General features: G+C 39.3%; 4 protein-coding genes, 1 long non-coding RNA gene and 1 other non-coding gene across 29 annotated transcripts; 3 read left to right on the top strand and 3 right to left on the bottom strand.

Annotated features, from left to right (window-relative positions):
• Nucleotides 1–33254: 33254 nt before the first annotated feature.
• Nucleotides 33255–78390, top strand: LOC131229009 (uncharacterized). Of its 8 annotated transcripts, XR_009163129.1 has the most exons (4): nt 33255–33586; nt 33687–33874; nt 35467–35535; nt 36445–36513. XR_009163129.1 is itself a non-coding variant. In XM_058224862.1 (3 exons), exons 1-3 carry the CDS (start codon nt 33527–33529, stop codon nt 78176–78178), a joined length of 318 nt encoding a protein of 105 aa, XP_058080845.1. In that variant the 5' UTR covers nt 33255–33526; the 3' UTR covers nt 78179–78390. The 8 variants fall into 8 exon arrangements, 1 of the variants encoding a protein (XP_058080845.1); XR_009163131.1 differs by lacking the exon at nt 33687–33874; XM_058224862.1 differs by lacking the exons at nt 33687–33874; nt 36445–36513 and adding an exon at nt 77990–78390.
• On the top strand, nt 42325–73856 carry LOC131229008 (cytochrome P450 81Q32-like). Its single transcript, XM_058224861.1, has 2 exons — nt 42325–43347; nt 73093–73856. Exons 1-2 carry the CDS (start codon nt 42421–42423, stop codon nt 73708–73710), a joined length of 1545 nt encoding a protein of 514 aa, XP_058080844.1. The 5' UTR covers nt 42325–42420; the 3' UTR covers nt 73711–73856.
• On the bottom strand, nt 71623–72724 carry LOC131229011 (uncharacterized). Its single transcript, XR_009163132.1, has 2 exons — nt 72572–72724; nt 71623–71855 (listed from the first exon to the last, which is right to left on the bottom strand). It is a non-coding gene; the product is annotated as an uncharacterized LOC131229011 (long non-coding RNA).
• Nucleotides 78391–88057: 9667 nt separating the features above from the next.
• LOC131229491 (uncharacterized) lies at nt 88058–93716 on the bottom strand. Of its 17 annotated transcripts, none has more exons than XR_009163378.1 (11): nt 93458–93714; nt 92536–92622; nt 91404–91526; nt 91251–91326; nt 91102–91153; nt 90896–90958; nt 90667–90748; nt 89515–89653; nt 89105–89200; nt 88447–88635; nt 88058–88335 (listed from the first exon to the last, which is right to left on the bottom strand). XR_009163378.1 is itself a non-coding variant. In XM_058225455.1 (6 exons), the coding sequence occupies exons 2-5, from the start codon at nt 89802–89804 to the stop codon at nt 88607–88609; spliced, it is 369 nt and encodes a 122-aa protein (XP_058081438.1). In that variant the 5' UTR covers nt 89805–89850; nt 90667–90728; the 3' UTR covers nt 88058–88335; nt 88447–88606. The 17 variants fall into 17 exon arrangements, 1 of the variants encoding a protein (XP_058081438.1); XR_009163377.1 differs by having other exon boundaries at nt 91102–91198; nt 91295–91326; XR_009163366.1 differs by adding an exon at nt 89755–89850 and having other exon boundaries at nt 90896–91326; nt 93458–93715.
• A 2171-nt stretch (nt 93717–95887) lies between these two features.
• On the top strand, nt 95888–96976 carry LOC131228852 (uncharacterized). Its single transcript, XM_058224702.1, has one exon. The coding sequence runs from the start codon at nt 95888–95890 to the stop codon at nt 96974–96976; it is 1089 nt and encodes a 362-aa protein (XP_058080685.1).
• A 26796-nt stretch (nt 96977–123772) lies between these two features.
• Nucleotides 123773–123879, bottom strand: LOC131230082 (small nucleolar RNA R71). Its single transcript, XR_009163808.1, has one exon. It is a non-coding gene; the product is annotated as a small nucleolar RNA R71 (small nucleolar RNA).
• Between the last annotated feature and the right edge of the window lie 20300 nt (nt 123880–144179).

Here is a 144179-nt window from a genome sequence, read left to right as displayed (position 1 = left end):
ATCGATGTACTAAACTAATCCAATATGACTGTTGATCTACACGATCAACCTATCCAATCTCAACCATTGATTTGAACATATCCAAATCTAACCATCCGTTAGTTAATAAATTCAACCATCCATTTAACCATCCATCCAAAGAAACACCAAAATAACCATTCATATGCTGAAAAATTGTCAGAACACTTGTCATCCATCTAAACTAACCATATTGTTGGTCATGTGGTGACCCACAATTCTACCTAGCTATTGGACCACATACCTAATGCTGGGTCCATACCAAAGGTGTGTGTATCACCTCTTTTAGAAGCCACCGTCCATCACTCTTTCATTTAATCCATCGTCACATCCTACCCGTTCATCTCACCTTCAATCCATACATACATTTGGCAATCCAACTACCGATCACAAAATAGCCCATTCTACCATATGTTTATCTGTCCATCCAACTACACCATCCATTCATGCACCCTTACATATATCACGCATCACACACCATGTACACCCATCACATAGACACACCTCTCACAGGCATATAAAATACATCACATGCATCACATGCACACACATGTAGCAGACATATGGCATGCGTGTAGTGTACATGACGTTCATGCATGCAGATTGAGTTATGTTCCACACGTGTTTTTTAATTGGAGAAAAAAAAATTGTAGAATTTTCTTTTTAAAAAAAATGTTAAGAGATAAATACTCTTGCACACAGGATGCATGTACCATTAGTTAAGAGAGGAATACTCTAGCACACGTGATGCATGTGGCATTAGTTAAGAGCTAGATGAATACTCTTGCCCACGTGATGCATGTGCCATCTTAGTTGTTATTTTTTGTTTAATTAACCTTTTTTTTTTGTTTTAATTGCTTACCATACTTTTAAACATGTCACTTAAATTTTTCGTTGCTTCAATTTTCTTTATTTTAATTAACATCCCTCAATTTGACTTTAATATTAGCTTATTATTAATATTGCCTTAAAAATTCATCTTTGGATTTAGATTTTTTTATGTTAAAATTATTGATAAAATCTTGAGTCTATATAAAAAAAAATTTAGATTCTTAAATCTAATAATTTATATTACATGTTTATTTTTATGTAGAACTTTAATCATGTATAGACAATTTACATTCATTGAAAATTTTATTTTTTGTTTGATAAATTGTGTACATCACGTATTATGGATTGATCGAAGAATAATGATCGTTAAAGATTATTTTTTTATTCATCCACTATTAACATAATGCATCACTGAAATAGTTGTGAAACGGCGAAAAATAGGTGGGGAAATCAAGTCCTCTAGGTTGAAAATCCCTAAAGCGTAAACATGTGGGGCAATTTAGACCCTTGGGTTGGAAGTCCTAGAATCCCAATTGGTACCTCTTGAAACCTTTACCGTACCCTTTGGGTGAGCGAGCATGTCTGGATTGCAAAAGGTTCCCACTATCAGGTTCGGTAGAGGAGTAGTCTGAACAACTAACGTACAAGTGGGTCCCTCACCAAGTGCCCTTTGGATGGGTGCGCATGTCACATAAGAGGTTCCCATTGATATGCTAGGTATTGTATTGGCGCAGGTGTTGGCCAACCACTGTAAACTGGCCCTAGTTTTAAAAAGAATAAATTGAACTTATTATTAGGGATTATAACATATATTGTTTTCATTCATTCATTTTTGGAATTTACATTGAAAAATATTGCTTATTAATATCTTTATCTGTTCGCTTTACCCAAATAGGTAGTGTAACTTTTAGTACATTTTATTCAGATTGTATGAGGTTATTTTTGAAACCTTTGTTGAGATTACTCATTAGGCTTCATAGCTTATCCTATTCAGATTTTAAAATTTCAGGATCAGGATCTTGTGGAGCACTTAAAGAGATTTGCTTCTTTTTTTTTCTTTATCATTTTCTAAATAAGTTGTAATGACCATTAAGTATAGTATGATAGTATGGCAATAACATACATATGTTTGGTGATAATCTTAAATAGTCAGAACATGGATATTTTATTCTTCACTAAAAAAATGTTTGATTATTAAATTTTTAGATAGTTATATTTTATGAATGAGAATCATTTTATCAATGTATGTGTGGATTATGAAATGTAAACATACAAAACATAAGTCATGCCTTTGAGTATGGAATCGGGGTTGGATATACAGAGGTGTCGGATTTTAAGGCATGACAGATTGGTAATAGAGCTTAGGTTTAGAATCATTGAGGACTTGGGGTTTTGTTTGAAAACGTAGACACTTTAAAAGTTAGGATGTATCCCCTATAAGAGTTGTTGTGATAAAAAAAAAATAATAACTTATAGTATTTTCTTTGAGTGATCCACCATTATGTGACATTTGAAGTTTATTGTTTAATTTAGAACATGTGTGGGCGTGTGCGTGGAAATAGAGGTAGAGGTAGAGTCTGTCCCGTGGCAGCCACACTGGGGTCCGTTGAAAGTGGCTAATTACTTGATAGGGTCTTCCATGCTTTAGACGACATGACGGCCATTCTTGGACAACATATTTGCCATAATAATGGAAGAGTCGCGCCAATTGTGCAGGATGGCATTGGGGGCTTAGTAGAAAATTTTAAGAGATTGAAGCCACCTGATTTCAAGGGTCTATTGAACCTTATGGAGGTAGAAAAGAGGAAAAAGCAAATAGAAAGATATTCGATGTTTTAAGATGTGATGCAGAGCAGAATGTCACACTCGTGGTTTTCATGTTAGAGGAAGAGGCCAACCATTGGTGGGAGAAAATTGCTAGAACAATTGAAGAAGATACCATATGGACATGGGATATGTTTTGTGAGAAGTTCAATGAGAAATACTTTCTTGAGTGTGTATGGGAGTAGAAGTAGAGGAATTCATAAGCTTAGAGCAGGGGGAGATGATCGTAGGCTAGTATGAGTCCAAATTTGTTGAACTATCTCATTTTGCCCCATATTTGATAAAGGATGAAGCTCGCAATGCTAAGAAGTTTGAGTGAGGTTTGAGAGGGTCAATTCGTAACAAGATGACTCCACTTAAGCTTAGATTTTATGCCGATGTAGTAGAACGGGCTCTAATGATAGAATGAGAAAATGAAGAATTCTGAAAAATTCACAACCAAAATAGAGAAGCGAAGAGTAATGCTAATGCTAGATAGAATACATATCAAGCACAGGGCAATGCTTCCAAGAAGCAAAAGAGGACAGTAACATACACCCCAACTCCAGCTCAGCCAACGAACCGATTTATAGGTAAATCTTTTAACTGCAAAATGGAGGGTCACTCTTCTCATTTTTGTAGATGACAACCTCAATAGCCACATTATCAAGCACCCCAACAGATGCACCTGAGACCTAAGCTACAATATCAAGCACCTCAACCACAGTACCAGAGATCTCTATACCTTCAAGCATCGTAATAGTATTAGAGACCTCCATAGAAAAGACCCCCTCAGCAGCAACAACACCCACAACAACAACAACAACACCAACCAAGGCAAGAAGGCCAGGGTGCTCGACAGCTGGCCCAGGGTCGTGCATTCGCCATAGTACCACCAGACACATATGCTAATGGAACAGTGGTGAAAGGTACCGTAATTATCTATTCCTCGCTCGCTTAAGTTTTATTTGATTCAGGAGCTACACATTCTTTTATTTCGACTCCTTCTGTGAATACACTGGGGCTATTTCCTGAACTCTTAGATAAGAATTTAGTAATTACTACACTAATTGAAAGCTTCGTAGTTCTAAATCAAATATGTAGATTGTGCCCTGTCATGGTTGGAGATTCTGTATTGTTAGCCGACCTTATCGTGTTGGAGATGCAAAAGTTTGATGTTATATTGGGAATGGATTGGTTAGTTTCGTTCCATGCAAAGTTGGAATATGACCTTCTTTATTCCTTGATGACCGAGACTTCAATTTATTGGAAAACGAAAGGACGGATTGTTATGCAATTTCTTAGCACTTTTGGAAGACGAAGCACATGAAGTGGGTATTGATTAAATTCCAATTGTATGTGAGTTGTCGTACGTATTTCAAGACACCTAAAAAGGCCGAGCTAAATGTCCTAAAGAGGGGGGGGGGGGGGGTGAATAGGAATATGCCAAATTAAAAAATAAATGTGGAATTAAAAGAAAGATAGCACATTCAAATAATAAAGAAGCACAAGTAAATAGCAACCTCAAATGTACTAGTCATGAGTGGTTGATACAAACTTAGTTCTAAGGATAACCTAACACTAAAAACCAAAGGTTCATGGTAGGATAATCTTACTAGGACGTTTGTAAGTATCAAAAACCCAAACTAATAAAGAGGCAAAGAAAATAATCTAAGTTATTACAACATTCCTACAAGTGTATAAAATAAATTACACCATTCACCACAAATGTTTAAAGTAAATTACAACATTCACACACATAAACACATTCAATCATCCACCACAACTCAAGGAATTATAGTGGTTCATTTGTGTATACACCAATTGTTAGAAAACAGTCACACAACTACTCCACTCTTAATATCCACTGCCTTGGGATATTAGCGTTCACTATGAAAAAGGTTTCTAAGGTTCACCTTAAAACCTTTACAATTGTGTCTTTAGTTGGGTTTACACAATTACAAAAACCCCATACTCTGAGATTTTCTGGATTACCTTAGACAAAACCAAAAAGAGAATTTTCTGGTACAACCACAAAAACCACAAAAAGGATATATAAAATGTAAATGATACTTATCTGGAAATTCACCTTTTAAAGAAGCCCGGTAGAACCAATTTAATGTAGACGAAGATATTTAATGTCTAGTCTCATAAATGAAAAGGTTCTAGTTCTAAATGATTTTTAATTAAATCAACCTGGGCTAGCTTGATTTGATTTTGATCTCAAGAAAGGGTAAAACACAAAAGCTAATTAAAGAGAATCTAAATTGAGCACAATATAGCTTAATGAATTCATAAACTTATCTCCCAGAGTGATGTCTTGATTTCGCTTTATGAATGAATAAACTCTGAAATTTATGCTCTATTTATAGGTGAAAATACTATTCACTTGACTGGTTTAAGGGTCGGTTCAACTAGTCGAAGGACCAAGAAAATTTTAAATTTTCTGGCGCGATATGATAAAGTCATTATTCGATTGGTCGAGTGGCCTGCTCGACTAGTCGAGCAATGCACTCGACTGGTCAAGTGGGACCAGAAAAGTTTGCCGAACTTTGAGTTAAGCACTGTTCACTCTACTGGTCAAGAGTCCAAAAAAAAATTTTGAAAAATTGCAACAAACCTTGGACTGGTCAAGAAAACCCTTAGACTAGTCGAGCCAATACTTGGACTAGTTGAACAAGGACTAAGACTAGTCGAGAAAATAACCTATAAACATATGAAATGACCCACACAAAATATGCAATGAATATGACACAACCTATGGTCAATCTATTGTCATCCATATCTATTTGTGAGTTGGAACAATTGAAACATCATTTGCTTAAGAACCTTGATTACTTGTGATACATGAAGCTTGAATTCGATCTCTTGAACTTAAGCTTGAGTTACGCTTGAGTTCTTGAGTCTTTTATAAGCCCCGTATCCTAGACCGTACCGTTCCATAGGCTTCCGCGGTCTTTCTGGTCGAATTCTGGCAACCTTCAACCCTTAACCGGTATTTGCGGGTGACCCTGATTCTCATGCCGTCAACCCGAGTCGACTCAACCCAGGACTTATACCTTAGCGACCGCGTCGTCACCGCGGTTTTGATGCCATGACTCGCACGCCGAGGCGATCCCTGGTTGGGAGATGTGGGCCAGCGTTCGGTGCGAGAAAAATACCACGCGTGCGAATCTTGAGAGAATCTCTACAAGGTGTCACATCAATCAATCAATCCATCAATCCCATCATGTCAAGTACACATCACCTTTCACCCATTCCTAAGCAAGCTCCAAAAGTCAAAAAGATCTTACAAGCCCATACCTCTCTTACAACTTTTGCCACAAAAATTAAAAAAAGCCTCTTACACCCATCACCACCACATCCATCACTCCACCCATCACTCCCTCTCTCTCTCTCTCTCTCTCCCCCTTTACAAGTCTCTCTCTCATTTTCAAACTCTCCCTAAGCAAAAAAATCCCATACGTATGAGCTCTCCAACTCTTCCAAGCTTCAAGTGTGGCCCACCTTTCCATCCCTAGATCTCCCATCCTAGCCATCCATTTCTCATCTTCCTCTATCAAAGAGGAGCACAAGGAGCTAAGGAAGCCAAGGGAGCAAGAAGATCAAGTGGTGGGTGCTTTGATAGGGTAGTTTTTAATGTTTTTAAGATGGGCCAAGTGAGGCCAACCGATCAATGGTTTGGATCTCACTTTGGACCCTAAGATGTGGCTGATGGCCCACTTGGATCATCATGATCATTCCATGATGGGGCCATTCTCCATGGACCCCATCATGATGTTTATTTTTCTTGCATACCTAGGGTCATCTAGACCGTCTATTTTAGTGGAGAAGGGATCTCCACCGTTGGATGTTGATTTAATGGGCCCGTGTGTAATGGGACCCACTTGATGTATGATTTAGTGCAAGGGAGGGCCCATAGTGCCGGGGTCCCTCCATCACGCGGCTCCCACTCTCTATCCCTCTCTCTCCCTCTCTATTTCTTTTTTTATGTGTGATGATAATGAGGTTGTGTGGCCTACTTGAATGGACCCCACCACGAGGTATGTATTCTATCCAAATCATCTACAAGTAGGGCCCACTTTATGTGTACTATACCCACACCATACTCCATTTGGTGGCCCACCTAAGCAAGGCCCACCTCAATGCGTGTGACAGACCAAACCGTCCAGCGTCTCTGGACGCTGGACAAAAGGTAAAAATGTAAATATCAGCTTGTTCCCAAGCCTTGGGGTGACCCACTCATGTAGGCTCCACCTTGATGCATATATTCAATCCACGCCGTCCATTCCCCTCTCAACTTCATTTTAGGCGTTGAACCAAAAAATGGTGTCAACCCGAGGTCCGGGCTGGCCATACCATATCAAATGGTGGTTTTCACCATTAAAAACTTCCCTGATTGTTTATATGCTGAAATATGCCCAATATTGGGCTTGTTTTGCTTGTCTTGAAGCATGGAGGGCCATTGGACGGAGTGGATTGTCTAGATGTGGATCCCACCTGTGAAAACCAAGGAAAGACTCGAAATTAAAAAAAAAAATGCAACAGCAGCAGCAGGCGTTGCTGCTGTGTCAGACGGCAGTAGGCGCTGCCTGCGCACAGCGTCCGGGCGGACGGGCGAGCGGACAGCCAAGCACGGCTGTAGCCGTGGGCCCCACCTTGATGTTTATCTGTCATCTAACCCGTTCATAGGGTGGGCCACCCCCTGACGTGGGCCCACTCCAAAAATCATCCTGATCTAAGGGTTAGGTGGCCCACACCGTAGGAAATAGTGGGATTGAACCTCTACCATTGAAACCCCTTTTGGGCCCACAGAAGTTTAGGATCAACATGAAATTTATTTTTACCCTTCACCTAGGTCCATGCGACCTTATCAACGGTCTGAATGAAAAATAAATGTTATGGTGGGCCCCACATGGAGCCCACAGTGGCATGTGTTTTGCTGCCACCGTCCAGGCTGATGGTGGAGCCCACTCTGATGTTTGTGTTGAGCGCAGTGTGTTCGTGTGCGTGCGTGTCTGGTGTGTACGTGTGTGTATATATATATGTATATATATATATAATATTATATTATATAAAATATTGTATGTATTATATATATATATATTATATTATATTATATATAATTTACTGCTGGTGGGAGGCCCATCTCAGCTTACTTGTGGCCCATGGTTGAGGCCCACTTTGATATATATGTAAGGCCCAATTAGGGGCCCATGGTTTAAGGCCCATTAAGATGTATTGGGGCCTATGGGTTGAGGCCCATTTACTGTACATTTGGGGGCCCATTGGTGTGGCCCATTTGATACACATAAGGCCCATGAGATTAGGCCCATTTGATGCATTCTAAGGCCCACAGGTCATGGTCCATTACAATGCACATAAGGCTCATTGGTACGGCCCATTGATGTGGCCTACTTGATGAATATAAGGCCCATATGATATGGCTCATTTGATGTATTTAAGGCCCAATGGGATGTACCTAAGGACCATTGCAATGTACAATCCCAACATGGGTTATGTAATGATGTTTACGTCGGGCTATGCCTTGGGAGCAATGGTGGTTTGACGTCCACATTGCAAGTATAGTATGGTTAAATGTCCGCATTATGACTTTCCCTAGGGCCCATTGTTAGGCTCGTATGTGTAATGTATAGGCCGTCTAGGCCCATCTTCGTTATGAACATCATCCATCCCATATAACATGTTTAGTTCCATGATTCATGATCATATGCATCATACGTATGCTTGATATGAGAAATGACTGATCATAGCATATGCCTTCGGGCAGATTGTTTAGGGGCTCCCATACAGGGGGTGTTGCCCTACATGAGCGCACGATACGCGCAGAATTACTATATGACTGGATAGTGTGATTCATGCATTCGCATTGTGTGATATGGTTACTGTACGCCCTAGCGACATCAGGGCCGTAGCCTCCACAGACGTATCGTGGTTGGCAGGATTGGATACCGGAAATACTGTTCTACATGGGGTGCTATAGATATCCCTGGGTGAAAGTCCCTAAACCCTTATGGTACTAAGAGGTTGCTCCAACGTCTAAACCGAGTGGGTGCATGAGCGCTGAGTGCCGATTACCAGACGGTTGCACTTTTCACTGTGTCGTGGTCGGTTGGAAGGGGGTGCTGCCTTACCCGCCCGAGAGTAGGGGGCAATGCTAGGCTGAGTCTGACCAGCTCGAGGAATGGGTCCGCTATTGATGAGTCGAGCTCGATATTGGCCGGCGGATAGTGAGGTCTTTTCCACTCACCTTATTGCGCGCGATGGGGCGGCAATCTGGCTTGGAGTGTACTAGACCCTGGTGATATGCCAGATTTTGAGTTGTATTGATGTGGACTAAGATGAGAATTTGTATGCTTGAGTTGTATTTCGCATTGCATGGCCTTGGTAGGGCTGACATCATTCATGCTTTGCACCGCATGGCCTTGGTACGGCTATGGTATTCCTGGCTTTCATCAGCATGTTCCGCATTACTCTGATACTGCATAACTACATTATCACCTTGAGCATATACTTTCACCACCTCTAAGCTTTCTATAAGCTTATGCACGACCGTTGCGTGCAGGTGACGTTGGATCGTAGCAGCGCTGAGGCTTGAGCTCGTAGTAGATCTTTTTGGAGCTTTTGGTTTATCATCATTGTATTTCCCTTTATGCTCATTGTACTTGTAAATTTTTTGATCATAGTGGAAATGTGATGGAGTTTTTGGTTGTTATTTGTGGGTTATGCCTTTGGTTATGCTTATTATGAATCAAACTGATGTTGAAAATCCTCCTCGTAGCATCCCAGGATTGGAACCTGGCGAATGGGCCCTGAGATCCGAGAATGGGGTTCTACGGAGGCTATCGGCACTGGATTCGGTGATCGAAAATTTTATGAGCCCGGTTTCTGAGTTTGGGGCGTGACATAAGTTGGTATCAGGGCATAACTCGGGAATAACCAAGAACAATATTACATATCTGATATGAATGATTTAAGTCCTAAGTTCGGTTAGCCTAGCGATCTTTTATTACTGACCATTAACGAGCGTGCCTTCAAGAGTTTTCAAAGTTGATTGGCGCCTTCGCTCTTTCCTGTAGGACATGCCGCCACGTAGGAGAGTGACTCGATCGATTCTGGCTCCACCACCTGCGGCTCCCGCACTACCACCTACGATTCTTGCTCCACCACCAGAGATTCCTACTGCCCAGCCTGAGGATGCCGCTCCTCTACCAGAGATTCATGCCGCCCATCCTGTGGATGCTGCTCCTCCATCAGAGACTGGTACGGATCCAACCGTATCCGTGAGTGCTTCCCAGTTACAGCAGATGTTGCAGGCTATGACGGCCGCACTTCAGGGGCAGAGTAGACACCCGGTTGTTTCACCGGCCCAGGCAGAGCAGGAGCGTGCGAGTGCCCTGCTTCGAGAGTTCCGACGACTCGATCTCCCGTATTTCCAGGGTGAGCCAAACCCGGCGGTAGCTAAGAGATGGCGCGCTGATGTGGAGAAGATATTCGAGACGATGGGATGCACGACTGAGTAGCGAGTCCGATTAGCCATATTTCTCCTTCATGGTGAAGCTGAGCACTGGTGGGCGTCAGTCTCCCGAGCAGCGGGCGCTGATTTTGTATGGATTTGGGAGGATTTTGTGGATCGGTTTGACCGACAATATTTTTCTGATCACATCCGATGACAGCAAGCGTTGGAGTTTAAGGCCTTGGTGCAGGGCGATATGACAGTGGCTTAGTATGCCACTCATTTTGTAGCACTGTCCCGATTTGCACCATACTTAGTGGATGATGAGGAGCGAAGAGCCCGCCGATTTGAGGGCGGCTTGCGTTACGGTCTTCGAGGCCGTGTTATTGGGCATGAGCTCCCGACTTTCGAGGAAGTGGTGCGAAAGGCTCAGATTTTTGAGGCTGAGTGGGACGGTTCTCAGTCTGATCACGGTCAGAGGAGAGACCGGAAGAGGCAGGCTCCTTCCAGTGATACCCAGCAGGGTCGACCATAGCAGAGGCGCACAGGTCCCCCAGCCTTCCGAGCCCCAGCACCACCTCCAGCACCACCTCCGAGGCAGTTCACCGGCACTTGTTTTAAGTGCAGTGCGGCAGGACACTGTATGTGGGAGTGTCCTTGCCCCCAGTAGCAGCAGAGAGGTCCACAGCAACCCCCACCACCGAGACCACCTCAGCAGCAGCATCAGCACCAGCCTCCGAGGCTGCAGCAGCAGAGGTAGCAGTTTCGACCACCTCAGCGATAGCAGCAGCAGGAGCACGCTCAGAGGGGATAGACACCTCCTCAGCCGGCTCAGGCTCGATTCTATGTGGCCCAGTAGGATCCTCAGTCATCTAGAGGAGTCGTTGAGGGTATACTTACAGTATCTACATGCATTGCACGTGTGTTATTTGATTCTAGTGCATCTCATTCTTTTGTGGCCGAGAGTTTTTGTCGATCGACTGGTTAGCCATTGGAGTCTGCTCGTGAGGGGTTGACAGTATCAACTCCCTTGGGAAAGACTGCAGTTTGGGCCGATTTTGCTCGTCTTGCCCCGTTTTAGTTGGGGATATCTTTTTGCCTGCCGACCTGTTTGCTTTGCCTATGTCCGAGTTCGACATCATCCTAAACATGGATTGGCTTGCCGAGTACCACGCCACATTGGATTATTCCATGAGGACAGTCACGTTTTGTATACCTGGCTTGCGCAATTCCAGTTCATTGCTGAGCCCAGAGGAGAGTCGTTATCTTGTTTAATGTCTTGTGCCATAGAGGAGCCCATAACAGTGAGCATCGACCAGTTGCCTATGGTTTGCGATTTTCCCGATGTGTTTCAGGAGATTCCGGGATTACCGCCTCGTCAACTCACCAAGTTTCAGATTAATCTCGTGCCCGGTACTGCGCCTATTTCGAAGGCCCCATATCGTATGGCCCCATTGGAGTTGCGGGAACTGCAGAAGCAGTTGGATGAGTTGCGCGAGTTAGGCTTTATCCGTCCGAGCAGTTCACCGTGGGGAGCGCCGGTACTCTTTGTGAAGAAGAAGGATGGCACGTTGAGGCTCTATGTAGATTACCGCGAGCTCAACAAGGTCACAATCAAGAACAAGTACCCGCTCCCGAGGATTGATGATTTGTTTGAACAGCTGCAGGGTGCACAGTTCTTTTCAAAGATTGACTTGCGTTCCGGTTATCATCAGATTCGGGTCCAAGAGGAGGACATCACGAAAACAGCATTCAGGACGCGTAATGGTCATTTCAAGTTTCAGGTCATGTCCTTTGGACTGACCAATGTGCCAGCAGTGTTCATGCAGTTGATGAACGAGGTCTTCCGTCCGTATCTTGATCAGTTTGTTATAGTCTTCAACGACGACATTCTGATCTATTCGAGGACCCGTGAGGACCACGAGCAGCATTTGGAGGTTTCGTTGCAGACCCTCCGCGCACACCAGCTATATGCGAAACTGGAGAAGTGCGAGTTTTGGCAAGAGGAGGTGAAGTTCCTTAGTCACGTGGTGACGAGGGAGGGTGTTGCAGTGGATCTCTCGAAGGTTGAGGCAGTGCGTCAGTGGGGCCAGCCCACGACTGCATCCGAGATCCGCAGTTTCCTTGGTTTAGCGGGCTACTACCGGCGTTTCATTGAGGGCTTCTCTCGTATTGCAACCCCGTTGACCAGGTTGACCCGGAAGGGCGCAGAGTTTATTTGGAGTGACGCCTGCGAGCAAGCATTTATGGAGTTGAAGGACCGCCTCACGTCCGCTCCTATCCTCACTATTCCCTGTGGGAGTGACGGATTTATTGTATTTACTGATGCCTCGCATATTGGTTTAGGTGCTGTCCTGATGCAGCACAGGAGACCAGTGGTCTTCACATCTCGCCAGCTCAAGGTCCATGAACTGAACTACCCCACGCATGATTTAGAGTTGGTTGCAGTTGTCTTCGCACTGAAAGTGTGGAGACATTATCTTTATAGGGTCAGGTTCAAGCTCTTCTCCGACCATAAGAGCTTGAAGTACCTCTTCTCGCAGTCTGAGTTGAATATGAGGCGGAGGCGCTGGATGAAGCTCCTGAAGGACTATGATTTCGATCTCCAGTACCACCCAAGCAAGGCTAATGTGGTGGCAGATGCCCTCAGTCATCAGCCACGCGGCCTGGTGGCGCATATGATGATTCAGGAGTGGCAGATGCTCTAGGATATAGCAGAGTACGACTTTGAGTTTGGCTTGCAGTTTTCTATTGTGTAGTTATCGAGCCTGTCGATTCAACCCTCTCTTGTCGCAAGGGTGATCGAGGCTCAATAGGCAGACGAGTCATTACAGGATTACCGAGCAGAGGCAGCATCTGAGAGTCAGGCAGATTGGCAGATTAGTTCAGATGGTGGACTTCGCTTCAGAGGCCGATTATGTGTCCCAGATATTCCTGAGTTACGTAGAGATCTTATGACCAAGGCACATCGATCGCGGTTTTCTATCCACCCTGGCTCGATGAAGATGTACCACGATATGAGGCGACAGTATTTTTGGGCGGGGATGAAGTGCCAGATCGCCAGCTTTGTGGCCGAGTGTGACACATGCCAACGTGTCAAGGCCGATCATCAGAGACCCCCTGGTCTATTGCAGCCGTTGAGTGTCCTAATGTGGAAGTGGGAGCATGTGTTGACAGATTTCATTATGGGCTTGCCGAGGACTCAGCGCAGTCATGACGTCATCTGGGTTGTTGTGGATCGTCTAACGAAGTCGACACATTTTATTACGATTCGTACGACATGGCCTTTGGACTAGCTTGCGAGAGTATTTATCGAGGATATTGTGAGACTGCATGGCGTTCCAGTCTCGATCGTTTCTGACCGAGACCCGAGGTTCACGTCTCAGTTTTGGGGGAGCTTCCAGAGAGCGATGGGTTCTGGTTTGCAGCTCAGCACCGCGTACCATCCGCAGACCGATGGCCAGACCGAGAGGGTCAACCAGATCCTTGAGGATATGCTTCGGGCCTGTGCGATTGATTTCAGGGTAGCTGGGATGAGCATCTGCGATTGGCTGAGTTCGCATACAATAACAGCTATCAGGCGACCATCGGCATGGCTCCTTTTGAGGCACTATATGGCAGACCATGCAGATCACCGAGTTGTTGGACCGAGGTTGGAGAGCATCGTCTCCTAGGTCCCGAGCTTGTGTAGGAGACATCAGAGGCTATTGATATCATCAGGCAGAGGATGCGCACAGTTCAGATCTGGCAGAAGAGTTTTGCTCATCGTCGGCGTCGTCCCTTGGAGTTTGATGTAGGGAACCATGTGTATCTCAAGGTCTCGCCCATGAAGGGCGTAGTTCGATTTGGAGCTAAGGACAAGCTTGCCCCGAGATTCATAGGACCTTTTGAGATCACTGGGTGCGTTGGCGCCGTGGCCTATCGGCTTGCCTTGCCATCTCAGTTGTCTGGCGTCCACAACGTTTTTCATGTCTCCATGTTGAGGAAGTGTGGGTCAGACATCATTCCTGTTATCGATTGGTAGCTGTTAGAGGTTCGTGAGGACGCTTCCTACATCGAGCAGCCAGTCCGTATCCTTGATCGGAAGGAGCAGGTCCTCCGGACCAAGGTCACTCCGTTGGTAAAGGTTCAATGGGGTCACCATTCTATTGAGGAGGCTTCTTGGGAGCACGAGGCTGAGATTCGAGAGTGTTATCCCCATCTTTTTTATGATTGATCATGTGTTGTATTTTGTATGTTATCTCTGATGTTATATGATGATGAGTATGTTTCTTCTTCCTTTTGAGTTCTGCTTAGTTATGATGATTATGTAAATTTCGAGGATGAAATTTCTATTAGGAGGGGAGAGTTGTAAGCCCCGTATCCTAGACCGTACAGTTCCATAGGCTTCCACGGTCTTTCCGGTCGAATTTCGGCAACCTTCGACCCTTAACCGGTATTTACGCGCAACCCTGATTCTCATGCCGTCAACCCGAGCCAACTCAACCCAAGACTTGTACCTTAACGACCGCGTCGTCACCGCGGTTCCGATGCCGCGACTCGCGCGCCGAGGCGATAACCTGGTTGAGAGATGTGGGCCAGCGTTCGGTGGGAGAAAAACGCCGCGTGTGCGAATCCTAAGAGAATCTCTACAAGGTGTCACATCAATCAATCAACCCATCAATCCCATCATGTCAAGTACACATCACCTTTCACCCATTCCCAAGCAAGCCCCAAAAGTCAAAAAGATCTTACAAGCCCATACCTCTCTTACAACTTTTGCCACAAAAGTCAAAAAAAGCCTCTTACACCCATCACCACCACATCCATCACTCCATCACCCATCACTCCCTCTCTCTCTCTCTCTCTCCCCCTTTACAAGTCTCTCTCTCATTTTCAAACTCTCCCTAAGCAAAAAAATCTCATATGTATGATCTCTCCAACTCTTCCAAGCTTCAAGTGTGGCCCACCTTTCCATCCCTAGATCTCCCATCCTAGCCATCCATTTCTCATCTTCCTCCATCAAAGAGGAGCACAAGGAGCTAAGGAAGCCAAGGGAGCAAGAAGATCAAGCGGTGGGTGCTTTGATAGGGTAGTTTTTAATGTTTTTAAGATGGGCCAAGTGAGGCCAACCGATCAATGGTTTGGATCTCACTTTGGACCCTGAGATGTGGCCGATGGCCCACTTGGATCATCATGATCATTCCATAATGGGGCCATTCTACATGGACCCCATCATAATGTTTATTTTCCTTGCATACCTAGGGTCTTCTAGACCGTCTATTTTAGTAGAGAAGGGATCTCCACCGTTGGATGTTGATTTAATGGGCTCATGTATAATGGGACCCACTTGATGTATGATTTAGTGCAAGGGAGGGCCCATAGTGTCGGGGTCCCTCCATCACGCGGGTCCCACTCTCTATCCCTCTCTCTCCCTCTCCATTTCTTTTTTTTATGTGTGATGATAATGAGGTTGTGTGGCCCACTTGAATGGACCCCACCATGAGGTATGTATTCTATCCAAACCATTTACAAGTGGGGCCCACTTTATGTGTATTATACCCACACCATACTCCATTTGGTGGCCCACCTAAGCAGGGCCCACCTCAATGCGTGTGACAGACCAAACCGTTAAGCATCTTTGGACACTGGACAAAAGGAAAAAATGCAAATATCAGCTCGTCCCAAGCCTTGGGGTGACCCACTCATGTAGGCCCCACCTTGATGCATATATTCAATCCACGCCGTCCATTCCCCTCTCAACCTCATTTTAGGCGTTGAACCAAAAAATGGTGTCAACCGGAGGTCCTGGCGGGCCATACCATATCAAATGGTGGTTTTCACCATTAAAAACTTTCCTGATTGTTTATACACTGAAATATGCCCAATATTGGGCTTGTTTTACTTGTCTTGAGCCGTGGAGGGCCATTGGACGGAGTGGATTGTCTAGACGTGGACCCCACCTGTGATAACCAAGGAAAGACTCGAAATAAAAAAAATGCAACAGCAGTAGCAAGCGCTGCTGCTGTGTCAGACGGCAGCAAGCGCTGCCTGCGCACAGCGTCCGGGCGGATGGGCGAGCGGACAGCCAAGCATGGCTGTAGCCGTGGGCCCCACCTTGATGTTTATCTGTCATCTAACCCGTTCATAGGGTGGGCCAACCCCTGACGTGGGCCCACTCCAAAAATCATCCTGATCTAAGGCTCAGGTGGCCCACACCATAGGAAATAGTGGGATTGAACCTCTACCATTGAAACCCCTTTTGGGCCCACAGAAGTTTAGGATTAACATGAAATTTGTTTTTACCCTTCACCTAGGTCCATGCGACCATATCAACGGTCTGGATGGAAAATAAATGTTATGGTGAGCCCCACATGGAGCCCACAGTGGCATTTGTTTTGCTGCCACCGTCCAGGCGGACGGTGGAGCCCACTGTGATGTTTGTGTTGAGCCCAGTGTGTTCGTGTGCATGCCTGTGTGGGTGTGTTCATGTGCCTGCGTGTGTGGTGTGTACGTGTGTGTATATATATTTATATATATATATGTATATATATATATATATAATATTATATTATATAAAATATTGTATGTATTATATATATATATATATATATTATATAATTTACTGCTGGTGGGAGGCCCATCTCAGCTTACTTGTGGCCCATGGTTGAGGCCCACTTTGATATATATGTAAGGCCCAATTAGGGGCCCATGGTTTAAGGCCCATTAAGATGTATTGGGGCCTATGGGTTGAGGCCCATTTGATGTACATTTGGGGCCCCATTGGTGTGGCCCATTTGATACACATAAGGCCCATGAGATTAGGCCCATTTGATGCATTCTAAGGCCCCCGGGTCATGGTCCATTGCAATGCACATAAGGCCCATTGGTGCGGCCCATTGATGTAGCCTACTTGATGAATATAAGGCCCATATGATATAGCCCATTTGATGTATTTAAGGCTCAATGGGATGTACCTAAGGACCATTGCAATGTATAATCCCAACATGGGTTATGTAATGATGTTTACGTCGGGCTATGCCTTGGGAGCAATGGTGGTTTGACGTCCACATTACAAGTATAATGGGGTTAAATGTCCGCATTATGACTTTTCCTAGGGCCCATTGTTAGGCTTGTACGTGTAATGTGTAGGCCGTCTAAGCCCATCTTCGTTATGAACATCATCCATCCCATATAACATGTTTAGTTCCATGATTCATGATCATATGCATCATACGTATGCTTGATATGAGAAATGACTGATCATAGCATATGCCTTCGGGCAGATTATTTAGGGGCTCCCGTGCAGGGGGTGTTGCCCTACATAAGCGCACGATACGCGCAGGATTGTTGTATGACTGGATAGTGTGATTTATGCATTCGCATTGTGTGATATGGTTACTGTACGCCCTAGCGACATCAGGGCCGTAGCCTCCACAGACGTATCGTGGTTGGCAGGATTGGATACCTGAAATACTGTTCTACATGGGGTGCTATAGATATCCCTGGGTGAAAGTCCCTAAACCCTTATGGTACCAAGAGGTTGCTCCAACGTCTAGACCGAGTGGGTGCATGAGCGCTGAATGCCGATTACCAGATGGTTGCGCTTTCCACTGTGTCATGGTCGGTTGGAAGGGGGTGCGGCCTTACCCGCCCGAGAGTAGGGGGCAATGCTAGGCTGAGTCTGACCAGCTCGAGGAATGGGTCCGCTATTGACGAGCCGAGCCTGATATTGGCAGGCAGATAGTGAGGTCTTTTCCACTCACCTTATTGCGCGCGTTGGGGCGGCAATCTAGCTTGGAGTGTACTAGACCCGAGTGATATCCCAGATTTTGAGCTGTATTGATGTGGACTTAGATGAGGATTTGTATGCTTGAGTTGTATTTCGCATTGCATGGCCTTGGTGGGGCCGACATCATTCATGCTTTGCACCGCATGGCCTTGGTACGGCTATGGTATTCCTGGCTTTCATCAGCATGTTCCGCATTACTCTGATACTGCATAACTACATTACTACCTTGAGCATACACTTTCACCACCCTCTAAGCTTTCTATAAGCTTATGCACGACCGTTGCGTGCAGGTGACATTGGATCGCAGCAGTGCTGAGGCTTGAGCTCGTAGTAGATCTTTTTGGAGCTTTTGGTCTATCATCATTGTATTTCCCTTTATGCTCATTGTACTTGTAAAGTTTTTTATCATAGTGGAAATGTGATGGAGTTTTTGGTTGTTGTTTGTGGGTTATGCCTTTTGTTATGCTTATTATGAATCAAACTGATGTTGAAAATCCTCCTCGTAGCATCCCAGGATCGGAACCTGGCGAATGGGCGCTGGGAGCCGAGAATGGGGTTCTACGGAGGCTGTCGGCACCGGATTCGGCGATCGAAAATTTTGTGAGCCCGGTTTCTGAGTTTGAGGCGTGACATCTTTAGCATACAGTATTTGAACTTCAAACTTGAAGTTGAGTTCGTGAACCTTAGTTCTTGAATTTAAGCTAGAAACCATGAACTTCAATAATCTTCACTTCAACTTGAAAAATGAATGTAAGTTCGACGAAGATACATGCAACTTTAAAATGCACAACCTCATCAATTCAACTTAAAGCATGATACAAGTTCTAAATGGTTTGGCACAACAAAATTTGACAACTCTTCGGGTGCTAGATTTACATAATAGCATTTACAATCTCTCCCTTTGTCAAATCTGTGACAAAACCAAATAAAGAATCATGGGCAATAAAGAATCATGCGTCATCAAGGACTCAGGCACCAGTTATACGCACAATAAAGAATCATGCACAATATGAGTCACGTCTCCCCATCATTCAATTACTCCCCCTCAATCCATGAGAGGTGAATTGCAAAACCTGTAAAAAATTCTCAATATTCTACATTCCATATTCGACAATCATATAATCATCTCCACAATTTCTCCCCCTTCTTGTCACAATACGAGAAAGGAAAGACATAAAGATAAGAGAAGTAAATGAAATAAGATAGGAAAGAGCATCATCATGATAATCATAATATCAACTTAAGGCATAATAGCATGTCCACATATCAAGAAGTAAAAGATCAAGAATTATCCCAACTCACAAAGAGTAGAAAGAGTTAATACATGTCTATAATATAAAAAAAAAAAAAAAAAACTAATCAGATCCAGATGATGGAGCAAGAATAGATGGATCTATCTGATGTAGTCTCTTGTTAATGTGCCTAAGATATTTGTACATGTATTTGAATTGATTTTCCTAAGACACATGCAGACCCTCAACCTTTTCCTCAAGGGATTGCAATCGCACATCAAAGTCAGAAGGCTGAAAGTCTGGATCAGCCTCAGAATCTGACTTAGTCTTATCAAACAAGTCATCCATATTAACGTCATCAGGAGGCAAAACATTTTCCTCTCCAGTTTCTTCAGTAGCTCCTCCAGCACCCCCATTAACTTGGCCAGGAGCCAACCTCAGATTCATCTTATTAATGTTCGAATTGTTGAAGGAAAGATATGATATGGGAGCTTCTCCAACTGGTATAGCCACAAGACTATGGGTGGCTAAGGAAGTCATGAGATAGGTAAATGGAATATCACTATGACCCAGATGGAGACCAAACTGAATGATAATAAAACAAATAAGAGATGGAAGACATACAGGAACACCAGTAATAATAGAGTGAAGGATACGAGCCATGAAAGAAGTAAGCTCAGTCTTGTTACCAGACCTATGATATACATCAGAGATGAAAATACGATGGAGAATCCTGTATTTAGGTAACATATAGTTGGAACTGAGCGCAATACCAGAGTTCCAATTAGCATCTAGGTTGCATAACACTCTAGTTAGCATTTGTTTTTTAGATTCAGAAGGTCTTACCACTAAAGTAGAAATAGGAATTGTCATCATTAACTGGAATATCCATCAATCCAGATTTCAAGTGACAGCCTACATCAATAGGACCTTCTATTATTGAAATAGTAAAAGTTAAATTCTCAGTAGAAAAGCACTTATGCAAGCAAACATGGCCTGTGTAAGTGCTATAGTTTATATCCCTGTTTGTTGTCAAATTTGTAGTGCCAAAATCACTATTATACTCTGTTATATATAACTTGCATAAGTGAAGCTCTCTCAAGGATCAACATACATGAACAAGCTAAGCTCACATCAAGCAAAGCTCTCAAGTACAAGACTCAAGATCTTGAATGAAAGAACTGATCACAAGACAAGACTCTTGAATGCAAGAACTGCTCACAAGACTCAAGCTGAAAAGAAAAAGAAAGTACAAGGCAAGACTCAAGCTGAACTCAAGACTCAAGCTGAAACTCAAGCCACTTTCATGATTGAGCTACTTCAAGGTTTAATCTACATCAAGACTTCAAGGCTCATTCTTCATGGTCTCTTGTTTCAATGTCCATACTTCATGATTGAGGTTTGTTTGACCATAGGATGACCTTAGAAGTAGGTCATTTCGGATACATAAACCGAATGTTATTTTACATGTGATTGGTCTGTTCTTCGACTAGTCTTAGGTCTGCTTCGACTAGTCCTAGACTTGCTTCGACCAGTCTAAGAAAATCCTCGACCAGTCGTAAGTTTGTTACAAATTCCGGATAAAATCTGTTAGCCTTCGACTAGTCCTGGAATCTGTTCGACCAGTCGTAGGAACAGTGTTTCTGCATCTTCGACCAGTCGTAGAATCTACGACTCGAAGTCCAGTGAACTTTTGCAGGACCTACGACCAGTCGAAGGAAACCTACGACCAGTCGTAGGTGACCTACGACCAGTCGTAGGAGGGCTACGACCAGTCGTAGAACGGTCTGCGCTTATCCCGCCTAATCTTTCAAATATCTGTTATGGCTTCGACTAGTCGAAGAGCACTCTAGACCAGTCGAAGACCTGATCTTCTCACCTATAAATAGAGCACGAATCTCAGAAGAAATCATCGATTTAATTATAGTATTCAAGCCAATCTTCGTCGAACTTCTGAGAGATAATTTTGTGCTCCATTTAAGCTAAGTGTGCTTATTTAATATCTTCTTTCCTTAGCTTTATTTTAATTGATTTTGTTTCTGCTATTCCAATCTGATTTGAAAAGAGGAATTGTTATTCCCTTTCTTTGGAATCAAAATCAATTAAGGCAAGCCCTATTTGGTTTAATTTAAAATCTATTAGAATTAGAACCATTGTAATCGAGTACTGGACATTGAACTTGGACATTCAATCATCTACTCTGACTTGGTTCTACCGGGCTGCTACAACGAAGAAGATATTCAGGTATTTTACATATTGTAAATTCCTTTCTATTATTTTGGTTTCTTTCAAGATTTGCCAGAAAAATCTTGTTATATTGGTTATCCGAGGAAAGCCAGGAAAACTCGAAGTGGGGGTTTTTAATTGTGTAAGCCCACATACAAAGACACAATTGTAAGGGTTTTGGGTGAACCTGGGAAAACCTATCTTTAGTGAACGCTAATATCCCCTGTGTGAGGATATTAGGAGTGGAGTAGCTTTTTGTGTGGCTGTTGGATAACAGTTGGTGAACACACAGGCGAACCACTATAAATCCTTTGAGTAGTGGTTGATTGATTTATTCTTTTAATTGTTTTTATTCTTTTTGTGGGATGTATGTATGGTGGTGAATGTTGTAATTATTTCAAGCTTTGTGAGAATGTTGTAATAGCTTAGAATTTACTTTCTGCTATTCCTTTATAAGCTTGATTTTCAATTTCATTTTGAAAGTTGTTCCAGCAAGGTTGCCCTGCCATTTTTATGGTGTATGGCTGTCCCTAGAACAATACATCTTTAATTACAAGTTATTTCAATTCAGTTCATATTTGTTTTTGTATTCCTCTTCGATTTGAGACTTGATACAAAGACCTTTCTAGAAATAAGGTTGTCCTACCATAAACTCTGTTTTTGGTGTAAGGTTGTCCTTAGAACAACGTTTGTATCAACCTCTCAAGATCTGAATTTTGAGGTCATTTTAATTTACTGCATTGTAATTTACTTTGGCTATCATTTACTTTTAAATTCCCTGTTATAAGTTTTTTATTTGGCATTGTCCTATTCACCCCCCCTCTAGGACATATAGCTTGGCCTTTTCAGCCTGCGCAATGGAATGGTATGAAGGACCGCCCCAATTTAATATGTTAGCCCATCTTACAGTTTGAAGGAGGGGAACAATGTCAAATGGTTCCAAATGATTTGAGTTGATAGTCCGCTCAACAATTACGTTGTTGAGACGTATATCCCACACATATTCGGGATCTTCTTTGGGTGAACGAAGATGACACACCATGATTGAAGCGGAACGAGAAGAAGAGGGACCACGAGAGGCTCTCTTCTTATTTCTATCTTCCATAGCACAAGGAATACAAGAAATACAAGTAACGCAAGAAAGGAAGGATGAGTTTCAAAGAAATCAGATTTTTAGTTAGAAACCCCAATAAACCACTAAAAATTTTGAAATAAACAACAAAATCAAGGAAATGGAAATGCAAAGAACCTAAATCCGCAAGGAAAATGAAAAAGATGCACTAACCATGAAGGAATCGAAGGTAGGTTCGACCGGTCGTGGTAGGGCTGGTTGGGGAAGATGAAAAATGGAGAAAAGGTGCTGTTTGCATAATAAAAAGTCCCAAACCTGAGCAGCTCAACTGGTCAAGTACATACTAGACCGTTCGTGCCACGACTGATCGAGTGTGTACTCGACTAGTCGTGCACCTCATAAATTTTGCATTTTTCATATATTTTAAATTTTAAAAAATTTTAAAAAATAAATAAAACAAAAATATGCAATATAGTACAAATAAACATAAGCAATTCAGATCATATTGCACATACTCATATCCAATTTTAACTTAGCAAACCTGTTTCTATCAACCAGTTTTGTAAAAATGTCTGTAAGTTGATTTTCAGTCTGAATATAATCCATGGAAATAATCTTATCTTCTACTAATTCACAAATATAATGATATCTAATGTCATTATGCTTAGTTCGTGAATGCTGAATTGGATTTTTAGAAATGTTAATTGCACTAGAATTGTCACAATACAACGTTATAGAATCTTACGTAAATCCGTAATCACTTAACATCCTCTTCATCCATGCAAGCTGGGTACATGCATTACCGGTTGCAATATACTCAGCCTCAACTGTGGAAAGTGATACGAAACTTTATTTTTTAGTATGCCATGAAACTAGACAGTTCCCAACATAAAAACATCCATCGCTGGTAGACTTACGATCATCAATATTACCAACCCAATCAGCATCTGAATAACCAGCTAATTGAACATTAGTATCGTGAGGATACTAAAGGCCGAGTTTGGCCGAACTTACGACATATCTAAAAATGCACTTTATAGCAATCAGGTGGGACTCTTTAGGGTCCGATTGATATCTAACACAAATTCCTACATTAAATGCAATATCAGATCAACTCGCAGTTAAATATAATAAACTACCTATCATACTGATCTAAAATCTTACCTGTCGAATCTTTAGAGAGTTTAAGTGTCGTACTCATAGAAGTATCAAAATTTGTACCGCTCTCAAAGCCAAACTTTTAAATTAAATTTAGAGCCTATTTGGTTTGAGAGATAAAGAACCCATCAGGAAGCCATTTTACTTGCAAACCTAAGAAATAGTTCAGTTCTTCAACCATGCTCATTTCAAATTTGGACTTATTTAAATCTGCAAACTCAACAGTCATGTTAAAATAGGTAGATCCATAGATAATGTCATCAACATATATATATGTACTGTCAGTATATGATCATTGCGTTTCTTTACAATAAGTGTCTTATCAACACTCCCTATTATAAAGTTATGACTTAGTAAAAACTTAGTCAATTTCTCGTAATATACCCTGGGAGCTTCTTTTAATCCATAGAGTGCCTTTTTCAGGTGATAAACATGATCAGTATGTTTAGGGTCTTCAAAACCCTTAGCTTGTTCAACATATACTTCCTCATACAGATCACCATTCAAGAAAGCACTCTTAACATCCATTTGATAAATTTTAAATTTTTTATAACAAGTAATGGATATAAATAGTTTGATAGATTCAAGATGAGCTACTGAGGTAAAGGTTTCATCATAATCATTGCCTTCTATCTGAGTGTATCCTTATACAACCCGTCTAGCCTTGTTTCTTATAATATTACCAAGTTCATCAGACTTATTTTTAAAGATCAATTTAATTTCAATAATGTGTTTATCATTAGGTCTAGGAACTAAGTATCATACATCATTCCTTACGAATTGATTAAGTTCATCTTCCATAACCACTATCTATTTTTCATCATCAAGTGCTTCTTTTACATTGGCCGACTCAATCTGGGATGTGAAGCACACATAATTACAAAAGTTTTCTAATTATCTATGAGTGCGCACACCAGTGAGAGGATTCCTAAGAATTTGATTAGTTGGATGGTCTTTGACTGACCACAGTTCAGTGTCATTTTGACTACACAAAGTCTGATTTAACAAATAAAGAGACTTCATTATCTTCTGAACTTGAGATAGGTGTATTCAAGTGATCATCTATAACCACATTAATGGATTCTTGAATTACATCGGTCTTTTTGTTAAGAATACGATACGCTCAACTATTTAGCACATATCCTAGGAAAATACCCTCGTCACTTTTAGTGTCGAATTTTTTCAAATTTTCCCGATCAAGCAAAATGTAGCACTTACTGTAAAAAAAATCGAAAGTATTTGACAGTAGGCTTCTTATTGAATCATAGTTCATATGCAGTCTTATTATTAGATTTTCTAGTATAAACACAATTAATGATATAACATGCTATGTTCACTGCTTCAGCCCAAAGATTTTTGCAAGTTTCATACTATTTAACATTACATTGGCCATTTCTTGAAGTATCCGATTTTTTCTTTCAACTACCCCATTCTGTTGAGGTGTTTTGAGTGCAGAATACTCATGCAATATTCCATAATCACTACAAAACTTCTCAAAACTGCTATTATCAAATTAGAACCATGATCACTAAGGATTTTAGAGACATGTAATTCTTTCTCAGTTTAGATACGCTTGAGTACCCTTTTCACTTCATCGAGAGTCTCAGATTTCTCTCTCATGAAAACTACCCATGTATACCTGGTAAAATCATCTGCCATTACTAAAATATATTTCTTACTACCTCGACTCTTCGTTCTAGTCGGTCCAATGAGATTCATGTGGAGGAGTTCAAGGGGTTTTGATGTGGCATTAGAGTTCACTTTCTTGTGAGCACTCCTAGTTTTTTTTCTAATCTGACATTCGCCACAAATTTTATTCATTTTCTTCAACTTAGATAGACATCTTATTACTTCACTTTTACTTAGTCTATAAAGATTACGGTAGTGTACATGTCCTAGGCATTTATGTCATAGTTTAGTCTCATCGGTTTGGACCATGTAACACGATAACTTTGATGAGCTTGAATCACTGACTATATAATAGTTCTCGGATGTTCTATGACTAGTTAATATCACAGAACCATTCTTATTAGAAATCTCACAACCTTGGTTGGTGAATTTGACGCTATGTTTATTATCACAAATTTAAGAAATGCTTAAGAGATTATGCTTAAGGCCCTCTACAAACAACACATTCTCAAATGGAGGAAGATTAAAGAGTTGAGCCGTACCTTGACTAATAATCCTGCAGTTGCTACCATCACCAAATGTGACTGAGCCATCAATCATATCTTTAAGATTAGTGAACAAATCTTTATCACCTGTCATGTATATAGAACAATCACTGTCTAGGTACCACTTTGATTGACTCGAAGCCTTGAAAGTGGTGTGGGTAACCAAACAAGCAACCTTAGGAACCCCTTTCAATATAGTTTTAGATTTTAGAGGATAGTTGATTTTTCTATGTTTGTAGTTGTTGTATATTCTACCATTCGAGTTAGATTTTAGAAGCTCCTTGAGTAAATCCATAATTTTCTTAGCTAAGGGTTATGATTCTAATTTTTATAGTTGATATGGTTGTTTTTAGGTTTCATAGCCTGAAAAGTTTTAGGATTTTTAAAACTATTTTGATTCAGACTTTTTCCTTTTAAGTTAAAGGACTCCCCTTTAACAAACTTAAGAGGAGTGGACTTAGTTTTCGGAGGTGTATTCTTATCATAACGTAGACCAGATCTATCATCACATTTCCTTGATCCGGTTAGTAGTCTTTCTAGTTTAGGATCACCCTGGGCATACCTCTAAGTATCCTTCAAACTCAAGAGAGAAGAGACTTCTAGTTTTAGTTTTTTATTTTCTGATTTAAGGTTTTCAAATTGGGATGTTTTGAAATCTAAATCACACTTAGCTTTTTCAAAACAATCAAAAAAATGTGATTTTTCTAAAACTAAGTTATTAAAATCTTCTTTTAACTTTAAAAACTTTTCTTTTTGAAGTTTTAGTTTTATAACTATCTTGCAACTTTCCCTGTATAGGGCATTATAGGCATTTTGTAAATCATCATTATTTTAAGGGTCACTTCTCAGATTTTCATCATAAGTTAAATTACAATTGTCTAAGGAAGTGACTCTGGTTAGAGTCATTAAGGCCTTGACCTCATTAGTAGACTCGGGTTTAGAATCATCTGACTCAGAAGAAGCTTCGGAGCAAGACGATTCATCTCATGTGGCTAAAATGCCTTTCTTTTTAGATTTGTCCCTCTTTGAACATTTGTTTGCCCGATGCCAGTATTCATGGCAGTTGAAATATTGACTATGTTTAATAGATTTTCAAATTTTAGATCTAGTCCTTTTCTTTTCAAAAGGTTTTTAAAAATCTGCTCTCTTTTTAATTTCAAAATTTTTATAAAACTTCTTGGCTAATAGTGTCATATTATCTTCAGAGTTTTCAAAATCAGAATTACTAGCATTTTCATGAGAAATATTTTTAAAAGACTTAAGGGTGATAGACTTACTTTCAGGAGCCTTAAAGTTTAACTCGTAGGTTTGTAAAGAACCAACCAGCTCTTCAACCCTCATATTATCTGTATCACGAAGTTCTTAAATAGCAGTGACCTTAGAATTAAACCTATCGGGCAATAAGCGCAATATCTTTGCACAGACTTTGCTTTCTGAGATATTATCACCAAGACCCCACATAGAGTTGACTATGTCATTTAACTTAGTATAGAAGTCCATGAAGGTTTCACTTTCTTCCATATGTATCTCCTCAAATTGAGTGTTGATGATTTAAAGTTTAGATTTCTTGATAATAGTCATACTCTCATGTGTCATTTCCAGAATGTCTCAGGCTTGCTTTGCAGTATCACAAAATATAATTCTTTTGAATTCATCCGGTGATAGTGTGCAAGTGATTGCATTTAAAGCCTTTGCATTGGCACTACTCTCATTTTTCTGAAGTGTGGTCTAAGAAAAATAAGGTGTAACTTTCATAGTTTTAGTTTCACCAGTGCCTAGAACTTCAGTGGTAGGAGGGGTCCATTTAGTCACTATGGCTTGCCACACACTCTCATCTATGGACCTTAAAAAGATCCTCATTCTGGTTTTTCAATAGGCATAATTGGATCCATCAAAAGGTGGAGGTCTAGTGAATGAGAGGCTATTAAAATTTGACATATTATAAGCTTAGATTGGTTAACTTAGGAAATGAATCCAAATAAAAAGAGCTATTAGGCTTTAATACCACTTGAAAAGGCCAAACTAAGTATCTTAGGGGGGGGATGGGTTACTAGGCAGATTTGTTGATGGGTGGTTTTGTAAGCAGCCGTTGAGTTCTTACTAGCTGGTTTTGTAAAGATGGGGTTGGGGTTTGTTGTTTTAACAGATGTGGATTTTAGGTCTTGTGGCAGAGATGAGATCGATGGTGAAAGTACTGGTTTGGACGGATGAGATGCTAGAATTGACAGAGATGACTGTGGATGGTGATGACAATAGGGGATCCGTTATCATCTCCCATGATTTAATAAAGAAAAATCTGATTACATTTCATGACTAAGCTTAGCATGAAATTTGTATACGAGCTTCTAGATGAACAATCTGAATCATCATGCCACCGCAAGGCAGAAGGGTGATCGACTGGTGATGAAGATGGCACTCGAAAGAGGGAAGGGACAGGAAGAAAAGGACGGTTGAAAGAGGGAAAATGAAAATTCCTCTTCTGAAATGGGATAAGAGTTCAAATCCATAAAATGTGAGTTTTCCATATTTTATAAAATAAACTATATTCATAGCTGTACAATTAAGGATCCATTTAGTGGATGGTTAAGATACTATTACATAAGATAATTATAAATATCAATCATCTACAACTAAGGGTGTACATGAACTGATCCAGCTCGGTTGACTCGCTCGACTCGACTCGACTCGGATCGAAGCTGAGTTTGAGTCGATCCGAGCTGTTTTTTTAGCTCAAAAATGCATTCGAGTGGAGCACGAGCTTGACCCTACTCAACTTAGCTCGACTCGAATAGTACTCGAAATCGACTCAACTGGGCTTGACTCGTACTCAACTCAGTACAGGGACCAGGGTAAATATACCCTTCTAATTTCCAAAACAAAAAACCTTGACCCCATCGCCCATCCCCGCGCCCATTTAAAAAAAAAAAAACCCTAATCCTTCAATGGACAGGCATCTTTGGTAAAATTACAGGAAAGGACAGAGATGTTGATGATGATGATGACTGCTGGGGTTTTAGAAGGTGCCTAAGGTAGATGGAGTGGAGGCGACAAACCCACCCAGGATGAGAACAATGGAACCCACCACTGGGGTCCAGATGCACAAACCCATCTCCTCTGCCATTTCTTCTTTATCCTTTCTCTTCTTCTTCTTTAGATCCTCCACAGCCAATGGATTTTCATCGAGCGGTCGCTTCATCTCCTCGATTGGGAATGGAAAGCGATTTCTGAAGGAGGTTGTTCTTTTTCCCTCTTCCTCTTCCTTTCTCCCCAAATCTGCCTTTTGATCTCCAAAACAAGCTCAAAAACTCTACTCGAACTCAGCTCGAAATCTGCTTGAACTCTGATGAGCCGAGCATGAGCTGCTGTTCCAAGCTTGAAGGCCAAGCCGAGTCGAGCACGAGCTGGGACTCGAGCAGTCCGAGCCGAGCACGAGCTAGGCAATAATCGACTCGACTCGACCCATGTACACCTTTCTCTACAACAAGACCCATTATTTGGATGGTCTGGATAGCCATATATCAAACCCACATTTTCTATGAACGAGTCACCACTATTTAACATAAAATACAAAACTAACACGTTTTCACCGTACAAATGAAAACGGTAGCTTGAGCCTTAGATCTGGTAGGGCTCTATGGACCCCACCAGGATGTTCGTGTTTAATCCACACTGTACATCCATTTATAAACAATTTTTTAAGGTTGATACCAAAAAATCAGCTCAAAATAAATCACGGGTGAACAACACCACAGGAAAACAGTAGCGATTGAACATCCACCCTTAAAAATCTATCTTTTGGCTATGGATTATGGTGTTTTGGCTATGGATTTTAGTCGTCGGCATAGACGATGACTATAAGCCATAGCCGAAATAGCCAAACATCCATCAACTTTGCTTTGTTTTATGGTAGTGCACCCTTAAACTGATGAGCAGACTGAACGAGTGAATTGGGTCCTTGAGGACATGCTCCGAGCTTGCGTGCTTAATTTCAAAGGGAGTTGAGATGAATATTTACTATTGATTGAGTTCTCTTATAATAATAGCTATCAGGTGAGTATCGGCATGGCACCATATGAGGCTCTGTCCAGGAGGCCTTGTAGATCTCCAAATTGTTAGGCAGAAGTTGGAGAAGGTAGCTTGCTTGGGCTAGAGATTGTGCAAGAGACAACAGATAAGATTTTATCATTAGAAACCGCTTAGGTGCAGCCCAAAGTCATCAAAAGATTTATGCCGATAATCACAGGATACGGACCATATTAGTTTTTTACTACGGATATAAACCTTAGCTACAGTTGCTATGATGTTAACCCATAGCTAAAAAGTTGACACCATTAATAATTAATGGTGTTGTTAGGGGCTCTATGGGGCTTAAAAAATATATATGTTCTATCTAAGCTGTCCATCTATTTGGAAATATTACTTTAGAGTATGAAATCAAAAATCAGTTAGATCAAAGGCTCAAGTGGACCACATGGTAGGAAACATGGAGATTAAATCACATTTGCTTCTTATGGTGTGGTCCACTTGGGCCTTCAATCTACCTTAAGTTTGGGATCATGAACTAAAATAATTTAATAAAATTAATGGTCATAATGGATAAACCAAATAAATCATGGTGGGCCCCACGGAGCCCCTATCAGGACCGTCCACGGTCCATTTTGTGAGATGACGCCCAAATTTGGGCACGCGCTCAAAACAGAGCTCTGCCCAAAAAGGGGTTATTTCTCTCTCTCTCTCTCTCTCTCTCTCTCTCTCTCTCTCTCTCTCTCTCTCTCTCTCTCTCTCTCTCCGTTCGCTAATCTCTCCATTTCCCAATCCTCTCCCTCCCTCCCGATCTCTACTCCATCTCTCTCATTCTCCTCCCTCTCTCTCCAATGCATCTCTGCCGTCTCTTCTATCTCTCTTCATTGCAGCAACCGTGAAGATCCTACCTGAAGAAACACACGCCATGAGGGATCAATGGTGCCTAATGAATGTGGTGATTTTTTCTTCAACATTAGCGAATTTTTGTTACCGTCTCTGTTTTTTTATGTAAGTTCTCTCCCATTTATTTTCTCTGCAGTTCTTGGAAGATTCCTTTCAGCATTGAACAAATTTATTACTAACCGCTATGCTTTGAAACACTCGGTTTTAGAGTATTATGTATTCAAATTTATTCCTTTCTATATTTTATACTTGCATAAAAGAATGTGATGCTATATGCCTTTCACAAGGTTTGCTAATCCCACACATTTGGCCAGCCGGTTTATATTGGCACGTGTGGTAAACATCCAGCCATACCAGGTGCATCCCTGACCCCAAAAATCAGCCTGGTCAAGACACCAGCTAAGCCATGCCGTAGAAAATAGGATAACTAAAAGAATTTTTTAATATGTTCATTACACTGGCCTAACTTTTGTGGTAGGTTATGTACATAGAAGGTAACACCTAGTCCAAGGCTTGGATCTTGCATGTGTGCAGGCATGTAGGCACAGCACCATGTCCAACATGTCACTTCCATGAATGAAACCAATGCAGTGATTTGTTTAAATCTCCCACAGATGACATATCATTTTACTGTAAGTCCTGTCTTTTGTAGGTCATTGGGAGCAAAAGTCTTAATCGACGACAACCCTAGATATGCAGTTGAATGGGCAGAAGTCGGCATCAAAGTTCTACTCTTCAACTACGACAACTCATACCCTTGGTACAAGACTGGCTCTGAGACCACACACCCTCTGATAACCAAAGTCCATAACTGGGAAGAAGTAGAACAACACCTGGTCTCATGGATAATATCATAGATCTCACCCACATTAGGGTTTCTTAAACTACCTAGGTTATCCACCACTAGTTGATTCTACTTTGTCTATGGAAGAGATGTTGTATTCCTTGAGGAGAAAAGACATCGACGATGATTATAGAGCTTTTATCCTCCCTAACTCTCCCACGAACATCCATTCAAGACTCACCCAAGATGCTATTGAGATTTAGGATTTTAGAGGTATGATACATACGCATCTTCATTGTTTATTTCTTTCTTTCAAACTTTTTTCTTTCTTTAATAGAAGTGTTGATGATGTGCTGATAAGGGAAAAAAATAAAAAGCAAGGAAGGTGCAATTAATATTTTAATGATGTTACATTTTTTTTCGTGTTACTTCTGGTATGTCTCTAACGCACACTGCCATTGCTGTAATGCAGAGAAGTTTAAATCAGACTTGATGAAGATAGCTATGACCACTTTGAGTTCAAAAATACTTTCCCAAGACAAGGAGCATTTTACTAAATTAGCCGTAGATGCTGTCATGAGGCTCAAGGTAAGTATTTGACTGAACTTTTTAGATGTCATGAGGGACTCTCTTGTCATATCATCACGAAGTCAAATTGTGCTTTAAATGTGGCTATTATTCTTGATTAGATGTGGTGCTGGTAACAATTCATGCCCCATGGTTGAAAAATGGGTGCACAAACTTACTTTGTATTGGTTATTTAGGATAATTTTTGCAATTCCATGACATGGTATACCATGCTAAATTGAATTAGAATGCACTACTTAACTAGAATTTAATGTTATTTGACAATTTGATTTCCCATCACCTCTTTGCTACAACAGTTGCTCTTCTCACTCAACTATACCATCTGCTGTCACTTTGTTCTTCCTTTTTTTTTTTGTATACTGTTGAAGATTTCCCCTCTGGTTCATGGTAGTTGGCAAAAACTGAAAATTTCTGTTCCCACTTCTTCTTGTACTATATTTCAATGTTTAAAGTGCTAGGTAATTCATATGAGGAGAGATTGAAGAGGTGATTCATGGCATTTATGTGAGATATCTGGGTGATTCATCAGGTAGGGGTCAATGCAAACATTTCCATGGCCCAGAAATCAAGCTATTCCACTCTTCAGGTGGCCGCACATGGATGAGAAAGTTATGAAAAGATGATTGAATATATTCCACATAGACATCTGGCCACCTGATGAGCAGACCATCTTGCTTTTTGGGTCAAAGGGCCCCCACTTGATCAATGGCCCGGATCCTTCATACATGTACCCACTGAACCATGTGCAACGACTCCTGAATTTCCTTAGCATTCTAGTGATGTTCTTCTGGAGCATTCCACAACCGATGTTATTTATCATATTGCCATTCAGTTTTTCATAATGGCTGGATCAACAATGTGCACTTTTCAGATTGAAAACATTAGGAAAGGATATTCTGTGAAGGGCTTTCAAAATTTATATTGAATGTGCTCATATTGACCTCAGATTAAAGTTAAACAAAGCTGTTCAACATTTTGAGCCACATTGGACATTGGCAGCATTACTTCTCCAGCAGTAACAAAGTTAAAGTTTCAAATGTATGCATATTACAAATGAAAATGCATCCATCTTTCTGATAATCTACCCACCAATACAAGAACTTGGGGTTTTAGTATCTCAAACCATGAAACTTTGTGATTGATACTCTCTAATAATTTATTTCTTTCTTTCTTTTTTGTTCTAAGATACATGATTCTTATACCACATGTTTTTGTGTGAACCAATTGTGCTTATTGCTCTTGTTTGTGGCATGAATAACAGAATTTAGGTGCTTTTGGTAGAGGATAATGCTTTCTTCTTGTTTTTTCTCTTCGTTAGAAATGTTATTTCAATGCCTTCTCTGCAGGTCTGTATGATCTTCATATCTGGTCTTCCGACCAATCTCAAAGAGGGAGAACTCTAGAACTAGGTGAGATGGTTGTTGGGCAATGAGGCCTCTCTGCTAAACTTCAAGGGTGAACAGCCAATGGGCTTTGCCCTCTTCTCCACTGCCCATCTTTCACTCACTGCCAAAGCCGTCATTCAGGTATAATACAGTCTCCTTTGGTGAAAATAAAATTCCACCCATGCCATCCTCTTTACTCACATCTAGTATCTTTGAATGGTTAAATTTTTGGGTTCTGCAGGACATGGTTTTTGATGCAGAATCCAAATATGTTCTTCACGTAGAGATGGTGAAGAATAATCTTTTCATCAAAAGATGTGATATAATTTGTCAATTTACGTTCTTACCTGTGGGGTCCATGTTTGAGTGGTCTAAGCCGATGATATAATGTGCCCCATTGCGGATGAACATTGCAAGGAAATCTCCCAGGTGGGAAAACCTAACCATTTTAAGTAAGAATATGCTGCAACAATTTGTATTCAAGCAAGAAAATGTTGTATATTATATATGTATAATCTTGCAGTCCAGGAGATTTTTAGTGCAAGAGCCATCAATGGATGGACCCACCATATCAATTGTTTGGATCACTCAAGCCATGGGTCCCACTTGTACAAAATGGAAACCTAGTATATTCTCTAGAATGTCAGCCCTAGCATTGCATTAACACCTCTTTATTTATCTGTGGTTTGTTATTTCATAACTGAATTTTGGTGGACTATGATTCTTCATAGAGTTGATGTCATGAAATGTTTCTTCATGTTTCTTCATCCTAAGTAAAAAAATTTGAATTCTTATGCTCATGAAATTTGAATTATGATGGTTGATCTTGAGTTGGTATTTAATAATTAGGTTGTCCGAGACATTCTTATCTTGTGATCGGATGAATGAATAGGGATCGATTTCTATGGGCTTTGGTTGCATATGCTGCAGTTCTTATAAGAAAATAGAATACAGCTTTGAATGTATTTCCAATGTAGTGAATTTTTGAAGTTGTATCTGGTTGTAAACAGGGGCACTTCTGTGATTTGAGGCTTCATCTCATCATCAATAATGCCAGGTTTGCTATTTTAAGTTACTGGATTGTAATATCTTACTGATTGGATGTTTCTGAGAGTTCAAAAATAGTTGGACAGTAAGTTTTAGAAAGGCCCACTCATTCAATGGTTAGGCTCACAATGTGGGGTAATTTGAAGATAATTCTCATGTTTGAATTGTCCATGTGATATTTCGCATTTACTCGAGTGTTACAAACTTGAGATTTAAAACTTTCTGAAAGAAAGTTAATAATTGAATACTATCTGTTTTGGAGGCTATGCATTGCTGATTTTGTTCAGGCCATGACTGTCCAACAAGTTGAGGCACCTATGGATCTAAAGAAAGAGATGGGAAGATTAATATTTGAACAAAAGTATGGGGAAGCATTCACTCCCATGAATTGTTGGATGTTTATTTGGTTTTTAGATGATGCATATTTTGCTTAGTTTTTCAGAGTTTATAATTAAGTAGATGAGTATGTGCTCTTGAAGTATTGTCTCTGTTTTTTTTAAAAAAAATAAAAAATAAAAAATTATGACATCTCATCCTCATCCTTTTCTATATTTTTAGTTCTTCAGTTTTGGGGCACAACTTCTGTATGATGATATTCATTGTAGGATGAATCAATTCATACTATAGATTTGAGTCCATACTCGTCTTTTGATTTTCAGGTTGCAAATGGATTATTGCCACTACAAAAGATTATCCAAGAAGAATCTACCAAAATCACTAGGAAATTGATTTGGGTTTGTTTTGGATTTTTGGTTTTTTAATTCCAATTGCATAATCCAATGCAATCATTCCATTTAGGTTTTCTTTCTATTTTTTCACGATGATTGATTGCTTTTATTTAGCTGGACCTTGAAAACGGAACTGGTGACCAACTAGTTGTAGTTTACCTGACACACAATCCACTTTTACAAGCATTTTGTACCAGGGTCCAATTGGAAACAAAATTCTTGAGGCACATCTTTTTTCAAATGCAGGCTAGTGCATTCAAAGGGCCTGTTTTCACCCATGCAGATGTCAACCCTGATATGGTGGTGAAGGCAAAGGTGCTTTTTTTTTTCTGCATTCATTGTTACTTCTGTTTTGCTGACAGTCTTCAAGCCACTCTTCGTTCTGTTTGTAATGGTATTGATACTTGATTTAATTGATACTTGATTTATACATAGACTATGTACCTAGCTCCAATCAGGTGCAAGGATGGGCTTTTTTCATCATTTGAGTTGATGTTTTACAATGGAATTTGGTCGCTCCCTTTCCTGATAATCTTTATAATCTGTTCCACTTAAATTGAGGTTGCTGCATCATTAGTTACTAGCATTTGCATGCTGTGGATATGGATTTTTCATTTTTACAATGATGCGTTGTATAGGAATCTGTTTGTTGGAAGTCAGAACCCACTCGATGAATCGTAGTTCAAAAGCTTGACATGACTTAGAGGAGTTGACTCAGTCAGGTTATATCTAGACTTAGAGAAAATCACATTTCAGTCACAAACCTTAAAAATTAAAAAATTAAAAAAAAAGTTGTAGCAGTTACTTTGACTGAGTTAGGTTTTCAAGTTTTAAGCAATGAGATGAACGGTCTAGACCTGGGTTAAGAATCAAGAGATACTATTTGTAAAGTTTTCTTAGGACACATTTGAGAGCTTTCAGTCAATCAGGGTTGTAGAAGTCTTTTATTTTATTAGAAGATGGATTCCTGATTTTTCAAAGGAGATTACCTAACCTGCCCATAGTTAGCCTGCCACTACTCCCATCAAGCACATGAATCAAAATCTTTTGTTGTCACTTCCCATGTCGCTGAAATTGCATATGATATGCACTGCCCGAGGTACCCATTTTTGCTTCCTTTGTGCATTGTGGGGGTTTTTTTTTTTTTTTGCTTAATTTCAGTACTATTGAATACTATTAATATGCACTGCCCTTGAATGTTGACTTTCCTGCAATGAGTTCTAGGTAAGAATTTGATGAAGGTCATAGCCCTGTTCAACCTAAGAATGGCATGCAAGGTGGCTACACTTTGATTATCCTGGTAGCCAACATAGCGACACTCTCACTCTCTATATAAGAATTTGACGTAGGTCATAGCCCTGTTTAACCTTAGGGCCTGTTTGGCCTGGCGAATCCTATGGGCTTAGGAGGGATGGGATGGATTTTAAGCTAATGATGGTGGTGTTAGTGGATTGGTTTAAGATCCATGGGATTGCTATATCCCGGGACAAGTTCACTGGGTCTGTTTGGCACCCCCGGCATATCCCGGGATTTTACTTTCTGATCCATCCAACCAAGGGATGGGATCAATTTTAAGGTAATGATGGTGATGTCAGTGGATTGTTTTAAGATCCATGGGATTGCTTATATCCTGGGACAAGTTCACCGGGTCGGTTTAGCTCGTCATGCATATCCCAGGATATCGTGATCCCATCCCTCCTTATATCGTGGGATCGGTCTGGCCAAACAGGCCCTTAGTGTCTATTCCTGAGTTTCTTACCTTTTGGTTTTGCTTTCACTTGTTATATTGGTTTATATTGTGGGAGTGTTGCAATTTGCAGCTTGAAGCTCACACACTTGTATAGTGATTAGTGAATGATCTTCAAGTATGGTACAAATTTTTTTTTAAGGAAATTACTTCCACAGTCCATTTTTTAATTGTTTCTAATTTGTGGTTGGTTTTGGCTCCCTATTTAGCTCTAAGGTCTTTTATGGTTGGTTTTCAGCTTTTCTGAAATGGATATTTTATATGATTATAGGTTGTTGCTGATGACATATTCCACTAGCAAGCAACAATTATGGGACCAGTAGATAGCCCCTTTGCAAGTGGTGTATTTTTGGTAACTATTATCCTTTAGCTACGGTTTTTATCCGTAGCCTTTGCTCCTTTTTCTAGAAGTGAGGCTTGAAAACTTTGCTCGAGCTCAGCTCGAAATCTGCATGAACTTAGATGAGCCGAGCACGAGCTGTTGTTCCAAGCTCGAAGGCCGAGCCAAGTCGAGCACGAGCTGCTGTTCCAAGCTCGAAGGCCGAGCCAAGCCGAGCACAAGCTGGGACTTGAGTAGTCCGAGCCGAGCACGAGCTAGGCAATACTTAGCTCGGCTCGACTCGTGTACACCTCTATCTATAACAAGACCCATTATTCTGATGGTCTGGATAGCCATATATCAAACCCACATTTTCTATGAATGAGTCACCACTATTTAACATAAAATGCAAAACTAACACATTTTCACCGTACAAATGAAAACGGTAGCTTGAGCTTTGGATTTGGTAGGGCTCTATGGCCCCACCAGGATGTTTGTGTTTAATCCACATCGTACATCCATTTGTAAATAATTTTTTAAGGTAGATACCAAAAAATCAGCTCGAAATAAATCACAGGTGAACAACACCACAGGAAAACAATAGTGATTGAACATTCTCCCTTAAAATCTATCTTTTGGCTACGGATTATGGTATTTCGATTATGGATTTTAGCCGTTGGCATAGCCGATGACTATAAGACATAGCCGAAACAACCACACATCCATTGACTTTGCTTTGTTTTTTGGTAGTGCACCCTTAAACTGATGGGCAGACTGAACGAGTGAATTGGGTCCTTGAGGACATGGTCTGAGCTTGCGTGCTTAATTTCAAAGGGAGTTGGGATGACTATTTACTATTGATTGAGTTCTCTTATAATAATAGCTATCAGGTGAGTATCGGCATGACACCATTTGAGGCTTTATCCAGGAGGCCTTGTAGATCTCTAAATTATTAGGTAGAAGTTGGAGAAGGTAGCTTACTTAGGCCAGAGATTGTGCAAGAGAGAATAGAGAAGATTTTTATCATTAGAAACTGCTTTTGCGCAGCCCAAAGTCGTCAGAAGATTTATGCCGACAATTGCAGGAGAGATCTCGAGTTTGTAGTTGGAGATCACGTATTTTTAAAGATTTCTCCAATGAAGGGTGTCAGAAGGTTTAGTAAAAAGGGAAAGTTGGCTTCGAGGTATATAGGTCCTTTCGAGGTTTTAGAGAGGGTTGATGTTGTCGTATATAGGCTTGCTTTACCACCTCAGTTGTCTGATATTCATGATGTTTTCCATGTGTCGATGTTAAAGAATAAGCGGGACATTTCTCATGTTATAAACTGACAACCATTAGAGATCCAGGAAGACGCTTCATACATTGAACAATTAGTCTACATTTTTGACAGGAAAGACCAAGTGCTTCGATCCAGAGTTATACCGTTAGTAAAGGTTTAGTGGAGTCACCACAGCGAGGAAGATGCTTCTTAGGAACAAGAGGTTGAGATCAAAGAGAAATACCCTCACTTGTTCACATTATAGGTATGTTAAATTTTAAGGACGAAATTTCTTTTAAGGAGGGTAGAATGTAATAACCCGAGTAAATTCTGATTGTCTAATTTTAACCATTTATTGAAGTTTCAAACTAACCCGATATGACTAATGATTTACATGATCAACCTATCCAATCTCAACCATTGATTTAAACATATTGAAATCTAACCATCTGTTAATTAATAAATTCAACCATGCATCTGACCTTCCATCTAAAGAAACACCCATCTAACCATTCATATGCTGAAAAATCATCAGAACACTTGTCATCCACCTAAACTAACCGTCCATCTTATTGGTCATGTGGCCACCCACAATTCTACCTATCTATCTGACCACATGCCCAATGTGGAGTCTATACCAAAGGTGTGCATATCACCTCTTTTAGAAGCAACCATTCATCACTCTTTCATCTAACCCATCCTCACATCATACTTGTCCATCTCGCCTCCAATCCACATGTACATTTGGCCGTAGAACCACCGATCACAAAATATCCCATCCTACCATATGTTTATCTGTCCATCCAACTACGCCATCCGTTCATGCACCCTTGCATATATCACGCATCAGCACCCTCTCAAATGCATGGAAAATACATCACATGCATCACATGCAGACACATGTGGCAGACATGGCATAGGTGCAACGTACATGACGTGCTTGCGTGCAGATTGAGTTATGTTCCACACTTGTTTTTTAATTGGGAAAAAAAAACTGTAGAATTTTTTTTTTTTTTTAATTGTTAAGAACAGAATACTCTTGTACACGTGATGCATGTGCCATTAGTTAAGAGAGGAATACTCTTGCACACTGATGCACGTGCCATTAGTTAAGAGATAAATACTTTTGCACATGTGATGCATGTTCCATCTTAGTTGTTATTTTTTTGTTTATATTTTTTATTTGGTTTAATTGCTTACCATGCATACTTTTAAATATGTCATTAATTAATTAATTAAATTTTTTTTTTTTGCTTCAGTTGTCTTTATTTTAATTAACATGCCTCAAATTGACTTTAATATTAGCTTATTATTAATCCTGCCTTAAAATTCATCTTTGGATTTAGATTTTTTTTTTTTTTATTTGTTAAATTTATTGCAAAAAACTTGAGTGTATATAAATTTTTTTAGATTCTTAAATGTAATAGATTATATTGCATGTTTATTTTATTTTTTTATTTTTATGTAGAACTTTAATCATGTGTGGACAATTTACATTGATTGAAAATTTTGTTTTTTATTTGATAAATTGTGTACATCACGTATTATGGATTGATCGAAGAATCGCAATCGTTAAAGATTTTTTTGATTCATTCAATATTAAAATCATACATCATTGAAATGGTTATGAAATGCTAGAAAATAGGTGGGGCAATCAAGTCATCTGGGTGGAAAATTCCTAAAGCGTAAACAGGTAGAGGCAACTTTAACCCTTGGGTTGGAAGTCCCAGATTCTTAATTGGTACCTCTTGGAACATCTTCCATACCCTATGTGTGGGTGAGCATGTCAGGATTGAAAAAGATTCCCACTGTCAAGTTCGGTAGGGTGGTAGTCTGATTAGTTAACGTATAAATAGGTTCCTCACCAAGTTCCTTTTGGATGGATGAGCATGTCACGCAAGAGGTTCCCATTGCCAGGCTACATGTTGTATTGGCGCAGGTATTGGCCAACTGGTGTAAACTGGCCCTGGTGTTAAAAAGAATAAATTGCACTTATTATTAGGGATTATAGCATATGTTGATTTCATTTATTTATTTTTAGAATTTATATTGAAAAAATCTTGTTTATTAATATCTTCATCTGTTTTCTTTACCTAAATAGGTGGTGTATTTTTTAGTATATTTTATTCAAATTATATGAGATTATTTTTGAAACATGTGTTGAGATTCCTTACTAAGCTTCGCAGCTTAACCTGTTGGGATTTTAAAATTTCAGAATCAAGATCTCGTGGAAGCACTTAAAGAGATTTGTTTTTATTTATTTTTTTATTTTTTTAGTATTTTTAAAATAAGTTGTAATGAATATTAAGTATAGTATGATAGTATGAAGATGACATGTGTTTGGTAATAATATTGAATAGTCGGAACATGAATATTTTATTTTTCTCTAAATAAAGTTTGATTATTAAATTTTTGGATGGTTATATTTTATGAATGAGAATCATTTTGTTAATATATGTGTGGATTATGAAATGTAAACATACAAAACATAAGTTAAGCCTTTGGGTACAAAATCAGGGTCGGAGATACCCCCAAGTACCAGATTTCGGAGCGTGACAATATGATGGTTGATTCACATCTAATGTATGAGATAATAGATTGTCCAAATGTCTTAAAATATGGAGATGGTAGTCATTCATTCTTTTGTCATTTGAGCCATGGTCCATTTATGGTGAGATCCACTATAATAACCATTTGAATTACTCTTATAATAAAATTAATGTAATCTTTAAAAATGATATTAACGATATTAAAAAAAGCTTTTACTTGAAAGTTTTACTAAACATGTTTATTTTAAATAGAAACTTATTTTTTGCTTGAAAATGGGAATTTACCAAATGAACTTATTTAAAATGATGGCCTTAAAATTTTTATAAAAATTTTAAAAAAAAATTTTAAAAAAAAAAAAAAAAAACAACTGAAATAGCTCACATTGAATTGGAATAGAGATGTAAAAGGAGCTTTTAAATTAGAATAGAAAACCTTGAAATCATGAATGTGGCAGATATCTACGGGGCACATCCGCCAGGGAAGTTGATTACCCATCGCATTAGCGGCTGGATATCCAATGGTACGACATGGCCCAAGCTCAGTCTGGCCACCATGATATTTGTACTTTACAATGATATATTTACTTTATTCATGCCATTCACCCATTTTTTCCACTTATTTCAAGGCATGACACACGAATGATGCAAATTAAAAGCTTAAGTCCAACACACCACATAAAATGGTGTCTAGTGTTCAAAACTTCTCTGGATCACAGAAGTTTTGGAATAAGCTTATATTATTGTTTTGAGTCCGGATCCTCTGTTATCAGGTCAACAGAGAAATCCTGATACCCTAATTCTCATTGGTCCACGTCACCACTCACTAAAAAAATAAATAAAATAAAAAACAGCTTCGGACGCCAAACCATTAGGGTAACAGAAATTATCTGTTGACCTGATAACAGAGGATCCCGACTCGTTTTGTTTTATGTTCTTCCAGTTTTTTCTTTTCATCCGGGCATGAATGACGTCATGAATAAGTTGGATGACGGATAAACCATCGCAGTGGGCCCTAAAAAGGTTTTCAACGATTGGCGGCCATTTCCATGTCTTTTGTCGTGCGGTCCATTCGAGCTTTGAAATTACATCATTTTAGCTCATGCCCTCAAATGAACTGAGAAAACAGATGAATGGCGTGGTAAGACACTACCATCACCGTGGCCCCGCAGAGCTTGCGCCAAGTCACGACACAGGGAAACCCTGTGGCGGGTGGTACATGCCATCCGCTTCGCTTCCACCTATGACCGGGGTGCGCAGGTGACTCGCGGGCCTCCAAAGCTGCTACAAAGGCTATCCTACTGTCTCGCCTCTGCGCCCACACAAAAAAATGGTTATCTTTTTATCAATTTCAGCTCTCATTTTCTTCTTCTTCCTCTTCCCAATTTCCAAGCGCCTATTCCAAAAGCGCAAGAACCTTCCACCATCACCACCTTCCCTCCCCATCCTCGGCCATCTCCATCTCCTCAAAAAACCTCTCCACCACTATCTCACCACTCTCTCCAACCGCTACGGCCCCATCCTATCACTCCGTTTCGGCTCCCGCCCTGTCGTCATCATCTCCTCCTTGTCTTCGGCCCAGGACTGCTTCTCCAAGAACGACATCATCTTCGCCAACCGTCCCCGCCTCCTCGCCGGCAAGCACTTCGGCTCCCAGTACTCTTCCCTCTCGTGGGCCTCGTACGGTTCCCACTGGCGCAACATCCGCCGCATCGCCACCGTCGAGATACTCTCATCCAACCGCATCCAGATGTTCTCCGCCGTCCGAATCCAGGAGGTCCAATCCCTGATGAAAGACCTGTTCCGAGATTCGGAATCGGGGAAAACAGTGGTGGAATTGAGGTCAAGGTTCTCGGAACTGACTTTCAATGTGATGATGGGGATGATCGCTGGGAGACGATATTATGGAGAGAATGTGGTGGATTTGGAAGAAGCGAGGCGGTTTCGGGAGATTATTAGTGAGGGGTCGATGTTGATCGGAACACTGAGTTTCGGGGATTTCGTGCCGGTTTTGGGTTGGTTGGATTTTGGAGGGGTGGAGAAGAGGATGGTGAGATTGGTGAGGCGGAGGGATGAATTCTTGCAGGCTCTGATCGACGAGCATCGAAGGAGGAAGAAGAAGGTTGATTCCTCTCTCTCAATGGAAGTAGAAGTTGAAGTGGAGAAGAAGAAGAAGACGTTCATAGATGTTCTGCTGTCATTGCAAGAAACAGAGCCTGAGTACTACACTGATCAGATCATCAAAGGAATGCTATCGGTAATACTCGCATCTCTCTCGACAAAAAACCGTTCGTCTCGCTACGTAGTGATCCAGATCTTTCGTTCATTTGAGGTCCTTCCATGGGGCTATTTGGGAAGATTGGAGACTTTGCCGTCCATACAAAGGTGAATTTCCTCCTCAAATTTGTATGAACGGAGTGGTTTTTGAGCTTTGTTACCAGTGCATGGTTTTCAGACTCCGATCGACTTCTTCAGTCTCCAGTGGATCTTGCGACTTGCCTGAGTGGCCGAGTTGGGGATGCATCGGCTCAACTCCCTAAGTTGGGGTGACTGAGGGGCAAGTCGTGGTATCGAACCGATCGGTTAGTACTGAGTCTGACTCAAACTAGTTGCAATGGACTGGGTAAACGACCTGGATACTCATGTGGTGGTACATATGCGGAGATCACCTGACTACATCGTTAGCACCTCACATCTGATTTTGGCTGTTCTGGTCTTATGTGAAAGTACTTCCGACGGTACGTTCAAGTTTAACTCCCTTCACCTCAATGTTTTCATGTGTTGAGTTGGCGACTCAGCCAAGTTGAAGTGACTTGAGCCCACCTCTGACTGTCTGAGTTGACTCAACGAGTCACATGTGACCTTGAAACCTTTCTTCGGAGAGTTTAGTTAATATTCTCTTGCTTCACAAGCAAGCACATAGAATCACACGTGATATATTAAATAGCTAAATTAAGGATTATACTCGCTCTTGCTCAGTCATCCTCGTAAAGTGGATGCAGATTGCGTCCTAGCCCGCCCTTCTCTAGCCTCAAATGGGCATATCTCTTTGGGGGCGCACCGTGATGGATCTGTTTATAAACACAGTTCATGTTTCACGCTGAAAATCTGATAAAGAGTGTGCACCGTCATACGAGTTACGGTCCAAGACTCATACACCAAGTATACATAATTCCACTTATTATACAATTGATAAGAGGCATAATGTAATGTATTTTAAGTTCTCATCGTCATTTAACATTCAAACATCCATAAAAATTATATGAACTCACTTCTTTCCATTTTCACAATCATCACAATATTATTGAAACCAAAATTTAACTATGTCCAACCATTTGGAACTTTATTCAACTAACATATCAAATGTCATTCAATAAAAGCATAATTATAAATAATCTGGACTTAATCTAAGCATCAATACTACAATGAATGAAAACTAAATCTTCTATAAAGTGGCTGCATAAATAGATCATCCATCCAGTGCGAAAAGTTCATCTTCCACTAGATACAACCATTGGTCCTGACTTTCATCCGCTAACTTAGCCTCATTCTCCAGCACTTAATATAGTTTACCTATCTCGTTTGTATCTGTATGGTTGTTAATTCACAATGTTATTTGGCCAGACTAGTAAATAAACCCATCATAATTCATGCGTATCACAATATAAGATAGCACAATAAAATGAAATAGTATGTATGAAAGCATGAGTATGGATTGTAAGATGTCATGAAATGTATGTCAAGCGAGATAATTATTCACTTACTTGGGTTGGATATCCATCAACCCAAAAATATACCCTTCGGACATCCACTGTAGGTAGGCATGTGCAATTTGTACTCATCAGATATTCACCGTAGATATGCTTGTGCAATGTATACATCTATTTTGTGAGTAGGCTTCCACTAACATGGGCATCTGGCAATGAATCTACCAGGAAAACCATCCAAGGAGATCCCTTAGGAACTCATCCACGACAAGGTGTCCCATATCGATTACGTATCGGCTGTAACGGCCGATACGTAATGGTAACGGTAGGGCCCATTATGCGATACGAAGGCGTAACGGGTGATATCCTGATTTTGGTACCATAATAGCCCTTATATGCGTAACGGCCGTTACTGACCCGTAATGGCTAGCCCGTAACGGTCGAATAATAGTTATGATTTTTTTTACTTTTTTAAGTACTCTTTTTGCATTTTTTTTAAAAACCATTTGCTTCTAAACTCTCATTCAATCCTTTTACTACTATTTTCGACCAATCTTGGCTTGGTATTTAAGATAAAAACACATTATATTACGGATTTTCTTGAATCGAAGCTTCATGGGCCATTTTTCAGAATTTCGTCAAAAATAGGTATTTATACTTTTTATTATATGTTTTGTTGTTTTAATCATAGAATATGATGTGTTAATCATAGTAGAACATGTTAATGTACATTTTACAGATTTCTGATATCATTTTTTATATTTTTTTATATTTTTTTCTATTTACCCACTAATTTTGGCCTTTTTTTTAAAAAAAAATTGAAAAATCATTTTTTAATGAAGGGTTTGCTGTTTTAATCATAGAATATGATGTGTTAACTATAGTAGAAAATGTAATGTGTATTTTATAGATTTGTGGTGTCATTTTATATTTTTTTAAAATATTTTTTTCTATTTACGCACTAAATTTGGACCTTTTTCTAAAAATTTGAAAAATCATTTTTTAATGAATGGTTTGCTGTTTTAATCATAGAATATGATGTGTTAATGATAGTAGAACATGTTAATATACATTTTATAGATTTTTGATGTCATTTTATATATTTTTATATTTTTTTCTATTTACGCACTAATTTTGGCCCTTTTTTTTAAATTCAAAAAATTATTTTTTAATAAATTGTTTGCTATTTTAATCATAGAATATAATATGTTAATTATAGTAGAATATGATAATGTATATTTTACAGATTTTTGGTGTCATTTTATATTTTTTTTTATATTTTTTTCTATTTACAAACTAATTTTGGCCTTTTTAAAAAAAATTTGAAAAATCATTTTTAATAAATGGTTTGCTATTTTAATCATAGAATATGATGTGTTAATTATAGTAAAACATGTTAATGTGTATTTTACAGATTTGTGTTGTCATTTTATATATTTTATATTTTTTCTATTTACACACTAATTTTGGCCCTTTTTTTTTTAAATTCGAAAAATTATTTTTCAATAAATGGTTTGCTGTTTTAATCATAGAATATGATGTGTTAATTATATTAGAACATTTTAATGTGTATTTTACAGATTTTTGGTGTCAATTTATATTTTTTTATTTTTTTCTATTTACGCACTAACCCCTTTTTTTTTAAATTCGAAAAATCATTTTTTAATGAATGGTTTGCTATTTTAATCATTGAATATGATGTGTTAATCATAGTAGAGCATGTTAATGTGTATTTTATAGATTTGTGGTGTCATTTTATATATTTTTATATTTTTTTCTATTTACGCACTAATTTTGTCCCTTTTTTAAAAAAATTTGAAAAATCATTTTTTAATGAATGGTTTGCTGTTTTAATCATAGAATATGATGTGTTAATCATAGTAGAACATGTTAATGTATATTTTAAAGATTTATGGTACCATTTTATATTTTTTTCTATTTTTAAATTAGTGACTTTATGTTTTTATTTGCTTATATTGAACAGGTTTTGGAGCTTCTTAGGGTTTGGTACTTTAGTTAGAATATAAAATCATATTTATTGACATAAGTTATAAAATCATCTTTATTGATATAGTATTTACTTAAACCTAAAGAAATGTCTGGGTCTGGCCATCAACAAGTAAGTGAGGATATTGGATGACAACATTGTAAGAGGGTTGGTGGTACTAGGCACCAAATGAAGTGCAAGTATTGTGATAAAATAGTGACCGGTGAAATTACCCGTCTCAAACAACATTTGGCACATCGAAAGGTTCAAGTTATGGCATGTACTAGAGTATCGAAAGAGATAATGCTTTTAATGCAAGCTAGTCTGGATGAGTCGAAGGATAAACGTGTTGTTGTACAAACGAAGAAAGATGATATTTTGGATGCAGATCGACAAGAGGTGTTTGGTCTTGAATATATGGACGTTTGTGATAAAGATATTATTAATTCTGACGAAGATTCAGATCGGGAATTAACTATAGCTAGGAGAGAGAGCTTGCATCTAGCTCGTGAAGAGAAAGAACATCGCCGCATGTTTGGCACGCATGGGTCAGTGCGTGATACAAGGGGTAGTAGGAGTAGGAGTATGAGTGCAACTACTTCTGCAGGGGGGAGGGTAGGTTTGGTGGATTACGACGTGTGTTTGGGAGCCGACGATAGACATCTTCACGTGATGCCCCTATACGTTTGGATGAAGAAGTAAATAAGCTTAGGAGACCCTCTATTGATCCAATCCTGTTTAGGAAAGAATCAACTAAACAAAAGAAGATAAAACAAATGTGGAGTAGAAGTTCCATTAAGAAATTAGGTAGAGCAGCAGCAAAGTTATTTATACATGCCAACATACCTCCTAACGCGGCCAATTATTCATATTGGCAGGTGGTAATTGATGCAGCAGCAGAAGTAGGTAAAGGAATAAAAGCTCCCACAGCTAAGGAGATTAGGGGGAAATGGATAGATACAGAGTATATGGATGTGAAAGCATACATGACTATCTTTAAACCTATATGGCAAGCCAGAAGATGCACGATCATGTGTGATGGTTGGAGTGGCCCAACCAGACGCAGAATGATCAGCTTCATGGTGTATTGCTACTTAGGAACTATATACCACAAGTCAATTGATGCCTTAGAAGTAATAAAAGATTCTAATTATATTACTAGACTAATGGATAAAGTTGTGGAAGAGATTGGAGAGGAGAATGTAGTGTAAATTGTGACAGATAATAAAGCATCATATAAACTTGCAGGACATATGTTGATGAATAAGAGAAAACATCTTTTTTGCTCACCATGTGTTACCCATTGTATTGATCTTATATTAGAAGATATTGGAAAGAAGAAGAATGTTAAGGAAATGGTCGAAGGGCAAAAGAAATGACGACGTTTATTTATAACCATAATCAAGTAGTCGCAATAATAAGAAAGTTCACGAAAGGACGAGAGTTATTGAGGCCTGCGACGACTAAATTCGCAACAAACTTTATAGCATTAGAGAGTTTATTCTAGCATAGGGGAGAGTTGAGTGAGATGTTCGCTTCTCGATAATAGCTCAACACAAAACATGGGAAGAAGACATCAGGGACATTGGTTGAAGTTGTGAACACATACGGGACAACAAATATTGGAAGAGGGTCAAGTCAATCCTAAAGGTGATGGAGCCACTAATGAGGGTACTGTCTTGTTGAAATCGACGATGCACCTACCATGGGTTTCCTATACGATGTCATGGATAAGGCAAAGTTGACAATTCAATGTGATTGTAGAAGATAAGAGTCTTATTGGAGAATGATCGACAGGAGATGGATAAGACAAGTCCATCACGATCTTCATGCAGCAGGTTACTACCTAAATCCTAGGTATAGATATGCCCAATCATTTGTTGCGGATGATGAAGTTCGTGTCAGGCTAAAAAATATGATAAAGAGATTATAGCCTAACTTAGATCTGCAAATAAAGGCGTTGAATGAATAGATACATTTGAAAATCGCCTTGGTAGCTTTGAAGATGCTCTTGCATAGCATGCAATATCTAGGTTGCAACCGGCTGAATGGTTGATTAATTTCTAAGAGAGTATGAAGGCTCTTCAAAAAATTGCAGTAAAAATTTTGAGCCAGACAACATCTTCCTCTAGCTACGAAAGGAATTGGAATTGTTTTGCACTTATTCATTTAAAGAATAAGAATAGATTGCAGACTAGAACATTAGATAGACTTATCTTTATGTACTAAAATATAAAACTAAGAATGTGACGACATCATAGGAGCATTACAGCTACCGATGACAAAGACTACTGTCTAATAAACTTGAACAATATTTATGATGAGGATGACCTACTTCTACCTTAGTTGAAAATAAGGAAAAAGTAAATTGAAGAGGATAATGAAGAATTAGAAATTGGTGACCCAGAAATACGCAGAGTGCAACAAGATAGTCGTGCAGATGTGTTGGACCCAGTAAGAGGGGCAACGTTTATGCCATGTACGAGTCAAGATCAATAAAAGAGTACAAGCAGTGATAGTATGACCGTGTCGGATGATGGTGACGATGACCCCCTGCCCCTGGTGCCCGCACTTTTGGTGTTGCTCAGCACCCTATACGGCCGTCTACAGATCGCAATGCCGATGAACATCAATAAGGTAATACTCGAGGTCAGACTTATGAGTATACTGAGTCACGATACAGCCAGCTGGAGGAGGGTACATCTAGTGGTGAACCGGGTCAGGGAGATCCGGAATATTAGCAGGCTCATGGTCCTGGTTATTATGATGGATATTCTTATGGTCAATTGGATTATGATTATGGTGGTTATACTGAGCTTGTTGGAGTAGTCCTCCTGATCAATATCCATATGATTATAGATATCCAAATCCAAATCCAAGTTACGCATCACAACAGACACACTCTCAATCTTAAGATTCTCAGCAGCCTGAGTATGGGCACCGGTATGGCTATTTGACAGGCACTAGTGGATATCCTTACACGGGGTCAGAGTCGTTGCCTAGTCAGGATCAGTCATCCTCTGGTTTCATTGATCTAGTATTTCCTTCTAGCACTGGATATTATGGATATGCAGAACAACACCTACACCTATTGGACAACCTCAAACTGATGATGACGATGATGATGATGCGAAGGTCAAGCAACCATAAAAAAAAACAAATTTTCATTTTGGTGGTGACTTGTAATTGTGAGTATATATTTGTATTAAGGTAAGCATTTGTAGTAGACAACTCACAGTAGTATTATTGCAAGAAGCCAAGCACACACTTGACACTGCCAAACTTATATTTAAAATAGCTCCTTTGACAACCAATCAAGTAATTCTTAATCAAGTTGCAGGGGAGTATATCAAACACTACTAATTTTTATTTTTTTTTAATATTCTTGACTTGAGGATGACAAGTCATAGACAGGACTCACAGTCACGTTTATAGGTATGTTCGAGAAATTTCTCAAAAATAATTGCAAACACCCAATGAAAAATATTTTCATATTACATTCATTCTAATATATCTATCATTGATAGTAGATAGTTAGAAAATTAAATATATAAATTTTGTAGTCAAATTCAAGCTATTTGGTTTATAAATTCATCAGACAGTCCAATACAACTTCTCACCAAAGAGTGGACCGTTACGCCATCATAAACATGTTCTAATTTATAAATGAATGCATATTTGGAATGCTTAAAATATTCTGGATTTAATCCAATTTTTTTTGGCAAAATTTTTTTTTGCCATCACGGGCCGTAACGCCCCCATATCCGTATTGGTTTCGGAGGGCACCGTTACGCCAACCGATACCGATAAGGGATACCTTGATCCATGATGTGGGCATGCAGTCATGTAGAGAGTGCCTCTACGAATCAGCATAGGAATGCTACGAATGCATGTAGTGCAAGCTCAATGTCTATGTATCTATATATGTAATCAACAGATACATCTCTCTCTGAGAGGAAACAATGGATTCATGATATCAATGTTTAGCATATTCACATATTCAATATGTATCAGAAATCTTTCAGAACAAATATCATATAACAAGGATCATGAATACAATAACTCCATCAGCTATAACAATCATATCAATCATAACAGTCACAACAATCACATCATCTATCTTAATTGTATATGTATGAGACCCGTTGGGATTTACTCACCTATTAAGATGATTTAATAGTTTATAAATTCAATTAAGTTATTATATCAAGTGGGATCCACCTTTGATCAAACCAAGATGACTCATCATTACTCTTTTAAATTAAATTTAGGATTTAACATCTCAAGTGTTTAGACAAATTTAGCCACCTTCGATCAATCGAACTTGCCCGTCGGTTGATCGAAACAAATCGAATTTATTCAATTTAATTGTTAGACAGATTTGGTCATTCTCGATTGGTACCCTTGATTGATCGAGACCGCTTGAGGAAAAATCTTAAGGTTTATTTCTACTAACTTAGTTTTAGTGTATTTTGATGGTTTTTCTCATTGTCAAATTTGGAATAACCAAGGGATTGCCTGGATCCAAAATATTTGAAAATTTGTAATTGTTGGTTAAAACGGTCCTCAATCACTGTGGGAAATCCCTCATTAGATTGGGAATCGATCCTCTGACTTATCCCTCCAGCAAAAGTACTTCTTCCAACTAAGGTAAGTGCTTCAATTTGTTAGTAATCACAAAATTAAATTATTAATTTGGGTTAGTCTGATTTTCATATTTCTTAAAAATTAAGGCCATTACAATACGCCCTTTTTCTAAGATCATTTTAAGGCATGAGCCCGAAAATGAGTTAGATCTAATGCTCAAGTGGACCACACCACAGATGAATCTTGCATTTAATGCACGCAAGCTTACTATTTTGTGTGGTCCACTTGACCATTAGATCTTCCTCATTTTTGGGCTCATATCTAAAAGTGATATGAGAAAAGTGATGGACGGCATGGATAAACAAATACATCATGGTTGGCCCTCACACAAATGTGGCTATTCGTGGCTAGAGACAGGCAGAGTAGTATGCAACCTGCATCCTCCCAAGCAGGAGTGGTTTGGTTGAATAATTCTGACCTCCAATTATTTGAACACTCATGGGTCAAAATGGACCCTTGGGTATTTTCATTTTTAACCTTCAACATATATCCACCATCCCTAAGAGGAAATCAAATAAGCGTATATTCATAACACATCTAACTCAGAGCCATAATTAGGATAGTTTAGCTCATTTTCTTTTCCACGTAGTTTTACAGTGATACTCAATAGTGCATGAGTATCATCCACCATACTCTAACAAAGTCTTTGTTCTTCACTGGTGTAAGATGAGGAGTGTTATAGGGTCAAGATGAAATAGTTGCACCGTAATCAAAACCATCCAAAATGCTCACCTAGTTTTGAATGGAGAATAAGCAAAAGTTTACACTAAAAAAAAAAAAAGTTGATACTAACCATTTTATTTTGCCTTTATAATTTGGACAATTCATTATTTTAGTTTTAACCATCCATTTGTTAGCCATCAAGAACTTAATTTATTTTTTGTCAAGTGCAGTGTGTCTACACATGCCAGAATTAATATAATGGCTCGATTCAAACCGATCAACTTTGACCCTAAACCTTGAAATAGGCAGATACATCTAACTTGAAAATATATGACTGGAATCTAAGGAGATAAGTCGCTCACCGAGCCAGTCGCAGAATATTTGTAATATTGATCAGACAATAGTCAGAGAGTGGGGTTCTTTCTCTAAAAATGGATTGCGCCTTACCTTTTACATGAAAAGACTTTTTGATATACCAGTGCAATCAAACAAATGAAAATATTTACAATCAGCTAGGAAAGAACGATTGCAAGAATGTTTCTTTTGAAAGAACTACTTGTATTGGAAAATGATCAAGTCCAGCGTATGAGCATAAACTTGGATTACGATTAAGAGATTATCGCTACTGGATTATCACTACTCCTAAGATAGACTGACCTAAGATAAATTGATAGATTTGATTTATTTGTTGTGTTTGGTTGTGTGTGTGTCTTGCTCCACTAATCTTCTTTCTATTTATAGATTTCTTCTGCAGCTATTTTTCAAACATTTCTCTTCTTTATTAGCCGATTATGGTAACTGAAGTGTCGTCATCTAGATCATTCTCTTGTTACACTTCTCCTTTTAATCATTCCTCCTCTTAGCCAATCTCTATTCCTCTGAGTCATGGCTTGCTCTTCAACGACGTTCTGCTTCTAGATGTCTCGGCTGCAATTGGTCGCATTTCACTTCTGTTGCAGTTTACTTTTAGATTCACAATCGCAATCGACTTTCGGATGTCCCAACCGTACTTCAAGTCTCTCGGCTGCACTAATTGATGGGATTTTTTAGGAACAGTTAGATATAGGGTACAACATTGCCTCCCACGTCACCTCGCCTTTAGTAAAAGGTGAATGCAACATTGATTAGTCGTTCGACACAATAAATGTGACTATTCATATGGGCAAAAAACATTAATTTTGGCTACCTTTGTCGAACTTGACCATTTTGATCGAAAAACATCAAAGTTAGTCATCTTAGTCAAACTCGATTGTCTTGCGACAGAGTAATCCTCAACAGGGTCATGCAACAGAGTCCATTTCTCATTTATTCCTATCTAGTCAGATTGTAGTGGCTACTTGGGCATACTTCGGTCAAATGTTTGGAGTCCACATTTTGCAATCGATGTCGGTGGAGGCTAGGATCCCGCAGTGGTGGTCTGCTACTGCGTCAGGTTCATCGAGATATGTGGTTCATACAGTTGCCCCATGTATTATCTTATGGTGCATTTGGAAATGCAGGAATGCTTCTATCTTTGACGGCACCCCCGGTCGATTGCCACAGTGATTGCTAGAGTCAAATGGTGGCTAACCACTATTAATGGTGGTAATGGAGAGGATTATTCTGCGACCTCCCATCGCATCCCAAGTCAAGCCGCTCGATCTGTGGCTTATGCGTCTGATAGCCAAAGGAGGAGATCACCTGATTTCTTAGTAGTGAGATGGCTGAGACCGCAGGGTGGTTGGGTGAAAATCAATGTCGACGGTTCGTCGCTTGGCAACCCATGGAACTCAGGTGAGGGTGGCGTCTGCAGAGATGAGAAGGGGGAGTTTCGTTTCACTTTCTCTACAGCTATGGACTGGGCTCGAATGTGCACGCGGAACTGAGAGCTATTCTGGATGGCTTGGACATGTGTATAGGCAGAGGCTTCCAAAATGTGATTGTGGAATTAGACTCAAAACTGGTGATCAATTTCCGTACTAGTTCCGCGACCCCCGAGTGGAAATGGGGGTATTGGATCCAGAGGATCAATTGCATTAGGTGGCTTAGTAATTTCTATTTCTTACACATATATAGGGAAGGAACACGGTGGCAGACCAGATGATGCGAATAGGTAGTACTGAGCAAGGTAGCAGATTGTTTCTTCAGCAAACTACCCTCCCGGTCAAGGTTAGAGGTCTTTTATTTTCAAATAAAGTGGGTCTTGGATCTATTCAGGAAAGAACTAGAGCCGAGAGGGACCGTGGCTAAGTTTTCCTGGTTTTGTGTGTCTCTTGTGGAGTGGGCTACTGGGGTCTTTTTTCTAGCCTGTATAGTGCTTTCATAATTTTCCTGGTTTTATGATAGGCATCCCCCACGTTCTTTTTATCCTGGGGGACCCCCAAATGTAATTGGCCATTTTGTTTAATGAAAAGCCACTTATATTATTATTATTTAAAAAAAAAAAAAAAAAAAACTCGATTGTTTTGATAAAAAATTATCAAATTTAGCCATATTAGTCGAATTCAACCATTAGGATTGCAAAACATCAAATTCGGCTATCTTCGTGCAGCTATCTTGGTCGAAAAATAATTAATTTGCCATGACAATGGTGTAACATCCTGAATTTTCACGGCCAAAGTTTATATTCATGCCCAAGAAAACCGGGTGTTAATAATGTAAAGATTTGGATGTCTTAAAGTCTCACATTGATTTTCTTTTCAGGTAGATCATATTCAGTTACATTCATAAAGGAAATCATTCATGAGAGTAAAATCAACCGTATTTATCATTCCATAATAAGAGAATTAAACAAATTTGCCAAATGCCCTCTCAATGGGAGCTTATTACATTATCAAAGTATGTAGCGGAAATAAATAAAACTAAATCATACAACTATTTTCCTATTCATTCAGCGTAATCCTCCATAGGAAGATGGTCCTCTAAGTCTTCTACCTGTACGTCACAAGCATCATTTATACGGTTGGAGAGGGTCAATGCCCCACTCATAGTGATGGTTATCTTTTAAGATTAGTGATAATTCAAAAGGTTCATAAAGTAATGTAAGGGTTCTAATACGTCTCGTACTCCACTACTACGAGAGGTATCAACATGCGTAACCAATATATATATATATATATATATATATATATATATATATATATATATATATATATGCATGCCTAGTAAAGTGTGTGCGGCTCATCATATATAGTGATCATCACAATGTAGAATATAATTCATAGTAAAACCCGAATCGCCCCACATCCCATAACTACGGAGATTCACCGGCGTGTCCAACATTAACGTGGATTTATGCGAACATCTCAAGGCAACGTAATAATGATGTTGGGAGATTTACGTAACACAATATATTCATGGCATGATTATTTATGACATCCAATCCCGAAAAGTGATGTAACACGCATGGTGATTTACTTACATCGATTGTGCACCACGCCAACCAACCTACAGAATTACATACCGACCAAGAGGGCCACTAACCGTAACGCATTACGTCGACGATGAATATTTGAATCACTAGTTGTGGTACCTCTAACACATCACTTGCATTAATAGAGAGATAATTCAAATTATAGGAGTTTTGGAATTCCAAGGCACATGCCTAAGCCATAAAGTTAAATAGCACACGACTAATAAAATAAGAAGGAGAGTAGCAATGACTAACTCAAAAGAGAGGAGAGTGGCAATGGTCAACTCAACAAAGAGGAGAGTAGCAATGGCTAACTCAATAAAGGATTAACAATGGCCAACGCAATAAAGAGAAGAGCAGAAGGGGCTAACTTCTCAAAATTAGTGAAGGTAAAGGCAAGGCTTGTATCCATCGCCCCAGAAAAATAATGAAGATCACTCATAATTAACATTATACCATAATTCCCAAGGATAAATAATTGTTAGTAGTAAATTAACAACTGCAGGAAGAAAATCATAATATCACGAAAGCATGTAAAAGGCAAGACAATTCATATCAACTTAAATTAGTGCAAGCTTAAAGGAATCCCTTACCTTTAGTGTTGTACCTTCTTTGAATGTAGGTATGCGTTGAAGGATTAAATCCTTAACCTAATATTTAACAATTTGTGGATGGTTAGATTCGATTTAAAGTAGTTGGCTTTCTTGACTTAATTCTATATCAAGATATTGGGAGAGGAGGGGAACGGTTGGGCGTGGGTATACTTAATGTCTCAACTCACTACTCAGCAAGTTGTTTGGCTTGAGCAGTCGGCTTTTCCTTCTACTACGACTCTCTCTCTCTCTCTCTCTCTCTCTCTCTCTCTCTATTTCTCTTTCCTTCTTTCTATCCCCTGTTCACACCCCAAGTATAAGGTTTTAATGTAGTAATAATCTCAGTAAGACCGAGGCTAAATCCATAGAGACTGAACCTTGTATGTATTCTGAAAGTAACCAGAACTAGAACTAGAATAAGATAAAATCTATATCAGGTGAATATGATGGAATAATGGTGAAATATTAATCTAAAACTTGTGAAATTTAAAGGTAGGAAACTAGGGTGCCAAGGATCTACTTGTAGAGATCAAGGAGATCTATGATTGATTCATGAATTCAACTGGACGTAAAGTCCCATCTTCATCTAGTTGGAAGATATAACCATGTAAATCAAATCTGAACTTCTTTTGATCTAGTTTTTAAAGATAAGAAGGATGTAAATTAGAATGGATTCCATCACAAAACCATGCCCATGAGATAAAGTAAACAACAGAATTAAACCAATCCACAGCCAATCTGAGAGATGTATGAATGTTAGGAAGGATTCCATCATCCAACTATGACCAAGGGGCGATGGTGAATAACAGGGCTTCCTAACTACATAATCATATTAATGACAAGGAAATACTCAAAGCCATCACGGATCTATTGTAATTTAAGTCACAACAAACCATTAAAAACTAAAGGCATTCCTTATAACTGGAATCAACATCTGTTCAGTCATGAATCCAAGCCATAAAAATCACTCATCACGCCACAAGCTTCTCCTCTTAGCCCTAGCTAAGAGGTTTAGCCTAATATGATTAGGCTAAAAGACTCCCTAAAGTAAAGAAATAAACAAAGAAAAATAGGAAAGGAATAAGAAAACTCTTGATTTGATTCCTCCACGGCTGCCCTGTCCAAAGATATCCCTTAAGTTCTCTCTTTTCTTTCCTTTTATAGCATGCTAAGGGTGGTGGAGAGGTCGGTTCTATGCGTAAAGGCTTATGCAGCCAGCGAAAACCGTACAACGTTTGTGCAGGTCCAGATCGGACGGTGATTGTTGTCCACTAGATCACTTCCGATCCAATCTGTCAGCATGGTACAGACGAAATCCCCTTCCCTATCGTCTGGATGGTTCGGATCATGTAACCGGTCACAGGTGGTGGGCCACAACGTCCTGGAACATCCGAAACTCATGGACGCATGCTCCCTACGCACGACAGCTGCGCTGATGCGTGGTGGGGCCCATGAACAATGTCAACCGCGAGATCCTACCCGTCCATTGAATTCCTATCGGAATTTCAATTGGGGAGGGTTGTTTTTGCTCGGGTTTAGTGTGGCCCATTGAATCAAATCTTTCCACCGTCTATCCTGCATTTGATCGCTCTCTTCTTGTGTATGCGTACATTGATGTAGATGGTCACCATGGATATGGTTGATGCCCCCCCTTGGATGTATTGGACGGCTTAAATTATCGAATCAGATGATGCTGGTGGGCTGGAGACCATTTCAACGGACGTCTGCAAGTCCTGTCTGCGAAACAGAGGCGGCAATGAAAATTTTAAATTTGTAGTTGGTCAATAACCTATTGACCGACTTCACTGGCTCGGTGCACAGCGGTTGTGCACCGACTGTGCACTACACCCATGAATGTGGGGTCCACCTTAATGTAAATGAGAAATCCAAGATATCCATCAATTCTTTCAGCTAATTTAAGGGGTCGAGCCCAAGTTTGAAGCATATCCAGAGATCAAGTGGGCCCGAAATCAATGGTTTATGGGCTGATCTATCCATCGGGCCACTTCCACAGGGATCTAAGGGTTGCAATTCGACATGTACGGTTAATTTATGGCCCTCGGGTCAGATATAAAGTTTCGAGACGAACGGATGGTGAGAATCTTGTGATCTTGCATTTAAGATGACTTACAGGCCTTTTTAGTGTGAGATACGTGATTTTCTCGAATCTCGGCCGTTTAAATTCTTTGATCTCGGTCCCCTGGAGTTTGTCCCTTTCCTTGGTGATTCTTGAGCATTAAATTCATGGTTTTACCATCCTTTTCAGTCCTACACTCCTAAATTCACCTTGCAGCATAAACACGATTAAAACAGGGCGTTAAACGGTATCATATTCATAAAATTAGATAATAATTGGGGTCTAAATTGTAATATTTGACCCTTAACACTCCTTTTTTGTGGTGTACTGTTCCCGGCCACAGGCTTTATATGTTTTCTTTGGAGGCCTAAAATCTTCTTACGTAAGTCGGTTTGTTCGACCGACTTGTGCAATAACACCTTACGTAAAAGTTTGTCCGTCTCTCTGTCGTCATCGAATTCGTTTAATCCTCTTGGTGTTTTATTTCTGAAGGATATACCTACCTTGCCTTGGTGGTCATTAGATCAATGTTTTGATCACTAAGATTGTGTTGGGGCAGTGTCCTATCGTCCCATGCCCGGTCGAGGAAGACGGGCCCTATTTTAATGGCGGATTTAATTCCAGCCGCTGTCTGCCCGATCGGTGCCTTTAAACGGTGCGGATTAGCTGTTTTCTACTCCCCGGGCCATGGAGTTATTGGTCTGGATGCAATCTGTTAATGCGTTACCGCTAACTCTTCTGTACGCAGAGAGTTTTGTTGCCTGAAGTCTGACGTTTCAGTTGGTTCTTGATTCCTTATCTCTTTCCTTTGTTGGAAGGATCCAGAAAGCTCGCCTTATGAGGTCCAGCGTGCATGGAAATTCCCTGCTTCCGCAAGATCAGGTGTACGAAGTGCTTTGTTAGGGATGGAAGAAGGGACGGTGTGGATCTTGGGTTTTTACTGGAATAGGGATGACGGTTTTTTAGGACTTCCTATCAAAAATTGGGGGTTGATCTGGTGGACGACTCTGATCCACCCATCTTGGCCCGTTGGTGGTCCCGTGTTGGACGAACGGACGTTATTTAAAACGGTCAGTATGCGAGAGAGTGGAAGGAGGATATATATCCTCTTCGTTTTTGGAAACAGTCGAGTCAGACCAAGTTTGACCGGACTCTTAGTCCCGATGCATTGCTGCTGCATAGGGTTATTATATGTGCGAGTCAGTGTGGGGTCCGTTACGATGTTTGTGATGGATCTATTCTGTTGGTTCGATCCTTTGGGATAAGTGGGGCCTAGCCACTGGTTTAATTTGTCGTGGTTTATGTGTTTGGGATTTCCAATAGTGACTTCCTATTGATAGATTTCCCTGTACTTGTTTTAGGATGGTTTTGGCAGTATTCGTATTTCTTGATTTTTGGTTGGTTAGACTGATTCATAAAGGGGAAGGTGTCTTATTAAACCTAAGTCTATGTTCATAGTAGGTTAGGTTCTTATGTATATATCCTAGTGTTAAAAATAAAAAATAAAAAATCATGGGATGTTACAAATGGAGATTGTCGATCAATCCATTTCGGATAAGGCTTATGCTATACCGGGGTAATAGTATGGCCAAGAACTTGGCCTGCTACTTCTTAGATTTATTGCATGAGTGGGTCATGCTCCACATGGTGTGGTTTAGCCACTGGTAGAGGTTCCAGACCTACCTGGTTTTGTCTTGCATGATATGGTGGATTCTAAAGGAAAGGCTACCCCCCCCCCCCCAGCTATATCCTAGTTTCCTTATGTAGAAACAACATTTCTAATGTCACGCCCCGAACTCGGAAACCGGGCTCACAAAATTCCCGATCGCCGAATCCGGCACCGACAGCCTCTATAGAACCCCATTCTTGGCTCCCGGCACCCATTCACCTGGTTCCGATCTTGGGATACTACAAGGAGGATTTATAATTATCAGTCTGATTCATAATGAGCATAACCAAAAGCATAACCCACGAACAATAACCACAAGAACACCACCACAAAATTCACTATGATCAAAAACTTTTGAATACAATGCATCTGAAAGGGAAAATACAATGTAACGAAAGAAACAAAACTCCAGAAGCTCGGCTGCACACTCCAACTACGGCGAGACTATGGCTGCGACTACATCCTGGCATCACCTGCACGCATCAATCGGGTATAAGCTTATAGAAAGCTTAGAGGGTGGTGTAAGTATATGCGCAATATAAGCGTGCTCAAAATGCAAGGTCAGAGTAATGTGGAATCATGGTGATGAGCACATGAATGCAATCAGCCGTACCAAGGCTATGCGGTGCAAGATATGAATGCTATCGGCCATAACACAGCTATGCGATGCGAGATGCAACTCAAGCATGCCAAACCTCATCATATATCAGTACAGTTCTCATTCTGGATAATCATCGGGGTTCAATACACTCCAAATGGCACTGTCTCTCTCCTAGCCGCACAGTCCAAGTGAGCGTAAGAAACTTCACTATCCACCTGACCAATAGTCTGTCAATACTTATCCGGCACGTCGATAGCGGACCCATTTGCGAGCTGGTCAAACTCAGCTTAGTATTGCCCCCTACCCTCGGGCAAGTAAGGCCACACTCCTTTCCAACCAACCACGACACAGTGAGAGACGCTGCCTCTTGGTTTCGGCCCTCATGCGCTCATATATCTACTCGGTCTCGACGTTGGAGTCATCCTCTGGTACCATCGGGTTTAGGGATTTTCACCCAAGGACATCTATGGCGCCCGTATGCTAGAACCAAATATTTTCGGTATCCAACCCAACCACCCACGATGAGTTTGTGGAGGCTATGGCCCTGATGTTGCTAGGGCATACAATAATCATGATCACACAAATGTAAGTGCATGAATCACCCTACCAAACATGCAACAATCCTACGCGTACTGAGCACTCATGTGGGGCGACTCCGCCTATCAAGGAGCCCATAATGATTTGCCTGAAGGCATATGCTATGATCAGTCACTTCTCATATCAGGCATACATATGATGCGTATGATCATGAATCATGGATCTATGCTATACATGTTATGTGGTGATGGGCTCTGATCAAAATGAAGATGGGACTAGACGGCCTATGTACTACAGGTATGAGCCTATTAATGGGCCTCAGGGAGAGTCGTAATGTGGACATTTAACCAACATTATCCTCACAATGTAGACATCAAACCAACATTGTTCCCAAGGGTTGGCCTTCCATGAATCACACATTGCAATGAGCCTTTTGTACAACCTATTGGGCCTCGACCCAAGGACCCAAATACCTCAAATGGGCTACATAGCACAAGCCCTATATCTATATCAAGGTGGGCCTCAATGGGCCTCATAATATGGGCCTTATATAATTCAAGGTGGGCCTTGTATGTCTCAAGGTGGGCCTCAATGGACGGCCCACAAACACACCATCATGGGCCTTATCACATGGCCTTAAAATATTTTTCAAAATGATTGAACGGTTAGGATGAAACACATGCATCATGGCGGAGCCCACTCTAATGGAGGGTGTGGATTACAATACATAAATAAGTGGGTCCCATGTGGGGCCTACCATAATGTTTATTTCCCATCCAACCCATTAATAAGGTCATTTAGACCGGGGCCCACAGTAGTGTTTATTTTCCAAGCAATCTAGGGTCCAACATAATGCTTATTTTCCAACCAACCATTCATAAGGTCATGTGGACCAGGGTAGGGCCCATTGTAATATTTATTTATCATCCAATCTATTCATAAGGTCACGTGGGCCTGGATAGGGCCCATTGTAATATTTATTTTCCGTCCAAAATGGGCCCACTGTAATGTTTATTTTGCATACAACCTGTTGATAGGGTCGTGTGGACCAAGGGTCCACTGGAATGTTTATTTGCACCCAACTCGTTCACAGGGCCACGCGGTCAGGGAGGGGCCCACCATAATGTTTTATTTTTCATCTAACCTGTTGATGAGGTCACGTGGGTAGGGAGCCCAACGTGACGCTCTTTTGGCGTCCAACCTGTTGATAAGGTCACTGGACCTTGGGGTGGACGTGGGGCCCACCGAAATGTGGTTCACAAATCCAGCCCATTCATTGTGTGTCCCACAATTTTAAGGGTCTAAATCAAGTTTCATTCACATCCAAAACTTAGGTAGGCCCCACCAAATGATTTTTATATGTTTTAGGCATGTCTTCACATGATTTTAGATGGTATGGCCCGCCTAAGTTCCATTTACGGCCGATTTTTGGGTTGGACGGCTGGTTCATGGGGACCCACCAAATGCATGGTTTTGATGCCTGAAACGCATCACAGTGGAGCCCGCAGCTGGGGCCGTGAGGCCCTGCTCACCGTCCGCCCGCCCGCCCGCCTTCTGACAGCGGCAGCAGCAGATGCTGCTGCCTCTTATTCCATTTTTTTTTGGAAAAACCAATGGTTTGATGGTTTTTGATAGATGGGGCCCACCACAGACGAATCCATCCCAGCCATTGGTCCTTGTGGCTCGATATAATCCTATCGAGTCCAATATTGGGTGGTTTTTGATATACAGGAGCATCAAGGAGTAAATCGAAGGTAGGATCACTGTTTCTTATGGTATGGCCCGCTTGATTATCAGATTGGTCCCAAATTTTGACTCAACGGCTAAAATGATCTGGGCAACGGGATAGACGGCTTAGATTATATGCATACATCAAGGTGGGGCCTGCATGAGTGGCCCACCATTTCTTTCTCCTTTAGCCAGCTTGTGAGTACTGTCTCATGTTGTTCAGCCAATAGCACGTCCAGCGTCCAGGGACGCTGGACGGCATAGGAATGTGGTGGGTCCCACGTGGATGTGGCCCACCAACACCTGTATACATACAATATATATGTATATGTATCCTATATTATATATATATATATATAATATTATATTATATATCATATATATATTATATGAAATATATCATATAATAAGAAGGGCATTGTTTCCATTTTAACAGTGGATGGTGTGGATCTTCACCATCACAATGGAGAGAGAGAGAGAGAGAGAGAGAGAGAGAGAGAGAGAGAGAGAGAAACTAGAGAGATGGTGATGGAGAGGAGGGACCCCGCCACTATGGGCCCTCCATTGATACAACTCATACATCAAGTGGGTCCCACAACAAGTGGCCCTTAAATTTAAAACAACTGTAGATCACTCACCTTTAGGCCTTTTCCTTACTCCCTTAGGCTCCTAAGCTCCTTGCCTTGCTTTTTGATGGAGGTTGATGGAAGATTGATGGTGTGGATGAGAGATGAGAGGGTGGGCCATACTTGTTATTTGAGAGAGAGCTTGGATATTGGAGCTCTCATGAGATTTGGAAAATTGCTAGAGAATGAGAGGGAGAGATAGAAATAATGGATGAAGGGATGGGTGGAGTGGTGGTTGTAAGAAAGGGTGATGAGAGGTATGACTTAGTTTGAAATTGGTGGGAAAGAGAGATGGTTGTGGTTGAAAATGAGAAAAAGAGGAATGGTGAGGTGGAAAGAGAGTGGACTTTTGAAAAAGAGGGAATGGGTTGTTATACTTGGGGTAAGGGATGCATTTATGGTTGATTGATGGGACTAATTGTAGAGATTCCCTCGAAATCCACAATGCACGGTGTTTCTTTGGAATAAACGCAGATCGACATCTTCTTGCCTGGGTATCGGTTCGGTGTGCGAGTCGCAGCGTTGGAACCACAACGACGACGCGGTCGCCAAGACATAGGTTTCGGATCGAGCCAACGTCAGTGTGCGGGACCTGGCTTAAGATCGCGCGCAAACGTTGGATATGGTGTGAAGGTTGCCGAAATTTGACTGGAAGGACCGCGGAAGCTAACGGAGCGGTACGGACTAAGATACGGGTCTTACATCTAACCTCCCTTTTTGATCGCCTAAATGTAGCAGATGACGGAAGATTCCATACTTCCTGCATTGGAGGAGACATTCCGTTATGGAAGAGCTACCTGTAGTGACAGCTGTGGTGCTAGCGCCATGAGTTGTATTGTTGTCAAGTTTCGAACATAACTATTTTCAACAACTTATTGTTGAGGCACAATAAGATTTCTTTTAGAAAAAATGGCCATCATCTATTGAAAGTTTCAACTTGAACTCGTGGTTGTTTGGCATGAACAAATGACAATTCCACGATGTACTGAATTTCTCTTTGCATATAGAGCATTCTGGCCGATAATATCTCAAGAGGATCAACCCGACATGGTGATGCCCTATCTGGGTTTGGGGAATGAGGTACTGGATTCGGTAGTATATTTACTTGCTTGGAGACCTGATGGACCTGCAACTCTTCCTCCTAGACAGGAGGTTCATTAGCCACAACAGCATTATTAACTGCAAAAGCATTTCCACCACCTCTTCGGCTCATGATTCCACAAAAATTTTACACCAATAAGTATACTTTTAATTAGAGTTTCATCGAGCGTGCTAAAAAAATTGCTCTTTTTACATGGTCGATGCAAAATAAATATTTATGATAGCAAAGTAGTTGTTTGTGTCCCATCGGGTGTTGTGCCAAAAATTGTTAGCACTTGGTTTGTCTTCTATCAAGTGTGATGTGTGCTGTCATGCCAAAATCAATATAGTGCCTCGATTCAAATCGATCAACTTTGACCCTAAATGCCAAAATAGGAAGATACGTCTAAGTTAACAATATATGAACAAAATCTGAGGAGATCTGTCACCTACCTTTTTTTTTTTCCTTTTACAATGCTTCTTCTAAAAGAGCTACTTGTATTAGATAAGGATCAAGTCCAGAGTATAAACATAAACTTGTATTATCACTGAGAGATTACCATTAATGGATTGTCACTACTAAGATAGATTGAGCTAAAATTAATTGATAGATTTGATTTGTTTGTTGGATTTGGTTGTGTGTGTGTGTGTCTTGCTTCGCTAATCTTCCTGCTATTTATAAATTTCTTTTACTGCTATTTTTTAAACGTTTCTCATCTTTATTAGACACTTATGGCAACTGAGGTGTAACCATTTAGATCATTCTCTTATTACATTTTTCTTTTTTACTATTCTTCTTCTCTGTCAAGCTCTCTTCATCTTGGTCATGACTTGCTCTTCGACTGCATTCCACTTCTATACGTCTCAGCCACAATCAGGCACATTCCACTTCTGCCCTGTTCCGCTTTTGGATTTTTGGCTGTAATTGGCTTCCGGATGCATCGTTGTACTCCATATCTCTCGGTGGCACTCATTGAAAATACAACGCATGCTATATCTTTCTTATACTGAGACGTTTTCGTTTCTGATTGGCTTTTCCAAAAAATATCAAAAATAGGTACAGCAGCTTTATCAGTACACTTCTTCGCCACCATGGTGATCTAGGTAGCTCTACAAGAGTGTCAAACGTGAGAAGGGTAAGAGTCACTGTCGTTTTGAAAATGGTGTCGAACTATCCTAGTACTAGCCGAGCATTAGGGCCAAGGCTGCTCCACAAAGCCACGTATTGCATGACGTAGCTGTTTTACACTGCCTTTTGTTTTTGAGTTTATAAATTGGAGTCATGGTTAAGAGATAAAAGACTGTCGAGGCCTCTCCATGGATGGAACGCTAAACAGTTTATTTCCTTTTTAATACTGTCTATTTTAGGCCATCTAGTATAAGGTTCGAAATTTGCATGTGAGGGATTTTTATTTTTATTTTTTATTTTATTTTTATTTATTTTTAATTTTTTTTAATTTTTTATTTTTATGGATGGGGTACTGACAGAAAATGTCAATCCAGACATTCTAAATGGCGGACACCATTGTGGATGGAATGTAAAGTAAAAGCCACATCAGTTGAGAGATCCCAACTAACTGCATGATTAGTCTAGTTTCTTTTAGCGGTTAACAATCATAGGTAGCTGTACATGATGGATGGTGTAGATCACCGATCGAAGTCTCCTTCCAGAGGAACTGACAATCAAAAGTAGGCACCATGAACAGTATAAATCACCGATGAAACAAACGGACTTTCAGTTTTCCTAACCATTGAAGAAGGGTTATAATGAGCTTCTCAAAGTGATTTTAGGAGTGTTCCACAATCAAATGTGGGCCCACATGATGGATGGTCCACATCAATCATCGAACGTTCTCCATAATCAATATGGGCTATTCTGTTTAGTCATTGGCTAGATGTTAAGATCAATGAATCAAAATGAATTTTACGAGGGATGGATAATCAAAAGTAGGCCCTACTTTGAAAAAATCTTGAAACAACAAATATAATAAATTATATCAAAATGATAGATGGTAGGCATGTGACGACTATGGTTTTGGAATTTACTTTCAATTATATAGTGACATGGTTTAAATTTATTCTTAATTTGGAAGATGTGTTTATTTTGTACCGAATAATGCTTTATTACAAATGTTTTTATTCTTTTTGTCTATTCCAAAATTTTTTCTATATCAATACGAAATGACTTTTAGCCTTGAGGTCGGCCTGGTCATGGGCAAACCTGGACAAAGCAGGCAGGCCTGAAGCCTGACTAAGCAGCTCAGCCTCACCATGAGAGGGTTAGGTTACTTGCTGACCCACCTTGATATATATTTTGTGGGGGAACCGCGGAAGCACATAGAGATGAATCAAGCATACTACACCCAATTGCATAACCAAGTCCAAATACAAATAATTCGAATTTTACCTAGAAAAATGCTTTCAAAAAAAGACTACAACAAAAAGTAATAAGTATGCACTATAAAAGTAGAAATTACAAAAGATAAAAAGTTACCGATTCGAACAAGCCTCAAATCTACCTCATAAGCCCAAGTTATGCGTTTGAAACCCTTATGAATGAATTAGGAAGCCCTATAACTCTTCTTCTTCCCAAATCCTTATATATATATATATATATATATATATATATATATATATATATATATATATATATATATATATATATAGTATCACATTCGGAATAGAAAACAAATCCCACAGTTACGCAATTATGTGGGCAAGCTCAATGGGACTTCGATGGCATAGATAAAGCCATCGAAGATTTCGATGTCATTAAACTTACTTCGATGACATCGAGTAGCAACACCAAAACGTTCCAGCAGCTACCATGGATTTTTCAAAAAATTTCAATGGCATCGAACACCTTACAAATTTAAGACATCAACAACAATCTCCATTATGTCTTTGATCTTCATTTTTTTATAGCTCTTTATCGTCATCTCTAATCTTGCTTTGCATAGTAGTTTCACCATCACTTCTCATGCACACTACGTCTTCCATTTACGCCTTCGCCAAACTCAGAAAAGTTGTACAAAACTTAAATTTCTCTGTAGGAGCCACCTTAGTAAGCATGTTGGTAGGATTCACGCTCGTGTGAATTTTCTCTAGAGTCATGCCTCATTCCTCAAGAACCTTTCGGATAAAATGATGAAACACATCAATAGTTTAGTACGCGAGGCATAAACATAATTTTTAGCCAAATTAATTGCACTTTCGCTGTCACAATTGACTGATACAATATCCTGCTGAAGCCTCAACTGATTTATCATCCCCTTCAACCAAACGCTTTCCTTGAATACTTCTGTCACCACCATATTCTCAGCTTTGATCGTGGAAAGAGTTACCACAGACTAAAGCTTTGATATTCAACTGATTGCTCCACCCGCTGGCATAAATGAGTAATCAGAAGTTGAACTTCTATTATCTACACTACCCGCATAGTCAGAATCTACATAACCTACTTGCTTGCCCCCTGATTTCTTAAATGATAAAATATAGTCCTGTGTACCTCGAATGCATTGAAATACCCATTTCACCATCTCCTAGTATTTCTTGCCGGGGTTAAACATGTATCTGCTAACAACACCCACCGCATGTGAAATATCTGATTTTGTATAGACCATGGTATACATTAAGCTGCCAATTATGATCAAATAAGGTACACGAGACATATCCTGCTTTTCTTCATTTAGTTTAGGACACTGTTCAAAAGATAGCTTGAAGTGAGTTACGTGGGGATTGTTGACTGGCTTTGCCTTGTCCATCCTTCATCAATACTTTATAAAGGTATTTCACTTGAGAAAACCATAGCCTGCTTCTCTTTCTGTCTCTATGTATGTCAATGCTGAGAACCCTTTTTGCAGCCCATGGATCTTTCATCTCAAATGTCCCTAACAACTAAGTATTCAGTATGTTGATCTTAGATATGCTATGACTGGCGATAAGCATGTCATCAATATACAATACTAAGATAATGAATTTTTCTTCACTTAGTGTCTTATAATACACACAATGATTATACTCATCCCTAATAAACATCTGACTCACTATGAAAGAATTAAATTTCTTATACCACTGCCTAGGCGACTATTTTAGGCCGTATAACGACATCTTCAACATTTAAACCTAACCTTATTTTTCGCCCCTTGTATTTCATAACATTCTGGTTGATTCATGTAAATATGCTCTTCCAATTCCCTATATAAGAAGGCAATTTTTACATCCAGTTTCTCTAGCTTAAGATTGTATTGGGTAACCAGTGTCAATATAAATATGATAGATACTAGCTTTACTATCGACACGAATATGTCAATAAAGTCAACACATTCTCTCTGAGTATATCCCTTCATTACCAACCTTGCCTTGTACCTATTTTATTTCTTCTTGAAGATCCACTTGCACCCAATCATTTTTCGGCTGATGGGAAGCTCCATTAGTTCCCACGTCTCATTCTTGTACAAGGGGTCCATCTCATCGTTCATCATTGCTTTCTACTTTTCAGCATTTACATCCTCAAGCACATCCTAAAAAGTAAATGGATCACTCTCATCCATAATGAGGGCAAATGCAACATTCGAGTCATCTTTGTATCTCACCGGTAACATGCGATCCCTCAACGGATTTCTTTTCACAGGTCGCTGTTACACTTGCTCTTGTACCTTTGTCTGCGCCTCTGTATCAGCCCGTGTCTCATCTTTGTCTACCTGAATGACCACAATCAACTTTTTCGCTTCTTTGTGCTCATCCTTACGGAATAAGGATCCTTCGTTGAATTTGACGTTATGACTAAGAATAATTTTTCATGTGATCCAGTCATATAGCCATACTCCTCACACCATTACCATAGCCGACAAAGATGTACTCTTTAGCCCTTTGGTCCAATTTATCTCTCTCAACTGATGGTACATGAGAGTAACCATCGCAACCAAATATACACAGTCCCGAGTAGTCTACCTACTGACCACTCCACACTTCTTCTGAAATTTTATATTCGATGGTCATAGAAGGGGATCGATTCACCAAGTAACAAACCGTGTTAACGGCCTCAGTCCACAATTCCTTGCATAATCCAGCATTATTGATCAAGCACCGCGCCCTCTCTAAGAGAGTTTGATTCATCCATTCAACCACAACATTCTGCTCTAGTGTGTGGTGCACTGTGTTGTGCTTCGCGATCCCTTCATCCTCTGTGTTGACTCCATAGAGCCTCTGTTGCTCGATCTCCATACTACTACCCTTTGTGCTGACTACACACAAAGAGGGGGAGGAGATTGAGCAGGCTACTTGTAATAAAGAATTGAAAGAAATTCACTTGGTTCAAGGTAAAATTTAAAATGTTTATAAGCTTTTTTTTTTGGTTGAAATTCAAGCCATAAATCATCCAACAACCTTATTTTCCAAATACTAACATACGCTTGGACTTCATCAAAAATATCTTGTCATGTCCTTTGGATATTCAAAATTTTCTACCTATAATACTAATTGCAGGAGAAAATATGTCTAAAAGGTGTTCACATTAGGTCCATTCATCTATCTCATCAACTAAAGATGCCTTTTATTTTCAAAATTAAACTAATCAAACAAGTCTTTCCATCATCAAATTAAACTTGGATAGTATAAGCGACTAAAACACTAATAGACTTGAGGAGTGGATGGTTAAATCAATAGTTTTAAATCTAATTATTTATCTCTACGGTTGATTTGATGAATGGAGTGTACTAGTGGATATAGAGGTTGAAAAATGAATGGCCTAGAATTAGTGTTGGAGTTGGAAGCTTTGTACACTTCGGTAAAGAATAGGAATTGAGGGATTGATTCATCCTCTTGATTGCATTATTTTAGATAGTTTAGGTATGTTATCATATGGTTCAAAGGGCTAATATGAATCATAGATTCACCAATCATTAATAATGTAAGTCTATGGCAAGGATCATAAGTCAATCAAAGGCGGATTGATCTCTAATTTTATGGGTTTGCTATGAGTTGGTATAGCTTGAGATTTGATAGTTTAGAATGGACTGATAGGGTGTACAAGTAGGTAATCTATTTTTCCTGGTGTTTTTTTTTTTTTTTTTTTCTTCTTTAAATTAGAATGTCCTAATTGAGTAGTTTTGGCATGTAGGTCATGGATCGTGATCAAGTAGGTTTAGTGTGTGATCAACGGTTAGATTTAGGCTAGCTTATGAATAAATGGGTGATCTTGTGAGTGTGATTGTAGGTGTTCACAAACACAAAGTTATAAAGCCATTAATTATATAAATCAATGGTTAACACTAAACATATATATCATGCATATCAATGGTCACAACGTGCATAATTAATAGATGCATGTATGATTGCTAGTGTACACATACGCGTGCACGTAAAAGTTTACAAAACCCTCATGTTTACATGATTGGTTTAGTTTCTTTTAGGAAGGGTTAATAGTCAAAGCGCTGAACATGATGAATGATTTATATCATTGATCAAAGTATCTTTCAAGAGGAATTGATAATCAAATGTGGAGTGAATGTAGTGGATTTGGGGGAGGCGAGGCAGTTCAAGAGATAGTGAAGGAGGTACTGGCATTATGCGGAGCATTACATTTTGGAGACTTCGTGTTGGTTTTGAGTTGATGGATTTGGGAGGGGTGGGTAAGAGGATGGTGAGATTGGCGAGCGAGAGGGATGAGTTCTTGCAGGCTCTTATCAAGGAGAATGGAAGGAGGAACAACGACAATTTTCTTAGGAACAAGGAGAAGAGAAAACGATGAAAAAAAATCTATATACATCCTAGATTAAGAACCGCCGAAGTCAGGGGTGAGGATTTATATGGTTTAATTTAATCCCATTAATATGGGACGTGGACAATATCTTTGTGCCTATGCATCAACCATCATATTCTGGAGTATCAAAGTTTCCTCGTGCTTCAAGATGTATGATTACCTGAAGGACCTGACTTTTCCTTTAAACTACATTGTCTTAACCCCATCTGATGGTTCGAGAGGCCTCAGAAATACCCATTTAGAAGCTCATGACACTAGAAGGATCTTGCCATGGAAAGAAGAACATGATTAGAAGAGAGAAATGGATACCATGGATCGTTACTCTTGCTCGGGTTGTAGACTCTCAGGAGTTTCAACACCCAATCAAGTGTTCGAGCATCCATAGGTGGTGAAATCCCACTATGGTGTGAGTGTGTGGGAGTGTGTGTGCATGTGTTAAAAAAAAAAAAAAAAAAAAAAGAAAAAAAAAAGCACCTCATTGTCAGTGGGGCCAGTGATGCGATGGCTCTGATTGTGGATAGCCCATGTGCCAAACTTCCTATAATGGAAGATCATATGTGGGAACTTTCCATGAGGTCAAGCTTTGTAGGCCCATCATGATGTGTGTTAGACATCCCCACTGTACATTTGGTGGGGCTCGTCCAGGATATGGATGTCCTAAAAATTAGTCATATCTGAAACTCACATGGCCCGCTGCTGTAGAGTGGGTCGCGGATAGTTTCATGGCCAAGATGGATCAAAAAAGGCCCGGTCGACGACAGAAGTGATCCAGACCGTTGGACCTTAGATCGGGCGTATCTCACAATCCGGAATGAGTTATCGGGCGTAAAATATATGATTTTCGGGTAGAACGAGCTACTTTAGCCAACCAACACCGCTATGCCGGATTATGCAAGCCGGATTTGCGAAATACCCTTGGATCGACGGTCGTTTCCTTGTTTTAATTTTATTTTTCCTATAAATAGTAAGTTTTAGTTTGATTATAACTCTTCATCCGTCGGGCTTTAGGAGTTGTGTCCCATGTGAAAAGAGCTTAGAATAATTAGGAAAACGGTTTGGTGAAGCCAAATAGGACACTTACTATTTTTGGCTGAAAACCTTGCGCACTAGTAGACATCATGACCGTCTATAAATAGTGAGTTTACTATTTATAGTAAGTCGCGAATTCTAGGAGTTTTAGTTGTAGTTTAATTCTAATTTCTTTCCCATTGCTTGGTACCCTTATTTAAAGGGTTGTGAACTCGTTTTTATTAATTCATTAATCAATTTCGAATTTATTTCTATTTTCTGCATTTTTTCCTCGTGGATTTGAGAAGTCTCTGTGAGGAGTCTAGAGAAGTTCCATGGATTCGGAATAGTTATCCTCTTGAGGAAGACGGTGCTCGACCTCAAATCCTTCCCTGCGTCAACACAACCTGAAACTATTTAAAATCATTCTTAAAACATCTAAAAGCACTTGGTCAGCCTAGCTGTGTTTTGGAATGGCCTGAAATTTGGTGTGACCCCTCATTCCAGTGGAGCAGATGATGGATTGGTTAAATGTCTGAAACACATCTCCGTAGGCCCTACAAGCCCATCATGGAAGGGTGCATCTAATTGATGGTGTGGATGTCTGACACACATTATGATGGGGCCTATAGCGTGACTTCATTGGAAGAAGCTCTCATGAGGTTGAACTCATGGAACCCTTTCCCTGTATATATGGAATGTTTTACTTTTTCCAGTTGAATATGGGCAATTGTTAGGACACCTATGGATGACTAAGAAAGATTCCATCTGAACGTCAGTGCATGGACTACCCAAAGTGAAGCCCAAATGCCAATGGTTAGGATCACTCAGCCATGTGGGCCCCACTGGTAAACAGAATCCAAATGCTCCCATTATTTCTTTCTTTATTATTTTGTGACACCTCACATGGAATACGTGTGATCAGACGCTACTAGCCGCTGGAACGGACACGTCAGCTCTGACCACGGAATGGGCCATGTCGCTACTACTGAACCATCCAGATGTGCTGGAGAAAGCTAAAGCTGAGCTGGACATTCATGTAGGACCTCGTTTGATAGACGAATCGGATCTCTCCAAGCTTCCTTACCTCCATTGCATCATCAACGAGACTCTACGATTGTATCCTGTGACCCCACTTCTACTTCCTCATGAGTCATCTGAAGAGTCCATTGTTGGAGGTTTCAACGTGGCACGTGGCACGATGTTACTGGTCAACGCGTGGGCTATTCACAGAGATCCCAAGCTATGGGTGGACCCCACCGATTTCAAGCCAGAGCGGTTTCAAGGACCAGAAGGAGCAAAAGAAGGCTTGAAGTTGATCCCGTTTGGTCACGGAAGGCGGGCATGTCCGGGTGCGGGACTGGCTGTGCGGATGGTGGGCTTGGCATTGGGGACCTTGATCCAATGCTTTAAGTGGGAACGAGTTGGAGAGGAGAAGGTGGACATGACTGAAGGGGTGGGGCTCACCATGCCCAAGGTCCAGCCTTTGAAGGCAATATATAAACCACGCCATACCATGCTCAATGTACTTTCTCAGCTCTGAATACCATATATGGCTTTGGGTACGTTTAGCACACGTTATAGCATAATTTGGATAGCATAGCTTGGATATAGTCATTTTATGAAGATTTGCAGTTGTAATGACAATGGATATCTTGCGTTTGGCACCAATGATACTAATAAGCACAAGCCCATGTGTGATCATTCGGTATAATAATCAGGCCACACACCCATCGCTCTCATGTTGTATGCTTGTGTGAGATCTGATCTAAGTGGGGCTCTATCTAGAGTTGAGTCGACTTAGATGGTTTGGTTGTTGTGTAACTACCACGTGTATATTTACATGCCATTGCACATGCCAATACGACACAGAGCAGTGAACAACCAAACTTTTCATTAGCTGGAATATCCCATGGCTAAGGTGCCCCAGCCCAAAATCAGGCTGTTCAATAATCTGGTGTTCTACATTCGAATGAAACAATTGGTCACTTGGGAAGAACTTGATTCATTCGTCTATTATTTTTATAATGTGAATAATCTAACTCCCAGAGCAGCCAGGTCGTTTGGGCCGAGACATTCTATGCAATGGGCGCAATCTAGTTGAATAGCAAAAGGAAGACTCATATTTATTAGATAATAGCAAACTCATTTCTTGCAATAGGAAATGTTGGCTGCAAATAAGACCGCAATGTCTTCGGGGAATCTGTGTATTCAAGCAGCCATTAATTGTTGTCTTATCAGGGAAAATTGGCTTCTTTTCCTAATAGACTGGGAGTTGTGTCAAAAGAAATGTAGAACATGGTACCTACTTTGACGATCCTCAAAAGCAATGATATAGATTATCATAAATATTCTAATTTGTTAGTGGAATAACGTGTACTATGTTAATTGATGTCTTCAATTTGTATATGGAACAGTCTCTCGATTGATCGAACAACATGATCAATTGATCGAGTGAACCCCAAATTATACATATTGGTCTCTGGACACTTTTGAGCATGTTCGATTGCTTCTCGATTGATCAAGAGTTACTTGATCTATTTCAGTCGATCGATGGTTAGATCGACGGCGCGCATAATTTTGCATAAATGTGCGATTAGTTTCCGATTGAAGGTGTTATGCAATATATATGGGTGTAATTGCGGGATTAGGGTATTCCAATAAGGGCTTAAATGTTTATAGGGTTTGTAGACAAGAAAACAAGGGTTTTTTAATTGTAAGTGCATCAATCTCTTGTATTGTTCATTTTCATAGTGATTGTTGTCGCTCTGCGCCATGGTTTTTTCTATGTAAAATTCATGTGTACTTGTGTATGATTTATTTTCGTTTGTTTATTGTCGTGTTCTCCAAATTTGGGGCTTGTTTCCTCGGTTCCCCCAACAAGTGATATCAAAGCTAACATTGGGATTTGATTTTGGATTTGAGACCTGACAATTAAGGGATTAAACATGAAGTATGAAAAGAAGTTCACCAGGAAAAATAACTTCGAACTATAGAATGTGAAGATGGGAGGCCTTCTAGTTCAGCAAGGATTGCAACACGCACTCCTTGGTAAAGAGAAGCATCTAACATCTATGGCCAATGAAGAATAGAAAGAATTGAATGAGAGTGCGAAAACCTCAGTCCAATTATGCTTGGCAGATGACATCCTTTACAATGTCTTTAATCAAATGACCATCACAGGACTTTTGAAGAAATTAAATAGCTTGTACATGACGAAATCATCATCGAATCGTCTATATCTTAAAAAAGTAATTCTATAATTTGATACGGCGGAAGGGTTAAATTTTAATGATCACATCAACGCATTTAATTAGATACTTTGCAAATTGACGAGTGTAAAAGTTGAGATTGAAGAGGAAGATCAAGTCCTAATTATGTTAAACTCTCTTCCAGAGTCTTATGATAGCTTTGTAGACAACATGTACCATGATAGAGAGACTATTGATGTCGAGACTATCATCTTAGCCTTTCAAACAAAGATGTTGAGAAAGAAGGATAGTGGTGCGAGGTCCTCTATGTATGCATTGGTAGCTAGGGGAAGGAATTCTAAGTGGGAGAAGAAAAACTTATGAGCACGATCCAAGTCTAAGGGCAAGGGGAAGATGAAATGTATTCTCAAATCCCTAAACCTAAACCTAAACCTAAACTTGAAAACCCAAACCTAAACCCGATCCTGAACCCGAACCTGATTTCCCGAACTTAAACCATAACCTATTCTCAATTCCCTAAAGCTATAACCTATAACCTACACCTAAACCTAACCTAAACCTATAACCTTAATCTGAACATAAAACCTAATCCTAAACCTAAAACCTAAATGTATTCTCAAATTCTTAAACCTAAGCCTACACCTAATATTAATCTCAACTCTTTAACCTAAACCTAAACTTGAAAACCCAAACTAAACCCGATCTCAAACTTGAACCCGATTTCCTAAACCTAAACCTTAACCTATTCTCAATTCCTTAAAGCTTTAACCTATAACCTATAACCTATAACCTAAACCTAAACCTATAACCTTCACCTACACCAAAACCTATAACCTAAACCTTAACCTATAACCTATAACCTATAACCTAACCTTAACCTAAACCTAAAACTTAAACCTAAACCTAAAACCTAAAACCTAAACCTAAACCTAAAACCTAAATGTATTCTCAAATCCCTAAACCTAAACCTACACATAATCCTAATCTCAACTCCCTAACCTAAACCTAAATCTAAACTTGAAAACCCAAACTTAAACCCGATCCTGAACCCAAACCTGAATTCCCAAACCTAAACCTTAACCTATTCTCAATTCCCTAAAGCTATAACCTATAACCTACACTTAAACCTAACCTAAACCTATAACCTTAACCTTAACCTAAAACCTAATCCTAAACCTAAAACCTAAATGTATTCTCAAATCCTTAAACCTAAACCTACACTTAATCTTAATCTCAACTCCTTAACCTAAACCTAAACTTGAAAGCCCAAACTAAACCTGATCTCAAACCCGAATCCAATTTCCTAAACCTAAACCTTAACCTATTCTCAATTCCCTAAAGCTTTAACCTATAACCTATAACCTATAACCTATAACCTAAACCTAAACATATAACTTAAACCTAAACCTATAACCTTCACCTAAACCAAAACCTATAACCTAAACCTTAACCTATAACCTAACCTTAACCTAAACCTATAACCTAAAACCTAAACCTAAACCTCAAACCTAAATGTATTCTCAAATCCCTAAACCTAAACCTACACCTAATCCTAATCTCAACTTCCTAATCTAAACCTAAACCTAAACTTGAAACCCCAAACCTAAACCCAATCCCGAACCCGAACCTGATTTCCTAAACCTAAACCTTAACCTATTCTCAATTCCCTAAAACTATAACCTATAACTTACACCTAAACCTAACCTAAACCTATAACTATAACCTAAACCTAAAACCTAAAACCTAAACCTAAACCTAAAACCTAAATGTATTCTCAAATCCTTAAACATAAACTTACACCTAATCTTAATCTCAACTCCTTAACCTAAACCTAAACTTGAAAACCCAAACTAAACCCGATCTCAAATCCGAACCCGATTTCCTAAATCGAAACCTTAACCTATTCTCAATTCTCTAAAGCTTTAACCTATAACCTATAACCTATAACCTAAACCTAAACCTAAACCTATAACCAAAACTTATAACCTAAACCTAAACCAAAACCTATAACCTAAACCTTAACCTATAACCTATAACCTATAACCTAACCTTAACCTAAACCTAAAACCTAAAGCTCAACCTATAACCTAAAACCTAAACCTAAACCTAAAACCTAAATGTATTCTCAAATCCCTAAACCTAAACCTACACCTAATCCTAATCTCCACTCCCTAACCTAAACCTAAACCTACACCTAATCCTAATCTCAACTCCCTAACCTAAACCTAAACCTAAACTTGAAAACCCAAACCTAAACCCGATCCCGAACCAGAACCCGATTTCCTAAACCTAAACCTTAACCTATTCTCAATTCCCTAAAGCTATAACTTATAACCTATAACCTAAACCTAACCTAAACTTATAACCTTAACCTAAACCTATAACCTTAACCTAAACCTAGGTTTTGAGTTTAAAAGTTCATCCTAGGTTTGAACACATTACTCATGTTGGATTTTCCCATAGTTTATAAGATTTGTAAGTACATTTTTGATTTCTTCATATATAAGTATTTTTTTTTTTTAATTTTTTAATTTTTTTGTCTTTCTTCCTTTTGAGATGTGTATAAAGGCATGTTTGTTTGATTGTGTCTACAAATGTTATTTTATATAGGCTGACAAGCTAAAGAAGTCAGTGGAGGATGAAATTCATTTTCTCAAGGCAAGGGTTTTAGAACTTGAAAGCGATCTTGTGTCAAAGTCCACAGAAGTTACATCTGCAGTTTCAAAGAAAGAAGAAGCTTTATCTTCTGCATTTGCTGAAATTGATTGTCTGAAGGAAGAAAATTCTGTTAAAACGTGAGCATTATTTAATGCATATGGAGGGTGTTTACTGTGTTGGAGTGTATTTGTTTCTTGCATATGAGGGCACGCCTTAGTTGTAATTCTTATGATAGGTTGAGCAAAGTGAAGTATTGTTTATTTAGAAATGCGAATGTAGGATGCATTGTATGATTTGATTGCTATTTGTAATAAATGCATCATTTTTTTTTTCTGATTGTATTTTATATACTATTTCTATTAGTATTAAGCTTAGATGAGTTATCAATCATAGTAGGTTCTTGCAATGGAAACAGGTCGTATTATTACAATTTTTTTTTAAAAACGTTACAAATATAATTTGTAGTTATAGCTACGGCTTTTGTCCGTAGCTATTGGTATCTATTGCTACTGATATTATTGGTGCTATTGGTATCTATTGCTACGGATAAAATGCCTTTTGCTGCGGATATAATTCGTAGCATGTCCGTCGCTATTGGTGGGGTAGCTAAAGGTATTACTACGGATATAATCTGTAGCTATTGGTATCTATTACTACGGATTATATCCGTAGCTATTGGTATCTATTGCTATGGATATAATCCGTAGTTGTACCTTTAGCTACCCCACCAATAGCGACGGACGTGCTACGGATCATATCCATAACAAAGGGTTTTTGCTACGGTTTTTGGCCGTAGCCTTTGCCCTTTTTTCTTGTAGTGATTAGCTTCTAAAAATTATACAATGCCATAGCTGTGGGCTATCAAAGTTTTTAGTATATTGATAAAAATTTGTGGAGTTTAATATGGAAGATTTGACGAGGCATCTAAAGGTCTTTCTATTTCCATGTTGTTTTTTTCTAAAGTGCGTTCTATTCATTTATTTAATGATCCTAGAAACATACCCATGTGGAGTTGGCATGCCAAAGTTGTGTTGAATGTTCTCCTTTATGTTCCTTTTTGTTGCCAACGGACATTTAGCTTTTACCATCTATGGTCCCAATACCGATCACGATTGAGCTCCACCCACTTCAAAGTACATGAATAAAAGTAAAATAGTTTTCTTTTAAGTATTCAAGAATAGAAAAACATACAGATAGCCATATCATACAACCAGTAAAATAAATAAGGTATATGCATGAAAATACCTTGCCTGAAATATTCAATACATGCTTAAAAATGTTGTCCTATATCAGAGGGAAATGAAAAGAAGATTAGATGGAAAACAATATTATTGAAAGAACCAGATAAGAGAACACGATACCTTGTTACCTAGCTTTGTTTCTTTGAGGTTGTCTCATGGGCCATTTATTTATTTTTTTTGATTTATTTTAGCGGTGGATTAGAAAAGATAGTAACATATACCAAATTCCAAAGAATAATAGTTCAAATTAAAAAGAAAATCCAAATGAAAGTACAAGCTACATGTAAACAACGAATAACCAACAAATGAAAAATCACATAAATTATTTTCTTTTCCAAATCAACCAACGGTTTCTCAAAAGCAAGAGTGGCTTTGGATTCTCCAAGAGAAGCTTGAAATGAGACATATAATTCAAGTGCCTGTGCCTGCTCCCAATATTTAGATCAATATCGTCAAGCCACGGGTAATCATGCTTCTTCCCCTTTCTAGTCTTTACAAAAACATGAACCCTACGCACAGGTCTAACCTTAGATCGTTCCAGACCTTTCAGCCAGACCCCATAACTTCATTTAAACAAACTTTTACGAAGATCAATGGCAAGAAAATCCTTTCTAAGATAAATGTGTGATCCAGATACAAAAACAAAACCTTCTCATCCTTCATTAACTCCATTTGAAAGGGATAGGGAACTCATCTAAAAACCGTAGCCTCTATACAAAATTTAGAAATCTTTGCATATGAAAAACTGAAATTTATGTGTTATACTCCTTGACGCAGGGATGAACGTGACGAGGTTGATCATGATCTTCCTCAAGGATAACTACTCCGAATCCACGGAGCTTCTCTAAACTCCTCACAAAGACTTCTCGAATCCACGAGGAAAAGAAATAGAAATAATTTTAAGATATATGAAAAAAAAACTTCTTAAATGATTGATAAATGAAATAAACGAGTCTACAACCCTTTAAATAGGGATATCAAGACTAGAAAGAGGTTTAAGAATTAAACTAAAACTAAAACTCCATAAAAATCGTAACATACTATAAATAGTAAATTTTCTATTTATAGTGTTTTATGTGGCTGAACCACATTATTCTCTTAATTTTTCTAAACACTTTTCATGTTGGGAGAAACTCCTAAGCCCATTGGATGAAGAGTTATAATCAAACTAAAACTTACTATTTATAGTAAAAAAGGAATTAAACATGGAATTCAGCCATCGATATGATGGAATCTTGCAAATTCGGCGTGGGCAACCTGGTATAGCCGGGTTGGTTAGCTAAATTAGCTCATCCTATCGCAAAATCATATATGGTGCATCGAGTAACTCATTTTGGTTTGCGAGATATGCCTGTTTTGAGGTTGTGACGATCTTGATGACTTCTGCCACTGATCGAGCCTTATCTGATCCATCTTGGACATGAAAGTGTCCGTGACCTGCTCTACATCACTCCTAAAGTGATGAAAGCATCCGTCATGAAGTTAAAAATATGAAATGAAAAAGAAGGAAAAAAAAAAAAAAGGTCACTAGCTTAACAAATACAAACATGAACAAGTTTGTAAATTAATCAAGAAAAAGAACTCGAGCAAGAAAAAGGTTCCATGAAACTCAAAACCCCATTGATTCGGGCCATTTGACAATTAAAAAGAAATGAAAAAAAGAAAAGTACTAACTATCATAAAAGATGACTAATTGATATAGTGATCAATTGGAACATTAAATTGATGGTATATGTTAGGAGCTTGAGAATGGTCTAGCTTGGAAATTCTTTTACTCTTTTCTCCAAAAAAAAAAAACACCCACTACAAGAAAATATACATTTACCGGTGGTCAAAACTACCGGTAAAGGTCCCAAAAACTGTCGACAAAGCCTATTCCGGCGCCTGGACAGGAGCCTAAAAAGGAGGCATCATTAATTCATTTTCCGATGCCCATTAGGCTTTCCCAGCAGTTTTGCTGGCCGTCGCTACAGTTGGAACTTTACCGAAGGTCAGCAGCCTTTACTGGCACTTCTTTTAACTGCCATTACAGCTTGAAAAAGCGCCATTAAAGGTCTTTCTAAGTGCCAGAAAAATTCTGAAAAGTGCTTGAAAAAAATCATGTAAGCACCGGTAAAGATATACTGAACCACCGCAAAAGGTCCACCAAAATGCTATAATGGTTACCAAAGCGCCAGTATAGATCACTGGTAAAAATGTTTTTTTAATATATTTAATTATTTATACTTGATTAAGATCTATATTTTTTTCTATATATTTGAAATCTAAAAAATGTTACTCAACATAGTTTAAAATGAATATTAAAATAATATTTACAATATAGATGATAATCAACAGAAGCCCATGTGATATCATGCCATATCTTTATCACGCCACAGGCCCACCACTAATGTTCCACGCTGTGTGAGATCTGATCAATGTAATAGGTGGGGCTCCATCGAGAGTTGACTTAATGATTTGGATGGTTTGAATGTTGTGTAACCATCACGTATATATTTACATTCCTTCAAGTGGAATTGGACCCAATCGATTAGTATCGAGTCTGAGCCGACCCAAACTAGTCTGCGTTGGACTGCGTAAATGGTCTGGATTGTCATGTGGTGGGACAGATGCTAGATTACCACACCACGTCGTGATGTGCTCACCCATCACTGGGAAACCTCTGAGAGTATGTTCAAGTTTAACTCCGTTCACTTGAAGGGTTTTCAGCCTATTCAGACCGACCATGAGTTGAGTTGGGGACTTGGCTGAGGTCAAGGTGACTTGAGCCCTCCTCTTACTTTCCATACTGACTTTTAATGTCTAATCAGATGGGGTCCGACCATTTCCAAGTGGGCTTCACAAGTTACATGTGACCTCGAAACCTATCTTGAGAGAGTTATTTAATATTCGGGAAGCATGTCATGCTTCACATGCAGGCATATATAGAAATCATACACATGATATATTAAATTAAATTAAATTAAGGTTCTTACTTGAAAATAATTTAGCTAACCCAGAAAATAAGCTGATCTGCTCATTCCATGGGTTCCATGCGCCCCAGAAAGGGGTGCGCTCCAGCGGTACCAGTACCACAGTAAGCTTATGGTGACACTGATTGCATCGGGAGATGGAAGAGCGAGAGCGAGAGCGAGTGCAGGAGCAAGAGCGGGATGTCCATCGCGATCATTCTCGGGAGGATCTGTGGCAGAGGGTTTCGTCCCGTAAAGCTCAACCTTCTCAAATCTGCTTCTCCCTTTTTGCAGCAAACCTTACCTTTGACACCTCCGAAGACGATCTGCTCTGTATTTTCGGCCAATTTGGAAAAATTAGGGACGTCTTCATCCCTGGGAATCGGCAGCTCAATTGATCCCGTGGTTTTGCCTTTATCCGGTTCTGCTATGAACAGGATGCGCTGAATGCTATCCACTATCTCCATGAACGCCGAATTGATGGGAGGGTGGCTCATATTGCTTGGGCGAAAAGTCAATCCACCAGCAGGGTCGTAATACCACCCCCTTTCTCATCAGATCATCAGCAGAGGGATTCAACTAGGGCGCGACCATTTCTTAGCGCGGTAAACAGATCAACCACCAATGTTCAGAACTCTATGGAAGCGAAGTCCAGGGTTACCACCATTGCTGATTCTAGGGCGGTGGAGAATTGGCTTCGAGGGTTGAATCTAACCATGGTGGGGAATGTGGTGGACCGGGATGTCCGTATTGATCGGCTATATTCTACCCTGAAAAGGCCGGACTTGAAACTTTTAGAGGTCGTGATCATACGGATCTCAGCTATGAAATTCTTGATTTCGTTCCAATCTGCAGTAGAGCCGGATGCTTTCATAGGAAACGCTACCCTACAAAGAGATATGGGGCTTCAATCCATAGAAAAGTGGTCTCCAGGAGAGGTAATTGGGGGCGATGGCGTATGGGTTCGATTGTTCGGTATTCCAACACACTCTTGGATCGAGTCTATTATTCTAGATCTGGCGAACTATTTCGGAAAGATCATCCAAATATACTCCAATTCGAGATTCAGGCACTTCCACGCGTTTGCGAGGGTCAAAGTCATTCCTCGTCCGGGTGTGAATTTCAACCAGGTGCTGCGATTACATGTTCTAGGGAAGGATTACCCTATAATTGCAGAATTGGAACCTCTGTTCAGCTTCGGAGCTTCCTATTCTGCCAATCATACTACGACTGAAAGAACCAAGGAGTGGGTTATAAGAAGGTTTCATAGCACCACCGGGCCCCCAACAAATCTTTGTGGAAATGACTCTGCAAGAGCTGAAGCAATTAGCAGCGAAATTTTGGGCACCCAACCAGCTGTTTGTAACAATGTTCTTTTGGGAGAGGGTGGTATATCCACTTCGGTCTCTGGTGGAGCTGCCACTACAGAGGGCTGCGCCATGCTTATCTCGGCAGTTGGTGGTAAAGATAGCTGTGGAGGAGTAGGTACAGTAAGTGTTTGTGAAAATGTCACTACAGGTGGAAATGCTAACACAGGGGATATCCGTCAGTCAGGGGGTCAGAATGGAATAGGAGTTGCACATCTGGTTAGTCCGGGATGTTTAGGAGATCGTCAGGACTCTGATCTGGCTCCTCTGATACGACAAGCTGAGGCTTCTACTATATTGGTCTGCACAATGAGTTCTCCATGCCGAACGGAAGGTCATAAAGCTAGATTGCAGGTTTCTTATCAACCTAAGCAAGCTCGGCAGAATTCAATGTTGGTTACTGTCTCTCAAGGGGAACAGGATATGTTGTGTGGGCTGGAGCCTTATGTTCAGCCACATCCGACCAAGGTGCTCGCGGTGAATCCTCTGGATATGATACAGCCCGATGCTGTTTGCTTACGTAATTATCAAGGAAATCAGATTTCAGAACCGGTTTCTGTTTCTCAAGGGGAAGAAGATATGCTGTTTGGATTGCAGCATTTCGCTCAGCCACAACAGAGCATGGTCCGTGCGGTTAGTCATCTAGATATGAGACAGCCCAAGAGTTCAGTTTTAATGAATGGTCAATCTGAAGGAGCAGGGATTAATGAAAAGAATACCAATAACAATATCCATCCTCAGGAACAATCCCAGGATATTCGGCATGATGCTGGAAAGGAGAATTTTCCCTCTGAGGTATGGAACGTCTACACGCGCAAGTGCACTGAGGTGAGGGCCCATCGTGCAGAGTGGTTATTGGATGAAAATCATGGCCTAGCTTAGCCCGTTCAAACCCTCTAGAGGTCAGAAAATGTATCATCCACCCAGGCCGAATTTCATTTACTGAGAGGAGTGCAGCCCAACTCCCAGGATCCTAACACCCACCAGATTGATATGTTTCAAAGTTGTCGAAGAGAAAAAGTCCCTCCTGATATAAATGTAGTGGTAGGAACTGAGGTGGTGATGGCAGATCACAGTGACAGCAGCCCTCTAAGCCACAGGCGACGCACTCTCTGCGAGGTGAACTAACGGGATCGTTGTTCCCGTTCATTTTTCGGATCGGATCGGACTACCTCTTTCAGGGAGAGAGCGGCCCTTGAGGTGGACCTCTCCCCCTATTTCTCCTCAGTGGTTAGGCATGCTAGTGCTCCAGCTGGGAAAACGGTAGATGGTTGTATCAGCCCAACAGCAATCCAGAACCACTTTATTTCCTGGGAGAGCAGGGAACAGGGTTCGACTGAGCTTGTACCACAGCAAGAAGAGGCACGACAGTCAGTGGATAGAGGTGTAAGGCTGCCAAGAAGAAACAGGAACCTCTACACAAAAGGAAACTGGAGTTCTAGGCTGAGGAAGCTAAAGCAACAGGCCATAAATTCTGGAAGTGTTACAGATGGATAACGCTATTATATGGAATGCGCGCGGGGTTGGCAATGCGCTTACGATCAAGTCCCTTAAACAGATGATAAAGTAATTTAACCCGTGTCTTCTAGCACTCTCTGAACCCATGTTGGCTGATAGCAAAAGGGTAGCTCTGGGCCTAAAGTTAGGCTTCCATGTTTCGTTCTCCAATAGTGATCAGGGGGGGAAAATCTGGACTTTTTGTCAAAATCAGCTGAATGCTTTGTCGATATCAGCTTCTAATCAGATGGTGACTTTGTCCTTTGCTCCTCCCTCCTGGAACGACCCCATCTCCTTTTCGATAGTGTACGCAGAATGCTATAAAATCCAGAGAAGAACGCTGTGGAGTGAAATTGTGAATCTTGGCAGATTAGTTCAAGGTGCTTGGACCATTGGAGGTGATTTCAATGCGGTGGTCAATCCGAACGAAAAAAGAGGGAGCCGTGTGGTTGATGGCTCAAGTATGGAGGAGTTTCCTGACATGATCAACAATTCTGGTCTTGTTGATGCGGGTTTCGTCAGAAACCGGTTTACTTAGTTTAACAACTGTGAAGGTAATGCTAGAGCCTGGGCAAGGCTGGACAGAGTGCTCCTCAATGCTAGCTGGGTCTCTGCATTTTCGCAGTTTCGAGTTGAACATCTCCCTCATATAAACTCCGACCACGTGCCGCTTCGTCTGCTATTCCCTTCCCAAGAGTTCCCAAAGGTCAAACCTTTCAAATTCCTTACGATGTGGACCCTGCATAATTCATTTTATCAACATATTCAAAAGGCCTGGGAGGGAACATGTTCCTCAAATTCGATGATTAATATCCAGCTCAAACTGAAATAGACCAAACAAATCTTAAAAATGTGGAACAAGGAAACATTCGGGAACATTTTCCTCCAGATTTAAACTGCTGAAGAGGAGCTAGAAGGGATTGATTTCTGCATGCAATCTGCCCCTTCTGACGACCTCTCCAGGCAATACGCTAATCTCAATCACAAGCTTACTCAACTTCAGGCCATGGAGGAGGCTTTCTAGAAGCAAAAATCCAGAATTTCATGGATCCAAGAGGGTGATAGAAATACTCGTTTCTTTTACTCCTATGAAAATGAAAGAGCCAGAAGATCCACCATTGCTTTCATAAAAAATGGGGCAGGGGAGTTGATTACCTCTAGTCGGGAGATAAAAGATGAAGCAGTCAAATACTTCGAAGATCTTTTTTAGGCTGACCCCATCGACTTCGACGTTGATTTTCTTCAAGCTATCCCCCAGGTCATCTCCCATCAGGATAACATTTCCCTGCTTTCTTCCCCCTCTATGGAGGAGGTTAAAGCTGTAGCTTTTTCTATGGCTAGAGACGGGGTCGCGGGTCCTGATGGTTTCTCGGCGGCCTTTTACGCTACTTGCTGGGAAATTGTTGGTGCTGATATCCTTAAAGCAGCAAAGGATCTCATGGAGGGGATCGCTCTTCCGAGAGCTTTTACTTCAAATATCAGTAGCCTTATCCCAAAGTCCACTGCTGCTGCATGTTTTGCTGACTTCCGTCCCATAAGTTTGTGCAATGTTATTTATAAAATTTTTCCAAAGCTCTTAGCTAACAGATTAAGCTTGCTGCTGCCTAAGATGATCTCACAGGAATAGGGTGCGTTCGTTCAAGGGAGAACAATTTCTGAAAATATTGCGTTAGCGCAAGAATTGATAGGCGACATCAACAGAAAAGTCCGGGGAGGCAATCTCATTCTCAAGCTCGACCTCGAAAAAGCCTATGACAGGGTGAGTTGGAACTATTTGAAACATGTGGTCATCAAGTTCGGTTTCTGCCAGAGATGTGTCCAGATTTTGGAGAATTGCTGGGGGAACAATTGGTTCTCTATCCTCATCAACGGAGAACCGATGGGATTTTTCAAATCCCACAAGGGACTGAGGCAAGGGGATCCCCTCTCCCTGGCTCTCTTCATCATCGCGATGGAGACTTTCTCCGTCAACCTCAATCTTATGATCAATAGTGGAGGGTGTCATCAGTTTGCTATCCGCCTGGGCTGCCCAAGCACGTCCCATCTTCTTTTTGCAGACGATATCTTACTCTTCGCTAATGGTCAGAGGGAGTCCTTTCGTCTTATAAATCAGTTCCTGGCTGCGTTCCAATCAGTTACGGGTCAAAAAATCAGCCATCGTAAGAGTAGATTCATCTGTTCATCAGCTCTCTCTTCAGCCAGAATCAGAACCACTGAACGCATCCTGGGTTCTAGAAAGCTAGGGGTGATATTACACTACAAGAAAAGGGGGCTTTAGCCTTGATTCAAAAATGAGGCTAAAAAGGTTAAAAACTGAGGCTAAAACCTTTAGCCTCAGTTATCCAAACCAAGGTTGAAACCCCCGTGGCTAAAGGCTTTAGCCTCAGTTTTAGCAATTGAGGCTAAAATGACTTTTATAGTCTCAGTTCTTCAAGTGAAGCTAAAAGAACCTTTTTAGCTTCAGTTTTCTCGAAATGAGGCTAAATCAAAATTTTAGCCTCCATTGTTTCCAAGTGAGATTAAATCCAAAATTTAGCCTCAATTGCCTCCAATTGAAGCTAAATCTATTTTAAACCTCAATTCTCAACAACCGAGGCTAGAGCCTTTGGCCATGGGAATTTCAGCCTTGGTTCTCAACAACCGAGGCTAAATCCAAGCCTCAGTTACAAATTGAGGCTAAAAATGTTTATTTTTAAAATTTTTTTATTTAAACTACTAATCCATTCATTTAATCCACTCATGAAACAATCAATCATGAAAGCCACAATACCAACAAAACAGTTAACAACAATTTATTTAAAGTTTAACTCAATCAAACTGTTACATAACATTAGGTTCCACAAATAATACAAAGTCATGGTCGCGTCCGTCATCACCGGTGCCGTCGTGCTTGGCGGACCCTGAGATAACACTGCCCTTCCATCTTCTGCTGCTTCCAGGCCAGCGTCATCATTGCCTCCAGCGTCATCATTGCCTCCACCAGCATTCTCCATTCGGTTTGTGCATAGCAGGCCCTGCAACCTCAACAGGTAGCTCTGGCCTGCTGACTGTGTGTGCACATAGCGTGTGGCCGTCAAAACACTAGCAGGGGGACGCCCAGAGTCAGCGTGAAGGTTGGAGAGGGTGCTGAGATCGAGGTTAGGGAAGTCGGAGTAGCGGTAATGGGGGCACTTCACATTTAGCCGGAGCCACTCATCAATGCATTCCACATGGAAATTGTGGGCAAAAGGGAGCCCCCGAACCTGCACATGCTCAATCAGGACCCATTCTCAATTTTCTAAAATAAACAAATCTCAATGTTGTCAGGATTCATGATAAAAAACATCAGCACAAGTTTAATGCTGGATGCTAACCTGACAGGCTGACACAATCATCCGTCTTTATTCTGGCTTGGACTAGCAATGAGAACACAATACCCAGTGCTCTGTACAACTTGACCAAGAGTTGCGACAGCCACTTCACGCTTTATAACAGTAGCTCCATCCAAGAGGGCTTCAACAATTACTAACATAGTTAAGATATTGCTTCATTCCAAAACCTCCCTATAACAAGGACCACAACAAACGAATTAAGATCACACCATTGCTAATAGTGAAAAAAAACATTCATGTGGAAACATGACTGGTAAGTGATTATCCTCACATCATGTGGTTCCCAAAGTGTAATGCAGCATATACACCTTGTTTTTTTTTTTTGTTATTTATTTGTTTATTTATTTTTATTTTTAAGTGTAATGCAGCAAGCAAGTATGCTAGCCTCTATGAAAGGAGGTAGATACCAAAATGACAACATGATCACTACTTGTTACAAATTAAAGTAAACAAGCAAAAACTCCTAGAGCAATGCTTCGACAATTTAGCATCAAAATAGAACCTTTTCATCATTCCTTTTCATACCACCCACATAAAAGGCAAGCTAATTTAAAGTATCAGACTTGATGAAATTGGAACTTGTACCATAGCACACTACGTGATTCAAAATATAACCCAAAAAATAAGGAAGTAAACCCACCACCCTAGCAAGCTCCCCAACAGTTGCAAGAACTCCAGTGACAACACCAGTATTAGCATTTGGCACGGTGCCTTCCCTTAGCTTCACCACAAGTGCCTGAAATGTGACAACCTCACTAGGTGAGATGACATACATTTAGCTTGTACTAAGGACCAAATCACCGAGTTCTTACATTTTAGCAACTACATAGTGAAGATCTTAGGTGAATTATTCCATTGGCGATGACATGTTTATATACTAAAGGTAACCTAAAATCTAATATAATCTAATCTATAACAGATATTTCAAATATACTAGGATTAGTGGTGGGAATCTACTCTAACAGAGCTTGCTCATATCATTTTTCAATTTGTAAATGTAGTTTATGGTAGTGAAGATGTTAGAGCATTCAATTGTTACTGTTTCATTACCTCCTTGGCAAAGCGATTCATCGGGGCAAGATATCTGTTGCCCTGGTTGTTCATGGTGGGATTTGCACTTCCGCCAATCGCATACATCTCCCAGTGAGTGTAGTCATTGTTCACCACATGGAAATACCCATGCCTGCACCTAAATTTGTTTTCATAAAGAAAGAAATTCATTTCAAATCACTCCATTTTTCTGGAAAAGGAAACTCTCAAACAAGAAATGAAATACAGTGAAGATATTACATGAGAATGTGTAATGTTTTCAACCAAACAGCTTTCACACAGAAAACCATATTTGAGTGATCTGCTACTGTCGCCGTAAATGAGAGTCAGGATAGACTGGAGGAACTCACAGAACTCAATTTACATCAATAAACTGATAGTTATACGTGAAAATGGGAGGTGAAAGAAGCACCTGAGAAAAGAAGAAGAAGAAGAATCAATTGGATATCACTTCCATTTTTGAAATGCTAATTGATTATTAGTAACAGAAGAATCAAAGAATAATGCACACATTTAGTGATACATAGCACTCCTTGTAGCAGAACTTTCAAAGCCAATCTCTACAAAATCCTCCTAATTAACTCCTGTAAAATCTTTGTGCACTAGAGCCCATGAAAGAACTCTCCCTTTAGCTTTTTCCATCACTCTCACTAACTCAGATTTATCATTTGTAATGAGCACTAGGAGTACTTTTTAATACCTTCAAAAGGAACCATAAGCCATTCCACTGCAAAAGCTAATATGCATTGAGAAAATACTCCAATTTAGCTAACATGCATTTCACAAGCAAGATTCAATCTGAGGCAGTTCTACTCCAATTTGGTTATTTGTCCCAACTCATTTTATTTCTGTTTCATTTTGGTCTACTGACTTGTTTTGTTGCTAGATGACAATACAACTATGGTTGTACTTCAATCCCGACATTTGATTAACTAATCTTAGAATGTATTTACACAATTACCAGAACAATGCCTTTTGGAAATCTAAACGTTGGCAGACTATAACATAAATGCTTACTACCAAAAGCATAAACGGTCTATGTGATAGATTGTAAAAATTATTACGATCAACAAAGCAGCATTTTGACCCAACCCAAGCTATTACAAATTAAAGAATAATAGTATGATTAGAATAAAGCCAGTCTTTTTTCACCTTTAGAGCGTTTGTCCAAGCAAGTGGGTCATGGATTTTCACACACTTTGATAAGTTGTGCAAGCTCTGCAACTGGAAACATCTGAATTTAAGAAAAAATAAAATAAAATTATATCATAGCGATGCTAAAAATGATATAATTAGTAAAGGGTATCAATCCAAAAATTATAATTAGAGAGAGAGAGAGAGAGAGGAGAAAATGCAGAAGAATGACAGAGAGATAGCACACTCTTTTATTTTGTGCTGAAGATTTTGGAAGATCTGGTGGTCACTGTGCCTCTTCTTGAAGCTCCTAAAGGAAAATCATAAGAGCCTCAAGTTTCCAAATTCAAAATGAACCAGGAGAAGTTCGAAGTAGAATTAATGGAGAAGTGCCTCTTCTGTAGGCAATCTAAACTCATCTAATTTGTCTTTGATATTGAGCTGCAATTCTACCTCTGTATCTTTTAGTTCTCTTGCCTTTTCCTTATCAATTGCTCTAGGATATCTGATCCATCCGAATACAAGTCAGAACCTGAATCTGAATCTTTCTCTACAACATGAAAGAAAAACCCATAAGAAACAAATTCAAGGAGATATTATACAATTCCACTGGAATAACCAACAAAAATCTGGATAACTGAAGCACCAGCTTGAGCTGCAACTGCTGCTTGTGAAAAGCTGCACAAGCATGATGGAGATTATCAAAGAGTTACACAATACAGTTTAAAAAAAAATGGAAACGAGAACCAACATACCGTTTCACCATCATCACGAGTCATTCCAGTTGAATTGATGTAAAGATATTTTGGCTGGTTTGGATCCATCCATTGCAAGTAAAGCAGTTCTGCTATCATGAACTCTGTGACACCTGGCACCAACTAATCAATGCAAATGGCTAATTATTAGCGTGTATTATGCCATTAGATAAGACATAAGAGTCTACCAATAACAAATTGTATGGGTAACAATATATAGGGAGACTAACAACATAAGAAGTGATAGGAAATAGTTTTGTCAGTTATGTCAGTTGATCCAACTGATGTATTTTGATGAAGCATGCGAATATTTGTTTCCTTCAAAAGCATGATAGATATCTGGATGAGCATCCAAATGAAGAATATCCACGGGTCCCCCAAACATATTATTGCTACAATTAGAAAAAGTATCACGCCCAACACCTAAAAAATAGAACCATTTAATCAAACATCAGTTTGTAATACTTCTACGACAAGCAAATCACACTCTACTAGACTACCAAATGGGACTTTAGGTGAAAGGAGAAGTAATTGGAGGAGAGTGATTTTTGGTGTTAGTGTGAGTGTATTGGTAGATTTGGTGTCACAGAGAGAGAGAGAGAGAGAGAGAGAGAGAGAGAGAGAGAGAGAGCAATTATTAGTGTTGAAACTATAATGATTAAACCTTTTCCATCTTTTCTTTGGTCATTTTGTCTTCAAACTATAATGCTCTTAAATTCCAAGATTTCTGAACTTATTCAAAATTACAATACCCATGGGAAAAGGCCAATAACAGAGCCTGGCAGGAAACATTCCTACGACAATTTACTTTTAGTCCCGCTACCAAACAGAGCCTTAACCACAATTTCTTAATACTAGTGTATGAGGACAAAAACTATGAGTAAGTTACATCAGTATTGACTCTTTTCTCAACAATATGATGATGTTTACGTTCTGCAACCCTATTTCGTTTGGGTATGAGGACAGAAATTAGTGAATAATTCCATTCCTTACTAGATAAGATCTAAATGCATCATTCATATACCACCATTATCGGATTGAAAAAATAGGCAGAGAGACTTTCTATGGTGAGTAGGCCATGGATATCACAGATGTTAAATTAAATTGTCGATTAATAGGACAAGCCAATTACCTGCTGAATACGAGCTCTTATTTGAAATATTTGATCTTCGTGTACAGAAACTGACTGAGCAAAATGCTCTACCCTCTCCAATATTACCTGGACATGTTGAATTCCCTAGCATTAGGGAGTGTGGGTTGTAAGTGTAACCAACCCGTAATTAAGGATATGGCAAAAAGAATAATAGAAAAAGAGCTCCAGTATAAAGATCTGTCATTTAAGCAGTTTACTTTAAGTGTATGTAACTTTGTGCTTGTGTATCAAGCATCACACACAACTGGAGTATTCTTCTAAATGATGCAAAACTAACATCTAAATCTCAACAAATCAGAAGATACTAAATCTCAAAATGTATTTCAAATGCATGATATTACATATATCAAAGATAAATCTCTAAAAATTGAAAAAAAGCTCATTGTCTTTTGAGGATCTGATGATTGGAGAGAGAGAGAGAGAGAGAGAGAGAGAGAGAGAGAGAGAGAGAGAGATGGTAGATCTGACGAAGACGAGAGAAATATTGGAGAAGACAGAGAGAAGAGCTAAGGTTCGGTTCGGTGAGGAGATGTAATTGGTGTATATGCCCCTTGTTTATCTAGCCTGCACGTAAATCGGCAATGGAGGAGCAGATTTTACAACAGAGAACAAGGTTTTGCTCTCAGATTGAACACCAAACCCTAATCGTTGATATTGTAATGCAAAAACTGCTCAAATCTAGCAAATGAGCTAGAAATGACAGGATTTTCCACTTCCTGAGCAAGATTTCAGTGAAATCAGCGGAAAAAAAAACTCCTCAGATCGAACCAAAAAATGCAGAAATTGGATTTTGAATGGCCAAATGGGGAAAAGGCACGAAAATGAGAGATTTCTGCCCCGATTTCTGATTTTCGAGAGGATTTCAGTTGAGAAATCAGTAGAAAAAAGAAAGAACGAGTACCTGAAATCGGCGAAGAGATTGCTAGTGTGGAGGACAGAATTGACGTTTCTAGGCATTGTAAAGGATCGAATTGTAGAAGTTAAACACGATTTCGATCTGTTTCCCTTTCAGAGCTTGGGGATTTTGACAGATAGAATTGTAAAAGTAAAACGCGATTTCGCTCTGTTTTCCTTTTGGAGCTTAGGGATTTTGAGAGAGAGCTCTGCTTCGAGCTTCCAAATTCCAAAATGAATAAAAGCCACAGAGATGATATATTGGATCCGTAAGAAACATGGAATATGGTATACTCATCTCTCTACGGTACACGTGGCAGGCAATGTGGAAATCGAGGCCGTTCATTTGCGGGGCCCAAAATGAGATTTGGATCTATTTCATTTTTGGGTTCCTGCACTAAAATTAATTCTTAATTTTATCAATTTTATGAAAATTCTCAAAAAGAAAAAAAAATTAAGATTCTTAATTTTCTTTTTTAATTCTAAATTTTTTTCAAGATTATAAATTTGTTGAAACTTATCAAAAAAATTTAAAATTCTCAGTTTTTTCAAATTTATCAAAAAAATAAAAATAAAATCAATTCTTAATAGTTGAAGAAATTCTTTTTTTTTTTTTTTTTTTAAGAATTTTCAATTATTTGAAATTTCTCAATTTTTAAAAAATTTCCAATTTTTTTCAAGATTCTCAAATACAAATTTTTTTTTTTTTCAAAAATTTCAAAAATTTTAAAAATTCTCAATTAAAAAAAAAAATCATACTTTTTCATAATTATAATTTTTTAATTCTTAAATTTTCAAAAAAAAAAATTCTTAATTTTTTAAAAGTTCTCAAATTTTTTTAAAATTCTTAGTTCTTAGAATATTCAAAATTCAAATCTCTTCAAAACTCTCATTTTTTTTTTTTCAAAAATTTCAATTTTTTCACAATTGTCTCAATTTTTTTTTTTCAAAATTCTTAATTTTTTCATAATTGTCAAAAATTTTAAAATTTATTAATTCTTTCAAGATTCTCAATTTTTTTCAATATTCTTAAATGTAGACTTTTAGCCTCAGTTCCTATGCAACTGAGGCTAAAAAGTAGACTTTTGACCTATGCAACTGAGGCTAAAAAGGTGGACTTTTTACCTCGATTCCTATGCAACTGAGGCTAAAAAGTAGACTTTGGCGTGACTCAAATTAAGAAATCCATTGGCTTGGATTTCACAATCGGTGAGCATTCGTGATTTCATGAAGCTACACATGAAAAGTGCAAGCCATTTTATAAACATATGAGATCTCTCATACGTATCATGTTAGCATGTGTGGTGTGTTTGTATTCATGGACACTTGATTGTTGAAGTAGGACCATTGGATATTTTTCATTTTAACCATCCAATGAATGTCCACCTATTTAGTCAAATAATCAAATATCACCATACACCAATTAATTTGAATTACAGGCATGCCATTTATACAATTTCTAAGTGCCTGCGTATCATCCATCACATTCTGCCAGAGTATCAAAGGTAGACTTTTTGCCTCGGTTCTTATGCAACTGAGGCTAAAAGGTAGACTTTTCGCCTCGGTTCCTATGCAACTGAGGCTAAAAAATAGACTTTTTGCCTTGGTTCCTATGCAACTGAGGCTAAAAGGTGACTTTTCGCCTCGGTTCCTATACAACTGAGGCTAAAAGGTAGACTTTTCGACTCGGTTCCTATGCAACTGAGGCTAAAAAATAGACTTTTCGCCTCAGTTCCTATGCAACTGAGGCTAAAAGGTGACTTTTCGCCTCGGTTCCTATGCAATGAGGTTAAAAGGTAGACTTTTCGCCTCGGTTCCTATGCAACTGAGGCTAAAAGGTAGACTTTTCGCCTCGGTTCCCATGCAACCGAGGCTAAAAGGTAGACTTTTCGCCTCGGTTCCTATGCAACTGAGGTTTGCCTTGGTTCCCATGCAACTAAGGCTAAAAGGTAGACTTTTCGCCTTGGTTCCTATACAATTGAGGCGAAAGATGAACTTTTAGCCTCAGTTGCATAGGCTAAAAATAGACACATTTAGCCTCCATTTTTTCAACTGAGCCTAAAAAATTGTGGCTAAAGGCCTATTTTCTTATAGTGTTACCTACTTGGGTGCCCCTCTCTTCACAGGAAAAATCAGATCTGTGGCTTTCCAATCCCTGGTGGACAAGGTGGATAGAAGAACATCGGGTTGGGCGGGTAGGCTTCTTTCTCAAGGAGGTAGAGTAACGCTAATCTGTCATGTCTTAAGCAGTATTCCCATCCATATCATGTCAGTTATTCATATCCCGCACTAGGTGACCGAAAAGCTAAAAAAAAGATTCTCAAATTTCTTTTGGGGTTGGGCTAAGGGGAACAGGAAACATCACTGGTTGGCCTGGAAAAAGATTGCTCGTCCCACCCAGGAGGGCGGGCTGGGTATTAGACGTCTGGATGAAGTCATGAAAGCTCAGCGCCTCAAGTTAGCATGGTCGATCAGGTTCGGGGATCCTCCTAGCCCGTGGGCAAAGCTCATGAGATGCAAGCATGGTAGGGATATCCACGCAAGTGATCAGGCGCCCCCCTCCTTAAATCCTTCGCCAATGTGGAAGAAAGTTAGGTCCTTGTTTCCCACTCTGTCGGAGTCAATCCAGTGGACTGTTGGAGATGGTGATTTAAATTTCTGGACTGAAAATTGGATGGGCAGGGGCCCCCTCCAACGCCATCTTCCTTGTCCCATCCCCTCAGACCTCTTGGAGCTGAAAGTGCAAGAGGTCATGGGTAGAGCTGGCCCCTTCCCTCCATCCCGAGTTTTCGCCCTCCGCCCTCAGCATCTCAGTGATGAAATTATTAACGGTGGATTCTCTACTTCTTATGACCCCCCTGAATGCTTCTGGCCGCATGAAAAGTCAGGTAGATTTTCTATGCGTTCAGCGTGGCAACTATTGAGGTCTCCCTCACCGGCTCCTGTGTGGGCTTCATGGATTTGGTTAGGCTCCCTTCTGCCAAAGTTCTCTATATTCATGTGGAGACTCCTGCAAAATGTGATCCCTGTAGACAGTAGAGTTCAAGATAAAGGTGTTGCCATGGCCTCAAGGTGTAGATGCTGTCTCCAAGGTACGAATGTATCTCCTCACCAGGAATCTATCCCCTATCTTTTCCTTTTTGGCCGCCATGCTCAGAACCTCTGGAACTCTTTCGGTTCGATATGCGGTATCCCGCCCCTGGTTCATAGTTTTGTGGCGGGTAAGCTGAATTTTTTGAGGAATGCTTTGGCACCTGGTGCTGCACATAATCGAGTCTGTTACATGTTGTCGATCCTGATTCTCTGGGAGATATGGCGGCCAGGAAATAACTTTGTTTTTGATAACTCCCCGATGAACTCTGGGGTATCAGCGGACCGCATCAGATGGTGGGCAAACATGATTTCCGGCGCAAATTTATCGGAGGCTGTTGGCTGGAAATGCGTCAAGAGGCCTAAGAATTCGGTTCCTGTTCACAATAGGGCTGTTGCTTCCCTAGTGAAATGGGATAAGCCTTCCCCGGGATGAGTCAAATTAAATGTGGACGGATCGGCGTTGGGTAATCCTGGATATTCTGGTGGGGGTGGCATCTGTAGAAATGACAACGGTAACTTCCTTTTCGGTTTTTTTGCAGGCTACGGGGTTGCTTCTAATAACTTGGTTGAACTCTGCGCTATTCACGATGGGATGCTTCTCGGTTTGGGTAGGGGCCTTGACAAGGTTGTTGTTGAGTCGGATTCAGAACTGATGATTCACTGTCTCTCTAACCTCGCAAATGCCCATTGGAAGTGGCAACCATGGCTGTATAGAATCAATCGCTTAGGCCAGCTAGGAAGCTTTGTGTTTGCTCACATTCTAAGAGAAGGTAATGGCCCGACGGATGGTTTGGCACGGGAAGGGAGCCGCCTTCAAAAATCTGTGATCCATCTTCATTTCCGTTCCCTTCCTTCTGCGGTCCGTGGTATGATCCTTTTGGATAGGGTCGGGCTTGGCGTGTTTAGATCGACCGCCTAACCGTGTCGTTTTCCGGCTGTTGGTTTTGGGGTGGGGCTGGCAATTTCTTTCTCAGCTCCCCTGTCTCTGCTTTTTTCAGTTTTCTTTCAGTTTTCCCTTCTCATATGATAGGTGTGGGCTAAGTCCTTTTTGTTCAGCCACACCCGAAAAGGTTGTAATTTCCTGTGATTAAGTCGAGCAGTGGCAGCAGTCCTTTTTTCAAAAAAAAATAATATTAACTTAAATTAAACAGCTACATCATGAGCCTACCAACTCTTCTTCAGTCATGCTCCCAAAGTAAGAGTAGTCGAATAATTCTAACATCCAATTAAGGAGCTCTTGGGTATTTTCATTTTTAACCGTTCAACAGATGTCCACCATCCCAACAGGGAGGTAATCAATAAGGACTGTTCAGTTTAGTCACTGTCTGGATGTTAAGATTATTGAATCAAAATAAATTTTACCAGGGATGGACAATCAAAGGTAGCCTTTGAATAAATCTTGAAAGGACAAATAAAATAAATTATATCAAAATGACAGATGGTTGGCAGATAAGGACTGTGCTTTTTTGGAGTTCACTTTCCAATTATAAGATAGGCATGTGACACTGTTTAATTTATTCATCATATAGAGTTTATTTTATACAGGATAATGCTTGATTGGAATCTTTTTTTTGTTCTTGTTGTATTTTTAACCTATTCTAAAATTATTTTTTAAATCCACATAAAGTGACTTTTAGGCCTGAGGTTGGGCCCTCGTAATGCCCCAGCCCCCACAAATGGACGCTGATTGGATGGTGACCCTATACCAGCTCCGTAGCCGGTGGATAAGCTTTGTTGGCCACCATGATATATGTGTTTTATACAGGCCTCCATCCATTTTTCAGCCTATTTTAGGACATGAGACTAAACATAAGGAGGATCAAAGCTTAAATGCCCCGCACCGTGAGAAATAAGAAACAGTGCGGATTGAACACCTACCATTGAAAACTTCTCTCAAGGGCACAATGTAATATTTATTTACCATCTAACCTGTTCATATAATACTGGATGAAGGGAAAACAGAAATTTCAGCTTGATCCAAAACTTCCATGGCCCCTGTTAAGTTTTCAACAGTAAGCATTCAATTGCTACTCTTTCCTATGGTGTGGTCCACTTAAACTTTGGATCTGACTCATTTTTTTGGATGATGTCCTAAAATGATCTGGAAAAATGGATAGACGGCATGGATTAAACACATATATCATGGTGGGGCTACAGAGCTTTCAACTACTAGCTGGCTGATGTAAGGGTCACCATACCCAAGTGTGCGGCACGGTAGGAAAACGTGGGTAGGAAAATGCTTGCAGTGGAAATCTCCGTGGGTCCCTGTGATATTAATATGCCATCCATACTGTTTATAAGGTTATTACTACTGTGATGAACTGAAAAAACAAAAGTATTAACTAGATTCAAAACTTCTGTGGTCTCGTGAATGTATCAACAGTAGACGTTGTTTCCTGTAGTGCAGCTCAATTGAATTTACCATCTGCCTCATTTTTTTAGCCCATGTTATATTCTGAACTAAGAAAATCAATGAACGGGATTGATTTCTCAAAAATAATAGGGTGGGCCTCTCTTAGCTTCCGGTGCAGGCAATACGCGTCCCATGCAAGGCTGGCCAGACAGCCTCCGATTCGGTAGTAACCACTCCACTGGAGAAGCTATGTGGACCCACCATGATGTATGTATTTCATCCTAGCTGTCCATTCATAGGGCATTAGCCCAAAAATAAGGCAGCTCAAAAGCTCAAATAGACCACACCACCGGAAAGTGTGGGGATATTGAGGCAATATTGAAACCTTTTTGGGTTGGACGGTGATATTTATTTTCCATCCAACCTATACACAGGAGTCGCATAAACCTGGTTGCGAGGAAAACACAAAAATCAGCTTGATCCAAAACTTCTGAGGTCAACTATAAGTTTTCAGTGGTGTGCATCCAATCCCTGCTATTTCATGTGGTGTGATACGCTTTTACCAGTATCCATGAGTACCGAACTAGGTAGTACTGTACCGTTCACTACCAAGTCCGACTCCCCCGGCCGCACGACTGGACACGGATTGGGTACTGCCCCACCAGTCCCTAGATAGGAACCGACAAGGGCCCAAAGGGCCGGCCACCATGATGTATGGGTTTTATCTACACCCTTAAAAATTTTTGCCATAACATTTTAAGTTAAAATCACAATAATAAGCCAAATCTAAGGCCTCAAGTGCACCACACCACAGAAAGTAGTGCTGATAAAACACCCAACATTGTAAGCTTCCTAAAGCCCACCGTGATGGTTAATTGCCATACATGTTCATAAAGTTTCATAGCTCTGAATGAAGGCAAAATACAAATATAATCTTGATTCAAAACTTGGGCGACCCTTCAACAGTTTTCAACAATAGGTGTCTAATCTCCACTACGTGGTCCACTTGAGCCTTTGAACCGTCTGTGCCTATATTTTTGACATGTACCATGAAATTATATATCAAACTCATTGAGAACTGTGGATAAAACCCGTACATCACTGTCCAAATGGGATTGTGGCACTGAGTTACTCAGCCTGCTCTTATCGTACCGAGTAAACTCAGTTGGGCCCACTGTAAATGTATGTTGTTTATCCACGCCATCCATCCTTTTTTCAGATCATATAAGAGGTTGAGCTCAAAATTTAATCATATTCAAAGCTTAAGTGGATCATACCATAGGAAACAGTGGGAATAATGATTTTCACCGTTTAAACTTTTCTAGGTTCCACACCTATGTTTACTTGTCATCCAACCTGTTCATAAGATTATTATTATTATTATTATTATTATATATTTTTTAAATTTTACTTTTAATCATCTGAACTTCATATATCAATATGAAAAACTTTACAATAGATCGCTTCGGGCTGTGCCTTGGAAAAAAGGACCGGGGGAAGCTTATCATGAAAAAAAAGAAAAGAAGAAAAAAGACTAAAGGAGAAACGGGGCGACCTGGCCTAGCACCAACAAGAAAAGAAAGCTCGTATCTGACCCTACTGGCTATTTGGACAAAGCCTGATGGATCCCAGCCCTAGGCTATCTAGCAGGGCCTGGCACCAATTGCGAAGAGGAAGATTAGAGCGCCGTGTGAACGTGGATGGGGACTGCTAAAAACTCCCCAATTTGGCCAGACCGTCTGCCATGGTATTCCCTTGAAGATGTGGGTAAAGGAAATCGTACCTTTGTTCCTAATTTTCTGGATGCGGGACAACCATTAGCCCCAGTGCGCAACCCCTTCAATCTTGCCATTCGAAAGGTCGACAATCAATTTTGAATCCGATTCAACCTGAACCTTTCTCAACCCCTTCTGAAAACACATTACCAAATCATCCCATATGACTCTGAGTTCTGCCATGTTGCTGGAACTTAGCCCGTTGCCAATGGTGAACGCGAATAAGAACTTACCTTTTTCTCCTCTATAGATCCCTCCACCTCCCGCCAGGCCCGGATTGCCCCTGGATGATCCATCCACATTTAACTTGCACCAGCCCTCCACCGGTTGAAGCCACTTCACTACCGAAGGAATCAACTTTTGGGGAGGAGGGGGGCAACAATTCCCAGGGCCTGAAGTGTACTTCTACTGGCCAACGATCTATTGGAGGATTTTGGAAGCGCCAGACAGAGCGATCTGAACCACCCGGTAATCTTGAGGATCGTTTTGGAGGGGAGGGCCACTGAATCGTCATATCTCGCACCATTCCTGGATTTCTAAATCTCCCAAAGGATAATACTAGGAGCCAGTCCCTGCAGGATAGACGTTTTACCTTGAGAAGAAGCGGCTGCCCACCAGGCCATGAATCTGTCTTCCACAGACTAGTTGCTCAAGATTGCAATACCAAACATTGAGCTGAAGTGGTTCCAAACTATATTTGCTAGGGAGACCGTGATGAAGAGGTGCAGCACCGACTCCTCAGATGGATATTACCTATCGTCCACCCCATAGCACTCGCGCTTGGAAACCATATACACTCCCCTGGACTGAATGCTGGAATCAGTCGGGATGGTGCCTTGTAAAACCTTCCAAGCAAAACAGGAAATCTTAGGGGGAAGCATCGAGTGCCAGGCCCAAGCTGCCTAACTCTTTCTTGGCCCACTCGACCGGCCAACTTGCCACGCTGATTTTACAGAGAAACAGCCCGACGGGTCCAACGTCCAAATATAAGAATCTGGATCCTCCGAAGTGCAGAAACCACCTTGGAAAATGAAGTCGATGACATCTTGAGGAAGAAAAGAGAAGACAGATGAAGGTCGGAGAGGGCCATTAGGCCCAAGAAATTCCCCTACCTTCATATCTCGCAACCCCACTGGAACAGGGCTCAATGTATGCTGCTGAAGGCGACCCAGATTAGTCCAATTAACCCTCCATAAGCTGCAGTTTCCCTGGCCCACCTAGCACTGAACCGAGTTCTCGATAAGGGGGAAGGAAGATCTGATGCTTTTCCACAATGGCGATGGTGCAGGGGATGAAGGAGAGCCACTGTTCAACTCTCTAAGGTCGAGCTGGAATTTGGACTTGATCAAAGCCAACCACTGGCTATTGGCCTGACCAAACTTCACCGCCCAGGCCAGCTTGGATCTGAACGCCTTCATGATCTCTTTTAGAGAGCGAATTCCCAATCCACCTTCAATCTTAGGCTTGGAAATTTTCTTCTAGCTAACCTAATGTAGTTTCTTGATACCATCTAACCAACCCTAGAAGAAATTGGCTAAGCACTTCTCCATAGTATCTAAAACCTGGACCGGGACTTGCATGGCAGCCACCGTATGGATGGTATGCCGCATAGCACATGGAGAATGAGGCAGCCCTACTTGCCTAAGAGAGGAACTTGGCTTCCAGCCATGGATCCTAGCCTCAATTTTGTTGAGAAGATGCTGAAAGGCTGCACTCTTCACTCTGCCCTTGACAATCAGAACACCCAGATAGGTTGAAGCAGCGGATGCCTTCTTAATCCCTAGGCAGCGTTCAATACCTCTAATCCGAGTAATCGACAACTTGTTGAAGCACATGAAGGAGCTCTTGCTGAAGTTAACCAGTTGGGCCGATGAAGATTGAAATTCCACCAGGAAGTTCTTAGCTGCCATTGGAGATGTTGAACCTCTGTTAGTGAATAGGAGGGTGTCATCCACAAAAAAAAAAAAAAAAAAAAAAAAAGGTGGGATATGATCGGGCAGCCTTGTTTTAGCTTGTAAGGGGAGCACGTTCCTTGGTCCATCAAAGATTTGAAGCCGCTGCTAAGAACCTTGACAACTAGAATAAATAGACTTGGCGATAATGGGTCGCCCTCTCCAAGCCCCCTAAAGGATTTAAAGAACCCCGATGCATCACCATTTACTAGGATAGAGAACCAGCTATTTGCCCAACATTTTTTGACCAACTTTACCCACGAATTATTGAATACAAACTTTCGGAGAACCTGATTGAGGAATGATCATTCCACTCTATCATGCACTTTCTCTAAATCAAGCTTCATTACCATGCTTCCACCTCTAACCTTCTTGTTGATATCTCTGAACATCTCCTGCACCAAAGCGATGTTCTCCTCACTTGACCTCCCTTTCACAAATGCTCCTTGCTCAGGGGAGATGAGGGCAAGAAGCAAATGGTTAAAGCCTAGAGGCAATGATCTTCAAGAATATCTTGTACACGCAGTTGCATAAGCTGATGGGGTGGTATTTGATGGGGCGGTATTCTGAGAAGGTGGATGGGGCCGCCACTTTAAGAATGAGGCAAATGAGAGTAGAAGTAAAAGGCCTGGGAATATTACCCCCTTGAAAAAGATGAATCACTACTTTGTGGAGGTCAGCTCCCACAATGGGCCAGCAGGACTGGAAGAAACCACTAGAAAACCCGTCCGGGCCAAGGGCTCCATTTGCTGGGATGGCGCTGATAGCAAGGTGAACCTCTTGGAGGGAGGGGATGGCCAGTAGGAAGTCATTGTTGCTAGTTGATAGAATAGTCGGGATGGAATTGAGGAGGGCTGGTGAGTGGGAAATGTCTTCAGACTTGAATGCAGACTCGAAGAACTGGACAGGTTCTAATTTGATCAGGTTGGGATCAGAAATGAGATCCCCTCCTTGGATTTTAATAGATCTGATTTCAGCTCTTATTGATCTGTTTGCAGCTGAAGTGTGGAAGAACTTCGCGTTCCTATCTCCCTCCTTTAACCAAGAATTTCTGGCCTTCTACTTCCAGAAGACCTCCTCCCTTAGTTTTTTTTTTTTTTGTGGTGAACTTTAGCCTCCCCGAGTTGGCGCTGAAAGTCTACATCAGGAGATTTTTGTATCATTAATTCAGTTCGTTCTAGGGCCTGCTCCCCTTCCCTGACCTGAAGGTGGATGTTGCCGAAGACTTCTTTATTCCATTTCTTGAGAAGCTGCTTTACCTTTTTCATCTTTAGTTGGACATTGATCATAGGATGGGTTGCTGCCTCACCTTCCCAAGCTTATTGGACCACCTGCATAAAGGATTCATGGAGAGTCCACATCCGCTGGAATCTAAACGGCCTGGCCGAACCAAAAGTGTCACTAGGGAACGAAAAAAGAAGAGTACCATGGTCAGAGATGGCCCTTAGTAGGTGATCTACCCTGAAGCATGTGAAGAAGGTCGCCCATTGAACATTGAGGAGCACTCTATCCAGTCTTGTCCAGACTCTAGTGTTGCCTTGCTGGTTGTTGCTCCAGGTGAATCTATTCCCTAAGAAGCCCGCATCTTGAAGAGCTGCTGAATTTATGGCTTCTACAAATTCCCTAGAGCTGGAGAAATCTGGATTCCCGTTACCCCTCCTTTTAACAATGTCAAATACTGCGTTAAAATCACCACAGATTGGCCACGGCTCCTGAGTTGAGTTTGAAATGGACGTCATGTCTTGCCACAAGGATCTTCTTTGGAACTTGTTGCACCGAACATAGATAATGGAAAGCTTGATAGAAGTTTGAGAGTTCTGCAAGATAATCATCATAGATAACATCTGGTTAGTAACACCAAAAACTGATATGTTAAGAGAGTTTTTAAAGAATACCCAGATCTTCCCCCCTGAATTTACATTAGAGAAGGAAGATTGGAAACCCAGCTTTAGGCTAATCTAAACTCTCCTGTCATCGCTGATCATGGGTTCAGGATGGCCACAATCTAAGGATTATGCCTCCTTATGATCCTAGAGGCAGTCCTAATGGTGGGGGCATTGCCCACCCCTCGGGCATTCCACATGAGGATGCTATTCATCCATGATACATCCCATTTCATAGCCCGCCTCTTAACTCTTCTTACTCTTCTATACCAGTCCCCTATTTCTGAATTTTCCATTGCCCTTAGGATGATTTGGTTTATTCTCTAGCTCTTAGTGTCGGAAAATTTTTTGTTGAATTATATCTTGGTTCTTTTGTAGAATCCTTTCATCTAGTTCATGGATCACAATGTTATCTGCTTGGGTCGAAGGCTGCTCCTCTATCTCAACACCATTACTTGAATTACCTTGTTTGTCTGATTTCTGTAGCAGCTGGTTACCTTGCTTTGTCTGATTTATGTAGCAGCCGGTTACCTTGGACAGAGTTTACCACCTGGTTATGATTCATACTATCAAATTCCTCTGCGAAAAATGGAGATAGGTCGACCTCTAAACCCAGACTGTCATAATCTGCTCCGATTTTGTGTTGGCCTGTGTCTGGAGGAGTTCTGATTTCCACCATAGCAGGAGCGCGGGATTCCTGAAGGCTATTAAGTTGTGGTGGGTTCCCCTTTGCTTCAATTCTCTCTGGAGATGTGATAGGTGAGTTCCCATCATATCTTGATCGTCTCCCATGATCTAATTTAATTCGTGCCTGCAGGGGTTGGCTGTCTGAACCGGACTTCCTTGATTTATCTGCTTGATTTGATCATCCTAGGACTGATCTCTTAAGTTGATCATGAGGGGCAATACACCAATCTCTCCATCTAGTGTATTTCTCACTTCCATTCTGCATTGGTTGGGCCCTCCAGCTTCTATGGCTAGAATTCTAGTGCTATCCAGGGGCATTGCTGGTAATGAGGCTGGGTCACCTTCCATGGGATTGCAATTGAGGTGGGCCTTCTCCACTCGGTCTTGCTTGATCTCCTTCATTCAGAGAAGCTCCCAATGGGGACTTATACTGAGATTGGGTTAGGGGATTATCTTGGATTCCTCAGGAGCAAATCATCGAACATCCTGGGGGCATTCTTGGCTGGCCAACTATCCTGCTTTGAAGTTGTATTCTACCCATTCCCTGATAGATTCTGTAGATTCCTGAGAAGTCTCTAAGTTGTTCTGAGTGGCTATGGTAGGTCTTTCTTGTTTAACAACCTCTATCCCCGCAAAGATAGGGTATACCCTGTCTTCCACCTTCAATTTTATCACTCTACCCATGTCTACACCTGTAACACCCCATACTTTTCAATACTCGGGTGTTACCATAAGAATCTAAATAAGTTTACACGTATGTGGGAACACACGTAGCTTTCCTTACACATCAACACTCAGTGATCCTCAAATCATCCATCTCAACCGTCTAGTACAACATTCATTCGTATAACAAGCCATCCATCCGATTGATTTTCAAATTAGTCCATCATAGCTTTAGGGACATCTATTTTAGGATCTAAATCACTTTAATGGACCAGTTGAACCGATCACCATCTATTGATGGACCTAAATCTAAAGATCCACTGCACATCAAGCCTACATGGCTCCATTAGGCTAAATTTGCATTGTAGACCACATGCTGGTGAAATTAACCGTTGAGTTTCAATCAGGTAGCCATAGGAGACTTTAAGACCAATAAAGATTAGAATTAGAAAGGAATTAGTCGTTAGAGCAAAGGATACTCACAATTTAAGTTGGAATTCGGTAGTGTGGCCACTTGGTGATTGGCCACACTTCAAACCCCTTGCCCTAACTAACCCTGCTAAACGAATGAACGGATCAGATTTGCTGAAATACCTCCATAGGACCCACAATTCACTAATCAAATACGAAATTAGTAAGCACGACCCACCCAAGCCTTGTATTTGCCTCATTTACAGTTAGATAACCTAGATGGACGACCCACAGAGAATCATGGACGGTGTGGATTGCATAGAGCAACATGTTGGACCCCAATTGGTGGTGTATGTGTACTAAGGGCGTGTGCACCCGCCGTACACCAGGAGTGAAGTCGGGTCAAACACAAATTGACCCGACGGTTCTCGAAATGGAGGGATTTCTCCTTCCTTTCTGTTTTTCCGCCAACGGACGGACAACCTTCAGTGTGATAAGCAGTGGCCCACCTACACTGCCCAGACGGGAGATCTAAACCGTCCATCATGTTCAGAGCTTGGGCTCGACCAAGATCAAGGAAGTCTCGCACTGTTCCACACGTGTGCGTGCACACGATTCTCGTTGCAAGCGGGTCCCGAAAACACAACACTTCCTAAAAATGGAAAGTTTCTATTTCTCCTTCTGTATGCCCGCTTGGCGATCCATGTGAGGTGGAATCCCTCAATCTCAAACCACTATAAGAAAACTCACTTTTACCAACAAAAATTTTCGTTGCTAAATCCAAAATTTTCATAGGTAAAAAGTTTTACCGACGAAAATTTTCGTCGGTAAAAGACCGACGAAAAAAGCTTTTATCGATGAAAAAAAGTTTCGTCGGCAAAGGTAAGACTTTTACCGATGAATTTTTTCGTCGGTAAAAAAAACTTTTAACAACGAATTTTTCCATCGGTAAAAAAAAACTTTTACCAAGAATTTTTTCGTCAGTATAAAAAAAATTTTACTAACGAATATTTTCGTTGGTAAAAATCAGTAAAAAAACTTTTACCGACGCTTTTTTTTGTAGGCAAACATATTTACAAAACTTTTACCTACGAAAATTTTCGTAGGTAAAAATATTTACAAAACTTTTACCTACGAATATTTTCGTAGCTAAAAATATTTACAAAACTTTTACCTACGGCTATTTTCATAGCTAAAAATATTTACAAAATTTTTCTTCATAGGTAAAAATATTTCCAAAACTTTTACCTACGAATATCTTTGTAGTTAGAAATCTTTGTAAAACTTTTACCTACTAATGTTTTCGTAGCTAAAAATATTTACAAAACTTTTACTTGCGAATATTTTCGTAGGTAGAAATATTTACAAAACTTTTACCTATGAATATTTTCGTAGCTTAAAATATTTACAAAACTTTTACTTACGAATGGTTTCGTAGGTTAAAATATTTACAAAACTACTATTCGTAGGTAAAAAAATTTACAAAACTTTTACCTACGAATATATTCGTAGGTAAAAATATTTACAAGACTTTTACCTATGAAAATTTTCGTAGGTAAAAACTGAGGATGAGACTTTTACATACGAAAAGTTTCGTAGGTAAAAGTCTTTTTTTTTTCAATTTCTGATCACAAAATTCCTGATATACACCTGTTATAATATATTTCATCATATTCGATATACACTTGTTATGTTCATCATATTCACATTCACATCCATTTAAACCTAAAGTACGTAAATCCATTCAAACATAAACTGCATTCATCCATACATAAACTACATCTATCCACATCACATTCATTCACGCATAAATATATATAAGTTTAACATCATAAAAAAAAAATTACAAAGATGAAGGCAGAGGTGGTGGGGCATCGATGGGTAAGCGTGCAGCGAGAGCCTGAAACATCTCCATCATCTGTCGTTCATGCTTCACCCGCATGTCCTCCATCCTCATCTCCTGCTCCTCCCTCTGCCTCGTTTGCTCCTCAATCCTCCTCCTCTCCTTTTCCTCCCTCTGCCTCGCCAACTCCTCCATCTTCCTCTCCTACTCCTCCTTATGCCTCTCCAGCTGCTCACTCTTCCTCTCTAGCTGCTCTCTGATGTCATGGACGACGACCCGTAGTTGTTGAACCTCTCTTTTTGTGATATCAGCTCGACGTATGGCTTTCTCGCCAACGACGATGGATCGGGTGGAGGCAGCTTTAGCGGGTGCCATGAGCTTGGCACCATGGCTAAGCCCACGCACATATCTAGAACGGGTGCCAAGCACCTCACTCAATATCTCTGTGTCACTTCGTTGAGTACCATTCAGAGTGGGCTGACTATGTAAGGTGTCTATCGCCTCCTGTAATGAAAACATATAAATTTTCATAACAAATGACATTATTATAATTCAATGCAATTAAATTTTACAATGTAATGATTTTTACCCAAATCTCGCTTGCTCTAGGATGTACCTAAGATCCTGCCACCTGCCGAAAGTGAGTCCCTCTGTAGAGTTCTACTGGTCCGAGCTCTTGGCCAGTGACGGAATCTCACTGCGCAATTGAAAGGACAATAGAGTTAATATAAATGCATGGAAAGAATATATCAACTTAATAATTACTAGTAATTTCTTACCATGTCGTGACAAAATTGTACAAATGACTTTAAACCAGCTACGTGATTCACTTCTAACTTTCCACTGTTGTCGGAATTTATTTTGCTCTTCTTCTAAACACATTATTCATAATAAATTATTATTAATTGTGAATTTAATTGTTACCTTAAGATATCATAAATATGTAAATATTACCTGAAAAGAATCAGATGAAAATCTATCGTAGAGTATTCGCCAGTCGTTATGGGTCACGTGCGGCGGTGTAGACAGTGCGCCCTCCTCGTGGCTCATGCACCGCTTGTACCACTTGTGTAACTCACTGTGGTACTCCTTGAACCGCTTCTTGATCATGTCGTCGATGGCATGGGAAATGTGCGGAATACTCAAATCCAAATCAAATTTATCTTACAGTTTCGTAAATAATAGATTAAGGCAATAAACTTATTAAGAAAATAACTTAACCGTAAATAAACTTTTATAAAATAAATTTTAATTTACTAAAATTTACCTGAAGGCATTGACGGATGAGCTGCCGCACATCATCTGTCACATCTGCCCAACGGGGGGTGGTGAGGGGATCAGAGATCGGCACAAGACACCGACCTCCGATGTAAACAACCTGACATTGTTCCCAACAAGTCTAATGCAGTCCTGTGGGAACTCTACCGTTACCCTACCCTCACGTGTAAGTCGCTCTAAAAGCAACCCATGCGTGGGTCCACACCCTCGTCGACTGGTCGATGATGCTGTTGCAAAAGAAATATGTAAGTCTTAAACATAAACATAAGTCATTAAAAGAAATATATGTAGAAAGCCAAGCTATATGTCCTAGAGGGGGAGGGGGGGGGGGGGGGTGAATAGGATTATGCCAAATTAAAACTTTAATAGTGGAATATAAATGAATAAAGGAAAGATAACATAATAAATAAATCACAGTACTAAAATGAAAAGCAACCTCAAAATTTTAGTCTTGAGAGGTTGATACAAATGTTGTTCTAAGGACAACCTTACACCAAAAACCAAGGTTTATGGTAGGACAACCTTATTTCTAGAAAGGTCTTTATATCAAAAACTTAAACTGAAGAGGAATAAAAAGAAATAGCAAGAAAGAAAGTCTAAACTATTACAACATTCCTCACAATGCTTGAAATGTAAATATCACAACATTCACATCTACACATACATCCCACAAATTTGAATGATAAAAGAAATAGAAATTACACAAACATTCAAATCACAAGACACAAAGAATTATAGTGGTTCACCTGTGTGCACACCAACTGTTAAACAACAGCACACAGCTTGCTACTCCACTCCTCACAAAGGGGATATTAGCGTTCACTAAGAAAAATAGGTTTTTCTCAGGTTCACCCAAAACCTTCACAATTGTGTCTTTCAAATGGGCTTACACAATTCAGAAACCCCAACCTCTGAGTTTTCTAACTCTGCTCAGATAACCAACACAATGAGATTTTTCTGACTTAATCTCAAAAGAAACCAAAATAAGGAAATTTACAATAATATAAAATACTTGGATTTCTCCTTTTGTAGCAGCCCGAAAGAACCAATTGGAGTAGAAGTTCGAATGTAGAAGTTCAATGTCCAATACTCACTTTGAAATGGTTCTAGGTTCTAGATTAATTTTAAATTAAACCAGTTGGGCTAGCTCTATTTGATTTTGATTCCAAGAAGAAGGAATACAACAATTCCTCTTTCAAATTAGATTGGAATATAGAAACAAAATCAAATCGACAAAGCTAACAAAAGAGAATATTAAATATGCACAAAGTAGCTTAAAATGAACACAAACTTATCTCAGAGTGATGCCTTGATTTTTCTTGAATTGGATTATAAAACTCTGAAATTCGTGCTCTATTTATAGTTACAGAAATCGCATCTTCGACTGGTCCTGAGGACACTACGATTGGTCGTAGGTCAAAGAGATTTTCAAATTTTTGAGCGCGATCAGATAAAAAATCGTTCCACGACTGGTCGTATGCTGTTCACGACTGGTCGTGAGCCCTCCATGACTAGTCGTGACCAACCCACGACTGGTCGTGAGGCACTAGGTTTCGTTGCTATAGTTTGAGTCGTAGCTGCTGGACTGGTCGTGAACGAATCGTGCACTGTTCACACGACCAGTCGAGTAGAGTCCAGGACTGGTCGTGGCTCAACAAAAAAATTCTGAAAATTTGCAATAACTTAAGACTGGTCCTGAAATTTCTTGGACTGGTTGAGGCAATGTTAGGACTAGTCGAACAGGGTTCAGTACTAGTCTTAAAACAGTCCAAATTCATATAAAGTGATTCAATTTGAATTATGTATACAAAATGACCTACCCTAAGGTCAATTTAAGGTCTTTCATACCTGGGACATGAAGTATGAACATTGAAACTTCATTTCTTCAAATGATGGTTGACCTTTGATGATTATGAAGCTTGAGATCTCTACATGATGTACCTTGAACTTAAGATCTTCTAAAGCTTGGATTTGTCGTTCTTGAGTTGTTCTTCATCTTGAGTTGAACATTATCTTGAATCTTGAACAAGCACTCGTCTTTTCAATGTAGCTTCAAAAACTCTAAACATTGAAGTTTACAGAAGTGAACAAAGTACTTGACCTTGCATTTCTTGATGTAGATCACCATTCTTAACTTGAAGCATTGTGATGCAGTGTCTTGATCATATAAATCAACATGCTACACATGACATAGATTTTGTTTTTGGCACCACAAAATTTGACAACCAAAGGAGTAGGAAACCATAGCACTTACAATCTCCCCCTTTGTCAATTTTGTGATAAAATTTACTCCAATAAAAAATAAGAGAAGCACAACATGCTAAAAAAATGAGGCATATCTAAGAAAGATGTAGACGACATAATGGGGATTAAGCTCTTATCGTTGAAAACTTCTTGGGGCCCATAGAAGTTTTGGATGGAGATGATATTTGTTTTTTCTATTCATCCAGGTCTATGTAACTTTATGAATAGGTTGGATGGAAAATAAACATCATGGTGGGCCCTATAAAAGTTTCAATGGTGAGAATCATTATTACCACTGCTTCCTGTGGTGTGGTCCACTTGAACCTTCGATCTGTCTAATTTTTTTTTTTAATTCTCATAAAATGATAAGTAGAAATTTATGGACGGTGTGGATAAAACCCATACATCATGGTGGACATTGAAAGCTACTGCCCGTTCCCAGCTGGAGACAGGCGAGGTAGGACACAATCCGTATTCCTTACGCCCAATTCGCTCTAGCTTTCTCTTTGGTCCTTGCTCCCTTTCTTTCGACCCCTCCTCTCTCGTTTGCTCCATGCTCTCTCTCTCTCTCTCTCTCTCTCTCTCTCTCTCCCTCTCCCTCCCTCCAACAACCCACACATAATCTCCCTCTCCCTCCTACTTAGGGTATTGGTAAACCCCTTACCTAGGTTTTCTCGTTCTAGGTCGCACATTGCAGGGGAGTCTCCACAAGATCTCAATTCATTTGAGGTAAGTGCTTCCCCTCAAAACCCTAAACATTATCTCGATCGATTTTGTTATTGCTTTCATTTGTAGTTTTTCCCCTATTAAATACAGAGTGAGATGGCAATTGACTATGAGATAGTCTGGGTCTTCAAGAACTAAATCTAGGCCTGGCAAGCCCAGAAGCAGATTATCCTAGGAACGGGTACTATAGGCTCCGACTCATTGACAACCCTAGCTTTCGGTTTGTAGAAATGGGGCTTATGGTCCATTATCCAAACCATTGATATTTCCTGGTTGTAGTGTGGATGGCCGATGGACCAAAAATACCTCAAATAGAAAAATACTAACCCTGCAAAAGGTATCCCAGAAAAAAAGAAGGCTGAGAAAGAAAATCCGACACTATTCACATCTAACAGGTATAAACCCAAAAATTCTACATCTAAGATATTTCAATCTATATGATGTTCAGTACATGGGCATTTGAGTGACTGACACATGTATTTAAAACTTGGTTTGTTCATGTTTTGATTTTCTAAACATTGTTATTGTGTGATTGTGGAAAGGGAATTGCTAACTGTGATCAAGGAGAAATCCAGTGAAAGTTTGTTTGCTTTTATGATTCCTATTCTTGCTTCCTCATTTATGAATAGTGTGATAGATATTTGGATGATGTTTCAAATTGTAGCATGAGGATGTTTGTATGCTTCAATATTACAAAGAGTTTCCATAATGTTTGACTTGTATTAGTGATTGGGATGTAAGATGCCTATTCAAAGTTGAAGCAATCATTAAGAGTGTAGGCTCAGGGTTCCACAATGCTTACATGGATGCATGATATAATCTGCTTATAAGGTGAGCTTGATATTTGATCTTCAGGTTATATTTTGAGGAAAATTCAGTTATTAAAGAAAATGCTCTTGAGAATAAATTATCTTTATAGGAAGAGTAGCTTGGAGACTTGGAAATACGTACTTTTACCAATGTTTGAAGAATGCTAGGCTATGTTGTTGAGAGATTCACTTTTATGACCATTTATCTGAATAGTGCCTTATGCTTTCTAAAGTTATTTTTAGCATCAATGGTACTTTCTGATGAATTATATCTTAAGCATTAATGGTGCTGTCAGTTTTGACTATTTTGGCACTCATATTGTCATTCCTATGTAGGTGAAGTTTCGGGAGTTCATTCCCAGCATTTTGGCTGGATCCTTTGTTATTGTTTTTGGTCGTCTAGTGACTCTTATCAACTAGCTGTAAATGTATTAGCTCGAAATTGATAGAGTAGACTCGGATGTGCGTCGGAGCTATCCGGATGTTGAGCGGGGGTCCTTAGAAGGTGGGACCCGCTATTATGACCATGATGAAGCTGTCCATTTTCTATGAACAACATTAGAGTGGCTTGGCCATTTGGACAGGCCGTGTTTATGTATTTACTTGAAATTGATGGAGCAGACCCGGATGTGCATCGGAGCTATCCGAATGTTAAGCGGGGGTCCCTGGAAGGTGGGAACCACTGTTATGACCATGATAAAGCTGTCCATTTCCTATGGATAGCATTGGAGTGGTCTAGCCATTTGGACAGGCCGTGTTTATGTATTAGCTCGAAATTGTTAGAGCAGACCCTAGTATAACCTGAAACCTAAACCTACACCTAAAACTAATACCTAAAACTAAACATCATGGTGGGGACAGTGCCCCCGACCATTGATTCCTTCCTGGGACCCACCATGATGGTTATTTGAGATCCAACTTGTTGGTAAGTTCACATAGACCTAGACCCAAAGAAGGAATAACACAAATATCAGTTTGATCAAAAACTTTGGTGGCCCCAATTCGTTTCGAGGCCCACTTTAGCTTTGGATCTACCCCAAAACCTAAGCCTAAACCTAAACCTCTTCTCAAATCCCAAAACCTATAACCTAAATCTAAACCTTAACCTAAACCTAAACCTATAACCTTAACCTAAACCAAAACCTATAACCTAAACCTGTAACCTTAACCTAAACATAAAACCTAAACCTAAACCTAAAACCTAAATGTATTCTCAAATCCCTAAACCTAAACCTACACCTAATCATAATCTCAACTCCTTAACCTAAACCTAAACTTGAAAACCCAAACCTAAACCCGAACCCGAACCCGATTTCCTAAACCTAAACCTTAACCTATTCTCAATTCCCTAAACCTTAAACTATAACCTAACCTAAACCTAAACCTATAACCTACACTTATAAACCTAAACCTATAACCTAAACTTGTAACCTTAACCTAAACGTAAAACCTAAACCTAAACCTATAACATAAATGTATTCTCAAATCCCTAAACCTAAACCTAAACCAAAACCTATAACCTAAACCTAAACCAAAACCTATAACCTAAACCTATAACCTAAACCTGTAACCATAACCTAAATGTAAAATCTAAACCTATAACCTTAACCTAAACCTAAAACCTAAACCTAAACCTAAAACGTAAATGTATTCTCAATTCTCTAAACCTAAACCTACACCTAATCCTAATCTCAACTCTTTAACATAAACCTAAACTTGAAAACCTAAACCTGAACCCAATTTCCTAAACCTTAACCTTAACCTATTCTCAATTCCCTAAACCTTAACCTATAACCTAACCTAAACCTAAACCTATAACCTACACTTATAAACCTAAACATATAACGTAAACCTGTAATCTTAACCTAAACCTAAACCTAAACCTAAAACCTAAATGTATTCTCAAATCCCTAAATCTAAACCTAAACCTATAACCTAAACCTGTACCCTTAACCTAAATGTAAAACCTAAACCTAAACCTAAAACCTAAATGTATTCTCAAATCCCTAAACCTAAACCTAAACCTAAACCTATAACCTACAACATTAACATAAACTTATAACTTAAACCTATAACGTACAACATTAACTTAAACCTATAGTTATAACCTAAACCTATTCTCAAATAATAAAACCTATAACCTAAACCTAAACCTATAACTTAAACCTAAACCTTAACCTATAACCTAAACCTTAACCTATAACCTATAACCTATAGCCTAAACCTTAACCTATAACTTATAACCAAAACTCAATTCCCTAAACATTAACCCATAACTTAACCTAAACTTAAACCTGTAGCCTTAACCTAAACATAAAACCTAAACCTAAACCTAAAACCTAAATGTATTCTCAAGTCCCTAAACCTAAACCTATAACCTACAAGATTAACATAAACTTATAACCTAAACCTATAACCTACAGCGTTAACCTAAACCTATACTTATAACCTAAACCTATTCTCAAATTCCAAAACCTATAACCTAAACCTAAACCTTAACCTAAACCTAAACTTATAACCTAAACCTAAACCTTAACCTGTAACCTAAACCTTAACCTATAACGTATAACCTATAACCTAAACCTATAACCTATAACCTAAACTCAATTCCCAAAACCTTAACCTATAACCTAACCTAAACCTAAACCTATAACCTACACTTATAACCTAAACCTAAACCTATAACGTAAACCTAAACCTAAAGCCTAAACCTAAACCTAAAACCTAAAATCTCTAAACCTAAACTTACACCTAATCCTAATCTCAACTCCTTAACCTGAACCTAAACTTGAAAACCCAAACCTAAACCCGAACCTGAACCCGAACCCGAACCCAATTTCTTAAACCTAAACCTTAACCTATTCTCAATTCCCTAAACCTTAACCTATAACCCAACCTAAACCTAAACTTATAGCCTACACTTATAACCTAAACCTAAACCTATAACCTAAACCTGTAACCTTAATCTAACCTAAACCTAAAATTTAAATGTATTCTAAAATCCCTAAACCTAAACCTAAACCTAAAATCTAAATGTATTCTGAAATCCCTAAACCTAAACCTAAACCTATAACCTACAACATTTACATAAACTTATAGCCTAAACCTATAACGTACAACATTAACCTAAACCTATACTTATAACCTAAACCTATTCTTAAATCCCAAAACCTATAACCTAAACCTAAACCTTAACCTAAACCTAAACCTAAACCTTAACCTATAACCTAAACCTTAACCTCTAACCTATAACCTATAACTTAAACTCAATTCCCTAAACCTTAACCTATAACCTAACCTAAACCTAAACCTAAAACCTAAACATAAACCTAAAACCTAAATGTATTCTCAAATCTCTAAACATAAACCTACACCTAATCCCAATCTCAACTCCCTAACCTAAACCTAAACCTAAAATTGATAACCCAAACCTAAACCCGATCCCGAACCCGAACCCAATTTCCTAAACCTAAACCTTAACTTATTCTCAATTCCCTAAAGCTATAACCTATAACCTAAACCTAAACCTTAACCTAAACCTATAACTTAAACCTAAACCTTAACCTAAACCTAAACCTAACCTTAAACTAAATCAAAACCTATAACCTAAACCTTAACCTATAACCTATAACCTATAACCTAAACTTATAACCTATAACCTAACCTTAACCTAAACCTAAAACCTAAACCTAAACTTATAACATAAAACCTAAACCTAAATCGAAAACCTAAATGTATTCTCAAATCCCTAAACCTAAACGTACACCTAATCCTAATCTTAACTCCTTAACCTAAACCTAAACCTAAACTTGTAAACCCAAACCTAAACCCGATCCCGAACCCGAACCCGAACCCGAACCCGATTGATGTAATAATGTAGCCCAATCACATGGCAACAAACAAGAAAATCTTACTTTGTTGGCAAGCATACTTGAACTCAAGCATCACAATGCATCTATTTCCATCTCCACTATCTTTTATAGCATAGATTATTTGAGATTTGGATTTATCTCATTTTTAGAGTCATGTCCTAACATAATATGATAATATTAATAGATAAGGTGGATTTGTCACCAACATTATTCCAAGACCCATATAACTTCTTCTTATAGGAAGTTGGGTAGGGCACATGCAACTTGAATCCATCAAAGGAGATAAGGATCACCTCTCATATGCTCTCTCTCTTTTCATTAGTTTGGGTTTAGATGGATGTGAATGTGAATATGATGAAATATATTATATAACAGGTGTATATCATGATGAAATATATTATATAACAGGTGTATATCATGATGAAATATATTGTAATAGGTGTATATCAGGAATTTTGTGCTAGAATATTGAAAAGAAAAAAGACTTTTACCTATGAAATATTTCGTAGGTAAAAGTCTAATCCACGTTTTTTTTTACCTATGAAACATTTCGTAGGTAAAAGTCTCATCCACGTTTTTTACCTATGAAAATTTTTGTAAGTAAAAGTCCCATCCACGTTTTTTTACCTATGAATAGTTTTGTAGGTAAAAGTATTGTGAACTATTTTTACCTATGAAAGAATTCGTTGGTAAAACTCTTACCACAAAACTTCCAAGGTAGTGGGAAAACTGGCGAAGTTAAAATTTAAATCATTATTCCTGATGAATGTTTTCGTCAGTAAAGATGGCTTTTAGCTACAGAATTATATTTCGTAGGTAAAAGTAAACTTTTCGGTTGTTTGTTTTTCAAAAATTCAAAACACCCTTTACCTACGAAAATTTTCGTCGGTAAATATGGCTTTTACCTACGAAATTATATTTCGTAGGTAAAAGTAAACTTTTCAATTTTTTATTTTTTCAAAAATTCAAAACACCCTTTACCTACGAAACTTTTCGTCGGTAAAGATGGCTTTTACCCACGAATTTTAAAAGTAAACTTTTTGATTTTTTGGTTTTTCAAAAAATTCAAAACACCTTTTACATACAAAAATCTTTGTCGGTAAAGATGGCTTTTACCTACGAAATTATATTTCATAAGTAAAAGTAAACTTTTCAATTTTTTGGCTTTTCAATAATTCAAAACACCCTTTACCTACGAAAATTTTCATCGGTAAAGATGGCTTTTACCTATGAAATTATATTTCGTAGGTAAAAGTAAACTTTTCAATTTTTTTGGCTTTTCAAAAATTCAAAATACCCTTTACCTACGAAAATTTTCATCGATAAAGATGGATTTTACCTATGAAATTATATTTCGTTGGTAAAAGTAAACTTTTCGTTTAAGAAATTCAAAACACCCTTTACCGATGAAAATTTTTGTCGGTAAAGATGACTTTCACCTACGAAATTATATTTCGTCGGTAAAAGTAAACTTTTCCCGACGAAAATAAATTTCGTCAGTAAAAGTCCTTTTTACTAACGAAAAAATTTCGTCGGTAAATGTTTCGGCGATAAAAACCATATTTCTTGTAGTGGCCTTCCATTTAGGCAGATCCTAACCGTCCACTCCAAACCACCTTAAGGTTCTCCCATTCGCGGTAAAGAGAAACCGACAGCCAGTTTTGGGTTTTGTCAGGGATGTTTGAATGGTGGATGTAAAGACAGTAAATCCCAGCCATCCATCCATAGGCTTTTATGCATATGAAAACCCTAGTTCCGGGAGGAAAACCAAAGCAGCATCCATTCTTCCTGGTTTTTCCAAAATCAAGCTGAGAGCTTCTAATCTTAAAACCACCATGAGAAACGTTATGAAGCTTGGGTTCCTTACACTCGCAAGCTCCGTATGGCCTACATGAACATCCCACAGTGATCATTAGGGGAATGAGGCCCACATCCAAATCTGCCATTAGAGCCAATCCCTTTCCTCATTGTCCTCTTGCTGCCACACCACGTTAAATTGAGTTGTTTTTGGTCTGGGTTGGATTGCAGGCCTTGATGGCCGATGTGGAAAGGAAAGAGGAGGGAAGAAGGTAGAGAGAGAGTCGGTTCAAGGTGCGGCCGTTGCACCACTTAGCTCGACTCACTGTCGAGCTTGAGGCTGATCGCCTGGAGGTGCTGCTGGACCCCCAGTACATGGACAGAGAGAGAGTGAGAGAAAAGAAAGAGATAGGAAGAGAAGAAGGAAAGAAATGGAGGAAGAGAAAGAGAGAAGAAAAGAAAAATAGGGGGAAAAAGAAGAAACAGAGGAGAGAGAGGGAGGAGACGGAGTCGACTCGGTTCTGATTGAGTCAACTCACTAGGTTGGGGATTGACCCGAATCCCCAACCATTTTGGGACTTTACTCAGCCAGCAACCTTGCTGGACATGTTAGAAGGAAAGGAAGAGAAGAGGGAGTGGGTGGGTGTTGTTATGACGCTACCGGGTTCGTTGTCGAGTTAGTAACCCACTGAGTCAACTCGGTCGGGTTGAGACTGGTCTTATGTCGACTTCAGCACCTATTGGACGTTGCAAGGGAGAAAGAAGAAATATAGAAGAATAATAAGAAGAAGAAGGAAAGCAAATAGAGAAAGGGAAGGAAGTGGCTAGTTGGATGGGCCGTTCCTTAGCCAACTAAGTTTACTCGGTTAGTTGCTGACCTAGCCAAGCTGATTCGGGTTCAGACCCTATTCCTCATGAGGAAGAGGAAAGGAGTAGGAGTTGGTACACACTACTAAGTCAACTCGGCTGAAACTCACCGAGTCAAGTTACTCGAGTCGGGAGCAAAAATCAAACTTGTGTGAATCGAGCCAAGTCGATGTGGGTGAGTCAACGTTCTCTTCCCAAGCTAAACTTGTTTTGATATGTTAATAATTGTTACCACTCTTGTTATAGGGATTTCTAATATGGATAAACATTAGTAGATTATTTATACTAAAGATAATATAAATCATAATTATTAAATAGTAGCAGTTTATTTAACTCTCTTAAATAATGTCCTTAATAGAAGATCTTAGTATTTATTTTTATCATAATGACTATTATTACTATGTTAATTAATATTAATTATAACATTAAGGTTAATGATTATTTTCTAATTATTAAATTAGCATCGTAGTTTATCGTACACCAACCACAATTCAAATCCTAGAATCAAAGTCTGGAACTAAACTATAGGATGAAAACCTAGTTGTACATCAATACACTATTGCGCTAATGTTAGTTATTATGAACAAATTACTGTTAATGATATTAGTGTAGTATCCATCACCTGAAGATATATATATATATATATATATATATATATATATATATATATAATAAATTACACTATTACATTGTAATACTTAGTATTACCATGGTCACAAATATTGGTTATATCATTAACATTAATTTGTAATTAACCATATTATTACGTTTTGTTTAAGTTACACATATATCCTAATTCAACTCCTAGAACTAAACCCTATGGCAAAAACCTTAAAACTTAAATAATCCAAACCCTAGGTTAAAACCCTAACCCTAAATAATGTGTAAGGTTGGACCTAACTGTATAACTTTAAAAATCATGATAGGGTTTGATTCTAAGGAAACACACACTCTCTAGCAATACTAGTAGGCGATTCAAAGTATAAGGTGATGATTTCTTCCCCTTGAGCTTTCCATTTTCCCATTAGCTTAAATTATAGTTTTATTTTAATTTATAAATGATATCTCCATTCCATAACCACATGTGTTAATTGTTGAAATTGAATTGCTACATCACATGCTCAATGTTTATCCTATATATTTAATTCATGCTATTGGATTACTTGTGGATTGCTTCTGGGATTTTAACTGGTACATTAGAGTGAAACCCCCACTTATAAATGTGCACCCATACTTAGGATGTAACTCGATTGATTTTGGTTGTAATGAACCTTCGACTTAGTAGTTTTGAATGGTGGGGTGATTTGAATATTGATGTGGGGCTACTATCTAAGGGTTGTGTCCAAGTGATTTTTAAGGATGGTCTTTATTGTATGGTTTTGATACTTACCCTATATGGCTTATTTTGATATCTGCCCTAGGTGGCTTGTTTCAATATCGCCCTATGTAGCTTCGTTTTGGTATTTGCCCTATATGGGTTCAATGTTTTATATCATGTAATCATACAATCGTAAGCCCCATATATTGAATTTGATTAGCCACTAGTCGACGGGTTTCCATTAAACATCCTAAGGTGGTAGTCTCATGAGCTGGAGATGGTGGTATAGGACCTATACCCAATCTGTCGGCTTACGCTGGGTGATGAACTCCCCTTAGTGACCTTTGAGCTTTGTTAAATTGGCTGGTTGTAAATAGAATAATAATGGTTGGGCTAATCATGCATTTTCATAGCACATGGCTTTTTCCAGGTAGTTAATTTACCGTGGGTGGTCTACATGGCCTTTTCTAAGTAGTTAATTTACCATGGGCGGTCTACATGGCCTTTTCCAGGTAGTTAATCTACCGCGGTCGGTTTACATGGCCTTTTCCAGGTGGTTAATCTATCGTGGGCGGTCTGTATATTTTTCCGGGTGCCTAGTTCTCCTCGGGCATATCTTTGAGTATTTTTCTAAGAAACTAGTCCACCTTGGCCGTCCTTGTTGTATGGTCTTTTCTAAGCGGCTAGTCCTCCTTGGGTGACCTCATTGTATAGTCTTTTCCAGGTGACTAGTTCTCCCTGGGTGACTTTTTACCGACTGGATGAGTATCCCCAGGTCGATATGCAGTCATGCTTCCATGCATCTAATAAAGACTACATCATTTATTATTTTGTATGTGTTGTATGTTTTTATAACTATGCTTATCTAATGTGGCAGAGTGAAATCTTGAGGGGAATTCACATTGAGTTGGCCACTCATCCATCAAATATACAACCGTATAGGTAACACAGGTGGCTTAAGTGGTATGCAGGTTTAGACTGATGAGGAGACGTTATGGTGGTCCAGGGTGCATGGCTGTACCTGTCAAGGAAGCTGCGCGATCTTGCGGCTTTTGTTTACATGTCTTATATGCTTTTAAATTTCTCATGTATGTAATCTTGTAATTTTTAATGTTGAGACATTGGTTTGTATAAGTCATTATGGGCAACTCTTGTATATTTAAATGATAATGCAAACTTTCCTTTATGTTTAATTTATCCATACTACGCTCATCTGCTTACTCTGAATGAAAAAAAAATGTATACTTGAATTTGACCATCCTTTAAGGTTAACACTGGGGTTTTTGGGAAACAGGTCATGTACTCGGGTCCTGAAAAGTTGGGGCGTTACAGTTGGTATCAGAGCATAGTTTAGACAAGCTAGGCCTTGGGAAATGATCTTATACAAGCCTTAAATGTCTCATGATAGGATGCTTGAAACTAGAAATTTGAACTTAGACGATTTTTCCCTTAAGCTTAGAAGAATGATTATGAATGTAGAAACTCAAACTTAGGTTTCCTTAAGAATTATTAGATTAGTCATCTGAATATATGCGGAATTCCCTTAGAATAAGAGAAAATTTGAAACAAAGAAATTTCAAACTCTAAATTCCCTTAAGAATTTTAAGTTAGACCATTGGACTTTAAACTTATGTAAAAGTTCCTTAGAAACGATTAGAATAACCATTTAAACTCATGTGAATGTCCCTTATAGATAGGAGAAATTGAGAATATAGGAACTCAAAATTTTAGGTCCCCTAGAAAACTGGTTAGATGACTGTAGAACTTAGAAATTGAATATGGGCCCCTTTGGAGTTTTAGGTTAGACCTTTGGATGTTAACGTATGCAGAAATCCCTTAGAACTGGGAAGAAATGAGAATGTAGAATTCTTTTCAGAATACATACAAGTTTAGTCCATGTGGATTTGACCTCGTTCTCACGAGTTATTACTACATCGCGACCCTACACTTGGGGTTGTGAACAAGTTTTTGGCACCGTTGCCGGGGATTAATGGTTGTGTTTTTATAAGATTGACTAGTTTTGGAATTAGGTTAAAATTAGGATTTGTTTACTTTCTATTTTTAGGTTAGGATTTTTCTGAATTATTTTTAGAAACTAATTTACCTTCTAATTCTAGGTTTAGAAACTAATTCACTTTCCTTTTTCTTTTGTAGGATCCTAACATAGAAACTTGTTTCATGCCTAAGTGGGTCCGTGACAACACTCGACCTCTCTTAAGTGAAGGAGGATTAGTTGAGGGGTTGTCTATCCATCACAGGATTAGACACCACTCGAGATCCACAGAGTTGACCAAAGTTATGGTTGCAAATTAACTAGCCAATTAACCTCCAAATCTACCCCAACCTAGGGTGGAAGAAATCCAGGATGCGAGCGAGGTGCATTAAGCACCCTCGCCTCGTACTTTATTAGACTATTTACAACCAGAGGGGGTGAGCACCCATTCCTATTTGGTTTTTCCAGAAAATACGGGAAACATAGACATCAAGCTAGGAGTGATCCAACTCCTTTTAAAGTTCCTTGAGCTTGAATATGAAAATCCATAGTTGCACTTGAAAGAGTTTGATGAGATCATACCCACTTTATACTTTCCTAATGTGTCTGAGGACACAATTTGGCTAAAACTCTTCCCTTTCTCCTTGAAAGAAAAGGCTAAGACGTGGTTACATTCACTACGTCCATGATCTATTGGCCAATGGAATGACATTACAAGGGAGTTTATAAAGAAATTCTTCCCATATCATAAAACGAACACCATCAGAAAGTCGATCATGAACTTTGCCCAAAGGGAAGATGAAATATTCTTCCAATGTTGGGAGCGGTTCAAGGATCTTGTCAGTTCATGCCCACAACACGGTTTTGAAATGTGGTGCATAACAAATTTCTTCCATGAAGGATTGACATCCTCCATGCGCCAATTTATTGATACAATGTGCAATGGGGAATTCCTGAACAAAGATGTTGATGAAGTGTGGGATTACTTTAATAAACTTGCTGAAACCGCACAATCATGGGACATCTCCCCAAGAACGAGCATCACGTTTAAGCTTACTCAATCAAAGGAGAGGTGGAATATATCCTTTGAAAGAGGAAGATGATATCAACGCTAAAGTGGCCAGTTTCACAAGGAAACTCGAGGCCATGGAACTTAGGAAGGATAAGGATAAAGAAGTTGTCAGTGGTATTTGTGCTTGCAACATTCATACAACTGAAAATTGCCCAATAATACCTGCGTTTCAAGAAATATTGAATAAGCAATCAAATGCCATAAACAACTAACGAAGGCCTTTCAAGGGACTCAATTCGAACACATACAACTCCATCTGGAAATCATCCGAATTTCAGTTGGAGGAATGGACAATCTGTTACACATCAAGGAATCCCTAATCAATTCTTAAATTAAGAGAAACCTTGAGAGGAATTGGTTCAAAATCCTCAAGAGCTCATCCACCAAAGTACTCTTCAAGCCTTATAAGAACTCACAAAGGCTATACGAAAGATAGACTCACAGGTTACGGTTATGGAGAAAGGGATGCTTCTAGCTCAACCTATCCCCAATCCTAAACAGTACTAGAAAACTAGGCAAAGGCTATGGATAAAAGCCGTAGCTAAAGGAATATGGCTATGGTTAAAGTCCGTAGCATGACTGTAGCCATTGGTCGTAAAGCTATGGCTATTGATTAGATCCGTAGCTATAGAAACAATAGGTACGGATTAAATCCATAACAATACTTTCCGTAGCTCTAAATTATATAGCCACGGATTCTATCTGTAGCTAAAAGTAGAGCGAGAACCGTAGCAATAGGCGGAAATTATCAACAACTACGGTTTCCAAATAAAGGGCTACGGTTAATAGCCGTAGCTAATGCCTATTTTTTTTAAAAAAATTAAATAAAATATAATAATGGCATCTCTTACCATTATAGTACATGCCCTGATAGATCAACTCATATAAGCTAATATAGATAAATACTTCATGGCTAAATCATTCATTCATTCAATCAAACACAATCATTTATTTATTCAATCAAACACAATCATTAATTCAATCAAATACAATCATTTATTTTAATCCATTCATAAAAGTACAATGCCAACATAATAGTTATATGTCTATTTAAAGTTCTCATTAACAGTAAGATCCAATGCCTTCTCACAACTAAATAACTTCTCAACCATAGCAAGTGAAAACTCCATGGATGTGCCTCTATTGGTTATCAATTTGCCATCAACTAACACCCTATTCTTAGCTTCGCTTTTATCCGAAAGCTTACTGCACATGCCTTAAAATCAATTTCATCATATAAACAATGTAGTCATATGAAAAATTTATTCCCCGAAACTGAAGAACTAAATTATAGAGAAAGATGACGACGAGATGACATAAAAAAGAAAGACAATACTCGAGAGCATACACTGATCTTCTCATTTCTTAACAAGTAAAATCTGCAATAGCCATAGAAAAAATAAACATTCAACTATTCAAAATACTAACTAATATAGGTATAACAATACCAACTAAATTTGTAAAAATAGAATAGATTAACCATTTCAACTAAACTCAGCCAATGAATTGGGTAGAATCATTCACGTGGTCAAGGTGTCCATTAGTAAAAGTTAGGCCGCTTCAAAACCCCCACCACTAGTGGGGAGAGTAATGCCTTCAACCAGGATCTAGACATGTTACCTCAAACATTTTCCAATTATCTAACTTAAATATTAAATCATGAAGTCAAGCTGAGCTTACAAGCTTTTGAATTATGGTTGACAGTAATGTAATTCCAATTCCAACCCCAATCCGAGTCCGTTGATGAATATGCACAGCTTGGATAGGCTGATGCTTCTGTAACCTGTTGTAAATGACATAAATATATAAATAAATAAATACATTAGAAGAAGAGGAACAACAACAAATTTAAATAAAGATAAACCTAACACTAAAGTCATTCTTAGCCATGCATTGGTAGCAAACACATCGAAACAAGCATGTGCACTACTGCCAACATGTTACGCAGACAGTAACAACTTTAAGAACCAATATCCTTTTCCACATAGTATAATTATCATATCAAATTCATTTAAGATCCGTTAATTGTATTGATCTTTGAAAAATTGGCTTACTTTAACGGATGTATGATTAGGTGAAGGATTGTTTGTTGGAGTCACAGTTGGCTGATATGGAAAATTTAGGCCACCACTGTTTCCAATATTATCGAAGCCAGGCATTGAATGGGGTGTTCTATTTTGGAAAAGAGATGGAAGTTCTTCAAGAGAATCTAGCTTTAATGAACCTAGAAATTCATTGTTTTCCATGATGAAGCAAGAATACCTGCATCGTGTAAACAATCTTAGCATACATTGTTCTCTCCATTGGTATCAAGTTTTAATAGAAAGAAGAAGAAAACAAAAGGAAAAAATCAACAAAGTAAGAAAGAATATGGTTTTAAGAAAGATAAAGCTAGACATTACAGTTTCTTCATACTGATAGTTTGTAACCCTCTCTGCAAATTATCTGCAAAACCCTTCACCAATTGTTCTATACAACAAAAATTGTTCAACTAAACCCTTCATACCCCAACAATTGTTCCACACACTTCAAAAATCTGCTACCATTGTTCTATACAACAACAGCATTAATATATATTTAAACAACTGTCAATTTGGAACAACAACTTCCATTGTTCCATTGTTCCTTCAAAAATCCGCAAAAGGATTTTCAATGGTATTTAATGTATAGAAAATCTGCCACCATTGTTGTGTGGAAAAGGATTTTTGAAGGAACAATGGAACAATGGTAGCTAACATTCGGCAAAAGGATTGTCAGCTATACAACAATGGAACAATGGAACAATCCTTTTAATTCGGTAGCCGACAATGGAACAATGGTATAGCTAACATTCGGTAAAAGGGTTGTCAACAAAAGGATTGTCGGCTATGGAAAAATGGCAGTTGTTGTATAGAACAATGGTAGCAGAACTGTTCCATTAATGTATAGAAAATCTGCTACTACTGTTGTTCCATTGTTCCTTCAAAAATCTGCTACCATTGTTGTATAGAATTATTCCTTCCCCAACAATCCTTTTGCCGAATGTTAGCTACCATAAAAAAACCCTCTTCGCAAAACTGCTACCAAATCAAACTAAACTAAGAAACATGAAAAAAGAATTTTTATTCAATGATAATAATAATTATACATTACCCCTTTGCAACATAGCCTTTAAATGGGCCATATCTAACCCAAACAACCCAGAATTGTAATGTTTTTTTTTTTTTTTAAATTTTTTTTAAAGAGAAGAACTCGAGGCCAGACAAGCAACAACAAAAGGCAAGCTAAAGAAGAACAGGAAAGAAAATGATGGGCAGGCCTACAACCCAGAGACATCTAACTAAAAATAGTAGAATCCAATCTCTTGTCATTGACTCAAAAGACATCCCTAGGAAATCCGGCAGCACCATAGCCGACTCAAGAACCATGGATGAGATGTGCCCCATCTGCAACTAAATTCAGCACCTGTGAGAGGGATTTGGAACACTCTTTAGGTGGCACTTGATTCACTTTTCTCATACATCCATGTCCCACCTGATGAGTGGAACTTGATTCTTGGATCGGGCATGTTCATGAGGGATTTGCTTGAATACATCTGTATCCATTGAGACTCTAGCCTTTGAATTTGGGTTGTCCTCTAGCAACTCAACAACTTCAATACCACACTGCACTTCTTGTGATCATTAACTTATAAAATTAGAGACAATCAAGAATCTGCAAAGTTATGTTCCCCTTATGGGATATTTAGCACTCCGTTCCATAATACAATGGATTGCCAATAATTAGCTAATGAACTAAGCATGTGCTCCTCAACTTAGGTGACTCCTAGACTGGAAAGGCCAATCGGATATGTGGCTACTATTAATGATTACTTCATAATAACCACAGAGGCAAAGAGAGCTCAGAAAAAAAATCATTAAAATTAAATTAAGAAACAAACAACTACGGAACTTGAATACAATAAACATTTAGACAGATGCTCCAACCTGCATGAATCTTGGACCATGCCCTTCTAGTGGGAGGCCAACAATCTGAGCAGCCTAGATCTGCTGTAAAGCATCACATAATTCCTCTTTCTTTAGCATGCATCATAGTCAAGATGGCAAGTTACACAATCAAAATTGGGATTATAGGTATGTAAAATAAAATTTAATAAAGCTTGCAATTGAATGTAAACATGGAATCCAACAGTGAGGAAAAAAAACATGACGGATTGATTGGTTTGCATAAGCAGTCCACTGAGTAGAAAAAAGACATCATTGTCTCATATGCCGGTTCGACGGGCTATGTAAACCACCATCTGGCCCACATGGGCACATAACATTCCACACACTTCAGATATATTTTATTTTATTTTTAAAAAACTAATATTTAAAGATTCCAACCAAATACCCTAAATGACCCATTTCGATATCCTTAAACTAGAGATGGGTGGTTGAAGTGCAAACATGCCTCTTTAGTTTTGTGTGATTGCCTCATACCATAAAAGGGGAGCAATGGTTGGTTGACTACCACATACGCAAATCAAAAGCTTGAAATAAAAGGGAGGAAGTAGAAAATCAGGAAGCCGATTGAAAGCAAGGGAAGACATGAACCATGAAGAAGCAAATGAGAAAGTGACATTTTTTTAATGAAGAAGTGAAATGGTCTACCAATCTAACAGGTGAAAGAAATCCATGGAACACATGTTGGCTTACATCAATAGTTCCTAAAAAGGCGAAGGTCATGCAAATCCTAGTAATGGGTAGGTACTAACAATAAGCTCAAGAAATGGAAGTTTTGTTGGGAGCTGCAGGGAATTGATACATCTAGCTTTCACAGCATCATCAGATTTGCCCAAATGATCCCGTAAGCTGATCCATTAAAAAAAATCAGGCCATTGGCTGGCATATCAAGCCCATCAAAGAGTCACAAATAGAGTGCTACAAGTTCCAAATGTCTATAACTGATATTTAGACAATTCAACCCTTGACCATCAAGGGTACAATCATGATGGAAGATTGGGATCATCCAATGGTTTAAATGCATACTTCTTAGTGTTTCAACCAAGATGATGATGGATACAGAGTAACAGGATTCATGTCACTGACCTAATAAGTTGGGTAAGGGTTTGATAATGATGATGATGGTGGTGGTGGTGAGCATTTAAACCAATATCAACGATAAAGATGGATTGTGGGATCAACAAACTCAAATTGATGACCTGAATAAATCCACATATGCAGTTGGATGGTCTACTTGTCCGCACAAGACTATTTTGATCACTTATCCATGTTTCTAGAGGTTGAACTCATTAGTTGTTGATTATTTAGCATTTATCAAACAGGGCCTTAGGAGGTTGAACTCATTAGTTGTTAATTATTTGCATTATTATTATGAATTTCTAGGTTAGGTGTCAATTAAAGACATGTTTAGAATCTTTGTTAGTTGTTTCATTTCCTTTTCATATTTATAGTCTAGGTATCAACCTCCTAAGGCCCTGTTTGATGATGCTAAAAATGAGTTCATCTCATTGTTTTTAACAGTTATGCATTAGAGATATTTATATCTAATACATAATTACCATTAACATGAAGACATTGTGAATTAGAGATAAAGATCTCTAGCACAAAATTATTGTTAACAATAATGAAATGATCTCACTTTTAGGCGTCCACAAAATAGGGCCAAAAGGTTTAGGATTTTTTCTAGAGCTAAAATATCAGTCCAGATTCATTGTATTTGTCTTGTAAATGAGGTCTATAAAAAGACCTTTAGACCATATACATGTTAATGGAAGTGATAAATTCAAATAAAATAATAATAATAATAATGATATTAATGTTAATGAAAATATTCACTTGGAGAAGGAGAAACCCTTTAAAATCCACTTCTTTCAATTATATTTGTGTAAAAACCCATTCTTTTCTTCTTTCTCATCCACCTACATGATTTATTTTTGGATTTTAGTTAGTAGGACCAATAATCCCATTTATTTCTACCATCGTAAACAGAAGTCCTTTAAACCAATCAACAAGTCCTTACTGTAACATGTGTTTTGAAGAATCCTCTGCCCCGTGGATTGGGAGTTGCAGTAATATGTATTTACCTCATTTATTATCAAACTATCCTCCTTTCAAGCAAGAAAAAATAATTTTTTATTTGATTTTTTTATTAGTAGAAAAAATAATTTTTATTAGTATCGTCTATAGGTAAAATGCTTCCACTCATTTGTTTACAATTGCAAACTTTCACCCTTGTACCACTTGTCCTAAAAATGCTCCCCATCTAATGAGATTGTCATTCACAGCCCTATTTCTCCTATTTATTCAAATTTTCTGTACCATCAGAAATAATTTTGCCCTTAAACCCACATCCTCCATTGCATTCCCAGAAATTTACAAACCATTCTTACAGAACAAACAAAATAAAAAAGCCAGTAATCCCTTCATCAGTTTCACAACCACATATACCAGGAAGATTCAGAAAGCATGAAGTGCTCACAGAGTAGGACCTTATTTCCAGGGTAGACCTTCTCCTTGTACCAATCAGGCCTATTTTGCATATCAATAGCAACTAATTTTATTTTATCCTGCAATCCCTACTCACTCACAAAAAATATAAAAAAGTGCAAATAAGTCTTATTGAGAAATGAATGATACAATTACAAAGACATTCAGAACAATAGAGAAGGAAATCACATAAAGATGGAAAAAAAAAACTTATAATTTCTAGCGATCCATGTGCGTTGTGCATATGGGCATATATAAGATACATATAGCCTTCACAAAACAGAATGAGGAGAAAACACAAATTGTTAGTAATGGAAATGGAAAAAAAATCATTCTAATGGAAATGGAAATGCACTTCAGTTCAACACAGACCATAATAACCCATCATCCAGACCATTTAACAGGTGGTCCCACAGTGGAGAGACTAGGACTAGGGGAAGAACCTCCTGCAACTTTCTAAATAGAGAGAGAGAGAGAGAGAGAGAGAGAGAGAGAGAGAGAGAGAGAGAAGAAAAATTAGTCTAACTTAATAAAAATAGAAATTCCAGATATTAAACAAATATAAAGAGAGAAGCATGATTACAGAAAACCCAGAAAGCAAAATCTAAGAAAATTAAGTTTGGAGAAGATTCATGAAGAATATATATATATATATATATATATATATTATATTATATTATATATATATATACACACACACACCCCCCCTAAACAAAAAGAAAGAAAAAGAAAAGAACATTGGAGGTGAAACAAAGGATACATTCAATGCAGATCCCCTTATAGAGTTATGGAGGTGGAGATCTTAAATGAGTGGGTTTCTTTAAAATTTAAAAAATAATAATAATAAAAACCAATCTAATTCCACAAAAAAAAGACAACAATATGAATATTCAAAAGAGATTTAAAAAAACAAATCATTCTTGCATACCTAAAATGCCCACGGATTATGGTGTCAGAGAGGGTAGCCTTCGTGAGATCGAGAGAGAGGGGACGGTTAGGGAGAGAAGAGGGGTTCATGAGAGGGGAGATCGAGAGAGAGAAAAGGGGCATGGGAGAGAGAGAGAGAGAGAGAGAGAGAGAGAGAGAGAGAGAGAGAGAGAGATGGATGCGGGCAGAATGGGTTTTTTCCCCAAGAGTGGAGGGAGATGAAAGGTTTCGTGTGAGGGGGGAAAAGAAAAAGGACAGCGCGGGAATAGTTTCCACATTTTTACCTACTACGGCCCTGCTACGATTTTAATCCGTAGCTAAAAGCCCACTGGACCATAGCCGTTAACCACACATCCTATTTCGCACAATTTTAACGGTCAGGACGAACAAGCCCTCTCAAGGGCGGCTTTGTGGGATCCATCATGATATATTTCATATATCCACTCCATCCATTAATTTTTTTAATAGGGAATGACCCCAAAATATAGGCAATTTAAAGGTCAACTTGAACCACACCATTGATCAATGGTAGGTATTTAATCTCCACTGTTTCCTACCGTGTGGTCCACTTGAGCCTTCGATCTACTTCCTTTTTTGAGCTCTTGCTTGAAAATGCTCTTTCAAAATGAATAGACGTATTGGATGGAGCACACACATTTTAATGTGCATTGTAGAGTCCCTTATGGGGCCATCCCAGGTTATAGGTACGAGTGGTGGTGTTAGATTTTATCTACAGTTTGATTATTTTTAGCTACGAATTTAAGTTGTAGTAATGTAGCTATGGTCTATATTCGTAACCAAAAACTAGCATAGTCCATAGCCTTTGATCATTTTTTTGGTAGTGAAACCGCAATACGGAGTTAGTGAACCAAGCTCTTCAAATCTGATGGAGCAAGCTAAGTCTATCACCACTCGTAAGAGTAGTAAGATAATTGATAAATCTATTCTGGTAAGGGCTAAAAAGCCTAAGGACTTGGATGTAGATGAGACTAATAAACCTAGCACCACATGAGGTAAAACCAGAACTTCAAAGCAAACCAATTGCTCCATTTCCCCAATGGTTGATAGCATTAAAACCTCTTTCTAACTCTCAATATATTCTAGAGGTGCTTAAGCAAGTGAAGGTCAACATTCATCTACTGGATGCCGTAAAACAGATACCTTCATATGCTAAAATTCTGAAAGATTTATGTACAACCAAAAGACAATAAAGCATTCAAAAGAAAATCTTCTTAACAGAAAAAATGAGTGCCATCCTAAAGCAAGATGTTCCATAGAAGTACAAAGATCCTGGTAGCCCAACCATCGCTTGTGTAATTGAGAATTATTGTATTGAGCATGCACTTCTTGACTTAGGAGCGAGCATAAATATGATCCCATACTTGGACTACGAACAACTGGGTCTAGGTGAATTAAAACCCACTCGGACCACATTACAACTAGCCGATCGTTCAGTTCGTGTGCTGAGAGGGATAAATGAGGATGTGTTGGTTGAGGTTGATAAATTCTACTATCCAGTAGATTTTATCATCCTAGATACTCAACCCATCGTGGATATGAGCATTCAAATTCCTGTCACCCTTGATCGCCCATTCCTTGCTACATCAAATGCAATCATCAATTGTAGGAATGGAGTCATGAATTTTTCTTTTGGGAATATGACATTGGAGCTCAATATCTTTTTAATATGAGTAAATAGGTAGAGGATGATGACGATGCCCATGATGTTAACTTAATTGATTCTTCTGTGGAAGATAGAACTCCGATGACCTTACCCTCTGACCCTCTAGAGACATGGTTGGCCCACTCCCATGATTTAGATGATGATATGATTAGGGAGACGGGTGCCATTCTTGATACTGTGCTGGTACTTGAAGTTAAACGGTGGAGGCCACAATTTAAAGAATTATCCCAAACTGATATAGTGCCTCTACTGTCTAACCTCAAGGCACTGAAACTTGACCTAAAACCTTTGCCCTTTTATTTGAAATATATCTATTTAGGTCAAGATGAGACATACCCAGTGGTGATTTCTTCCCATCTTGAGCAAGAACAGGAGAGTATGCTTATTTCTAATCTCATTGAGCATAAAGGAGCTCCTGGATGGTTAATTGCAGACCTCAAGGGAAGGCCTCCTAGCAACCACAACATATATTAAATCCAAACATGAAGGAAGTGGTTAAGGCAGAGGTTCTTAAGCTATTGGATGTAGGTATCATATACCCTATATCTGATAGCCAATCTGTGAGTCTAACTCAGGTGGTTCCTAAGAAGTTCAGAATCACCATTGTAGCCAATGCCGACAACGTACTCGTGCCAATTAGAGTTACTACTGGTTGGAGAATGTACATTGACTACAGGAAATTGAATACCATTACAAGGAAGGACCACTTTCCTTTGCCCTTTATTGATCAAATCTTGGAAAGGCTAGCTGGTCATTCCTTTTTTTTAAAAAGACAGTTGAAGAATTTATTTATTTTTTAATCTTGAAATTTACCATATATCGCAACAAAATTTACAGATTTTCGGGTTCTCCAGGAGAAAAATGGACCCAGGGAGAGCCTATCATAACAACAAGAAAAAAAAGAGAGAAAAAACCAAACCAGGAGGCCCAGAGGAGAAGAGCTAACAAGTCCACAGACCCCACCACCTCCACCAAAACCAACCCAGGACAACCCCAAACCAAAAGAGGCATAAAGTCGGGCTAAGCCGCAACTAAGAACAAACCCACTAGACCCACTAAACCAATCTGACTGCACCTAAACCCACCTTATCGAGGAAGAGAAGACCTCTAACCTGAGAAGGGAGGTCAACGTGTAAACATACCGGTGAAGAACACTGGTCAACGCTCCCTAGGTGAGCTGGTCATTCCTATTACTATTTTCTTGACGGATATTCAGGCTACAACCAGATGGAGATAGCCCCTGAAGATCGGAAAAAGACCACATTCACATGTCCCTTTGGCATCTTTGCTTATTGAAGGATGCCATTTGGACTGTGTAATGCCCCCACCACTTTTCAGCGATGCATGATGAGTATTTTTTCTGACACGGTGGGGCAATTTTTAGAGGTCTTCATGGATGACTTCTCTGTCTTTGGTCCATCCTTTAGCGATTGTTTGGAGACTCTTAAATGTGTGCTAAAGCAATGTGAGGAAAAGAATTTGGTACTAAATTGGGACAAGTACCATTTCATGGTTCGTAAGGGGATTGTCCTTAGACATATCATCTCGTCCAAAGGAATTGAGGTAGATAAGGCTAAGATTGATCTTATGTTTAACTTACCTCCACCCAAGAACATACGAGACGTGCTATCATTTTTAGGACACACTGGATTTTATAAGAGATTCATAAAGGACTTTAGTCACCCCTCTCATCTTTATGCAATAAACTTTAGAAGGATGTACCATACGAGTGGACTGAGCAATGCCAGGAACCTTTTTCTAAGCTCGCATGTTAACCACCGCACCTATCATACAGCCACCCGACTGGAGCATTCCTTTTGAAATTATGTGTGATGCGTCCGATTATTCTCTTGGGGCAGTGTCAGGCCAGAGAAAAGAGAAGAAGCCTTATGTTATACACTACACAAGTAGAACTCTAAATCCTGCCCAAGTGCATTACTCAACTACGGAGAAGGAACTCTCAGTTGTAGTATTCTCTTTGGACAAATTTAGGTCCTACTTGATCGGATCCAAGATCATCATCTACACAAATCATGCAGTGCTTAAGTATCTTCTTTTTAAGAATGATGCTAAGCCTTGCTGATAAGATGGATCCTCCTAATCCAAGAATTTGATTTAAAAATAAAAGATAAGAAGAGAGTAGAGAACGTAGTGGCTGACCATCTTTCCCACTTTGACGACTTTGATTCCCTTGAGATGAAAAATATAAATGACATGTTCCCTGATGAACAACTGTTTAAAGTCTCTCATTCACCTTGGTTTGTGGATATTACTAATTATCTTGCCATGGGTTTTACATCGACACATTGGACTGTGCAAGATAAGAAATTTTTCGGCAAGGTACTCAAATTCTTCTGGGATGATCCGTACTTGTTTAAATATTGCCCAGACCAAATCTTAAGGAGAGGTGTGCCAGATAATAAACACCAAAGTGTCATCTCCTTCTGTCATTCTCAGGCCTTCGGTGGTCACGTTTCTGGTAAAAAGACCATGACCTAAATTCTATAGTGTGGCTTTTACTGGCCCACTATGTTCAAGGATACTAATGAGTTTTGCAAAACTTGTGAGCATTATCAGAAATTGAGAGCATTGTCCCGTCGAAATATGATGCCCTTGAACCCCATTCTGATCATTGAAGCATTTGATTATTGGGGTATCGATTTCATGGGACCATTTTTCCAATCTTTTAGAAATATATATATATATATATATATATATATATATATATATATATATATATATATATATATATATATATATATATATATATTGCTCGCAGTAGACTATCACTAAATGGGTTGAAGCAATCCTGTACTGGAACAATGATCATCAGACGGTCATTAAATTATTAAAAGAGAACATCCTTTCTCGGTTTGGAATGCCTCAAGCCATCATTAGTGATAGATGTTCACTTCTTTGTAATAGGCCATTTGCGAACTTAATGAAGAAATATGACATCTCCCACAAAGTGAGCACTTCATACCACCCACAAACAAGTGGGCAAGCTAAAATTTTTAATAGGAAAATTAAACATATTTTGGGAAAAACAATTAACCCTGACCGTAAGGACTGGTTAATCTGATTGACCGATGCTTTATGGGCTTACCGTACTGTATTTAAGACCCCTATTGGAATGTCTCCCTTTAGACTTGTCTATGGGAAGGCTTACCACTTGCCTATGGAGTTGGAACATAGGGCCTACTAGGCGATTAAAAATCTGAACTTCAATTTGGACAATGTTGGCTTACTGCGCAAACTTCAGTTAAATGAACTGGAAGAAATTCGGAATGATGTATATGAGAACTCAAGAATTCACAAAGACAAGATGAAGGTGTTTCATGGCCAACACATTCTTTAAAAATCATTCACATCAGGTCAGAAAGTCCTTTTGTATAATTCTCAATTACACATTTTTTTGGGTAAACTCCGATCTTGTTGGACCGACCCTTTCACTATTACTAATGTTTATCCTCAAGAGGCTATCGAGATTCAGAATCGAAACAATGGTAATGAATTCAAAGTAAATGGACATTGTTTAAAGCCATTTGTTGAAAATTTTGATTCAGATGACATGTCAATACCTCTGATTGACCTTGTTTACCAGGATTGACCTCCTAGTCTGGCGGAGGTATAGGTAGATTTATTTGCTTTCATATGATTTATGATTAGGATAGTTTGGTTTCAGATGTTTAGGATAGTTTGTTTTCCACTGTTTAGGATAGTTTGCTTTTTGTTGGTTTAATTCTTGTGCTAACCCATCTTCACACTGAGACCATTCGAAAAGCCTCAAAATTTCTTCTTCTGGTATTACCTTTCCATCACTTCCCTTCTCTTTTCATTACCACTTTTGCATTACATGCTTATTTCTTTTACGTTGAGGACAATGTAGATTTTTTGATTGGGGATGGGGGATTAGGTGAACTAATCAGTATTTTCTCAGTTTTGAGCAAAAAGTTTGAAAATTTTCAATGTTTCAAGTTGAAATCTGTTTGAGAAGCGATGAATTGTGTACTTAAGAATGTGTTGGGTATGATAAAAATAGAGATTGAATTTTGGATGTTGGAGTTTGATCAACTAAGTAATCTATCACCTAAGTTCTTGCGCTTAATTGATTAAGAGATAGTTTGAATATCGTGTTAATCTAAATCACAAAACACATTCAATTTGTCTTCTGTAAGACATGCTAGAAGTTCTGATTGTTAGTGTGTGAATCATTGATAGATGGTGAGAATTAAGTCTAGAGAATTTTATCCACCTTAAAAGAAGAAAAGAACTAGTTAAAAAAATAGGAGATCGACAAAGAGGTCATGAAAAATAATGAAAAGAATGAAAAATATGGAAAAGAATGCAAAAGTAAAAAGAATGAATAAAAAATTGACCATTGATATAAAATCAAAGACTGGAAAAAGAAGGAAAATGGGATAAGTTCAAAATCAGTACTTGAGTTTCAAACTAATCTTGAAGTGATGAGTATGGCTAACATGATGAACTAATAGTATTTGTATAGGAAGGAAGTTGATTTTCACTGAGCACATTGAAAAACTTGATATGTAAATTATGCTCGATTTAATGTACAAAGAATTTTCTTGATTGGTTGCTTTTGTGGTTCGGCTCTAAGTTTTCAAAACCTCACTTTCATATTTTAATTCTACCCATTCATACTTGAGTGTATAAAAGATTATTTTCTTAGAGAGGTTTTGGACATTAAGCATTGAGATTTATTTCACGCATACTTTGCTCGAGACTAGCAAAATGATAGTTGGGGACTGTGTTGAGGGTCAAATATTGCATATTATCCCCCATTTACACCTTGGTTTTATAAACATGATAGCTCTTAATCAATCTAATTATGCATGTTTACTTGTGTGAGGTGATTTCAATAGCTTAAGGTGAAATTGATGCCAAAAGGAAGATTTATGCTCAAAAGATTACTAAATAAAGATTTGGAGATTTGGAAGTCATTAATGAAGAATTTACATGCCAAAGATCCAAGAAAACCAAGTGATGAATGAAGAGAATCAAATATTTGAAGTGAAGAAAAGGAATCCTGAAATTGTCCTGAAAACAAACGTATTCCTAAAATTATCCTGAAAAAACATATTCTAAAACTATGTCTTTTTAGAAAATTGCCTAGAGTGAAGTCTATTTTGAAAAAATACGTAGAGTGAAGTTTATTTTAGAAAACTGCGTAAATTTGAGGCGGTTTTTAGAGTTTTCCAAATAGGTGCGAAAGTTGGAATTCCACAACTATAAATAAGACTCCCTAGGATGCTCCAAAGCATCTTCTAGGGATGGGAAAGGTCTCAAGGAGTATAACACAAGGGTAGAGGAGCCGCAAAAGAGTTTTTCTTCTTTCCTAGTTTATTTTTTATACTTTCTTTGAGAGATTTGGTTTCAATCATGCCCATGGTTGGCTAAACCTCTTAACTAGGGCTAAGAGGTGAAGCTTGTAGCGTGTTGGGATTTTATTTTGCTTTGATTCTTGTTCTTATTGAACTTCATTGATTTCTATTTTGATATTAAAGGAATATTTTCAATTTTCTATGATTTATTGTGACTTAAATTACAATAGATGTTGTGATATCTTTGGACATCTTCTTTTCCTGTTTTGCGATAGTGATATTGGTAAATCCCATTGTTCACCATCGTCTCCTGGGCATGATAGGGTGATGAAATCCCTTCCAATCTTCAGAATTCTCCTCCATTGAGAATTAGGTCAATGAAAAGTTCAAATTTGATTTAAATTTCTTTATCTTCCAATTGGATAGGATATGACTCCAATTCCACTTATGTTTATTGAATCAAGCAAGGTAGCATCTTAATAACTACAAGTGGATCCTTGACACCCTAGTTCCCACCTTTAATTGCTAATTTAAACATTATTCACAATTACTATATTTTATTTCAGAATTTAGATTTAGATCTTTTTCTAGTCTAGTTCTAGTTCTAGTTCTTTTCAGAATACGTACAAGTTTAGTCCCTGTGGATTCGATCTCGTTCTCATGAGTTATTACTACATTGCGACTCTACACTTGGGGTTGTGAACACTCCCTCACTCGCCCACCAGATGTTTGTGATAAGGAGAGACTTGCATTACAGATCTTTAAGCATAGCCAGTAGATCCCACCCCACGTTGCAGTACCAGGTACAGAGGAATCTATGTAACGCCCTACAGATGTTTGGGTAAATGGCTCAGGGGAGCCCGTAACTAGAGAAAACGGCACAGAGATCATCCATGCCCAATGCACAAATCCTCTGTCCATTTAAGGGCTAGAACTTGAGACTATCAATCAGTTACATTACTCCCTAATCACTTCGATGATCCAACAACATCAAGTCCTAACAGAACACCAAATTCTGAATAGGATCCCTCTGGAAGTGCAAATCTCGAATGTTGGTAGTCCAGCTAATAATGTTCCACCCAATCTCCACGATATGGCCTACTAGTCCCACTTATCTAAGGTTAGCCAGGCCCCTCTAATTTAGGGTACAGGATCTGAGCAGGCCAAGGGTAATGTACAAGTAAAGGAGAAGGTAACTGCTCAACTATATCATTCTAGGTCGGAAGGCAGATCCCCACTAAGAACCTCTATGAGCATAAAGGACCAGGAAGTGACTGAGATCCCGTCCCCCTTATCTCAAGCAGCTGTTGAGTTACTATCGTCCCATCTCTACCTCCCTCCAACATTAAATCCCCATAAGCCACCAGCAGAAACAGGGCTATCTGATAATAACGACACAGATATGTCCCCAGAGCATCAGATTTCCACGTATTTAAAATCAGGCTAGGGTAGGGCAAGTCTTGAAGTTGATCTCTCTCCCTTCTTCTCCACTGCAATCAGGTCAGTAGGTCAGTAGGATGGTCATTCAACTGGGTATACAGAGGTGGCTTGAGTCTCAGATTCAGCTTCTCAAGACAAGATTAAGAGATCCAAGGATAAGGCTGACTTGAAAGAAGTCTCATCCCAGAGGCAGACAAATCACATCGAAATGGGTTCAGTCCATGAGCAAAGAATGCCAGAAGTATCTGAGCAAATACAACAGCATGTCCCCAACAAGGGAAGAGAAACCACTCTTCTAAGGAGGTCTAGGGTTCTATACGCTAAAGGAAATTGGGAATCCATGCTACGAAGGCTAAAGTGAATGGCCGTTAATTCTGGATGTGTAACTGATGGATAAAATTCTTATGTGGAATGCTTGTGGGATAGGAAATCATCGCACTATCAGAACAACAAAGAGGCTTATCAACAAACACAACCCATAGATCGTGCTCAAAGACATTAAGAGAGTGGGAATTGGCCTATCTCTAGGCTTCCATACCTCCCACTCAAATGGAGAGGGAGGAGAGATCTGGGTTTAAGAAAAAAAAAAAAAAACCTGATTTCCTGCTCAATTATAAACAAGACTAACCAAACCTTATCCTTTGCAGTTTCTTTATAGAACTTCTAGCATACAATCTGCATAACATTAGCATATGCCAACTGTGTTAAAAGCCAAAGAAGAGCTCTATGGAGCAACTTAGCTTCCATCTCCTCATCAATGCAGGGTCCTTGGACGATGTGTGGGGATTTCAATGTGACCATTGAAGCAGCCGAAAGAAGAAGTCACAAAGACTTAGACAAGGCCAGTTCCTTGGAATTTGTAGAAGCAATCAATAATGCTGGACTGATTGACGTGGGGTTCATAGGGAATCGTTTCACATGGAGTAACAACCAAGTGGGAATTGCTTGCATGTGGGCAAGGCTGGATAGGGTACTAATAAATGCGGGTTGGTCTGCTCTATTCCCCAGATTCCATGTTGTTCATCTTCCCCGTGTCAGCTTAGACCATGCACCGCTTCTTCTGGTTTTCCCTTGCCAGTCATCAAGTGCACCGAAACCGTTTCATTTCGAGCAAATGTAGATCCATCATGATTCTTTCGTCCAGGTGGTGAAATCATCTTGGGATAAAGAGGACTCTTCTCATCCACTATATAGTGTTATGCTTAAGCTAAAAAAAATGTCAAGCAGGCCCTTAGGATGTGTAATAAGGAAATTTTTGGGAACATCTTTGAGTAGGTGGGTTAAACAGAACATTCTCTGAAAGATATTGAAAGCAGAATGCAATCTTTAGCAATAGCTACAGGGCCTGACAATGATCTTTAAAGTGAATTCATCATAGCTTTAACCAATCTTAGTTAGTTAGAACTCATGGAACAAACATTTTGGAGGCAAAAAGCGAGGATTAGCTAGCTGGAAGTGAGGGATAAAAACATGAAGTATTTTCATGCGGTAACTATGGAAAGACAGAGAAGGGCTGAGATCAGAAGCATTAAGCTGGATACGGGGCAGACAGTGGAAGACCCCGCTGAGATCAAAAGGGCTACTGTGGAACACTTTGAAATGCAATTCAGAGCTACGCATTGTGCAGTTGGTCCTCAATTACTAGAAGTGAATCCCTCCATTCTCTCCCCAGAGGACAATGACTCATGGCTCCTCCATCGCTAATGGAGGTCCAACAAGCTGCCATGTCCTTCCTAAGGGATGGGGCAGTAGGACCAGACGACTTTTCATGTGCTTTTTTCTCTGGCTGCTGGAACATTATCACTCATGGCATCCATAAAGCAGCAGAGTTCATTTTCCAAGGTGGCAACATTCTTAGAGCAATCACTACCTCCTTGATCTATCTAGTTCCCAAATCTGCCGGCCCAAAGCACTTTTCGGACTTCCGCCTGATAAGTTTTTGTAATTGCCTCTACAAGATTATCTCTAAGATCATAGCAACCAGGTTGAGTTAAGTGCTGCCCTCTTTAATCTCTCCAAAGCAAGGGGCCTTCATCCACGGCCGGTCTATTTTTGAAAACATAGCCCTATCCCAGGAGTTATTCAGAGAAATCAACAGGAAGACTTGGGGCAGTAACATATTGCTGAAATTGGATATGGAGAAGGCCTATGATAGAGTTGACTGAGACTTTCTCAAACAAGTTTTGCAAAGGTTCGGTTTCAGTATCCCTCAGGTGGAAATGGTGGAGAAATGCTTGGCTAATAATTGGTTCTCAGTGCTGGTTAATGGAGAATCGACGGGGTTCTTCAAATCTTCAAGAGGCCTCAGACAAGGAAATCCACTATCTCCTAGTCTCTTTATACTTGCCGTAGAAGTTCTAAGCTGGGGGCTCAAAGCTTTGGTGAATCAGGGCCTTACCCAACCATTCAAGCTTAGAAGAGGGTGCCCCACGATTTCTCATCTTCTCTATGCACATAATACTCTTCTAATCCTCAATGGAGGGCTAGCTTCGATCCGGGCAACGAAATCTTTTCTAGACTCCTACCAAGAGGCATCTCGGCAAAGAGTCAACCTTCGAAAAAGCTCATTCTTTTGCTTGGCAAATCTCCCTCCTTCTAGACTAAGGTCCATTAAGAGAGCCCTTGGGATCTCTAAATCAACAACATCTCTCACTTACCTTAGAGTCCCAGTGGCCATGGGTAGGTTAAAATCTAGTGCTTTCCAACCGCTAATGGATAGAATAGAGGGCCGCATAAAAGGGTGGTAGGCGAGATGCCTTTCATAGGTAGGTAGGGTTGTCCTGGGGAGCATTCCAGTCCACGCATTAGCTGCTGCCCACATTCCTGCTTAGGTTCTCTCTTCCTTGGAAAAATAGTTCGTGAAGTTCTTTTGGGGATGGGAGGATGGAAAGAGTAAACTACATTAAAAGAGCTGGAAAATGATGACATTGCCTAAAGATGAAGGCAGCTTGAGGATTAGAAAATTGTCAGATATCATAAAAGCATTCCATCTGAAGATGGCCTAGGCGATCAAATATAAGGAGGAAGGGAGACTATGGTGCAAATATATGTTGGCAAAATATGGTCAAGATCTTTCTTCATCTCACCTCCACAGTCCATTAGCATTCGCCTCTCTAATTTGGAAGAGAATTATGGAGCTGTTTCCGTTTTTGGAATGCTTAGTGCAAAGGCAACTTGGTGATGGAAAGTGCAATCTATGGACCTCTAACTGGACAGGGTTGGGGCCTCTTCAATAGATTGTGGTTAGCCCAATTCTTGCAGCCTTGATGTCGATGAAGGTGAATAAGTTCTTGGACAATAATGGTCTGCTCCCTCCATCAGCAGTTTTTCGGTATCTTCTATAAGAGGTTGTGGATTTGATTTTCCAAGCAAGTTTCTATTTATCAACTGGCCCTGACTGTCCTCTATGGTCGTTCTCCCCTTCGTAGGTTGTCACGCCCCAGACTTGGTAACCGGATTCACAAGGAACCCGATGGCCGGTTCTGGCCGCAACAGCCTCCGTAGTACCCCATTCTCGGCTCCTGAAGCAGGTTCCGATCCTGGGATCCTACAAGGAGGATTTTCATAATAATATAACCATTTCCAATACTAGCATACCCAAGATCATAACAAGTAAATCTGAGAATAAAAAAAGGCACATATCACAAAATCCACTAAGAATTTAAACTTTTACAAGTTTACATAAGGTCCAAAAGGACAAACATAAGATAATAGAAGAAAGAATGGAAGGATGCAATGTTGGGTCCTCAAGCTCAGCTCTAATCCAAACTCTGCCACTGCGACACCTGCCTAGGGTCTCCTGCACGCATCAATCGTGTATAAGCTTATAGAAGCTTAGAGGGTGGTGTAAGTCTGTGATAATAGTGCACAGAAAAATAATAGGAGATACAGGAAGGAGACATGCTCAATGAGAATATCACTAGCCTTACCAAGGCTTATCATGAATATGATGCAATGAGTACTGGACGCCATACCAAGGCAATGCATGAAGGGGCTTACATAGCCAATACTAATGCGATGCAAGTAATGCCAGTGCTCATAACCAAATCATATGTCAAGTATATTTCCAATCATAAGGAAATCACCGGGGTCCATTACACTGCTGGATGACTGCCGCTCTACAGACCCCGCACAGTCAAACGAGCGTAAAAGACCTCACTACCCGCCTGTGGGCAACCAATCACCAGCAAGGCCTGACGGTAGCGGACCCATTCACGAGCTGGTCAAACT

The sequence above is a fragment of the Magnolia sinica genome, chromosome 16 (assembly GCF_029962835.1).
Source record: "Magnolia sinica isolate HGM2019 chromosome 16, MsV1, whole genome shotgun sequence".
Taxonomy (NCBI): Eukaryota; Viridiplantae; Streptophyta; class Magnoliopsida; order Magnoliales; family Magnoliaceae; genus Magnolia; species Magnolia sinica.
The sequence above is the reverse complement of the archived record's forward strand: the minus strand, read 5'-3'. Positions and strand labels throughout refer to the sequence as shown.

Excerpts from the sequence above, each read along its gene's own strand:
- LOC131229491 (XM_058225455.1), bottom strand. The coding sequence starts at position 89,804 with ATGGTTTTCTGTGTGAAAGCTGTTTGGTTGAAAACATTACACATTCTC. Across the intron at positions 89,201-89,514 it reads TGAATCGCTTTGCCAAGGAG|GCACTTGTGGTGAAGCTAAG; the intron begins GTAATGAAACAG and ends GTCACATTTCAG. Across the intron at positions 88,636-89,049 it reads GAATCACGTAGTGTGCTATG|GGAGGTTTTGGAATGAAGCA; the intron begins GTACAAGTTCCA and ends TCCTTGTTATAG.
- LOC131228852 (XM_058224702.1), top strand. The coding sequence starts at position 95,888 with ATGAAAGCTCAGCGCCTCAAGTTAGCATGGTCGATCAGGTTCGGGGAT.
- LOC131229008 (XM_058224861.1), top strand. The coding sequence starts at position 42,421 with ATGGTTATCTTTTTATCAATTTCAGCTCTCATTTTCTTCTTCTTCCTC. Across the intron at positions 43,348-73,092 it reads TCATCAAAGGAATGCTATCG|ACGCTACTAGCCGCTGGAAC; the intron begins GTAATACTCGCA and ends ACGTGTGATCAG.
- LOC131229009 (XM_058224862.1), top strand. The coding sequence starts at position 33,527 with ATGGGCTTTGCCCTCTTCTCCACTGCCCATCTTTCACTCACTGCCAAA. Across the intron at positions 33,587-35,466 it reads CTGCCAAAGCCGTCATTCAG|GCTAGTGCATTCAAAGGGCC; the intron begins GTATAATACAGT and ends TTTCAAATGCAG. Across the intron at positions 35,536-77,989 it reads ATATGGTGGTGAAGGCAAAG|GCTGACAAGCTAAAGAAGTC; the intron begins GTGCTTTTTTTT and ends TATTTTATATAG.